The following is a 123,519-nucleotide window of genomic DNA, read 5'->3' as shown; positions in this document are numbered from 1 at the left end:
AACCATCCATCCATCTACCCATGTATGCATGCATGCATCCATGCATCATCCATCCATGCATCATCCATTCATGCATCCATCCATGCATCATCCATCCATGAATCATTTATCTACCCATCTAACCATCTGTCCATCTACTCATGCATGCACCCATGTATCATCCATCCATCTATTCATCTATCCAACCATGCATCCATCCAACCATGCATCCATCCATGCATTATCCATCCATCCATCCATGCATAATCCATCTACCCATCTAACCATCTGTCCATCTACTCACGCATCCATCCATGCATCATCCATCTACCCATCTAACCATCTGTCCATGTACCCATGCATGCACCCATGTATCAGCCATTCATTTATTCATCTATCCATGCATCATCTATCCAACCATCCATCCATCTACCCATGTATGCATGCATGCATCCATGCATCATCCATCCATGCATCATCCATCTACCCATCTAACCATCTGTCCATCTACTCATGCATGCACCCATGCATCATCCATCCATCTATTCATCTATCTAACCATGCATCCATCCATGCATGCATGCATCCATCCATCCATCCATCCATCCATGCATTATCCATCCATCCACCCACATATCATCCATGCATCCATCCGCACATCATCTATCCATCCACGCATCACCCACCCATCCATGCCTCCCTGCATCTGTGCATGCATGCATCCATCATCGATCTATGTCCCCCACTCTCTCCCCACCCTCTCTCTCCCTCTCTTTTTCACAGATTATTCTCAGGCTTGGTTGCCTGGCTTCCCTGCCCACAGCATCTCAGCAGCAACAGTCTAGAAAAGATGGGAGATTCTGTGGGCTGTCAGAGACTGGCACAGTGACACCCAGATATGATGACAGGAGACAAAAATACCTGAAGTAGATGAAGCGCACATGACCCTGAATCATCGAGAAAAGACTAATCTTGTTGAATATCATCTGTTTAGGGAAGCAGGGAAATGTATACGTGGTTTAAAAAGATTGCCACCCAAAGTAGAAAAAAATAGAGATAGTTGTGATGCTTGGGGAATGAGTTTCAGTTTTCGGGAAAAGTCCCTTATGCAGAGCTCCTTGTTCCCCAGAGCTGTCTGATAAATCACAGTCAGAGCTGGAGGGTTCTGCATCTCCATTCTATAAATGAGGAAACTGAAACTCAGAGAGGTTAAGCCACTTTCATAAGGTCACATGGTAAGCTGCAGTGGTAGGATCTGAACCTTTTTTTTTTTTTTAAGATTTATTATGGGGGCGGGGCAGAGGGAGAAGAGAAAGAGAATCTTAAGCAGGCTCCACACTCAGCACAGAGCCTGACTCGGGGCTTGATCCCATGACCCTGAGATCATGACCTGAGCCGAAACCAAGAGTTGACTGCTTAACCAACTGAGCCACCCAGGCGCCCCCAACCTAGGTCTTTTTGATTCCAGCTGTGGTAACACGGAGATGCACTACCCAGATCCCCCTTCGAGGAAGACAGCAGAGAGCTTTCAACTGTCAGCTCCTTCAGGGTCAGTATCAGCTCTGGAGAAATCACATCCTTTTTGGGGAAGACTGTGTCGCCCACTGCATAAAGTTTGGGTCTAAAGATCTGGCCCTTTCCACCCCATGTGGTCCACTCTGATGGCAGTATTTCTTTCTCTTGCATCTCCTGCTAGGTTGGCTGATAATTTGTCAGGTCACACCCCAGTTCCACTTCTTCCTCCGCTCTCCCTTCACAGGTATTGATCCCTAAATGATATCTATGCCAAACTTCGTCTCAGCGACTGCTACCGGAACACCCCGTCTGGAACCACTGATACGGGGAGCGGTCTGAAGAAGCAGGCAACAATGCAGGGCTAAGGAGCTGGATGGACTGCTTCCAGGCTGGCAATCGGTCGTGGTGGGTGGAGCACAGTCCCTGGCACAAGGTGGTTTAAACCCTCTGGAGTGAGTTGGGAGGGTATCCTGGCAGGAGGGAACGCACCAGCAGAAGCCATGGATCGGGTAATTGATGAACAGAGAAAATAGTACTCAAAAGCATAAGCGGGTTGGATGGCTCTTGCTACAAGGCTTTGACGTTCTACCGTTCTACTGATAAGTAAGGATACTTATCAGTCAAGGATGAGTAACCGGTCCTTGCTCTAGGAGTGAATGCCAGAGAGCCTCTTCGGTGGAAGACAAAGAAGATGGCAGGAGGGCAGACCAAGGCCAGGACTCAGAGTGACCGAACTTCAAAGACAGTGTAGGTCCCCAGGAAGGCATGCATTATACTATAGTCAGGGACCTGGCTGGGACCCTGACCCATGGGAAGAGGTCATCTGGGTGGTACCCCCAAAGATGTTTCCACTTTGGCGGCCATTCCGAATAATGCTGCAATGACCCCTCACGGTATATACCCAGAATTAGCATTTCTGGGTCATTCTATGTTGAACTTTTTGAGGAAGTACCATCCTGTTTTCCAGAATGGCTTCACCATCTTATATTCCCACCAGCCATGTATAAATCTGTTGATGTGTCTCCCTTGGGAACTGCCCACCTCTTTGGGCCCAGTGGTTCAGAGGATATTGACTCCCATCCCTTTCCGCCCCAGAGATGGGCATCTAAGTGGGGTCTAGCCAATGACATATGCCAAAGTGGAATGTGACTGATCCAGGCCAATGAAATTCAACTCTGAATCTAGAACAAACTTGGACTTCTGTTACTTAGAGCAGCAAATCCACCACCCCCTTTTATTTATTAAGCCAGTTTAAGTTGTGTTTCCTGTCACTTATGACCAAATAACCACTCTGTAGCATTAAGACTTGCTTATTTAAAATCTCTGCCTGGGAGCTTTATCTTCCCCGTGTTTCACATTTATTGAGTGTCGGATCTACACTCGGTACAGCTATAAGACGGTGCTGGAGTCGGGCTCCCTGGGATGGGGCAAGACCGGATCAGTGAATGGTCAGAGACGCGATCTTGCAGACAAAGGGGAACTTGTGGTTGCAGGTGTTATCATTCCATGACCTCAGAGCTGCGGTAGGAAGAAGCAGAGAATCTGGGTGAGGGTCCACCTACCACAGTAAAAGTCACCTCACCACCCCACTGGAGTAAAAGCCCTCTCCAGCGGCCTCATGTCTGCACTGGCACCCCTTTCTTGCTGATGTTTGATGAGGCTGCTGTCTAGCCTCTCTCTCTCACAAGGCTGATCTTGACTTGCCACTGTGCATGGGGCAGGACAAACTTCACGCAGAGGCGTGGCCCGGCTCTGGCTCCCAGGAGTCCCCATTCCATCCCTCCTTCCTCTAATCAGGAAAAGAAAAAGGAGCACAGAGGAAGTAGCAGCTGAGTGCTTGACTCTGGACTTTGGTAGGTTTTTTTTGAAATCTGCTTCACTATTTGCTGTGTGACCATGAGCAAATCACTTAAGTTCTCTGAGCTTCCGTTTCTTCCTCTGCTAAATGAGAATATTAATAGTTTTTACTTCTCAAGACTGGTGTGAAGAGTGATGATGTTGCTAATGCTGATGGCGGTGATTGCTCATACCCATGGGGGCCACTGTGGCCACTTGATGTACACGAGCTTCTTTCTTCTTCACAGTAACCCTTTAAATATCACGAACGCATTTTGCAGATGCAGCCACTGAGGCACCAAGAGGTTAAGGCATTCCCTTTGGGCCACCCGATTCATAAGGACTGGAGCTGTGCTGGACCAACTCTACCTCCCAGAACATTCAGATCTGCCCTGTGGGTTGGAACGATTACTAAATCCATTCTACAGAAGAGGAAACGGAATGTCAGAGAGAATAAGTAATTCCCCACAAGGACACAGAGCTAGAAAGCAGCAGGGCCAGGGCTCGAACCCAGGTGTGTATTCTTCTCACTGCTTACCCCCAGGGTACGGCCCCAGCACACCTCCGTTCTAACACTCAGGAGCCTGGGGTAGGGGCTGACACTTGGGTGCCCTGGTAAGGAGACACAGAAGCGCCGCCTTTTGACCGATCTTTGTGCAAATCCTTCCCCTGACCCGCCCCACGCTTTTGCCACTAATACCTTTCCATGCAACACTGCACAACTATGTTAAATCTATCCACCGCAGAGAAGGACGCCCCAGCTACCCAATTCGCCGGTCTCCCTGCCGTCCGTGGCCCCTCCCCAGCACCCCTGCGAGAGTCCTGATCTCAGGGCCACCCACCGCTGGTGGGCCGGTACCATATCTGCACGCAATCCTCCTCTTCTGGGTCCGCGTGCAGGCCATCATCCGGCTGGCTCCCGTCCCAGTAGCTGTAGTCGTAGGAGGAGCCGTCGGTCCATTCAAACTGCCCTTCCTGGGCACGCCCATCCGGCGTCGAGAAGGAGAGCCGGGGAAAGAAAGATCTGGCATTAGCGCCAGCCCCAGCTCAGGGACGACGTTCTAACACCTCCACGTGGAGCAGCACAGACGTCCTCATGGGGATGTGAGATACTGTTATCAATACCAGGTTTGCTGAAGCCTTATTAGGTGCCACGTCAGGCGCTGTCCTCCGAGTGGGCATCCCCATCCCCCTTTCACAGATGAGGAAAACTGAGACCCAGACCGGTCTAGCCAAATTCACACCGCTCATACGGCCGTGGTGCTGCGATTCAAACCCACGTCTTGACTGCGGTACCCAAGACCTCACCTGCTCCACTTTTCCAATTTCTTATTTTTTTTAATTTACCAGCAGACGGGGGTCACCCTTCATTTCTTTCCTTTCGTCCACATAGTGGTGTTTTTTCTCGCCCGAGGTGGGACCGCTCTGTCCAATTACAAGAAAACGCCTGTTGTGAATTTGATTGGTGTTAAAATAAATGTGCAAATTAACTGGGGCGAGAACCACGTCTTTGCAGTGTTCTGGAACACAAGCCGTTTCTGCATTTATTCAGGCTCTGAGAAAAGTCTCCCCCGAAGCACTGATGATTACGGAGGGGGCGTCAGATAATGGAAATAGCATGCTGCCTCTGAGCGAGAGGCTCGAGCCTGCTGTTTGGGCTCTACCCACTTCCTCACTGCAGGCTGGACAAGGGACTTAACCTCTTGGGGCTCTCTCTGTACCTTTACAACGGGGCTAATGTCTCCCCCGGAAAGCTACTCTGAGGACCGACCACGTAGAGAGGCGCAAAGGGCTCGCAGTGCTCACCCCTGAGAAGTTGAAAACACAGGCCCTTTGACTCTATTGTTTGTAGCTATTATTCTTAAATCTTGGGATACAAGTTCCTTAAACCCCAACTAAGTGTATTTGTCATTCCATTTTATTATATATATATATTTTAAAAGTTGGTTTTTTTTGCTTAGTTATTTAAGTACTCTCTGTGCCCGACGAGGGACTTGAACTCACGACCTCAAGATCGAGAGTCACATGCTCTTCTGACTGAGCCAGCCGGGCACCCCTCTAATCCCACTTTATTTTAACATTTATTTATTTATTTGAGAGAGAGAGAGAGCACGAAAGCACATGCACACAGTGAGGGGAAGGGAAGAGGGAGAGAGAGAATCTTCAAGCAGACTCCCAGATGAGCACGGAGCCTGACCTGGGGCTTGATCTCATGATCCTGAGATCATGCCCTGAGCTGAAGTCAAGAGTCAGACGCTTAACCGCCTGAGCCACCTAGGCAGACCCCGCCTCACCACAGTTCCATTGTAAAGTTACTATTATGAACAGAAATTTTGCGGGTTGGTTATTTGTTTTGTTTTGTTTTGTTTTATTACAACTTCTATATCGCTTCTTGCCAGCAAATTCTATGGATTTAAAAGATGTATCTCTCTTGAGTCTGGACCCTGAGGTTAGCTCTGCTCCTTTGCCAGCAGCTCCCGAGCTGGGACAGTGTGCCAAGCACCAGGCTAAGCTCACTGACTTCCTACAACAAGCCACTGTTATCACTATCCCCATTTTGTAGCTGAGGAAACTGAAGCTCAGAGAGGTTAAAAAAAAAAAAATTGTACAAAGTCTCCTACCAGCCAGTCAGCGAAAGGATGGGAGGTGGAACCGCAGCCCCGTTCCCCGCAGTACTCTGGGGCAGGGCTGGTAGCATTCGTCTCTCAGAACAGAGACAGTATTCAACTCACCCAGGGAAAGTGTGGGGACAAAATTTCCAGCTGGAGTCTGCGGTGATATTGCCAGGCATAAGCTCTGGTGTCAGCTCTCTTTTTTGGCCTAACGCTTCACCATGAATCCATTTACCCCCGACCCTCTCTGCTTCCCAGAACCATTTGTCTTCAATGTCCTCAACTGGGTCATGATCGCTCACACCTTAGGCCTTTTGCCCATGCTGGTCCCTCTACCTGGAATGCCTCTTCCTCTGGCTGACTCTTATTTAACCATTAGATAGTAGCTTAAATATCTCTAACCTAGGGAGGCTGCAGCAGCCACAGAAGGACACTGCTTCGAGCTCCTTTAGGAGGACCGGCTACAGGGAACATGGCTGACTGACAGCCTCAGCACCCCTGACCTGTGGGATCCATCCCTACATTCACAGTGAGACCAGGCTTCCCCCAGGCTCTGCCCCAACAATAACCCAGCAAGAACTCAGGGGTGCCAGTGCTGGCCTAATTCTGTGCCACGCGGTCTTCCTCTCTTGGCTCTCCTCTGCCTGAGGACTCCCCACTGGCCTAGCCAAGTCTTTCTCCGAACTCTGCAATAATCAGAGGCTCTTCCTTCCCCCACTCTCCTCCCAGGTCTCAGACCCACACAACTGTCCGGAGACCTTCCCTGTCTCGTTATGCCCCCTCCTCCTGTTTTTCTTCACAGATCTTTCCCCTCAGAAATCTCTCCGACACCGAATCACATTTCTGTGTCTGCTTTCTTCAGAACTCAAACCCAAACAGAGGCCTTCCCTGACCATACTATGTTCCCATCATGCTCACACCACTGTATTCTAGTATTCACACCACAATATGTTCGCACTGCTGTATTCTAACTGGGACACGTCGGTGTCAGATTTCTCTCCGTGGGCTGGGCATGGAGCAGTGACCTGGCATACAGATTCCATGGGCAAGGCTGGCTAACTGGAAACGGCGTCTTGGCTGGGAGCTTCCAGGAGGACCTGGTGGTCATCGCTTCCTTACCTGTCTGTGATCATGAAGCCCTGTCCAGACGTCAGCTGGGATCCCGGGCACACAGCTGTTCACAAGGTCATACACAAAGACATTCTCTTCCCAGCTGCAAATGTGAGCAACACGGCAAGAGGGTTACTCCTTGTCTCTTTTCATAGGACAGAGTTGAAAACTGAAAGCAATTCTTCTTAACCTTCTGGGACCACAGTAAATTGAGGGTATGACGCGACTCTGCCTTTTCCTTCTTTTTCTTCTTTAATTACATCACACATACGTGACGGTCCTTTCATAGATCCCTCTGGATTGTATTCATGCCAGTTTAAAGCAGATCTCAGCACAGCTGTTCATCCTAAAAGTTTACATCTGCCTCAAAAGCATGAGCAAACAAGGTGGATTCTATTGACAATATCATGAAGACAAAGAAAGAGGTTTATGCTGCCTTGCACCCATCAAACAACTTAATGAAAATCTCCACTAGACATTTTTGTTTTCTCTCAAAAGCCCTCCTTATGCTGCCAGTCCTTACTTATCCTGCTAATTTTTTTTTATCATGTACCATCTCCAGAATCTTCTGCTTTCCTGGAAAATTCAGCTCTGGGCTTGAACTTACAGAGCTCACTCAGCAAACCAAAGCCCTCCAGTGAACATTCCCCTCTCCTTTAGAAAGTGTCTTAGTCTTTTCAGGCTTCTGTAACCAAATACCATACCCTGGGTGGCTTTCCAACAATAGAAATGTGTTTTTCACAGTTCTGGAGGCTGGAAGTCCAAGGTTGGGGGCCAGCACGGTCAGGGGAGGGCCATCGTTGGGGTCACAGACTTCTCACTGTATCCTCACGTGGGGGAAGGGGCTAGGGAGGTCTGCGGGGAGGTGGGGGATCTCTGGCAAAAGGGCACTAATCCCATCCATGAGGGCTTCACCCACATGAGCAAATCACCTCCCAAAGGTCCCACCTCCCAAAACCATCACACTGGGGGTTAGGTATCAACATATGAATTTGGGAGAAACACAAAGATTTAGATTATCATGGGATCTATTAAGCAACTCCCTGAATTTGACTGCCTGGAGAACCGTGTCAAGAAAGATCAGAATGCCAGAAGTCTGAGTGCTTCTGGAATGAACTAGTAATTTCTTCCACAATCGCAAAATTAAGAAGAATAAACGTGTCTGCCTTGATTTGTTACCAATGGCTCAAGACAAAGGTAATTTCATAGTGGGCATTTCAGACAAGGTGGAAGCTTTTGGAGAGTGGCAATGACAATTGCCAATGAGAGACAAAGCCAATGAGAGCAGATAGACTTCGTGGTAACTTAAATGGTAAACACCAACATAGTCCTATTTTGAAGTGAGTTATCTGTTGGGTGTTAGGTCCAAGGCTGATAATTATTACTTTATCATAACCTCTTCAACCCACTAACGTTTACCTTTTAATGCCACATGGAAGCTAAAAATGGGAGTCTCTCATCCAGTGGGATCTGGTCCTTAGGGGGTGGGAACTACTTGAGTGGAGTGGTCTGTTGTTTGTGCACTGGCTCGCAACCCCCTTGCCAGCCTTCTGAGCTCAGCCAATGGCATTGTCCAGCTTCACCAATGTCCGGGCACTGGGTAAGCCATGATCTTCCTCTAGGGTCTTCCTGCAGCTGCTCCAAGGACCGTGTCCCCACATGACTACAGCCCAAGAAGGAAAGGCAGCGATGGAAACTGGGCCCTTTCCACATGCCTGTGTCCATTTATCAGGGAGGAGAGTACTTCCAAGATGACCCTTACAAACTTCCCCTAACATCCAATTGGCCGAACTGGGTTTTATGGCCAGTTGGGAGCTGCAAAGGAGGATGGAAACTTCTTATGCAGGCAATAGGCAAAGGGATTAGTCGTGGCTGTGGAGTGAGCAACCAGAAGGGTCTGCCCCAGTACCATTCTGATGGAAGGATTCAGTGAGTTCACGGGTGCCAAACACAGTACTCAGGAAACACGTTGATGATTTGTATGTCTCTCTCTCTCTCTGTCTATCCACCCATCTCCATTTCTTTGCTGTTTTTGGCAGCAGATCTTCAGTGTCCTTCACTGATTTCTTTTGTGAGGTGAATTATTTTATAAGTTCCTTGAAAAAAGGAAGTGAGAATCTCCAAGGAGACACCAATGCCTTCTGCTATGGTTTGAACATTTGTGTCCCCACAAAGCTCCTATGTTGGAATCTTAATGCCCATGTGATCATATTAGGAGGCGGGACATTTGGGAGGTCCTTCAGTGGGAGGTGCTTTGATAAAAGAGATGCCGTAGAGCCCCTTCGCTCCTTCCGCCATGGGAGGAAGCAGCAGGAAGATGGGCCATTTGTGAACCAGGGAGCGGGCTCTCACCAAGAACCCAACCATGCTGGCACCCTGACCTTGGACTTTCAGCTACCAGAACTGGGAGAAATGTTTCTGTGGCTTATCAGCCCCCCTGTCTGCAGTTTGTTGTAATAGCAGCCTGAAGGGACTAATGCCGATACGACTGGAGGAAAAGGAAAGGAAAGAGGGTGATTGAGGCAGGACTTATGTGCCCTAGAAAAGATGAGGTGACATGGGAACGCTAAGTAAGAACTGACCCCCTGAGACGCCGAGGATTTTAACAAAAGAAACCATTAACAGCCCCCACTGTTGAGCACTCATCACAGCTAACTGGAAGGGCTTCAGAGGCTTGGTCTCCTTGGTCAGATCGTGGGCGGAGGAAGCGATGGAGTTGGGACTAGTCCAGGAATGTCTGACTCTCGTCCCTTAATGCGCATCACATCTCTTCCCAATGGCTTCACCATCTGGAATATCTGCTGTTCCCATTCCTTAAGCTTCCTAAATTCTTCAAGGTCTTGACCCAGGACCAGCTCTTCCAGGAAGCCTTCCATGAACACCCCGTATCCACTCTTGGACTGTCTGGAGCTCCCACTTCTAACCTCCTAGGGGCAGGCTGGTTGGTTTACTTCTCTGTTTCTTTTTTTTTTTTTTTTTTTAAGATTTTATTTATTTATTTGTCAGAGAGAGAGGGAGAGACAGCGAGGGAACACAGGCAGGCAGAGTGGCAGGCAGAGGCAGAGGGAGAAGCAGGCTCCCTGCTGAGCAGAGAGCCCGACTCGGGACTCGATCCCAGTCTGGGATCATGACCTGAGCCGTAAGGCAGCCGCTTAACCAACTGAGCCACCCAGGCGTCCCTACTTCTCTGTTTCTTAAGGTCCCCTCTCCCCAAATAGGCCACAAGGACCACAAAGACCATCATCAAGTCTTATTTGTATCTGACACCTTCTCTCATGCCAACAGCAGGCTCTAGTCAATATCAAAGTTCCAAGAGTGTGTGGTCTGACATGGGGAAGGATCCAGTTTCTGGAGACATAGTGTTCTTCAGCCCAATGGGTCGCTGACCTTGGTCCTTCCCAGCTGGGTAGGCGCTGGCGTCCCCCAATGTCTCTCTCGTGCCCAACTTGGCTTCACTGACTGCTGAACATACATTTCCGGCAGTCCTCTGGTGGAGAGGCTGCCGGGTCACTTTTAGCGATTTTGCTATCTTTGTTCAACAACACCTGCTTGGGAAACTATTTCAATATTTTATTGCATTTCCCCCATATCTGGCCAAAAATAACAGGAACAGAGAGAAGCCCAAGGTGCTACTGCAAGTAATAAGGAGTGTGTATCAGATGAACTTAATTCAATTCAGCTGTCACTTGAAACGAAGATGGAAATTATTAGGTAAGCAGAAAGTATGAGGATCTTAAGCTTCAATCAGATGCTCCACAGACATACGCTGATTGTGTGTGTAATTATGAAAGAAAAAAACTGAAAAGGCATGAAGAGAACACCAGAAATACTGGGCTATGTCTCAAAGACAAGATGTAATTAGGGACTCTAAGGGTGTCTAGCTTCATGCCAACTGAACTTCATGTATTTATGAATTTATGAATTTATGAATTTATTTATGTATTTATGAATTTGTCAATGAATTTAACTTTCTTACATGTTTCCAGGAAAGTATTATATGCCAACATGGAAAACTACCTGTAAAGGAAAGGAAAGGGAGAGAATCTTAGTATAAGAAAGGCAAGGAGGGGCGTTAGGAGTTGAGAAGACAGGAAGAAGGTAAGTCGAGGCAGGAAAGAACAGGAACTGGGTCACAGGTTGCCGGAAGCCTCCCAGTTTGCCTGGAATCCTTTCTGACGCCCAGCTAACCAAGGCTGAGGTTACAAGCACCATGAGCTACCCTTCCTGTGGGCTGGCTAAAGGGAAATCTTCATTTAGAATTATTTTTTTAAGAGAGAGAGAGAGCTGGGGTGAGCTGGGGTGGGGGGTGGAGAGGCAGAGGAGAAGAAGGGACAGAATCTTAAGCAGGCTCCGCACTGAGTGTGGGGCTCGATCTCATGACCCTGAGATCATGACCTTAGCTGAAATCAAGAGTCGGACGCTTAACTGACTGAGAGGCACCCAGGCACCCCTGGAATCATTTAAAAATTTACACTTCATCACCTGGATCTCATTCTCCTTCTAAAGGCTCACAATTTTTGAGAACTTCTTTGATCCATCCTTGTCAGTGCCAACCCTGGGCTCTGTTCTCTGTTCTCTGTTTGGGGATTTGCCCTGAAGACCACTCTTCTCCGGTTTTCTTGTCAGTTGCCCTGCCCGTCGGGGGAAGCACAGATGATGGGTGGGGGGCCGGGAGAGAAGCCAGGCCATTTGTCTCTCACTCAACCTCGGGAGTTGCTGGCAGGGGCTGCCCCACCTCGGTAGCTCCAGCTCCCCTGAGACGGGTCTGCCTTCCTCTTATGGGCGGGATTGGTTTCCTGCCGTTGTGAATCTCTAGACTGCCTCAAGTTCTTAGATTCCATTACTCATGTGTTTTAAATTGTCTGTTGAATATTAGTAGTGGTTCCTGTTCTCCTGACAGACCCGACTACCTCACTACCTTCTTCAGCGCCACTGAGGAGACATAGGGAGACGCAGGTATCTCCATATCGGTGAGACAAAAACATGGAGGATTCACTTCCAAGTCAAGATACAGGACCCCTTCCCTGTTCTTACCAAAATTCGGTGGTCCTAAAGCATAAAGAACCAATGGTCTTTCTGACTTCAAGTCCCTAAGTGTCTTGAAAGACAGAAGCAGGATTGTGAAGTTGTAGTTTGGGTGCCAGTGGGACGTGGCCTACTTGGCTTCAAGGAACCCACACACAGCGAGGACGTCTGAGGTGAAAACACGTCATCATAGGGTAAGGAGAAAAGTGCTCTAGGAGAGGTGGGCAGTGAGTGCAGCTAGGGTGCCATGCAGTCATGGTGACCTCAGTGAAGACAGGAGAAGATGGGGATAGGAATTCCCAGCTGAGGGAACAGAATGTGCAAAGGTAAAGAGGAGCGAAAGGGCTGGACCAGACTGGAGAACTCTGAGACTGTGGCTGTGGCTTGGGAGACACAGAGGAATGTGGAAGGAGGTCTTGGTGGGGGAGAGGGGCTAAGGAATTTGGCTTTTCAGGTTCAAATCCCAGCTCCGCCACTTTACAGCTAGCTAACTTTGAGCAAGCTACCTTTCGGGAGGATCAAGTCATGTGTGTATACAACAAAGATAGCTCCTTCGCACGGTATGAGAGAGCTTCAGCGTGCTGATGTATGCAGATGCCGAGAAAACAAATGTCGATTATTATTCCTCATATTATAGTCTTTATATAGACTTTATATATATATATATATATATATATAGTGTCTTTAGAGTTGTATCACAGCGTCAAGCCCTCTGCACAAAATCAGCACTTAAAAAGATGGATCCAGTAGATCGCTTTTTGCCACCCAGGCTCAAGGCTTTGCCTTCTACTATTTCAATGAGAAATTGGGCTCGACCCTCTTCGATGAGAATTCGGACTGGATCAAAGTTAGCTAGAATTACCCAAGAGAAACACCAGTAAGAATTGCCATTTTTCACTCCCCTTTCCAAAGGGGGTGCCTGGTTGGGTCACGGGGGATGGGCGTCTACTCACCTGTGGATGGAAGCCAGTTTGGCAGACTTCCTGCCAATGGAGAACTCAGAGCAGTAGAAGTCAGCCTCAGCCCAAGTCTTATTGAGAGGGAAAAATCTATAGCAGTGGCCTTTGAACTCCATCCAGAACAGTGGGCACAGGGAAGCCCGGGGTGGCTCAGGCATGGCTGTGGGCAGAAAGAAAACAGACTGGCAGGAGGGTGGGCACTGTGCAAACATTGTACCTATAGCTTAGGACATCTTTCCAAGAGTGAACATAAAACATGGCTCAGGGGCACCTGGGTGGCTCAGTGAGTTAAAGCCTCTGCCTTCGGCTTGGGTCATGGTCCCAGGGTCCTGGGATCGAGCCCCACCATTGGGCTCTCTGCTCAGCGTGGAGCCTGCTTCCTCCCACCTCTCTCTGCCTGCCTCTCTGCCTACTTGTGATCTCTGTCAAATAAATAAATAAAATCTTTAAAAGTAAAATCTTTAAAAAAAAAAAGTAAACGTAAAACTTTAAAAAAAAATAAATGGCCCATTATGATTAGTAAAATTCTACGCTTGAGGTCCAGAGAACACGTGCATACCTAACATTTACCAAAAGGCAAAAGTAATATATGCTCCTTATAGAACACCTGGAAAAATGTGACCGCTCTGGCATATTTTTCTTCATGTCACTCTTGAATGCAGTGGTTTCTAAAAATTCATTTGTTATATCGTTCTATACATACATGTGAGTATTCCAAGTTCCAAAAATGAGAATATATTCCCCCATGTCATTATAAATTTTTGTAAACATTGTTTGAAATAGCTCTTGAATCCTCCGTTAAGTGGCTCCCCCCGCCCCAGTTTATTTAATCATTCCCCTATTTGTGGAAATTAGACTGGTTCCCCTTTTTAAAAAACAATTACACCCAATGCTGAGATAAACAGCCCTTGTGCATCAAGATTTTTCGGCATTTCTGCTGATTTTCCAAGGAGAGATTTTTAAGGCTTTGATACAATGTGCTAAAGTGCTTCCTGAAAGCAATTTATACTCCCACAGCAATGCCTGAGAGCGCCCATCTCACAGTGCCCTTGCCAGCGCTGAGTGTTACCACTTTCATGGCCATCTTTGCAAATTTTATAAGCAAAAAACGGTATCTCGTTTCAATTTGCAATTCTGGGCGTTCTGGTGAGCGTGGAGATTTTTCCATGCGTTTATTGACAAACGAGAGCCCATCGAACTATTTATATCTGGAAGCCCACTGAACTACTGGGGTTCAGGATGTGTTCTTAATTCTGAAAAAAACGCATGGGAAATCCGTGATTGAGACAATAAAGTTCTCCCGCGTCAGCCCCCTGGAAGGGTTCTTAGAAGACGCTCGTTTTGGAAACCACTCAAGATGACTGGCTAGGGGCAGGGGCAGCGGGGTGGGGGGGGGGAGGAATGCATTCTGAGAACCTTCCTTGAACAATGATAGGTGGCTTGCCTGCAGCTGTGGGCAGTGGTGAAATCTGTTGGACTGGGATCTGGAGGCCGGGGTCCCAGCCGGGAGCTCTAGGCTGGACATGCCCTGTGACAATGGTACATTCTCTCCCTTCTCAGCTGTCAAACTGGCTAATCTTTGGGGTCCCTTCGTGGCCACCTAAGGATTTGGGATCCAAATTGATTAACTGAATAATTAAGCAGTAGATAACATTCACAGAGCCTCTGTGATGTGCCAAACACATATAGGGAAACCGAGGCTTAGACAGGTCAAGTGACTTGCCCAAGGTCATCCTGCTAGTCAGTGGCAGATAGGGATTTGAACTCAGCCTCCAGACACCAAAGTCTTTGAACTTAAAGTCTGCAGGAGGTTTCATCATGGGAAATCAACAGGGCTGAAAATGTGTTACAGTCTTTTAGCACCTACTTCATGAGGTTGGTAGGCCAACTCATTGGAACTCGCAAATGTGCGGCATGTATGGATTGCTTTGTGACAGTATGATTTTTAATGACTAGCTCGGGTGTTCATAACCAGGGCTGATGGGGCTTCAGGGATCCAGAGAATCCCCTGAAATTGAATGCAAAATCAAAAGTGTGTATGTGTGTGTGTGCACAGGCATGTACCTCTGTGCATTTATTCGGGGAAAGGAAGAGTCCGTTGTTTTAACTGAGAGCTAGGCTAAGTAGACAGCTTCCAAGCTTCCCATCACTGACCACAGCCACTGGGCTCTCTCATTTGACCAGAACCAGCCCTTCCCCGATCCAGGCAGCTGTGCTCTTCAGTCCTGACTTGTCCCTTCTAGCAATGCTGGGCATTGCTGAGCTCTTTGTAGGGACTTTATGGCACTACATTTTACATAGAAAGAGCCGGCAATAATCAAATGAAGGGGGCTGGAAGGGGAAAGGAGGGGGCCAGGGCCCTTGTTCCCCTCTCCCCAAGGCCCAAAGGCTTCTCCTGGGTCCTAAAGCCTGGTGGATATTTTAAATCAAGTCTCCATGTGGGAAAAAAGCTCCCTCCTCCACACGGCTGGTTCCTTTGATTTTCCCCACTGAACAAATGGCGATTATGGATGCCTGGAGTGAAACATAGCAGAAAATGGGGCTGTGACAGGTCACCGCTCAATTACTCCCTTTTCCATGTGGGCAGGCAAAGGCCTTTAATTGGAAGGATCTAGGAGGAGGCAGAAAGCCACGTGTTTGCACTGGGATGATAATGAACTCCGCCCTGCCTGGTATCCCGCACCCCCTCTGCCTCTAGGATTTGAGAAACTGAGAACTGAAGAGGATCTCTGAGGCCATTCATCAGCCTGAACCCCAAAGTAGCCTTGGCTAATCCGAGTCTCTCTCATGAAGGGATTTCTAGAGGTTTCTAGCTTCATAAGTCAGAGAATGACGGCAATATGATAAATAGGACCAACACTACTGAGCTTTCTTCTGAGCCAGCTTTGTGTCAAGTTCTTTGTACCTGTCAATTCATTTATCGTCCACGTATCCTACAAGGTAGGCACCACAACAACTCCCACTTTACAGAGGTAGAAACCGAAAAACAGAGAGGTTGAGTAACTTGCCCAAGATCACACAGCTCCTAAGCAGCAGAGGTAGTTTTTAAAGTCAGGCTGTGTGGCTCCAGACCTAATTGAGGGATTCCTGCTGCATTTAAGCCCATTTCCTTTTGCCTCAGTCTTGATGGTCTGGTCCTTCCCTCATTCTCTTTTTCATTCAAGAGGTCCTATTGGAGATCTTCTTGAGCTCAGGCTGTTAGTTGGCTACATGCTGGAGAGACTGTGGACGAACAACACATACACACACAGAGGCCCCCTCTGACCTCTTGGGTCTTACAGTCTAATGGAGATCGACATTAAGAAAAATAAGAAAAATGAGCACAGATATAAAATGTCATTAATGTGTCATTTGTGGGTGTGTGTCATGCAGGCAAAAACTTGAGGGAGCAGCCCCCAAATTATTTCTGGAAGCTGGTTATTTGTTTGCCCCCTTTGTCTCCCTTAGTTGAACTGGTGGCCGCCCCAACCCTCTCTTCAAGGAGCCTATGCGGTGATTAAGACAGGGTACCCGAATCCCCTTCCCAGATGGGGGAATTTCAAGGAGTTGCCACAGGAGCACCTAAACAGGTCATATAAGGATTTGGAGATCTGGGAGGCTTCCTGGAAGTGATGATGTCTCATCTGACTCTTGAAAAGTAAGAGTTAGAGAAAATGTTTCAGGTGCTGTGTGGACACAGCAGGTGCAAAGGCCCTGAGGTCTGAGAGAGTGGAACATTTGGAGAACATTTGCAAATGGTTCAGCCAAGCTGGGAATCTGAAAGGGGGGAAGGCAAGAGATGAGGCCAGAGGTCACAGGGAGGGTGGAGGGGTAGGGAGGGGAAGGGATGCACAAAGGAGCTTGTTGCCCTGGAAACCAGGAGGCCAACTGGTAAGGTCTTTTACTTCAATTAGCAGCACTAAAGGCCACCAAGGTCTTCCAGCTTGGGTGGGGGTGGGGGGGAGTCAAAGTCTTTGGGAGCTCTGAGCTTGTGAAGAAAAAAGAACACACCAGTGGAGTTCAGGGCTCATTTTTTTTTTTTTTCTCTCTCTCTCTTTTTAAAAGAATAAATTGTCACCTTCCCACTCAATCTGGCTGCCTGCTCCCCTGGCCCCAATCCAGCCGCCTACAAACGCACTACCCTGCTGCCTCCTGCCCAGAGCAGCCTTGAGAGCCAGCCAGGAGAGGAGGTTAGGAAGGCTCTGGGGTTCACATCCCAACCCCCACCCCACTCCCACTACTGGCCCCCAGAAGTCCCAGGAGATAGGAGGAAGTGTCTTTGGGTGTCCTGGAAGGTGGTGACTGGGAGGGCTCTGTCACCCTCACCGCACCCCTTTCCTTCCCACTGCCTCCCTGGGTCACTTGTCCCACCATCAGACCATGCTCCTCACCATTGAGTCCTGGCTCTGGTTTCCAGAGCTGGTGGCCCTGGGCCTCACATGCTGAATTTGGCTTTCCCTTCTCTGGGCCACGCTTATGGCCACATGATACAAAGAAGAAAAAGCACTGGGCCATGTCTTCTATTGCCCAAACAGCGGCCATACACTCAGTGGTGAGTATGTAACTGCTGAGATCAGCCTCGGAGGGTATCAATATCATCCCCATTTTACAGCTGAGGAAACGGAGTCTCTGAAAAGTTAAGTCCCTTATTACCACATCTAGCAAGTTGGGGGGGAGGGGTATCAGGATGAACTCAGAAATTTCTAAACACTAAGAAACACTTAAACACCAGAAAACATCTTTTTTCTGCCCTTGGTTTTCTCATTTGTAGGACAAATATATTAAACACTAAATGTAACAGTGTCACGGACTGAACGTTTGTGTCTCCCCCTCCTCAAATTCATACGTGGAAGCCCTAATCCCCAATGTCTTTGGAAATGGGGCATTTGGGAGGGGAGTAAGGTTAGACAGGATCATGGCGGGAGCACCCATGATAGGATTAGTACTCTTATAAGAAGAGAAAGAGAGGCCAGAGCTCCCTGCCATGTTTGTCTCTGCCTGTGAGGACACTGTGAGGACACCACATGGTAGCCATCTTGGAGCCAGCAAGAGAGTCCTCGTCAGGACCCACGTCACTCAGGATCTTGATTTTGGACTTCCCACACTCCAGAACTGTGAGAAATCAATTCCGATTGTTTAAGCCTCCCAAACTGTGGCATTTTAAAATTTTTATTTGTTTTACTAAAGATTATAGCGGCCTGAGCTAAGACCAAAAGTTAAGCAGGTGCAAAGGCCCTGAGGTCTGAGAGAGTGGAACATTTGGAACCCAGACCTATGAGTTTGAGGTCTGAGCCCTCAAGTCACTCACAGTCTAGGGAGAGGAACACACGCCTGGCAATGAGTCATCGTATACTATGAGGCAGCCCAGAAATATGCAGAGTGCTCTGTGCCCATAGAGGTTGGGTGAGGAATCGGGCCAGAGTGTCCATGGGGCACTCTGGGATCTGACTCTATGATCCAGACTCCAAGGGGTATTCTGGGAAGTGTGGACATCCTGTCGCTCAGACCTCTAGGATCTAGCTTGGACTCTGGAGTCCTCAGCTCTTCATGCCTCCGTTTTCTCATCTATAAAATGGACATGATGATAATGCCTACCTCACAAGGAAGCCATGGCCTGGCTCTGAGTTGGCATTAGCTATTACCGCAGCAGAGACAGCCTGGGTCCGGGACCGCCTGAAGCTGGGGGTGCAGAGTCAGCCTGATTGCTGCCCCTGCCCAACTCTTGAGGCCCTGCAGCAGCAGCAGCACCCCAACCCGACCCCCAGCTTCAAATGCCTTGCTGGAGTGGCCTTTGCTGTGGAGAGTTCTTGGCCTCGGGAACCAGGAAGGGAAACTTGAATGTAATGGTTGAAGAATCATAATAGCAAATTTTCGTGCAGCTTTTCCCAGGTGCCAGGCTCTCTTCTAAAGCACTTTACACTCCTGAATCCCCTTGAACAATGTGATCAAAGCTAAGTTCGCAGAAAAGGTTTTGGGAAATGGCTCTAGTCTGGCTAAACCCTCCCAAGTCTCTCAGAAGGGTCTAAAGGGTTGTTTTATGTTTTGTTTTTTTTTTTCCAAAGCAATTCTCGAGGTGTGGCTGAGTTGCACTCTGTGCGTATATTTACACATTCATGGAAGGTCGGGAGACTTGGGATGAGGAAGAAATGCTCTGTTCTGCTTTGCTCGGCAAGGCTGGGATCCAGAGGAGGAAGGCAAACAAGGTTCACTCTCAACAAGGAGGGCTCACCTTTGTGGTCTGCAAAGGCCCACCACGACCCTAGAGAAGCCCTCCCTAGGCACACATCAACAGACACACTCTTGCACACACACACACGCACACGCACACGCACACGCACACACACACACACACACACACGCAGACACTAACGCATTCTCCTCTGGGTTGAAGTCACTTTCCTCCAGAAGATCTGTCTGCTCAGGTTCGAACTGGCTTTCTGCTGGGATGGGAACCCAGAGAGCAGAAGAACTACCACTTGGATGGATCCTTGGCAGGGTCACTGGCCTCCGTAGGCCTCAGTTTCTCCAACTGTAACATGAAAGGGCAGGCTGAATGGATTTCCCGATCCCTCCTGCCAACTCCAGTTCTGAGCTCTCCAAGATGACTGGGTTTGAAGTGATCTCAGTACCCCCCTGGGAGGCATGGAGGGTGAGCTGGAGGTGAGACGTCTGGAAGGTCCTTTCTCCAAGGGAGGCTTCTGTCATGACAGAGAGCTGTGTCTCCTGACCATTTCTATCCTATCACCAACAACTGCAGTAGCAGAAGAGCTAACAGTAGTAATTCTCATTCTTTAAGCACTTGCTATGTGCTAAGCCCTTCATCTGCACGATCCCATTGAAGATCCCAAAAATGTTTGGTGGGAGCCATTATTATCCCCACTCTCCAGGGGAGGACACTTGATGCTCAGAAAGAGTGGCCACAGGCACAAGCTAGTGAGGGAGAAGACTCCCCGGTTGTTCCCACATGCAAACTCAGCCTCAGGCCCTTCCCACACACACTGGACAGAAAGACAAGACTGTGGGATATACAAGGCAGACCTTAAGGATATTTTGTCCAACTTCTCTCCTGCTCACCCATTGCTTGGATGAGGAGACTGAGGCCTCAGAGCAAGGATACGAAGTCACCGTTATGGACTGAATTTTTCTGTCCCCTCCTAAATCTTATACTGGAGCATGAACGCCCAATGCGATGGTGTTTGGAAATGGGGTCTTTGGGAGGTAATGAGGGTTACATGAGGGGGACCATGATGAGATTAGAAGACAGACCAGCATGTGCACAGGCTCTTTCTCTCTCTGCTACATGAGGACTCAACAAGAAAGGTGGCCATCTGCAAACCAGGAAGAGAGCCCTCACCAGGGCACCTCGACCTCCCAGCCCCCCAAAACTGTGAGAAGTAACTTCCTGTTACAGCCCGAGCCGACTAAGACGCTCGATCGGAGCCCCTAATGCTTGCCCAAATGAACAAAGGCCACCACCACTCACCTTGGTTTAAGAGATGCCCAGGGACCTCCAAATTTCAGATAAACAACAAATCACTTTAAGTCCATGTCCCACGCAGTATTTGATTGTCTAAAAGATGATTGTTTATTTGAAATTCATTTCTCTGAAAGGTACCTGGGCATCCGGTGTTTTATCTGGCAACCTTATCACCCTACAGTTTCATTTCACTCCAGCACCGTGACAGCCCAGTGATGAGGTGTTATGGGATTCTTAGGAGTCTGTCACTATGAGTTGTACTTTAATGGGGACCAAAATATTATCTCTGCCATAGACTTACTGTGGAGGTTCAATAGGTCCGTGCACAGAAAGGGCTCAAAACGATGCCTGGCACATAGAGAGGGCTATGTAAATCTTAACTGGTGATAGGTATTATTATTACTTTAAATATTTTAAACAGGGTTCGGCAAGAGCCCTCATGGTGGAGGTGACCGGCAGGATCCTCAGTCCGGAGTAGACTGCAGGATTCAGGAATCCTCTTGCCCAGATGGGGGTCCCTCCCAGTGAGCTCCCAGGTCTCTGGTTCTCCGCATTGCAAAGAGGAAGAAACTGAGCTCCTTTGAAGCCTTGAGTCTTTCTCAAGGGACATTGGGAGGCCACATGCTGGTTAATTGCTGTCCTAATTGCTGGGGACACAGAAAACCCATAGAAGTGGGCCACAGAGCAGTGACATCCAGGGAGGTCGCGAGAAGGACAACTGCATCCCCTGGCATGCCCAACCCATGGTGGCAAACAGCAGTTCTGAATGGTCCCTGGGAACAGCTGTCACAGCCAAGGTGGGGGCGGGGAACCCCCCCCATGCGAAATCCCTAACAAAATAAATCCCATTTTCAGATCTTGCTGTGGTGTCGAGCACCAAGCATGAAGCACTTCCCCACTTTATCTTACTTCCCTAGTAGATTCACCCCAGAGGGTGCTACCCTGACTCCCATTTTCCAAAGGAAGCTGAGCTCAGAGAGGTTAAGAAATTTGGGCAGGTCACACAGTTTTTAAGATGCACTGCTGGGATTTAAAAATCAGGACTTTTAGGGTCTGAGCTGGGGTGGGGTGGGGTGAACAATACCCCTCGGGTGGGGAGAGGGGAGCAGGAAGGGCTGTCAGGAGGCTCATTGCGGCTCCCACCACTCCTCAGGTCAGCTCGGCCTCACTGACAGAACCTCGAGTGTCTGTGGGGTGTCCTCCTCTCCACCTGCTTGGGTCCTGGTCCCGGGGCTCACCTGGGCTGATACTGATGTCCGTCTGCAGAAAGGCCTGTGCAGAGAGGAGGGTCAGGGAGGCCGCCATGGCCCACAACCCCCACCTTTGCATCCTGAGGCCCGAGGAAGCCACCTTCAGGCCTGCGTGGAGGAGAGAGGCCCTTTCACTGGAGCTCTCTTGAGAGCAGGCGAGATCTGCTGGGAGCTCAGGACACACCGGACAGCCTCCAGTCTCCTCCTCCTCCCCTCCTCCCCTCTCTTCTCCCTCCTCTCTGGAGGGCTGTCTGAGTGACAGCTTGAAGGCCGCCCCTGGTCAGCCCCCTTCAGGAAACTAAGAGAAACCACCGCTCTTCTTCTGAGCCACCCTGTGGCCTTGGGCCTGTGCTCACGTCTCTGAGACTCAGTTTTCTCCTCTGTGAGATGGGACAGTAACAGAGCTTGCATCTGGGCCTGTCAGAGGAGATCAAGTATCTCGGGCCCCCTCAGAGGAAATACATACCAGAAGGTAAAAAACAGAAGTCAGAGGCCGATGCAGAAGTCATGAGGCCCGTGTGCTTGGGCTCAGCTGGCCCACATCTCACTCTGGCCTTAAACGCACTGACACACCACTTGCCTGGGAAGCAGGAAGGAAGGCCTAGGTGGGTTACCCTCCTCCTTTTCCCTCCACCTTTCAGGGTTTCTTAGGGGTTAAAGGAGGTTCCAGTAGAAGGTTCTTGGCCCAGAACAAGCACTCAAAAAAGAGAAGCAAATGTTACCTTCGTGCATAGGTCTCGTGTGTTTGCTCCAACTTAACATAAATGTTTTCAAACCCACTGTTTTTCATTGGGAAGGTCACTGCACTTATGAATTAGTATCTCCGAAAATCGGGATCGTTCTCTCCCCCACTTCCTGTGTTGTCAGGCAAGTCATTCTGCCTTTCTGAGGCCTCCGTTTCCTCCTTAATATAACAGGGGCTACCAAGAGAACCTGCCTCGCACAGATTCAATGAAATCATTTGTTTGTAAAACTCAGCATAGATGCTGGCGAGTAGAAGGTGTTCAAGAAATGATAGGCAATTTCGCTACCATGATTGTAGATCCTGTGCAAACCTTTTCCAGGCAGGAGACCCTGCATATGCCACCCCCCACTCCGCACCCCCGGTTCCACTCCCTCTTTCCTCTCCAGAGTGCTCTGACACTGTGTGTGGCTGGTGCCCACAGGGACGACTTGAACCTGTCCCAGGCCCTTGCTTGTTCTCTTGCTCTCTGGTCCACCTGCGAGGCCTAAGTGCATTCCTCTCTTGGCACCGGCTGGAGAGCCAGCCAAGGCCAGACTCAGGCTCAGTTTCCTCCTCATGTCCCACATCTACCGGTTCCACCAAACTTTCTGCTGGGGCCCACCCCAGAGCGCGCATGTATACTTATTTAGGAAGGATATACATTTATTTTCCGAGTGTTGGGCACGGATGACTTACTGTACTGAGAGATCAGGTCTGTTATAAAAGAGCCCTCCCCCACACTGACATTTTTTTTTTTTTAAAGGTTGATACAAAACATAAATATAAAATGTGCACCTTTTCTCCCCACTTTCCATCAGCTGGAGCACTGCATTTCAGGCCCCCCCCCCCACCCCCCACCCCGCCCCGCCCCAGGCTGTCAAGGGAATCACACACCCTCCGGAGGGTGAACCCACCAGGTGGGGAGGAGGGTGGTGGGACAGAGGCCACTGGAAATGCTTTTGAAAAATGGAGGATGCTTTGATGTGGCAAACAAACTAAATGATCTGTGTTGATAACGTGTCGCTAGGTGACGGCTGCAGATTTTTGGTAAATGGGTTCATGCCCCCTCTCTGGATGGAAGCAAGCGAAGGTACGCCCCACCCCATGCACTGGCATCTCCTGGGAGCTCGTTCAAAACGCAGAATATCAGGCCCCACCCCAGAACCACCGAATCAGAATCAAGGGGTTGTGTGTACATTAAAGTTTGTGAAGCATTGTTCTAGGCAAGGGTAGGCTAACTTTATTTTTTTAATTCTACTTTTTAATAAAACTTGCATCTATCGGAGGTATCCAACATGATGATTCGATACACGCATGCGCAGTGCAACGCTCCTGCAGTCGAACTGATCAACGCAGCGTCTCCTCCTACGGTTACCTTCTTTCTGGTGGTGAAAGCCCCTGAAATCTACTCTCTTTGCCAATTTCAGTATTCAGTCCGGTATCATTATCTGTCTTCACTATGCCGTGCATTCATTCTCTGCACTCATTCATCCTACATTTTTGTGATTTAAACTTCTACAAAGAGCCAGACAGCAAGTGTTTTTGGCTCTGCAGGCCACACGGACTCGGTCTCAACTCATCAGCTCCGCCATAGACTATAGGAATGGGCCCGGCACGCTTCCCACAAAACTTCCATTTCTAAAAACAAGCAGCAGGCTGGATTCAGTCCATAGGGCCAGAGCTGCCAACCCCTGCTTTAGACCAAGTTTGCTAACCAGAAAGTAGGTAATTTCCTTATTTAACAAATCAATCCTTGCTATCACTTGGAGGTTGTAGAGGTCTCCTTGTAACATATTATATGGATTTTCTGCCTTCCTAAAGTCGTATTTATTGTGTGATGGCATTCTGTTTCCTCCTGTCCCCAGATCCACATCCACCCACACTGTATTCACGGTGGTCTGAGGATTCAGACCACCTGCTCTCCCCACTTCTCCCCTCTCCTATCTATCTATCTATCTATCTATTACCTATCATCTCCATTAGTTTCTTACCTTTTAAAAAGTACTGTTTAGGGGCACCTGGGTGGCTCAGTGGGTTAAAGCCTCTGCCTTCAGCTCAGGTCATGATCCCAGGGTCCTGGGATCGAGCCCCGTATCGGGCTCTCTGCTCAGCAGGGAGCCTGCTTCCCCCTCTCTCTGCCTGCCTCTCTGCCTCCTTGCGATCTCTCTCTGTCAAATAAATAAATAAATAAAATCTTTAAAAAATAAAAAAAATAGTTTATATACCAATAAAACAAAGTTCCCTGTGCCCTCACCACCATTATAAAAGGGAGAGTGGAGGCTAGTTCAATTTCATGGCTTTCCCTTCAGGCGCCGGTTGCAGTATGGCCAGATGCTGATTACGTAATCCCACAAGCCTCAGTTTCCTCATCTGCAAAATGGGAACAAATCAATGCTTGCCCCATATAAGTGCTTAGAAGAGTGATTGACATGATAAGCGCTTAATATACATTAGCTGCCATTAGATCATGATGCAAACTTCGACAATACTGTAGAGGAAGGTATACAGTCGGGCGGTCAAACCACCTCCCAAAGAGTAACCACTGTCAACCTCGAGGGCGATGCTGTCCAGTTTTGTTTTCCTAGGCATTTATTTTTAGTTTTTAGATAATGGTGATCGTTCCTGAGTTTTATTTTTAACACTTTATTTTTTAAGATTTATTTGAGAGAGAGAGAGAGATTGCCCATGTGTGCATGGGGGCGGGGGAGGGACAGAGGGAGAGAGCCTTCAAGCAGACTCCCCACTGAGCACGCAGCCTGATACAGGGCTCCATCCCACCACCCTGAGAGCATGACCTGACCCGAAATCAAGAGTCAGACACTTAACGGACAGAGCCACCCAGGCGCCCCTAAGATTTTAAGTCATCTCTACATCCAACACGGGGCTCAAACTCACAACCCCGAGATCAAGAGTCAGATGCTCTACCGACCGAGCCAGACAGGCACCCCAATCCCTGAGTTATTTTCAGTGGTCTTCTTGAACATAGAAAAGGGCAGGTAGCCCAGTGACTGTGGAAGACAGGCCACCCAGGAAGGAAAGGAATCCTTCTTTCCTCCTCTGCTGTGATTCCCAGTGCTACGGAAGAGAATTATCAGAGCTCCGGACAGCTGTTCCTGGTGCGTTAGGATGCACCATGTCTGAGCTGGCCTGGCAGAAGTCACAGGTTCTGTCACCTCCTGGGGGTGGACTGAAATCCCGAGGGGCCCTGGGGTCCCAAGAGACATGAGAACTCAAGGACTGGCTGTGGGAAAACAGACTCAGCTTTCAGACTTCACCCCACCGCTCCTGCCCACCTCCTCCCTTTGAACTTGGGTCCAAAGACGGTGTGTAGATGGTCTGTGACTCTCCTTTCCCACCTCCTATTTAAGGAGGAGGAGGAGGAGGTTGCTAATGAAAACAAGCAGGTAGCCCACGACAGGGCACCTGGAGCCCAAGTTTCTATAGAAACCAAGTCATTCCTTCACCTTCCAACACATTTCCCTCGTCTCCTGACAAGACTCTCTCCTTGGAGACGTGGACAGCTCTGACATCCATCCTACAACTGTCCCCTCCGGCCAACCAGCAAACATCACCTGATGTGCACCTCGTAGGAAGAGCCAGCAGGTAGCTCATGTGAAGACTGTGCAGCCATTACCCAGGCTGGTCCTCGTATGAACCGTACGGGGTAACAACAGTCACCCGAGTTTCAGACAGGGAAGTCTAGCATGTGGTTAGCCATAGCAGCTTTGCACTCATCTTACACACAGACGGGGTGGCTTAACCGCCAGAATTCATGGTCTCACAGTTCTGGAGACCCGAAGTCCAAAATCAAGGTGTCCACAGGGCTGGTTCCTTCTGAGGGTTGTGAGTGACAGATCTGTTCTGGTCTCTGCCATTGTCTTGTAGACGGCCATCTTCTCCTGTGTCTCTGCCCATCATCTCCCCTGTGTGTCTGTCTCTGGGTCCTAGTCCTCCCACCCCAACTTTTTTTTTTATAAGGTCACCAGTCATACTGGATTAGGGCCCCGTCAATGACTTCACTTCAACTTGACTACCTCTGTAAAGACCCAATCCCCAAAGAGGTCACACCCTGAGGTACTGGGGGTCAGGCCGCCATCTTTTTTGAGGAGCCACAGTTCAGCCCATAACAGGCTCTCGAATCCCACAGGCCTGATCGGGTATCCTACTCTATCACTTACTGGCCTCATCTTCCGTGTGGGCTTCTGCGTGAGGACTGCATGAAATGTTTGGCACTTCCCGTGGTGCTTAGTCAGCCCTCGTTACTACTGATGAGGGAGGCAGATGCTGGGGATTCTCCACCTCAGCTCTCAGGCCATCTGACTTTCCCCGTGGCTGCGGCACATGCAGACGCAACACCTGGACGAGAACCTGCCCCTCCCGCCCGCCACCCCGTTCTCTGCCTGGCGATTTCTTGGTGCTACTGAAGCTTGCTCGGCCCACACAGGACAGTCCTAAAGTGCCAGACATTTCACGTCTCCAGGGGCAAACCTCAGGCCCTGAAACATAAGCACCGGGAGTTAAAATACCCCAGCTTCCCTGTCATGATCATTCTCAAGTGTATTCTCCGGGGTCCCCGGCATGGCTGCGCCCCCAGCTGCCCAGTGCTAGCCCAGGGAGCCTTCGTCTGCTTTTCTCCTTTCTCTGACTTGTTCTTCCATTTAATGCTTCCTGGGGTCCCCTTCCCGGTAAACAAGCAGCACCCAAGTTCTTGTCTCAAGGTCTGCTTTCGAGGTACCCTGAGATAACGAGAGAGAGTAGCTCAGAGAAGTTACATGGCTTGTGCAAGGATACAAGGTTAGGGGGGAGGTGAGTCCACGATTTGAACCACGGATTTTTTGGCTCCAGAGCCCATGGGCTTGGTCACTGGTATTCCCTCCTCTCTAGTGCCCAATGCCTGCTATGTTCCTATCCCCTCATTCTCTTTGTTCTCTCGTGTTTTTATCCTCTTTTTTTTTAATTTTTTTAAAGATTTTATTTGTTTATTTGACAGAGAGATTGAGATCACAAGTAGGCAGAGAGGCAGGCAGAGAGAGAGGGGGAAGCAGGGTCCCCGCTGAGCAGAGCCTGACACAGGGCTCGATCCCAGGACCCTGAGATCATGATCTGAGCCGAAGGCAGAGGCTTAACCCACTGAGCCACCCAGGCGCCCCTTTTATCCTCTTCTGTACAACCACGATAAGGAAGTCATTCTGTAGAAAAGGAAAATGGCTTCCTTCTTTTTCTCTTGAAAAACCTAACCTAACCTAGCCCTCCTGCCATCCCCCTTGACCTCCACGCCATATCAGGGCTCTGAGTCATTGGGACGGTTTGTTATGCAGCAGTGGTAACAGAAACACCTTACACTCTTCATGCCCCAGGTTCAGGAAGAAAAAGATACTCAACTGCATGGCACAAATAAATAATCTTTAATTTCAATAAATAGCTCCCTGTTATACCAGACAAGAGGCTGTGGGAAAGATACAGAAGCATCCAACAGGGAGAGATATATTCTAACTACACTAATTCCTTAGCATGAGAAAAATGACTTTGGTTTACACACAAACACAGAGATGCTCAGAGTATGACAAGGAAGGAGTCCTTTTGGATGGGAGTGTGGTGGCCATTTTGATCCAGGTAACTGCTTTTGCAAGTCTTCCATGTGCCACAATCACCATGAATCAGTCAAAAAAGGTTACTTTTGCTCTATCGTATTCTATTTACTTGACATACACACATGCTGTTATTGAAGGTGGGGCCTTGACAGGAGGAAATCAGGTGAAATTTCACTGGGGGGGGGAGCAGAGAGAAGAGAATGCTCAGGACTGAGGTCCTGCTGACCACCTTGCTCACTGGGAGGACACACAGGGACACACATGAGAATATTCCCCATGGGGAGGGTGGTTCTTAGGAACAAGCTAACACAAGGACAAATTCAGTCAAGCCAGGGAGGTTTCTTATACTGGAATATTTTTTGAGGCCATTTGGCTTCTCCAAATAGTCTGATCTACCACGTCCACTAAAGAGAAGACAAAGTACTTACACTTTCGGGGAAAGGTATCAGGTTTGAAGAACCCCAGGGAAGAGGAGCCCGTTCAGAAGCCACCCAATCGGCTGGTGTGCCTTTTGGGTGTGGGCGTTAGGCCTCCCACACACTGGCCAAGCTCCTGGAGAGTTTCATCTCGATGGAGGCTGGCACCCTTGGGGAGGCCCTTTCTCTGGCCTGAGGGTTTAAAGTGCATTTGGGGGAGGGGTATCAACAGTAGCAAGCACTGTCAGTAAGTCTCACAGCAGAGCCCACTCAGCTCATGACACAGAGATGGAGTTTCCAGAAAGTTCTCAGGCTTTGCTCATTGAGGGCAACCATTTTGTGTTCAATAGTCAGCTTCCTCTCAGTTCGGAGAGGAGTGTGTGTGTGTGTGTGTGTGTGTGTGTGTGTGTGTGTGTGTGTTGTGTGGATGTCATAGGCATGTGACACGTTTTCTGTCTTAAATTTTTTTTTTTTTTTTTTTTTAAACAAATGAAAGCTCCTTTTGCCGCAGCCCTCAGGTCACCTCCAGCGAGGCAGGAGACACGCGGTCACACTCGGCCCGGGACCTCAGGCTGTGCCACTGCTCCACGGCCGTGCGGTGAGTGTTTAGCATCCGCCGCCAGTGGTTGGATTCGGAGGGGCCCGAAGAGTACTGGCCGATGACAATCCTTCCGATGAAGTCATTGCTGCTCTTCATGTTGTGGCCAAACACTGGGGAGCCAGAGGGACGAGGGCGGCAGGGAGGAGGTCAGAGAAGGAGAGAAACGGAACAGGGAGGCGGGAACAAGACAGAGGTCATTAGTCTACTTGTTCCTCAACTGCAGACACTGGGCTCGTTGCTTTTAGGACATCATCGGTTTCCTTTCATGGTAAGAATGCCCCACTTCCCTCATCTCATGCGCCCGTAAGTCCCTTCACTCAAGGTATACCAGATGGTCGGCCGTTCCTCACCACATCAGGCACATTCCCGCCTCCTGGCCTCCGCACTGACTGTTCCTGCTGCCAGACAGCTGCGTCCCCCACAACAGACAACTTTAAACTCACGGCCATTGCCCTACCATGCTGTGTACAGAGCACTACAGCTGGGGAGTTCTACGGGGACAGTCAGCCATCATGGAGTCTGGTTGAGTAGTTAACCCGGGGTTTCTAAATGGCGGCCACCATGGACGTTCCTTGTCACAGGAGCTGTCCTGGGCACAATGCTGAGCAGCACCTCAGGCCTCTATGCACTCGATGCCATGAGCAACCCCCTCACCAGCTGTCACAATCCAAAATGTCTCCAGATAGGGCCCAATGTCCCCTGAAAGGCCAGTTTATGCTGGAGAAGAGCCACTAGGTGAAGCCATGGGCCACAGGCCAGACATCCTCAGTGACCATTAGGCTAGCTCTGCGACCTGAGACAAGGGAAGGAATTTCCCTGAGACTCAGTTTCCTCCTACGTTAAAGAGGACTCTTGCCAGTACTTTACTTCAACTGTCACTGTGAGATTTTTGAGGAGACAATTTGTGTAATGTCTCAGCACACGGTACCTAGATAAGCACTCAGTGAAGGTTATACTGCGATTCTGACCCCAAATTTCTGTCTGGTGGAGCCTTTTATAAAAGAGGCTTTACGTTTCCTCTGTTCCAGGCAATGGAGGCAAGTTCCTGAGAGAAATGGCCATGGCAATTTCTTCTACCCCTTGTCGTACTGCGTGTCTCTTTGGAAGGCTTCTCTGTTAATTCCGATGCAAGCTTAATTTGTGTCTTTCAAGCCTAATGAGATGGTTAGCTTGATTTATCTTCCCAGCCAAGTTCTGCCTAATTCTTTATCTGCGTGTGGGTAGTCCAGGCATGCCATCTCGCTAACAGGAAAGCAGGCTGCGTCTGTGTTATAAATGAAGGACTGCAGAATGGGAAATATCACAGATTCACCCAGCATGAGCCGAGCAAAAGCGGGCTGGATCCCAGGAGGGAAGCCGATTATCAAATAAACCAGCTAAAATATGCAGCCAAAAACAGAGTTTGAATGCTAATGAGCCTCTATTCTCCCCCATGGGGCTCACATCAAGAATTCTAAATGATAAAAATGGGGGAGGGGGTGAATGGGGGGGAAGAAAAGAAAAGTGAAAAAAAAAAAAAAAAAAAACCAAAACCCCAAGAAGACCCAGGGTGAACAAGACTAGCCTGTACCAATCAAGCCCACTACCACTCTGGTGTCCAGTACCTGTCAGCAACGTGGACAAAAATTGGACTGTGTATAGTTTTTGTAACTTGGTGAAGTGTTTGGTACGCACAGGGGGACCTTGTTTACATGAAGATCCCTTACAGAAGGGGAAAACTAGGACAGGAATCTTCGCTTAATAAAGAACATTACTAAGGAGCTCTCTGAGGCATTCCAAGGTTTTTTTTTTTTTTTTTTTTTTTTTAAATTTTTTTTTTTTTATTTTTTTGTCAGAGAGAGAGAGAGAGAGAGAGAGAGAGAGAAAGAGGGCACAAGTAGGGAGAAGGGCAGGCAGAGGGAGAAGCAGGCTCCCCACTGAGCAGGGAGCCTGATGTGGGGCTCCATCCCAGAACCCTGGGATCATGACCTGAGTTGAAGGCAGATACAACCGACTGAGCCACCCAGGCATCCCTTGAGGTTTTTTTTTTTTTTTAAAGGTAACACTCAGGTTTGTTTTGAACGACGCCTAGTGGGCAGTATAAGGTTTGAAAACAAGTTAGACGAAAATAAGTTACTGGAGTCCCCTTCTCTGTGGGCCTTGGTAAAGCAAGATCCTAGCAGGAGGCCATTCCAGGCTCTGTCTGGTGTTCTTCCTTGGGGGCAAAATGTTCTATCTTCCTATGCCTCTCCAAAGCTCAAAAATGAAAATGCAGAAACAACCTCAGAGATGAGTGTACTTTCCCCTTGGGAAAAAGGTTTTAGGAAAGGAAATCTCAAACACTCTCATGTATTGTTGGTGTAAGAGGAAGCTGGTTCAACTTTTAGGAGAGGTTCACAGTAGCTACTCAAAATAAAAATGTTGTAACTTGTGATCCAGCAATTCTATTTCTAGGAATTTATCCCATAGAATTATCTGCACAAATGGACAAAGATATACATACAAGGATATTCTCTGAATATTAGATATTGGATAATACCTGGGTATTAGAGCCTCTAAGCTAAATCTGGTCCACTACCTGTGTTTTGTAAATGAAGTTTATTGAACTCAGTCCAACCCATTTATTAACACAATGTCTACGGTTGCTATTACACTACAGAAGCAGAGTTGAATAGGTGCAAAAGAGACTGTGTGGCCCACAAAGCTGAAACTATTTTCTGTCTGGCACTTTATGGAAAAGTTTGCCAACTCCTGCCCTAGAACATTGTGAGAATGAAAAATGTAAATGACAAAAAGTGTCCACAAAGAAGTGTACCTGTGGCTGTGGTGCCCTGTATGCCCACTCAGCCCACCCTAGAGGCTATCCCCCCCAGCTCTCAAGCACCCAGAGCTCTCACCAGTCTACACCAGCTATGCCTTATGGTGGAGTCTTTGGGCCACTCAACAGCAGTTTGACTGCTGCAGGGGATGGAGACTAGAGTCAGCCACTTGGATGCCTACGGGACAGATCACCTGATCAATATCCGATGCCAACGCTTGTGTGGACCTCCCTAGATGGCAATCCTTCAAGTGTGTCTCCCCACATCATTCGTGGGACAATGAAGTGCTGTCCTCACAACTCCACTGGGAGAGGGCAACTGGAAACTCATTACCTGTTCTCTCCTGCACTCTGCCCTCTGTACCTCTTTCCTTTGCTGATCTTGGTCTGTTTCCTTTTTCTGTAATAAACTGTAACCATGAGTGTAATAGCTTAGCTAAGTCTGTGAGTCCTTCTAGTGAATCACTGAACTTGACGGTCTCGGGGATCTTCTAGGCTGCAGTGACCCACTCATCAAACATCCCTGATTGGCTTGCCTCCCTTTTCCATTCTCTTAGCAGTACTTCCTGGGGTGACCTCCTTGGTAGCCTACCTGAACCCAAGTCATTGTCTTAGGATCAGCTTTGGGACGCATCCAGACAAAGACTGGTGGAAACTAATTAAATAGTTTCTGATGTAATAATACCATGGAAACCAATGTTGCTGTCAAACGAGATAGATCTATATATATATATATGAAATAGAAAAATCTCCAAGACATATTGCTAGGAGACAAAAGCAAGTTGCAAAATAGTATATATAAACACAATCTCTTTTTTGTTTAAAAAAAAAAAAAAGTTAATATATAGAATAGAAAACTATCTGGAGGAATTTCACCAAACTGTTAAGAATGGCTCTCTCTAGGGAAGGGAAACAGGGAACTTTCTGCGTTTGGTATTATGCAAGTATGGTTCGCACTTCTTACAGCACATACTGTTTTGGAAAGAAAACAAAAGAAAAAAAAAGTTGTCATTAGAGAATTCACATCTAAATCGCCAGAAGGGAAAGAAGACTAAAAGGAAGTCTAATATCCTACGCTCCTTATCCCCACTTGCAAAGTTACTCGGTGTGGTGAATCACTTGGCCCTTGAAAGGTAGGAGCTCCTAAGTGATTCAGCCTTTCGATGGGAAGCAGTTGCGGCTGTGACCATCTGAGTTAATTGGCAGGCTTCGGCACTTGCAAATCACTTGGTAAAGTTATGGCAATCTTAACAGACTTTTAAAAATCAAACATTTGAACTTCAAGTTATAATAAAGAATAACACTAATGACTTCTATGATAAAAGTCCCCTGGGAGAATATCAAGATTTGCCATCACTGTAAATTCCAGGGAGCATGTTGCTGGAGAAATGGGGAATTAAGACCGGGTATCTACAGAATCCGGAGAGGGGCTCAGAGACACAGCGCCAGAGACCCCTAGCCCTCCATTTGATAGATAAGGAAACCAAGTCGCTGAGCTAGTTGGTGATACAACTTGAAGTATTTGCAGCAAATACCCGGGAAGGAAGCCAATTTTTTTGTCACTAGATCCCTACCATCCTCCTCCTCCTTAGAGACAATCACAATTAGAAATTTTGTTGCAAGGCATCCCCAAATATCCCTACTGGTGGTTACGGGGGACTCATTCTACTGCAGTCATAGTGTCATTGCAGAACCATGTACCCTAGTCATCTGGAAGCAGCTTCCTGACGACCTGCACAATCCAGAGAGCAGCATAAAGGCATTGCAACGATCAGAACAGGTTCAGAATTTGTGCACGAAACCCATGGAGAGGGCTCCCCATGTTTTCCCCGAGAACCTACATAATCTGAATAAACTTGGTCATCTCATTTCTGCAGTAATCTTAATTTCTGCAGTAATTAATTTTTTAATTTAATTTTTTCAAGATTTTGTTTATTTATTTGAGAGAGAAAGCACAAGCCAGGGGGAGGGGTAGAGGGAGAGAGACAAGCAGACTCCCCACCATGCAGGAGGCCCGAATTGGGGCTTGATCCCAGGACCCTGAGCTCACGACCTGAGCCGAAAGCAAGAGTCGGACACTTAGCTGACTGGGCCACCTGGACACCCCAAGAAGTTTAAAAAGTACAGCAGAACAGGGCCATTTGGTGAAGGGGCAAACAGCCCTGTATTCCCTCACAGAGCCAAAGTATACTCAACCATATCATCATTTATTTTTATAGTCATGACTCAATCAGTCAGAAAGCTCAGGGCTCTGGTTAATGGGTCAAAGGAGGTGTGACAAGTTCTCTATCAAACACAGTAAAAAAATGTGAAGCCTTTTTTAACATCAAAGGGGAGTGGATTCAGTCAGCGGAAGCTGTACTCACACAAAACCCTTTAGTGCCCCTCCCCACAAGGTTACAGAGTACAGCAACCCTCCCCCCGCAGCAAGGCGCTCGGTTACTGGTCACTGTGTTCCCTCCCTAGCCTCAACAAATCTCAATTGCCCTGATGCGACAGTCTCAGAGGATGGCCCTCCGTGCAGACAGACAAGCCACCAACGTCCAGCTCTACCCTCGGGGCTTGGGTACTCCTGGAATATTCCACTTTCTGGAATTTAAGATCCAACTATCTCTAAAGAATGACCAATCTATTTCCGTGGCACCAATCACCATGCCAATTTAGGTGAGGGAAACCTCTTTGGCAAAACCAAAGCATGCTGAGAGGCACCCACTGGGCTCAGGGACCAGGCTTTGAAGGAGCGCGGAGACTAACACTGCTTTATTAAGCACCTACTATAGGGGCGCCTGGGTGGCTCAGTGGGTTAAAGCCTCTACCTTCGGTTCAGGTCATGATCCCAGGGTTCTGGGATCGAGCCCCGCATCGGGCTGTCTGCTCAGCAGGGAGCCTGCTTCCTCCTCTCTCCCTGCCTGCCTGTCTGCCTACTTGTGATCTCTGTCTGTCAAATAAATAAAATCTTAAAAAAAAAAAAAAAGCACCTACTATATATATATGGCCCGGGGCTAAGCACGTCATGTGGATTAACTTGCCAAATCTCCCTGTCCACCCTGTAGGGTCAGGTTCCTCACCTTGAGCACTACTGACGTCTGGGGCCAGATCATTCTGGGTTGTGGGGCTGTTCTGAGTGGTGTGAGATGTTTAGGAACATCTCTGGAAGATGCCACTAGCTGTCCCCTCCCCAGCTGTGACAACTCAAAGGTATCTCCAGACATCACTGTGCATCCCATAGGAGCATCGCCTAACACTTCACGGAGAACCACCACTCTCAGACAGCTGCTACCACCGGCCCATTTTACAGCTGAGGGGATGGAGGCCCAGGGCGGTGCAGAGAGAGAATGCCCACTGCTCCAGTCCAAACCTCCGTGCCCTGAGTGAGTCAGGGGCAAGCCGAGGCTTTCACATGTTGATACTTGCTGGGAAAATTAATCTGTCCTTCCCCGCAAGAGCTAAACTCTTTTGGTTGCTAATTTAGTTTGCCAAGGCAGCCTGTCTGGAAGGGAAGCTGGATGACTTAGCATGTGGGTGTCATAAACACTGCAAATTAAAAGGAAAAAAAAAAAATCTCAACAGCTCCCCATTTTGCATGTTTGGTTCCAAGGTAATACCCCCACATGCTTTGAGGCTGATGGCACAGTGCAGGGGTGCCCCAGATCATAGTCAGAACACCATCTCATCACAGGCCCCACTTGGGTACTGAGTTGCACTACTGGTCCATTTCTGGAAAAAAAAAATGCGTGAAGCCAGCAAAAAGCTGTTTCCCAGTCTTCCCTAATTCCTCAGCATGGAGGGATCCCCACACTTCATCTGGATTTTCAAGAGTTATCTCAACCCTCGGAAAAGCCCCATAGCAAAGTCTTTGTCCCTCTTCCTCCTGTGCCTCCTCTCCAGAAGCCAGCTCAGATACACCCCAACAAAGATGGTACCCATTCTCTTCTCAACTTTTGCAAACTTTCTCAGCCTATAGCACTCCCTCTTTTTTCTTCTTCTCTCTGAAAGCTAGACACTGTTTCAGGTGTTTCTTCAAATCAAGGTAAATCATAGCCTCTGCCTGGGCCTCAGTTTCCCATTTACACAATGGGTGGGTTCATGTAGGTTTTAAGGCCCTCTTCAACTCTAACATTTCTTTCGTTCTAAGAAGTTTCATCCATGACTTCAGAGTGAGGTTTCACATTTCTGACTATGAGAACTGATCAATGTTCTTATATGATTTAACTTTTCCCCAGAATTTATTTTGAAATGTGATATGACATGAGGATCTTCTAAATAGATCTATTTATCCCATAGCTATCTATTGTCCCTGAATGTTATTTTCCTATTACTTTATGATGTATGTTAATTAAAATTTTTATATATAATATTTATTTTTGAGCCACATTTTTGCATTAATCTGTCTTTATATCAGCACCATAATATTTTAATGATTGTAGTTTTATAATATCTTATAATCCAGAGGGCAATTCTCCCCCCAATACTCTTATTTTTCTCACAAATATTATTTCTGATGAAATTTATAATCATTTTTCATAGTTTTCCCTTTCATAGTTATTAACTTGGCTCTCTGTACATTATGTTTAGTTAACAAAACTAATGTATGGGGGCACCTGGGTGGCTCAGTGGGTTAAGCCTCTCTGCCTTTGGCTCAGGTCATGATCTCAGGGTCCTGGGATCGAGCCCTACATCCAGCTTTCTGCTCAGCAGGGAGCCTGCTTCCTCTTCTCTCTCTGCCTGCCTCTCTGCCTACTTGTGATCTCTCTCTCTGTCAATGAAGAGTTTAGGTAACAGTATTATTGTAATTAAAAATCAGCAATACCAGGGCCCCTGAGTGGCTCAGTTGGTTGAGGGTCTGACTCTTGACTTTGGCTCAGGTCAGGATCTCAGGGTCATGACATTGGGCTCTGCACTGGGTGTGGAGTCTGCTTAAGAGTCTCTTTAAAAAAAAAAAAAAAAAAAAAAGAAGAAGTTTTCTTTCCCTGTCCCTCTGCCCCTCCCCCGCCACCCCCCTCTTGTTCATGTGTACACACACACATGCTCTCTCTCACTCTCTAAAAAAAAAAAAAAATCAGCAATACCAAATCCTGAGTCCTACATGCTAGGCACTGAGAAAAGTAGTTTATATACATTTTTTCACTCAATCCACACCACAGTCCTATTAGGGAAGGTACCACTTATATCCTTTTGCAGACAGAGAATGTGAGGCTTGTAGGGGTTCAGAGGTTGAGTGCCCAAGGTCACAGAGTTGGCATGCGGCATAGTATGGACACTCAGAGCCCCGCAACGCTTTTCCTTCTCTTATCTCAGATCTCACTGATGCCGCTGTATGACAAAAACAAGACCTGGAGCAGAAATACATTGCACGCATGTGTGTCAGAAGGGGAGTGAGCCCCCCAGGATGGCCTGTTGGGCAAGAGGTGTCAAGAGTCAGACTGAGCCTCGGAAACCCCTCATGAAGAGGCCACGTTAGAGACTGTCCCATTGTCTTTGGGGGGCCCACCAGGGTCAGGTTTGCCTCCATCATCTGAATGGCCTCTTCTTCAGCTGGCCAGCAGACACAAAAGCTATCTTATGTCTCCAGACTAGTGCTATGAAAACTGTCACACTAGCGCCTAACACTTACATAGTGCTTATCACGTGTCAGCCCCCGTTCCATGGATTCGTGATGACACAAAATGATTTTATCCACATGTCTATTCACAAGGAAGTCGATCATTATCTCTTGGGTCTAAAGGTCACACACCACCATCCTGGACTGCTTTCCCGACCAGGGCCTGGAGAGAGCCCTGAGCACGGGCTGGGATGTTACCTTGACTCACTGGGTTTGCCTTCAGTCCTCTCACCCCACTGAAAGCACAAGGCCCAGAGGACAGGCCTCTTGTGGCCAGGTCTTTAGGAACTACCACCGGCTTAAAGTGAGTTGTTTGATTCCTTTAACACAGGGGTTCTCAGCTGGCCACATCCTGCTCCCCAAATTTACTGTGTAGGAGACACTTGGATTGTCACCACTGGAGAGGAGATGCTGCTCACCATCCTACCATACTCAGGACAGCCTCACAATAATCTACCCGCCCCAAATGTCCACAGGCAATGGGGCTGAGAAATGCTGCCTTCAGGGGAAAGCATGCGACCTGGGGTTTCCCTTCATTAATCCACCACCATGAACAGGGGAGCGGAGGAAGAGGTCTTCGAGGGCTGTCGCCGTGGCTTATAGATTAGGTCTCTTCTTCCTTCCTCAAAACACAGGAGTCAAGACTGAAATTCCTTTTGGGGCGCCTGACTCTTGGCTTCGGCTCAGGTCATGAGATCGAGCCTGAAAGGGCTCCAAATTCAGGGCAGAGTCTGCTTGAGGCTCTCCCTCCCTCGGCCCTTCCTCCCCCCCCTCTCTAAATAAAATAAAATAAAATGAATCTTTAAAAAAAAAAAAAGATTAAAATCCCTTTTAAAATTCCCTTGGACCACGGCTGGGCCGTTTCTTTACTCCTCTGTGTGGAAACTGAGCCATGCGGAGCCTGCATTTATCAAGACGACATATGGGTTGAAGCATCACTTTCAGATCTGAATCACACCGTCTAAAAGGAAGCATTTAGAAGTGTGACGATAACGTAATGTGCTTGTTTTTACACGAACAACCAAAATTTGTCTGTCTGAAAGAGGACCATCCTTGTACACTTGTCTCAGAGACGCTGGCATTGCTCAGGGGGAAATACTCACTACAAACCAGCGTCAGAGCCTGCTGCAAGACACCTGTTGAAGCTTCCGGGGGATAATTAACCAAATCTTCCCCCTCTCTGCCCCCTGAAGTAACTGAGAAACAACTGGGAAAACAAAGGAGAAAGATCGCAGACATGTGAATCCCTCGGAAGGCTCTTAAAAAAATACTAGTGCCCAGACGCCAGCCCAAGAGGTTCTGTTGATGGGTTTGGGGAGCAGGGGACTGGATGTCAGTGTTTTTCACATGCTCCCCGGGGAGTCTCATGGGGTCAGGTTAGGTACACTGTGTTGGCTGCAGAACAACGTTATCAGTAGGATTGGTAGTTCAGCTAGATTGTAGGAAGGGGCCTGACCCTAGTGTTTGTTCCCCTGGAATTAAACTTCTCTGACCAAACACAGTGCAGGCCTCATCGGGGCATGGGCAGGCCTGACCAGCAAGCTCAGGGAAGGAGCTACAGAGAATGTTCTCCATTGTGGGCATGTAGGTCCCAGAGAGAAGAGGAGGGCTAGGAGAACTTGAACACCTTAATCCCATCCAGCAGAAGACCATGGACCTTCAGATGGAAAGCTTACCAGGGCCCCAGTCAGGTAAGTCGATTCCTCCCTGGGCAAGTAAATACAAGATAACAGAGAATAAAGCAAATAGTAAAATGAATAGGGGCACCTGGCTGGCTGAGTCCATTAACCGTCTGCCTTTGGCTCACGTCATGATCCCAGGGTTCTGGGATCAAGTCCTGCACTGGGCTCCCTGCTCAGCGGGGAGCCAGCTTCTCCTTGTCCTTCTTCCCCTCCTCCTTCCTCATGCTCTCTCTCTCTCTCAAATAAATAAATAAAATCTTAAAAAAAAATAAAATGAATAAAGCAAGCCCAGAGGTGTTACTTTAGTACAAGGTAGGCAGACTTTTACCATAAAGAGCCAGACAGTAAAGATTTTAGGCTTCAAGGGCCACCTAGAGTCTCTGTCCCAACTCCTCTGCCACTGTAGAAGAAAGAAGCCACACCCTATATGCTACTGAATAGGCATGGGAGTGACATAAATATATATATTTGGTCTCTGCCCCCACTTCCTGACACAGAGCTCCTAAAATCCTTGTAATTTCCTAAGTGACAGGGGTGATAAGAGCATCTTGTGTTATAATATTTGGTCTTAGTCCCGGGTTCATGTCCCAGGAGTTTCTAAGTCCCATGGAATCTTCAAGTGATGCATATCCTCCCATATACTAATGAGATGGTCGGTGGCAGAGGTCACCAGATAGTTTCAGGATGGGAGCTGGCTGCCCGAAAGACCAAGGCATGATTAGAGGGTTGGACCTTTCAGCCCATTCCAACCCCCAGCCTCCAGAGAGAGGAGGGGGCGGGAGACGGACTTAATCACCAACAGCCAATGGTTTCATCAATCATGCCTATGTAATGATTTTCTGTACACTAAACTTCAACAAAAAGTCGGCTTTAAAAAACAGAAGAATGGGACTAATGTTTGCAACTGATCTTGAAATGCTTGAAAAAAATATGAACTGAGAGATAGAGGGATGGATAGATGTGTGGTAAAGCAAAGAACAAAATATTCATTGTAAAATCTAGGTGGTGGGAATATGGGTGTTGACTGAATAGTTCTTCAGTATTTTTTTGAAGTTTCTCCATAAAATGTTGAGATGGTAAAAAACGAACACACAAACTCAACTGTTTCACTTTCATAGCTGTTAATCTGTTTTGTTTTGTTTTTTTAAGTAGGTTCCATGCCCAACGTGGGGCTTGAACTCATGACCCTGAGGTTAAGAGTCCCATGCTCTACTGACTGAGCCAGCAAGGCACCCCCATTAATCTGCTTCTTTATGCCAGATAAGTATCAGTTTTTAGGTCTGCGTGGTTACCCCATCCACACACTGATCTTGGAGTTGTTGGATCCCAGACCAGAAGGGAACCTGGTGAGCCACTGGGGACACAGGAATGAACAAGGCTTCCCTACCTGGAGAGATGCTGAGCAGCTCCTGGTGGGTCCTGCTAGGTTATCCCAATGACCACAATAACCAGACCACATGTGGCCAGAAACACTGTCCTGGGCCTGAATGGAAGGGTCCAGCACCCTGATGTTCTGTCTGACCGCAACAGCAAACAAAAGATTCAAGTCTACTTTGGACCTGCTCGGGCACACCCCTCCCCTCCACGCCTTCCTCCTTCCACAGGTAAAGCACATGAAAGATGTCCCACACCATAAGTCATCCAAGAAATGCAAAATAAAATTACATCCACATGTTTTATTTAAAAAAAAAAATTGGGGGGGGTGCCTGGGTGGCTCAGTGGATTGAGCCGCTGCCTTCGGCTCAGGTCATGACCTCAGGGTCCTGAGATCGAGCCCCGCGTCGGGCTCTCTGCTCGGTGGGTAGCCTGCTTCCTCCTCTCTCTCTGCCTCTCTGCCTACTTGTGATCTCTTTTTCTCTGTCAAATAAATAAATAAAATCTTAAAAAAAATTAATAAAAAAAATTTTCCCCTTGGTTTTGTTTACTGAAGTATTTTTTTTCCTAGAATAAAATCCACCCACTTCAAGCACACAATTGGATGAATTCTGATGATTGACGGAAATATGTAACTACCACTACAATCAAGATAGAGTTCTCTCTCCCTAAAAAAGTTCTCTCTTAGAAAAAAACCCAAAAAAACCCTCTTCCCTGACCCCAGTGGGCCGAGTTTCATTGTCACTAGAAATTCATAAAAATAGGATCATATAGTATAGACTCATTTGCACTCACTTAGCTTACTGTTTCTGAAATTCAGCTGTCTGTATGTGTATTCGTATTTTGTTCTTTTCTATTGCTGAGTAGGATTCGAAGATACAATGTATCACAATAGGTTTATTCATCCAAGATGGGCACTGGGTTTATTCAGTCAATAATGGGCATTGGGGCTGTTTTCAGTTTTTTGCCCATTACAAATAATGCTGTTAGGAACATGGATGTACATGACCTTGTTGGACACCTGTTTTCAAGTCTCTTGGGTAAATCCCTTCTACTTCTAGCAGCATCGCTGGTTTGTATGGTCAATGTGTATCTAACTTTATAAGGTCATGGCATCCTGCTTTCCAACGTGCTTATCGCCATCAGCCATTCTCACCTGAAATATAGTAGAGTCCTAGCGGTCCCACGTCCTCACCAATACTTGGAATTTTTTATCTTTACACTTAACTGTACTAGTGGGTTTGCAGTGGATCTTACTGTGGTTTTACCTGGCATTTCTCTCTTCTCTTTAAGATTTATTTATCTGACAGAGAGAGAGAGAGAGAGAGTGCACCAGCAGAGGGAGTGGCAGGCAGAGGGAGAAGCAGGCTCCCCACTGAGCAGGGAGCCCGATGTGGGGCTTGGTCCCAGGACCCTGGGATCATGACCTGAGATGAAGGCGCAGGTGCTTAATGGGCTGAGCCACCCAGGCGCCCCTTTACTTTGCATTTCTTTTTTTTAAAGATTTTTATTTATTTATTTGACAGATCACAAGTAGGCAGAGAGGCAGGCAGAGAGAGAGAAGGAAGCAGGCTCCCCGCTGAGCAGAGAGCCCGATGTGGGACTCGATCCCAGGACGCTGAGATCATGACCTGAGCGGAAGGCAGAGGCTTTAACCCACTGAGCCACCCAGGCGCCCTACTTTGCATTTCTAATGACTAATGAAGTATAGCATCTTTTCAGGTGTTTCTTTGCCACTGCTGCATCTTCTTGAGAAGTGCATCTGTTCAAATCTTTGCCCACTTTTTACTGGATCCTGGACTGTTTATCTTGTTCCTGAGTTACTCAAGTTCTTTATATATTCTGGATATAGGCTCTTCATTGGATATGCTTTACAAAAAATTTCTCTTGAGATGTGCTTTGCTCTTTTATTTTCTTAACTACATCTTTCAAAGGCAAAAGTTTTACATCTTGATCAAGTCCATTTATCACATTTTCACTCGTTTCAAAATAAAATAATTGCATACCCTGGGCTTCTGAAGCCAGGGACCAATGTGGAACTGCTTTGCCTAGGCCAACTGAGAGATGAAAAACTAATCTAAGACAGATCTGGGGGTGGGGGGGGTCAATGAATGCCTGTGATTTTTTCCCCCCATATATGTGAAGTATTATACAATACAGAATTAAAAATCAAAATGCTTTTTAAAGGTAAAAATTAACATCTCATAGTTGTTCAACACTTCATAATCTTCAAAGTTTGTTTATTTCTGCCTTACAAGAATCCTTTTTGGGGGGGGAAAGGAGTTGGGGCCTTTGTGGGCCATAAAGGTATAAATAATTCGCCAAAGTCATCTGTTTCAAATGCATACTGCAAGAAGACACAAGAGTAAAAATTGTTGTCACTTTTTCAGGGGGACTTCAAATTTTTTTTTTAATTAATTAATTTATTTTAGAGAGAGAGAGAGCAGGGGGAGGAGCAGAGGGAGAGGGAGACAAGCAGACTCCCTGCTGAGCAGGAAGCCCAATGTGGGGCTTGATCCCAGGACCCCGAGATCATGACCTGAGCCAGAACCAAGAGCTGGATGCTTAGCCAACTGAGCCTCCCAGATGCCCCTGCACTACCCATCTTGACAACAGCTATCCAAATGGACAAACATACATGCTTCAGCCAAGCAAGCCCACCAGTGTGTTTTTAGCTCAAGGTACACTGAACATACCCACAGAGACATGCCGAGGGTGCCCACCCCAGTAATGTTCCTAAAGGGCAAAAAAAACTCTGGAACGAATCCCAATGTTACCAACAGGGGACTAATTAAATACATTCTTCAACTCCTGGACTTAATGAAATATCACGCGGTCATTAAAAATAATGAGGGGGAATGTGCACTCCGTGTCAGCCACACTGATCTCCCCGCTCTCTCCCTCCCACCTAAGAACTCTGGCCCTTGATATTCTTTTTGGCTGCGATGCTCTTCCCACATCCACGTCCACGTGGCCCATCTCCGACCTCCTTCCCATCTTGCCTCCAATGTCACCTTCTCCACGAGGCCTGGCCATCTTAGAAAAAACTGCCATCATCCCCCCAACCTTCACTATTCTCTGCCCTCCCTTCTGTTTCCTCCTTAGCATGGAACTGCACCATACAGTTATTTGCTTTGTTTACTACCTGACTTCCCACATTCAAGAAGTCATCTGATGAAACCAGGATTGTTGTCTCATTTGCTCACTATTGTATCCACAGCACCTGGCCTGCGTATGTGTAAACATGCTAGCATGGAAAAATATCCACGATCTAGTGTATGAAAAGAGCAAGCTGCATAAAAGTAGATCTATTCTGGACACTAACACTAGCAGACAGAGATACACACATAAACACACACTCGTGTATACCTGCCCCCATACACACAAACACACGTGCACATATTCACACACAGAGAAATGTATCTGTTCCTAGAGCGAAGGCTTGTGAGGAGTGATTACCTTTACGTAGGAAGAATTAGGGATTTTTACTTTTTATTCCACTCTCTCCTACATGGTTGCACTATATACACACATATATTCATACGTATGTATATATGTCTGTATAAATATATATTCCTTATCACAACAACACTGAAAAGCCACCAGAACCCCTTTTCCCCTTATAAACCCTCGGTGTCACCATACGCAGGTGACAGGCACCCATAAGCCACAAGGTGGGGAGGGGCAGAAGCCAGATTTAAACATCCTGAGCGGGCTCCCCACCGCCTCTCCCACGGAGCCAGGCTGCAGGCCATCTGTCCAGGTCACACCACCGGGGAGACGGGCTCGTGAGCCAAGCGGGAAGGTTCTGTCTGCCCAAATTCTTATGGAAGCTGGGAAGCCATTTGAAAAATCTGCACAGATGAGCACAGATTCCCTCGGGTTTCTGCCCCTGAATTCTTCACACTCGGGCAGCCAAAGAAAAACTGCTAGAAATGCAGAGAGGGGAAAAGGCCATCGGAAGAATCAACAAGCCACCGAGAGGGGCAGGACTGGGGCAGGACTGGGGCAGACTGGCTCGGAGCCGGCACCCCCTCGCCGACCCTGCTCCGCAGACTCGGAGACCAGCAGAGACCACTGCCCAAGCTCGGGGGTGTTGCCACTGTGGGGTGGGGGTGATGGCTGGTCCACGCACTGTGGGATGTGAGCAACATCCTTGACCTCGACCCACTACATGCCAACAGCGCGCCTGGAGTTGTGACAACCACGAATGCTTCCAGACGCCGCTGGGGGACAACATGAGCCCAGCCGAGGACCCCGGGCCTGACGACTTGCCCACGTCAGCAGGTGCCCAGCGCTTCACAGCCTAAAGGTTATGTGGCGAATTCACTAGGAGGACCACTCTTGTCAGGCAGAAGTCCCCGAGGCTGGGGACACTCACGGCAAACTCAGGGACAGCGGGGGCTCGGGGAGGCAGTGGACCAGGCTTGTTCGGGGCCCAGGATGGCTTTTATTTGCCCCCTTGGGTAGCTACGGCAGAGGTGGCTGTGAGGTCACCAAAGTCTTTTCTTCCCAGACTATAAAGCCAGCCTACCCCGCAGGGAGTTGTAGCCGAGAGGGTCGGAGTGGAAGTGGAAGGGATATTCCCAACTTCTAGACCCAGCCTGTTAAAACTTCCCACACAACCTCCCCTCTCTCCCTCTGCTAACCACCGGCTGGGGCGAAAACTTCCAAGGCCCAAAAAGATGGCAGAGCCACAAACCAGACAGGGCCTGGCTCCCTGAGTCCTTGCATGGAAGGCCACTCGTGGAAGGCCCCACAGACACCAGTGCACGACCAAGAGATCAGCTTTGATGGCGGTAAACCCCAAACCAGCAGGGCCAACCCACAACAGCAGCCTTCCCTGACCTCAGCTAACACAGGAACGTCAAACAAGTCAGCTGAGTTTGTTTCCTCCTCTGTAAAATGGGTATAACACTGGTACCTCTCTCATTCAGTTGTTGTGAGGATCAACTGAGAGAGTCCATGGGACTGTGCCTGGACTTACTAAGCCTTAATGGAAGGTGCCTCTATTATGAGTGAGAAGACGACGTACCCCCGAATCCCTGCCCTTCCCATTACCCCTTCTGTGACCTCTTTTCTGAGTCACGCTCAATAACCTGGGAAAGAATGATTTGCTCCAGTCCTCAAATGCCTTAGCGACATACAGAGGCTTTAGGGAAACTTCTGGTAGTAAGGCTGGGGGCCCTTATTTTCTCACACAGCTGTCCATGCATGCCTGAAGCGCCCTGGCTCCTCCTTACCAAAGACACCACTGAGAGGCCAAGGTGACCTTGAACAAAAATGGAAGAGGCTCCCACAGACGAATCAACCGTAAGGCCGTCTTTCTTTTGCTTTCTCCACCCCTGATAAAATTAAGCAAGATAAAACCTAAAAGCAGAGCACCTGGGGGGCTCAGTCAGTTAAGCGTCTGCCTTCCTCTCAGGTCATGATCCCAGGGTCTGGGGATCGAGCCCTGTGTCAGGCTCCCTGCTCAGTGGGGAGCCTGCTTCTTCCTCTGCTGCTCACCCCGCTAGTGCTTGTGCTCCCTCTCTTGTCCTCTCAAATAAATGAATAAAAATCTTTAAAAAAAATTCTTAAAAAACCTAGAAGCAAACACATAACAATTTTGGCCCCGAGCCAGTGGACAGTCTTCCTGGGCCTGTTCTATAACTCAGGATCACAAAGACAGTGGCCATGAGTTAAGCCCCCAAAGACCCTGCCTCCCCTGGCCAGTGTGGGGGCACCACACGGAGCGGGAAGGCCGACCCCTGTGCCCACTCTGCTGATTTTTCACCCACCTGTTTGTGGGCGAATAATGCCCTCGGCTAGGCAGTCTCTAGAGATGATTCGCCATTATAAGCCAACGACTTCCTGCCTTAGTGTGGGGGCTGGGAGCTAGGCAGAAACCCAGGGGAGCAGTTTTCACATCAACTTACATGCAGGGAAAGAGAAAATTACACCCACTGAGCATCTGCTATGTGCTAAGTATCCCCGCACACATATTATCTCACTCCTTCGTGAAGGCAGAAGCCACATCTGTCATGTTCACTAGTTTCTCCAGTGCCTAACAGTCTTAGGCACACAGTAGGTGTTCACTAAATACTTGTCATCTGAGCTTACCATGACCCCTACTTATTGCTCTGACCTCACGTGTAATTTACTCCCTGCATTAACTATGCTCTGGCCCCAGGGCCTTTGTACTTGCCAGTTCCTCTGCCTAGAATGTTCCTCTCCCCGATCTTTGCACAGCTGGCCCTTTCTCAGCTTATATTGCCCAGTTTAAAGGGATGCTCCAGCCCCTGACACCACACTCCATTACTACTTAGGTGTTGATTTGTCTCACCCCAACTAGCATGCCAGTATCAAGGAAGGATTAATTATTTCTGCCTTTCTGCTATTTTTCCAGCAACTAGGCACTGCACCTCAACATAATAGGGGCCTGATAAATATTTGAGGCTGTGTAACTCAGTGATTGAGATCCCAGATTCTGGACCCACATCACCTGACTTTGAATTCTGACCCCAGGTCCTGGGGCACGCTACTCCTCCGAGCACTGCCTCAGTTTCCCCATTCATAAAATGATGGTAATTCCTACATCACAGGGCTGCTATGAGGATTAAATGAGTTAATGCATATATGTCTGCTGTCATTGTTAGAGACAGAATGAGCCACCTCAAGGTAGATCTTAGATGCATCCAAAAGACAGAAAACGCAGGCTCCACGAGATGAAAAGGTCCTGCTTGAGATGATTTAGCAACCAAGCTCTTTCGGACCTAGTTCTCTGACATCTAAGCCGAAGCTATTTTCACAAGGTTTCCGGGAGATGTAGGGAGAGAAATGACACCCAGCCGGTGCCCCACAGTCCCTAGCCTTTTAAAGGTTAAGCCTTCTCCCCACTGACTGGCGGCTCAGGGCTGGAGCAGTAGAGAAGGCAAGGGACAGAAGGGCTGTCCAGAAAGGATATCCTAGGTTTCTGATTTCTTCTATGTGGCAGCCTTCATCTCACAGCCACCAGGCTCTGGCCCTGGCAGCTGAGCCCAGCTGCTTCTCGCCAGCTCGGAGACCCAAGGCAAAGCTGAACCTGACCTTCACTGGCTCCCCTTTCGCACTCCCAGCTAGGGCTCTGCAGGGACACGCGTGGTTGGACAAATCCCCAGCCCCCTGATGCTTTCCCCCATGGGGATGTGCCTGGAAGGAGGCTCCATCCAAAGGCACCAGAATCCCTGCCCTTAAACAGCCACACAAACGGAGTAAAGCTCCCAGGAGCCCTGGCAGCTGGACTGGTCTTTAAAGGCTGCCACTAGACCCCAAAATGAATGTTTAACATCTAGCCAAGTTTTACTGCCTGGGTGGATGGGCTTTGGCAGCTCAAGGAGCCTCTCTGGAGGAAAGGTGAGGTGGGGGTGCCACGCGGGCTCTGTGCTCTGCCAGGAGAGCCCCAGGGTAGCAGGGGTCTGCTTCCATCTCCTGACAGCTTGGCTGGCTCTCCACCTCTACCCACATCCAGGTTCAATGCCACAATCCACTGAGCCCTCACCACTAAGGGCCAAGCGCTATGCTAAGCACATTATATACTTCATTTCTCTTTGTCTCAACGACACCCTAGGAGTTGGGGGGCTGAAATCTATTGACGAGGAAATCCTCATTCAGAGGGTTAAGTATCTTGCCAAAATAGAGCACTGTCCTTTATATCTAATCCCTGAGCCCTTTCTGTTGACTCTGCCTCCTACATTATTTCCCACTGAGTAACTTCTCTGAAACCCTTTTGCTACCTCCCTGGTCTAAGCCACCATCCCCTCCCCCTTAGACCAGCGCTGTAGCCTCCCAGATGGTCTCCTGGGTCCCCCTCTTGTCTCCCGACAACGCCAATCTCCATTCAACAGCTGGAGGGATACTTTAAAAGAGGATCATAGCACTTCCTTGGTCAAAACCCTCCAAAGGTTTTTCTAGGCACTTAGGAAAAAAAAAAAAATAGAGCTTCTAATCTTACAGGCTCTAGTCAACCTGCCCTGTGCTATTTTCCAAACTCATACTGCCTTCTGTGCTCTGGACATATTGGGGTAACATGGGAGAACAGATGATGTGTCTTCTTGCTATCTGAAGTGTGGTCTTCAGACCCCAGCATCAGCGTTACCCAGAGCTTACTAGAAATCCAGACGCTGGGATGCCTGGGTGGCTCAGTGGGTTAAGCCGCTGCCTTCAGCTCAGGTCATGATCCCAGGGTCCTGGGATGGAGTCCTGCATCGGGCTCCTTGCTCGGCGGGGAGCCTGCTCCCTCCTCTACCTCTGCCTGCTGCTCCCCTGCTTGTGTGCGCTCTCTAACAAGTAAATAAAATCTTAAAAAAAAAAAAGGGAAGAAATCCAGATGCTCAGGTCTCTTCCAGACTTACTGACTCAGAATCCACATTTTGACAAGGTCCCCAGAAGATTCCTACGCTCATTAAAGCGTAGTGGTTAAGAGTGAGGAAGACTTTGGAACCAACGAACTTGGGATGGAAGCCTGGCCCAACCACTCACCAGCTGGGTAACTTGGCATCAGGGACTAGCTACTTCCTGCGTAGTGAAGAGCTCATCTTACCCAAAGAGAGACTTGGTCTATACCCTTGGCTCCCTGGAGGTGATTTCCAGGCTTGTGGAATATCTGGCAAAGGTGTCTTTGTTCATCTAGGGCTCTAGCCACAGGCAATGGGGTTTACAGCGACCGCTTTGGGGTTCCCTAGAGAAACTGATGACTAGAGGTATTAGCGGGACCTCCAACAGGTGCTGGAGACCAAAGGTCAGCTCCCTGAGAGTACAGGATTGAGCCCCAGTAAAAACTCTGGACACCTAAGGTTCAGGGAGCTCCCTTTGTTGGCAATATTCTGTGCACATGGCACAGTCGGTAAGCAGGAGGAGGTAACACCGTCCATGACTCCATGGGGACAAAATGATTGAAAGCTCCACATCCCATCCCCCGTGTGTCTCTTCCCTGGGCTGATTTTAATTTGCATCCTTTTGCCATCCTAAAATTACAGATCTAAGAAGCACCTTCCTGAGTCCTGGGAGTCATTCTCATGAATTACTGAAACTGCATGGGCTCAGGGACCACGCATGTCCAGCCAGCTGGTCCAAAGCCAGGGCAGTCTTGTGAGGACCAGTCCCCCCGACTTTGCAATTGGCTCACTCTCTGTTGTTCCCTTCCCTGAGCTTCAGTCTCCCCAGCTGAAAAATGGCTATAGAGTAGATCACACCTTCCATGTTTATCAAAAGATTAAATGAGATAATGAACGCACCCGAGTTCCATGATAAACACAAGTACGATGTCCCCCGTGGTTTGGTCAAGGAAACGGAGGGTCAGAGAGACAAAGGCACTTGCCCACAGTCAGAAGCTGAAGCTCGGTCTGACTGACTCGAACCCTGGTGTGATACTGTCTCCTCGTGACTTGCTATCGCTTTCCAGGAAGGGAGGGACATGTGTGGTTCTGCTGAGCCCATGGTCCAGCAACCTGCTAAGGAAGTCATGGGGCCTTTGGGGGTAAGTCGCCCACCGCCATCCCAGTGCTACCTCCTGCTTCTCCTCACTCCTATTTTTGGGATTCGCATGACATGAATATTCGGCTGTGTGACGTTGCTCCATAGGTTTCTTTTTTCCCCTTCTGTTCCTCTTTTCCCCCAATCTTTTTATTCTGTTGCTCACAGTATGTACTTTCTCTCCATCTATCTGTACGTTCCTTAACTCTTTCCTCTATCATCTGCATTCTGCCACGGACCCCATCCAATGAATATTTTATTCAATTCGAAATGTTCTACTCAGTTCTTTTCTTCTGTTTCTCTACCAACCCGCAACAGCCTCCGTCTTAGCATACTTCTCAAGAGGATTCACCCTTCCTTCTTGGCGCATGGTTACAATCACTGCTCTAAAGTCTGTGTGACCATCCCACCGTCTGGGTCATCCTGTGGTGGGTGCCTGCTGATTATATTTCCTCTGAGAACTCGCCAGACTTGGCTGGTTCTTTATGAATCAGGTTGTTCCAGATGGTATCCTGGACGTCTTGAATATTGTAAGACTCTAGGTCTTGCTTGAATCCTACTAAATATATTGACTTTTTTTGGCTGTACCAGGCAACTGAGTAGGTTGGCTTCAGACCACATGTTCTAACCTGCCTTCTAGGTGCTGTTAGGCCAAAGTCGGTTCAGTTTTCAAAGTGTCCTCAAGGGCCAGCTGCAGATCGGGGCGGTTGTCTACACTATAGTTCAGTTCTCAAAGTCTCTCCTATACTGTTCAGGGTCATATCCACTCTGTGGGGGCAACTCCAGGGTGAGCCCAGGAGTTCATACCTAAGTCTGTGGGCCTCCTTCTGGAGCTGTGTCCTCTCTGTAATGTTTCCCACACTCTGGCTCCCAGAGGCCCCCTTTCATTACCCGCTGTCTAGAAAGTGGAGGCTTTGGTCCCCCCTGCTCTTCCGCTTACTTCCCATGACTGCGTCTAGGTCTGGAGCCAGGTGTCCCTGCCGGCTTCCACCACACGCTGCCAACCCCAGCACCCGGCGCGGAGCACAGACCAGGCCGGTTCTGTAGCTGAGTGGGCGCAGCCAGTCCGTTCCTGGTTCCTGGATGCCGAACCAGCTGGCAGCTTTAGGGCGATGGTGATCAGGAGCGGACACTGCTCAGGACGCGACCCCGGGCTATTCACCTCCAAAGAGCCAGCATTTCAATGCCGGAATTATTAAACAACACTGGAATTATTAAAACAATAGGCATGATTTTCCAAGGGGCTATTTCTGGGATGGGCAGGTCCACGTGCTGATCTGCCTTTAATTCCCATGAGAGGAATGATTTGCTTTTTTAAACATGTTACACAAGACAAAGTCCCGGCTCAGAGAGAGGGAGGCATCTGCTTCAAGTCACACAGCTGGTTACCAGTGCGCCCAAGTCCAACCCAAGTCTGCGTAATTCCAGGGTCCACTCTTCTACGGCAAGGTCCAACAACACCGTCCTCATCACCATCGTCACCACCATCATCACCACGTTCGGTATTTGCTGAGCACGAACTATGCAGAAGGCACTGTCTAAAGTTCTATGATGTACTGAGGTGGGAAGAGAAGGAAACTGCATGACAGGGATGTCATTTGCCCAAGGTCACATACACCTGCTAAGCGGCAGAAATGACATCTGAACCAAAAACTGCATCTCACTCTCACCGGTACTCGGAGTGGCCCTGCAACCGTTTCTCTCGTAGGCAGGGCTGGGCCTGGTGCCCAAGGAGTCGGGTGGGGAAAGAAGACAGAGGCTGTGGGGAGGCTGCAGGGAGGAGATGGGGCAGAGGTGGGCTGAGGCCAGATGTTGGGGAACATCTGTGTCCCAGAACAAAGCCACAGCACCTCTCCATCTCAAGGGATCTTCTGGCCCTTGCAGAATGGCTATGTCCCTCTCAGAATAATTTCCTCCTCTCTCCTCTGCTGGAAACCCTCAGCTTCTCCAGGTCTGCTTCCCAAACCCCAAAGCTTTCGCAGCATGTCCTCTGGGGCCCATCCAGCCCTGAGGTCTTCCCGGTGGCAGCATTGCTCCCTACCTCCCCTCTCCTCCTCTGCCACCCCCCTTCCCCCTCCCCCACACCTCAGCAGATTCAATTAACCAATGGGATGCTGCAGCCACAGAAAGCCGAGCAATTATGGAAGCAGACCAGGTGCCTTGGAACTCAGTCTCACAGAGGGGCCTGGGAGGCCTCCAAGCAGACAGCGGGGCGGGGAGGGAGGCAGAACACTATGGGCAGTTGCTACCAACCCTGGGCTGGGCGAGAGAGGCCACTGGGGAGCCGTGAAAGACACACCCCTCGCCCCAAATACAGATGCCCTGGCCCACTCCGTTGCTCTGCCTGGGGCCTGGGCATCAGGATTTTTTTACAGTCCCAACATAACACTAACGACAGATGGGATTAGCAGTCTAGTGGAGATGCAGGGGTAAGGATCACTGCAAGAGCCCGATTCCTTCTAATGCACGTGGAATGACTGGTGCTTACCCAGCTGCTCTTCTGGGGTCTTCTGTGTATTCTCTCCCCCAAAGTGTGGTCTGCAGACCCACATTACTGGTGGCACCTGGGCGCTGTTGAAAGGCAGAATCCCAAGCCACAGACCAGGCTGACTGAATCAGGACCTGCATTTTTAACAAATCCCTAGGAGACGTGAAGGATGGAGACTCCACACTCTCTAGTCCTAGCTAGACACACTAAGGTTGGCAAAAGAGCTAGGAGTGTCGGTCATTGCCTTGGTTTCTCTTCTTGCGTGTTCCGCAGCTGCCTGGACACTGGTTATCACTGGGGACTTCCCCTCTTTCTGAGCCTGTGCCCAGGGTAATTCCCGTAGCAGCTGCCTTAAGCATGGGGCTTCCCTGCTGACCCCTGTCAACCTGTCAGCCCCCAGGCTGAACGATGAGGTTGGCCTCAATTTCCCTCCAAGACCTCAGTTTCCCTTCTGGGCTGTAGGCCTGTCTGCTCTCACCTCACTCCCCACAACCTTCCACGTCCAGCTAACCTATCACCGGCTCACTCCCCGGACAGGTTGGGCATTTGCAACACACCTTGCTTTTCTCCTTCATAACCTTTAGACCGATTCACAATTACGTCATGATTGCTTTGGCCTTGGACTGACGTCCACCTGTCCCGCACTAGAATGAAACACCATGAGAATATAGGTCACAATAGGGCGCCTGGATGGCTCAGTCGTTGAGCCTGTGCCTTCGGCTCAGGTCATGGTCCCAGGGTCCTGGGATTGAGGCCCACAGAGGGCTCCCTGCTCAGCGAGAAGCCTGCTTCTCCCTCTCCCACTCCCCCTGCTTGTGTTCCCTCTCTCACGGTGTCTCTCTATTAAAAAAATAAGTAAAATCTTTAAAAAGAAAAAGAACATGGGTCATGAATGTCTGGTTCTCTGTTGAATACATAACACATAGTAGCTGCTGAAAAAATATTCAGTCCGTGGAGACTGACACTCGGTCAGCTCCTGCCCCAGGAGTTGAAATCTACCCCCCACCCCCGCCCCTGACATCAGAGGCGGCTTCTACTCTCCTTTCTCTTTCTATCAATCTATCCACTGGAGGTACCTCATGTAAGTAGAATTCTATAGTATCTGCCCTTTCATTTCTGGCCTACGTCCCTTAACAGAATGTCTCCAAGATTCACCCATGTTGCAGCGTGTGACCATGTCCCTCCTTTGAAGGCTGAATAACTGTGCCCTGAATGGATAGATCCCACTTTATTTATCCATTTATCCATCTGTAGATGGACACCTGGGCTGCTTCACCCTTTTGGCTACTGGGGATAACGCTGCTAGGAGCCTGGGTGCGCGAATGTCTGTGGGGAGTCCCGCTTTCCGTCCTTTTGGGGATATTCCCAGAAGGGGAATTGCTAGATCACAGAGTGACTCTATTTTTAATTTTTGAAAAGGCCTCATCAAGCTGTCTTTTTTTTTTTTTTCCCTTCCTTTTCTTCCCCCACTTCCAAGAATAGCCCACTAACCTCAGTGGCCAATTCTACTCTACGTTTCCGGAAGGCCTCTGGGCCCCACGTCATTCTCTCACGAGCTGAAAAGCAATTATCCCCCCCTTTTTAAACTTCAGCTGCAGAAATCACCTGACTGAAAACTGCAGAAAAACCTTCATCCCACACAGAAACGGAAGGGCTTAACCAGCCCCGCCTGCTGGCTGATTACGGGTTTTTACGAGGATTCTCGGCATACGCTCTAGGTGCAGCTCAACCTTACTTTTTTATCAAGTGTTTGGAAACAAGTTCATAGGTTAGGATTCAGAGCCTTCACCTGGACGTGACAGCTTTCTACTCCTACCTGACAGATAAAGCAAGTTAGAACGTCATGGATCCGAATTCGGCACAACGGTAGCTTTGCCCAGACAGATCCCAGCTCCACCGGATTTCTTTTATCATTATGGTCAGTGCCCTCTAGGTAAAATGCCATCCCAAATGCAATTTCCATTCACAGTTATGGCTCCAAACCCCAACTCAGCATAGAAATAGCTGAGGTGCTTTAAAAATACATAAACACAGATAGGGAGACAGCCAACGTCCCCAGCTCCGTCCGTCTGGTCACAGTCCCCGGGGTGGAGCCTGGTCACTGGCAGCCCTTTATGTTATTTTTCTTCAAGATTTTATTTACCTCTTAGGGAGAGACAGAGAGGGCGCTCGAGCAGGGGGAAGCAGCAGAGGAGGGGGAGGGGCAGGCTCCCCACTGAGCACTGGGGGTTGATCCCAGGACTCTGAGATCATGACCAGAGCAGAAGGCAGATGCTTATGAACACAGCGAGGTACCGAGGCACTCATAGAAGCACCTGAAAGCTCCACGGATTGTCAAGTGTAGCCCGAGCTGGGCACGCCCTCCTGAAGAAGGCAGGAAGACCTGCGGTCCTTCCTTCTCTAGAAAGAATATTTTCAATGGGCTTTAACCTGACGAGAGGCACCCCTGAGCTCGGGGCGTGGAACCCCAACATTTAAACAGGAGAAGCAGGCGTTCCACAAATGGAGAGCACGGCCTTGTCTGATGGGTGGGTGCGGCTGATGCCAGTCACCCGCTGTGCAGTGGGGCACGGGGGTGCTGCTCCAGTTCAAGGCTTTTGCCAGATGGGATTCACATAGCGGATTCAAGGGGTTCAAAAAAAACCCCTCTCAACGGAAGGCAAAATTTTCTGTCCTTCAGGGTGTTTTTCTGGAAAGGGTGCCCCATAGTCTTGTCACCTCATCTCAGGTTCCGTCACACGCCCCTCACCTCCCCACATCCTCCCCTGCCCCCCACCGTGAGTAATGCAATCATTAAAAATAAATGGGGCACCCGGGTGGCTCATTGGGTTAAAGCCTCTACCTGTGGCTCAGGTCATGATCTCAGGGTCCTGGGATCGAGCCCTGAATCAGGCTGTCTGCTCAGCAGGGAGCCTGCTTCCTCCTCTCTCTCTGCCTGCTTCTCTGTCTACTTGTGATCTCTGTCTGTCAAATAAATAAATAAAATCTTTAAAAAAATAAATAAATAAAGAGCTAGGTCCATCCACATTTGCACTGACCTAGAGGGACTGGACACAGTCACCTGTTAATGAAACAAAAGCCCCTTTTTCAGGGTGGTGTCCACAGAATGATCTGCCAAGCCCCCCGAGAGCAGGGGCTGTCCATTTTGTTCCCAGCCATATTCCCAGCACCAGGAAACTGTGTCTGGCCCGGAGAAAGGGCTTCATCCCCACTTCTGGAATGAATGAGTAACTTCCCAAAAGAGCCAAATCCTCTATATGCGGACGATGTTTGTGTGAATGATGAAAAAAGCGTGAAATGAGGCATATCAGGATGTTACAGGCAGTGACCTCGGGGAGAAGGGACTGGAAGGGGGGTGAGAAAGAGAGTAACACTGCCTCTTAAGAACAGTTTGTGGTTGGGGTGCCTGAGTGGCTCAGTGGGTTAAAGCCTCTGCCTTCAGCTCAGGTCATGATCTCAGGGTCCTGGGATCAAGTCCCGCATGGGGCTCTCTGCTCAGCAGAGAGCCTGCTTCCCCCTCTCTCTCTGCCTGCCTCTCTGCTTACTTGTGATTTCTCTCTCTGTGTGTCAAATAAACAAATAAAATCCTTAAAAAAAAAAAAAAAGAATAGTTCGAGGTTACTGAGTGCTTGTCTTGCATGAGGGACGGTGCTCAGCACTGATTATATCTTGTTCTCATCTGAGCCACACAACAATCCTTCAAGACATCCTCGAGTGGTTATATCCATTGTACAGCTGAGAAAATCTAAGCACACAGATCTTGCTCAAGGCCACAAAGCCCAGACCCAGGCCCTGGCTCCACAGCCCGTGCATTTAACCCCTCTGCTTTTCTGACTCTCTGTCCAAACTCCTCTTTTGGTTGTAACACTCACTGTGACCAGCACATGCTACTTGTGTCCTAAAATCTTAAGTAAAATATAAAAGTGTCAGGGCTTTCCTTCTGGGCACTGGATGTCCCCCTGGGGTCCCTTCCTGATCTAAATGTGCAACCTTAAGTCCTTCCCTCTCAACAGGGACTTGGGAACTGATACTCCATGCTTGGATCTTATCTCGGTTCAGCAGAGTTCCCACTGCCTAATCCATACCATTTAAAGATTCAGTGGAATCACGGTCTCTGGCTTTACCTGAAACCTTGGGGACAGTGGGACCCGTGGACAGCAGCCATCCCAGGCTGCAACAGATAGGACTGTCATACCTGCTTAGGGCAGGCGGGCCCTGACTGGATGCAGACTCTCTGGGTGACAGGCCCTAAGAAAACCCAGAACCAACACGCCTCAGAGGAGTCTTGGAGCATGGAGCATTTGCAATCTTGGTAACGAGAAGCAGTAAGGCTGTGCAGAGGAAGCCTTGCATGCAAGGATTTTTTTCAGCCATGGCCTTCTTTCTCGGGAGACCAGCAGCTAAGGTGTTAAGAGTAGATCCGAACAGATTAGGCTCCCGATTACTCTGGAGCACCACTCCTCAGTGTGAGCTCAGGTCCCCCATGCCAGCACTCCCCAGATGTTTGGGGAAATGCAGACCCCCCTCATCTTTGTATCGAGGAAGACCAGAGCTTAAATCTTGACTCTACCAGTCGGAGACTGGGTGGACTGCTTAGGTTTTAAGCCTCAGTCCCCAGTCTTATAAGCCAATGAGGATGATGCAGACCTGACTGGGTGAATTACGATGCCTATTAGCAATAAGGTGAGTGAAGCCCTGCCAGGGACAGGACACAGGAAATAACCATTACTTCTATTTACTTGACCCAGTGAGAGCCAGGTTCTAAAATGGCTCCCAATGACCCCTAACTCCCAGTATTCACATCCTTTTCTAACCCCCTCCCCTGGAATATGAGCTGGACCCAGTGCGTTGCTTCTAAGGAACAGAGGAGTAAAAGTAAAAGGATGTCATTTCTAAGATTAGGTCACTACAAGACTCCAGCTTCCGTCTTGCTCAGCTGCCCACTCTGATGGAAACCATCCACCATGTTGTGAGCTGCCTCATGGAGAAGCCCACGTCATGAGAAAAAGAGGAAGGTCACCAGCCAACATCCAGGAGGGAACGGATGTCTCCAATCCAATGCACCCTCGCTGTGAGGAACTGAATCCTACCAACCACTAACTACACAAGTAAGCTTGAGGACAGATCCTCCCCCAGCTGAGCCTTAAGATAAGACCACAGCCCAGCCAATACCATGACTGCAGCCTTGGCAGAGAACCTCAGCCAGAAGCACACAGAGAAGCTGAGTCGGGGTTCTTAACCTACAGGAACCATGAGCTTAATAAATGTTGCTTTAAGTCATTATATTTGTTCCGCAGCAGTAGATAACTAATACACCCTGAAAACAATAAATTAAATTCAACCAAAGCAGCACGTGAAGCCTTTTAAAGTCCTCCTCTCCAAGTTAGGTCACGTGTTTCTCACGTTTCCCTGTAAGGCTATAAGCTACTTGAATCACCATAGCGTCTAAATGGACAGAGTGAGCACTTATTATTTTAGACTTGATTTTACTTCATTGTATAGTCTCACTGAATCTTACAAACCTATGAAGCAGGTACTGTGATTGCCCACATTCTAGAGATGAAGAAACGGAGACTTAGAGGGGCCAAGCAACATGCCCCAGGTGTCAGCAATTATGTAGAAGTGCCAGGAAATCTGGCTCTAAAATTTACATTTGTAATAATTACGCTTTATGGTTCTATGAATCTTGCCCAACTCCACAAATGGCAAGTGGATTCACACCCAGGTAGCTGAACACCAGACATGACCCTCTCCAGACACCTTCTATCTCTAGGATAGTAAGTAAACTATGTCTCACCTGGAGTCCATCAGGGTCCCACTACCTACCTGTAAACACTAAGCTGGCATTTTCAAGTTCTTCTTGGGGAACTTTGAAGCTGAAGGATTCATTGTAGAAAGGATCAATTGTGCCTCTTAAGAAGGATGTCTTCTTTGTTTTCACAAGTTTGAGTCCATGTACCAGCTGGATTTTCACAAAAGGGTCTGAGAATTGGAGACAGAATTAAAGAACGCTGGAGCTCATGAAACTCAGTCCATCCATCCAACTTCCCATCTGTCTGATAACCCAACCACCTACCTATTCTTTCTTCTCTCTTTTCTTCCCTCATTCCACCAATCTTTCCATCCATCAGTCCAGATATCCACCCCTTCTTCCATTCATCCATTATCCCATCCATCCATCCATCCATCCATTACCCATCCCTCCTTTTTCCCATCCAGCTGCTTATCTGCTCATCCCTATCTCTCTTCCTCCAACCATCCAAGACTTATTGAGCTCCTCCCATGTGTCAGGCACTGTGTTCATTTTACAGATGAAGACACTGAAGACTCAAGACAGGAAATGGTCTGCTTAAGATCAGACTAGTGGAAGAAAATCCAGACCCAGAGCCTGCCCTGGTTTTTTTGTCCCTAGAAATCCATTATCATGTCAGTGAGCCCATAACTCCATACACGGGAGTATAGAGATGACAGATTAATGACTATCATTCTTAGATCGCTTTACAGTTACAAAGAGATTCATGCACACTATCTAATTTAATATTTGTCTAAACAATTCCATGAGATGGATACTGTTGTTATCTCAATTTTTCAGATGGAGAAATTGAGGCTTAGGGAGATTAAGTATCTTCCCCAAGGCCACATCATTTGTGAGTAGTAGAACGAGGACTTGGTTCCAGGCAGTTTGACTCCAGAACCTTTTATCATTTGATTCTATTGCTTCCCCCATCGTGGTGAGTCTGAAACTCTCCAGCCTTAACATCATTCCCTCCACTGACCCCTCCCAAATCTCTATTTTTATAATGTGGTTTCTGAGAATGCAAGTTGTCTTCTAGAGGCAGCTGTCACTTTATAGCAAAAGTAATTTATTTTGGCTACTGTCCTTAGAGGAGACAGTGGTTTCTCCAAGGAGCTGAAGAGGTCCCAGAGACCCTGGCTACTTTCAGGATAATATCCTTTGCTGTCATGGGAGAAGCTCCATACAGATGGAATGTAATCTGTTCCATTTCATGAAAAGTCATCTTTGAATTGGTTTACTATAAAGTAGACATTTTAAATACAACAGTCTTTTCAGAGCTGGGATTTATAAAGATTCAAGGTACACTTGAAATGAGCTGGTGGGGGGAAAAAAAACACCTCAGGGCCTGTCCACTGCTCTGGCAAATGGGAATGGGTGGTCGGTGCACACTGGCGCCACCCGGAGCCTGACATCTCCATTGCAGGCACAGCAGCTGGAAGGGCGGGTCCCTTCCTTGGGGGCTTCGTGTGTGCAGAGGATCTGGAGGTCAGTACTGACCACACATGGTCTCAGTCAAATCCCCCATTCAAATGGGGTTACTGAGACACCATCATTTACCTGCCTCACCCTAAGAGATATCTGATCATTTATTTTCCCTCTTGATCCAACATCCTAGTTCTAAATGCTATCTGTTTATCCTTGCGGGGTTTTAGTAATAGTATCCGGAATGCAGAAAAAAAAAATTTGGCCCTGGGTCAAACAAACACAGATGCCTCGTTAAGGAAATGGGGGAAGAAGGGGGTCGCACTGTACCTGAACCTTGGCTCACATCTGTCTGAAGAAGTTGCTTGGCTCGAATGACATCAACATTCAGTCTCCCAGCGCTCGGGAGGTAATTCAGTGACAGAAGCAACTCCCCCAGCTCTACTTCATTCTGCAGAGAAAGGACATGGTCAGGAAGTTGCTTTTTTCTTGTATTCCTTCTTGTACCTACTGGGCAGGAAAGTGACTCCAGCAGGTCACACATGGGCTTCTATAGGTAGATCAGTTGACAATGGGTACCTCTTTCTTTGACTTCTTTTAGCCTCTGCCCCCAGTTATCCCATCTATCTCAGAAAGTTCTTGGGGCACGCAGGTGGCTCAATCGGTTAGGTGCGCAACTCTTGGTTTTCGCTCAGGTCATGATCTCCCTTTCGTGAGATCGAGCCCCACGTTGGGCTCTGTGGTCAGTGCAGAGTCCACTCCAGACTCTCTCCCTCTTCCTCTGCCCACCCCCTGCTCATGCTCTCTCTCTCTCAAATGGGTAAATTAAAAAATCTTTAAAGAAAAAGTTCTTCCAGGACGCCTGGGTGGCTCAGTTGGTTAAGCAGCTGCCTTCGGCTCAGGTCATGATCCCAGCGTCCTGGGATCGAGTCCCACATCGGGCTCCTTGCTCATCAGGGAGCCTGCTTCTCCCTCTGCCTCTGCCTGCCATTCTGTCTGCCTGTGCTTGCTCTCTCTCCCTCTCTCTCTCTGACAATAATTAAATAAAATCTTTAAAAAAAAAAAAAAGAAAAAGTTCTTCCTGTTCTTGGAATGCTTAACAGCAGCAACAACATACTAACAACAAAACTTGCATAATGATAACACAGAAATGTGACACGTCAAGTTCTGTGCTCAGCACTTTATATATAATAACTAGTTCAATCTTCATAATAAATCTGTAAGATGTTAGAATTACTCTTATTTAATGATAAAACTGAAGATCAGAGCAGTGAAATGATATGTCCAAGGCCACACAGCCAGAAAAAGTGGTAGCCCTTGCATTTGGACCCAGGGAGGCTGATTCCAGATAATCTGACCATTATCCTCTTCTGCCTCCAGGCAGGATAAACTGGGAGGGGGAGAACTGGGGGTCAGAACACCCTGCAGGGCAACTATGTGGCTGAGAAATCTGTTCTCAACCTGCAGTCCACAACAGAGCCCATGCTTCCTGTCTCACTGCACCAACACTCAGCCTGTGACACCGCTTGTTAAAAAATACTCATTCCGTGGCTCAGGTCATGATCCCAGGGTCCTGGGATCGAGCCTCACATCGGGCTCCCTGCTCAGCAGAAGGCCTGCTTCTCCATCTCCCTCTGCCCCTCCTTGTGTTCCCTCTCTCGCTGTGTCTCTGTCAAATAAATAAGTAAAATCTTTAAAAAAAAAAAATACCCATTCCCTGGATAACAACACTACCACACTGGTGGGAAATTCACCCAGGGCATGATTCCTTCCACACTTCTAAAAGTACCACGAAAACATGAGGCCCCCACTTCTTTGTCCCATTTTTATTATTTATTTATTAAAAGATTTTATTTATTTATGACAGAGGGAGATAGTGAGAGAGGGAACATAAGCAGAGGGGAGCCGGAGAGGGAGAAGCAGGCTCCCCGCCAAGCAGGGAGCCTGACATGGGACTTGATCCTAGCACAGCGAGACCATGACCAGAGTTGAAGGCAGATGCTTAATGGCTGAGCCACCCAGGTGTCCCTCTGACCCATTAAAAAAAATTATTGTAAAAACTTGCAACCACATACAAATTACACAGGGCACTGTAACAAATCTCCATATACTCACCACCCAGTGGTAACAATGATCAGAATCCTTATTTTGCTAAAGGCTGCTTCATTGTGTCTTAGTCTGTACTTGTCTTGGTTCGAATAACAAAAATACCATAGACTGGGTGGCTTATAAACATAGTTCTGGAGGCTAGGAGTCCAAGATTAGGGTGCCAGCATGGTTGGGTGAGGGCTATCTTCTGGGTAACAAACTTCTCATTGTGTCCTCATTTGGTGGAAGGGACTAGGGACCATTGTGGGGCCTTGTACGTAAGGCACTAATAACCCCACTCAGGGGGGCCCCACCTTCGTGACCTAATCACCTCCCAAAAGCCCTATCTTGCAACACCATCACACTGGACGTTAGGATTCTAACATACGAACTTTGAGGAGACACAAACCTTCAGACCACAGCATATCTACACACTGACTTGCAAAAAATTTTAGTTGAGTATTTTAAACCATGTCCCAGACATGATGTCATTTTACCTGTATATCCTTCAGGTTGTATCTCCAAATGGTAAGGACATTAAAACAAGTATTTTTAGCATGGGACATTTCCAATCATATTCAAAAGAAAGCACAGAAGTACAAGGAAACTCACTCAGATTCAATAATTATAATCTCACAGCCAATCTTGATTTACTTATACCCTCATTCAACTCCCCATACCATTGTGAAGTAATACCCAGACATAAAATTTTTCTGTAATATTATATATATATAAATATATGTGTATCTGTGTGTGTGTGTATATATATAAAATATCTGATTGATCTATGTATTTACCCAACCATCCACCAGCTATTCAGTCTTTGTCCACCCATCCATCCATCCACCCATCCACCACCCATCCATCTACCCATCCATTCATCCTTTCTTCCTCTATCCATCCATCCATCCATCCATCCATCCATCCACCCACCCACCCATAATCTCTATCCATCCCTTTCGTTATCAGTCATTCCAGCAAATTTATGCCAAGTGGCAGCTCTAGAACTTGGCACACAGTGGATACTCAACAAACATGGGTTGACTAGATCCCCAGTCAAACCAAAAGATTTCTGTACTGAGTGAGCTAGTCCCCAAACAAGAAACAATCTCATACATTAACTCAGAGGTTGCAAACTATCAGCCCGTAGATGTGTTTTATTTGGCCCATGTCAAGCTTAAATGTAATTACCTGATAATTATTTAAAAATTCAAGAATCAAGATATCTCACAAGTTCAAAAAAAAAAAAAAAATCTAGATTTCCTGCCTTGCTTGAAAAACAAGAAGGTCCAGCAAGGCTGGGCCCACATTCCTACCTGGCAACATCTGGTCGGAGCACAGCGTCCCCTTAAGATGGGAACTGCCTCCTTCATTTCATTAGGTCCCCATTTATCCTTCACTGCTTTACATATGAGCTCACAGGTTTTTCAAGACAAAAATGGTGAACTCAGTGTCCTGAGCGATCGAGGAAATTCCAAGCCCCTATACACAGTTTCTAGGGGTTTCCCCCTTGTTCGTGAAGGCCTGGAAGATGCTGTATCCTCAGGGCCTGACCCTGAAGACATATTTAACCTGAGACAAGAAATACTGAGAATTCAGCTGGCTCCTTCCTATCCTTGTGGAGTTAGCGCAAAGCCTTCCCTGCTTCTACAACTAACCTGTGGCTCATCTCATGATATAGCTTCACAGGTAAAGATCCTAACTTGTAATTCAGTCTGCAGACCTGGTGAAAAACGGATTTGGCCAATCTAGTGTCATCAAGGGTAGTTCAGGTAGAGATGGACCCAACTGAGAACAAAACAATGTGGCAGGAAAAAAAACAAAAAACAAAAAAACAAAAAAAAAAACAATACGGCAGGAAATCAGCCTACAGACATAGACCAGTGGTTCTCAAACTGGGAAAATTTTGCCGCCACCACCCTCAATGTCTAAAGACATTTCAGATGCAGAACTGAGATGGGGGATGCTACTGGGATCTAGTGGGTAGAGGCTAGGGATGTGGTTCAACATCCTCCAACACAAGACAGCACCCCCCCGACCCCCGAAACAAAGGATGATCCAGCCCAAAATGGCCACAGCATTGATTGAGAGACAAGGGACAGAAGAGAGAAAGGGGGGGTAGATATCTCTTTTACAATAGCAAAAAAAAGTTGATATCCGTTGACTCAGTATTTCCATTTCCAGGAATTTACCCCACTGACATACCTCACTGCACGTCACAATGTGAACACAAGAATAAAAAATACAGGATCATGACCTTGACAGAGTGACTGTGGACCGTGACGTGCAAGGACTGGGGAGCAAATAGCCCTGCCTTCATGGAACATACACTCTGGCGGGGGAGACAGAGAGTAAACAGACTGAAAGAGACACAAACAAGGTGATTTCAGATACGACCGAGTACTAGGGAGAAAAATCCAGCAGGGGAAGGGAAATGAGGGTCCTTTCTGGGGTGAGGGAAATATCTGTATCTTGATAATGGAGGCAGTAACATGGGTACATTTGCCAAAGATCAACTATTTAAAATGCACAAATGTATTGTAAGCAAATTATACCTTAATAAAGTTGATAAAAAGGGGGGGATTTGACATAAGCAAATAGGGCAGAATATTATTAGCACTTGTCAAATCTGGGAGATGGGCCCCTGGGGGTTTATCACTTTATGTTAGAAATATTTCATTTAAAAACATATTAAACATTTAAAACATGTTTAAAAAAATAAATATTAAAAAAGCAAGCACAAAAACTTAGGGTAACAGAATGGTGACTGATAAGGTGCGCTCAGGGGCTGCCATGTCTGCCGCCGTGGTCAGGCAAGGCCTCCCTGAGGCCAGCTACCAGCTCTCATCGCCTAAGGGGGCCCTCAAGCCCTTTCCAGAGTGGAGAGAGTTGGGCCACTGACCAACCTTCAACGAGACAGCTGGTGTCATCCCCAATTTTTCTCTTTCTGAGAAGATTGTTTTTTCATCTCAAAAAAAAAAAGGGGGGTTGGAAGTTCTTTTCTTCCTCCTTCCCTTTGAGGGATACAAGCGGCTGCTCTCTCCGCCCCACCCCAACCCCAACACAAGCCTATGGAGGTCTGCATGATGTATTTTTCCAAGGGAAGTTGTCCCATTGACCCAGTCCTTCTTTTCGTCTGCCTCGCTTTGGGAATGATCAATCTGCAAGACAATCGTTTGTTCCTCAGGGAACGGTTGGTAGAAATAAAAAAAGAGGGCTAACTCAGCAATATCCAAAGGTTCGCTGCTTTTTTAAACAAACATTTATTCTACAGTGACTCAGTCCTAGGCACCGGGACCCCACAATCATCATAATTATGGCAAACTTTACTGCGAAATCGCCCTAGACCAGGCACTGGTTCTGGCAGGCTAAGGCTAAATCTCGTTTCTTCCCCTCAACAGCTCTAGGGGCTCCCACTTTACAGATGAGAGAATTCAGACTCAGAGAAGCCGAGGACACCTCAAGATCCCATTCTGAGGAAAGAGAGGAGGCAAGCGCAGCTCTTATACCACATTGTTGGTAGTGAAAGCACAATGCCACCAACCATTCAAGTCTCTTAGTGGGGAACAGGGAAGATATTAGGAAAAAAAAAATCAAAATTTCAGTGGCCTCACACTCCCTAGGTTGGCTATAAGAATGCCACCACCAACAGCAAAGAGAAAATAACAGGTGTCTGATGCAGGTGTGGAGAAACCAGAAGCCTGTGCCCAGTTGGTAGGGCTGGAAAATGGCACAGCCGCTGTGCTCCATGGTCTGATGGCTGTTCCTTAAAAGGTTACAACCAGAGAGTTACCATATGACCCAGCAATTCCTCTCTGTGGTATTTCTCTTCTACCAGGAGAACAGAAAAACTTGTACATGAATGTTCACGGTTGCACTGTTGGCAACAGTGGGGAAGGTGGAAATGGGCCAAATATCCACCGGTGGGTGAACGGACGAACATAATGTAGCATATCCATACAACGGAATGTTACGAAAAGAAATGACATATGATACATGCTATGGTATTGTGTAGCTAAACCTTGTTAACATTAGAGTAGGTGAAAGAAACCAGACACAAAATCTTATATGGTATGATTCCATTTCTGAGATATCCAGAACAGGTCAATCTCTGAAGACAGAAAGCAGATGGGTGGTTGCTGGGATCTGGTAGGAGTGGGGCTGGGGTGTGGGGGGCAGATATGGGGAGCGATCGCTTTAAGTAGGCACAGGGTCCCCTTTGGAGTGATAAAAATACTCTGGACAGGGGACAGTTATATTGAGAATGTACTAAATGTCACTGAACCGTACACTTTAAAATGGTTAGATTGATGTGATGTGAATTTCACCCCAATTAAAGCAAATTATGGGTCTGCAGTATTAATCAGCCATATAAACCTGAACTAGTGCAAGACATACTGAAGCACAATCCATGCCGGGGAGGGGCATGGTCAAGGAAGGCTTCCTGGAGGAGGCCTTTAAGTCTTTAAAGATAAGTAGGATGTGTTAACTAACCATATCATGGTAATCACTTCAAAATATATACTTGTATGAAATCAAGACATTGTATGCCTTACACTTACATAATATTATGTCAACTATATTCCAATAGAACTAGGAAAGAAAAAAGGTAAGTAAAATTTTGTCTAGCAAATATTTCAGGGAAGGACACCCCCTGTAGATGGAACAGAATGAGAGAACCTTTCACCACAGTCCCATTACCCTTTGCTGTTCTGGTCCTGAAGTTCTTTATTTCCTAATAGAAAGTCCCAAGTAACTTACTATTAATAATAAAGCAGGCAAAGATGATTAATCACTTGGATTTCTACAATAAATCAGTGAGTCTCTCCTTACAAATAACATTACTGTCACTCATTTACAGTCTTGGTTTTTGAACATCGCTTTGTTTGTTTTTTAAATGGGAAAGACAACACTGGCTTCACCCTTACGCAGAACAGGTATGTGCTCTCAATGCCCCCAACCTCCATTTCAAATTAAAAAAAAAAAAAAAAAAGAAATATATTCTTTGGCAAGAATATAATATCTGGATGTTCAGAAGTAACGGTGAAGTCATCACTATGGAGAAATTGAACCATTGCAGTTATCCTGAATGACTTATGATGGGAGGCTCCCCAATTTTCAGGGCTTAGGATCTCAAGATCGTATCTTTACCCAGGCCAGGAGAAAGGAGAGGGTTCTCACTAAACTCAAGGTCTTTGTCCCAGAATATATGATACATCTGAACAACAACGTTCACTTAGACATCAAAAACGGCAGCTCTAAATAATCAGAGGGCAAAAATGTTCCTTGAGGGTTTCTGAAGACAGTATCTTCTTTGTCCTTCTTCCATAGAAATATCTGATGCTAAATTTATAAGCTGACCAGCGGCCAGATGGTAAAGAACTTAGATTATGGGAACAGAAAAAGTAGGACCATCTAGTCAGTAGCTCCCCAATCTGCTCTTCCTCCCCCAAAAGAATCACGAAATTTATGGTGATCTTTGTGGACCCCATTAAGTACTGGACCCTTAACCTTATATCAACCTGGTAGCAATTTTGCCCTCCCCCACACCTCTAGAACATTTGGCAATGTCTGGAGACATTTTTTTTGTTGTCACAAGTGGGATGAAGGTTGCTACTGACATCTACTGGATGGGGGCCAGGGATGCTGTTAAAAATCTTACAAAGTACAGGACACCCTCGCCCCCTCAATACAAACAATTTGGCCCAAAATATCAGTAGTACTGAGGCTAAGAAATCTTAACTACGATTCTTTTCTTATCCAATTCCAGCCTGAACGAATGTTAATAGCAACCAAAGACTGAATTTTTCTCCAAGAGATATGAGGACAAGTCCATTCACTAGCTCAGATGAGCCTCTTGGATCGTCTACAGACCAAAAGAGGACAGGGCACTAGCCGTAAGCCAAAGATCAAGCTAAATTCCATCCTTTGTCTTCCTCCTTGGGCTGTTCTTCTTCACTGCAAGCAAAGACCCAAGCACCCGATACAAAACCCCTCCCAAGAAGTGGGCTCAGCTGCCCCAGGAAGAATGGACTGCTTATTCTGGGAGAGTCTCCAACTCCAAGAAGTCTCCCTTCTCCCATCCAAATTTAGTCAGATAAGGTTGGCATGTCACAGCAAGAATAATTTGGTCCAACACTCTAGGTTTATAAAAGAAAACTGAACCAGGACATTCTCTCACTTCCCTATGTAATATCCTCCATCCACCACTCTTAGAATGAAAGCCAACGTCTTTAGCCTCATCTAGAGGCATCTGGCTGGCTCACAAGAGTATGAGACTCTTGATCTCAAGGCTGAGAGTTCAAGCTCCATGGTGGGTGTAGAGATTACTTAATTAAACATAAAAAAAAAAAAAAAGAAAGAAAAAGTCCTTAGCCTCATCTACCACAAGATTTATTTATCAGCCTCAGCACTACTTGGGGCTAGATCATTCTATGTTGTGGGTGTGGTCCTGTGTACTGTAGGATGTTTAACAGCATCCCTGGTCTCTACCTACTTGATGCCAGTAGCATACCAACCACCTAAAATGTCTATATACATTGCCTAATATCCTCAAAGGCAAAATCCCCCTCCTGAGAACCACTGATCTACCAGAATCCAAATAATCGGACCCCAGCCTCCATCTCAGACCTCATCCACCAGCCCTATCTGTCTCCTTTCTCTATTCCTTGAAAACACAAGACCATTCCTGCAGCAGGGGCTTGCACCTGTTACTCCCTCAGCCTGGAAATGTCCCTTCAAACGTCACCTCCTTATCTCTGCATTCCCAGACTACCCCACCAAAAATAGTCCCCTGTCTCCCTCACTTTTGAATGCTTCTTTTCATTTTATGTCTTTCAAGGCACTTTGTCCTTATGTGATGTTTTCTTGCCCTCCATGAAGGCAAGGACTATATCCAACTTTCCACCACCATGTCCATAGCACGTGGAGCAAATTCCATCCAGATGACCATGAGAACAGGCTACACTGGGAGGAGCAAGATGGCGGAGGAGTAGGATACCTAAATATCATCAGGTCCCAGGAGTTCAGATGGATAGTTATCAAACCATTCTGAACAGCTACAAACTCAACAGGAGAAAGAAGAGAAGAGCAGCAATTCTAGGAACAGAAAACCGATCCCTTTCTGGAAGGCAGGACATGGGGAGAAGTGAATCCGAGCCATTCAGGAAGACAGACCACGGGGGAGGGGCCGGCTCCCAGCAAGTGAGAGAGCAGCAGAGCACAAAATCAGAACTTTTAGAAGTCTGCTCCACTGAGGGACGTTGCTCCAGAGGCTAAGGGCGGGGGGTGGGGGGGGTGGGGGGGAGAGGGGAATCCTCATGGGGACAGTGTGGTCTCAGGACCTGCAGGGATACAAAAAGACCAGGGGTGTCTGAGTGTGGCAGAGCTGCCAGGTATAGGAGCAGAGAAGCCCATGGCAGAGATGGGGGCTCTCAGCTCGGGGTTACCTTTGACCATGATCCACAGCACAGTCGGGACACTGCTCTTTAGGCAGGGAGCCCCCCAATGACAAGTGGCAGATCTGGGGAGACTCACCTTCCTCCTCTGGGAGAAGCGCTACAGGAGCGAGCTGCAGGGATCTGCTGGGTTTGGAGACTCCAAATGGGGCCATGCGCCAGAGATAGGAACTCTCAGTCACAGGCCAGGTGAGCTCGGAGCGCAGCTGGAGACCACGGAGACGAGGGGAGGGATTGAGCCCTTTTCTCTCTGAGAGCGCACTAAGGAGTGGGGCCCCGAGCTCTCAGCTCCTACAGGCGGAGAATGGGAGGCTGCCATTTTCATTCCCGTCCTCCAGAGCTCTATGGAAAGCGTTCAGGGAACAAAAGCTCCAAGAGGGAACCTAAGCAGATGCTTAGCCCGGCCCCTGGCAAGGGCGGTGCAATTCCACCTCGGGCAAAGACATTTGAGAATCACTACAACAGGCCCCTCCCACAGAAGATCAGCAAGAACATGCAGCCAAGACTAAGTTTATCAATCAATGAGAACTGCAGAACTCCAGAGATACAGGAAAGCAACACACAGAATTCATGGCTTTTTTTCCCCACAATCCTCTAGTCTTTTAAAGTTAATTTTTAAAAATTTTTTCTTATTCTATTTTTCTTAATTTTTCCTCTTTCCTATTTTAACATTTTTAAAACTATTTTATCTTATCAATACCTTTTTAAAAATTTTTAGTTTTCATTGTTATACTCATATTTTATCCCTTCATTGTATTTAATCTTATTTTTTCTATACATAGAAGTTTTTTTTTTCTTTAAAATTTTGGGATACAATTTCTTCTAATAAATCAAAATATACCCTAAATCTAGCACATGGCTTTGTTCTAGTCTCCAGCCTGATCACATTCTTTCTTCTTTTTTTCTTTTCCTTTTTTCAACCAACTTCTTATCAATTCCTTTTTTAGAATTTTTTAAATTTTCATCTTTACAGTGCTATTTCATCCTTTCATCGTGTTTACCCTTATTTATATATATGTAAGTTTTTCTTTCTTTAAAATTTTGGAAGGTAATTTCTTTTTTTTTTAAATTTCTTCTCACAGACCAAAATACACCCAAAAGCAAGCCTGTGGCCTCTGTTTTATTCACCAATCTAATATATATATATATATATATATATATATATATATATATATATATACACATATATATATATGAAATTTCATATATATATATATATATGAAATTTCTTTTCTTTTTTTCCCCCTTTCTTCTCCCCCCTGGTTTTGAGTCTCTTCTGATTTGGTTTTGTATATTTTTCTGGGGTCATTACTACCCTTTTAGTATTTTGTTCTCTCATTCATCTATTCTTATCTGGATGAAATGACAAGGTGGAAAAACTCACTCCAAAAAAAAGGGAACAAGATGCAGTACCGAAAGCTAGGGAACTAATCAATATGGACATTAGTAATACATCAGAACTAGAGTTCAGAATGATGATTACCAAGGTGCTAGCTGGGCTCAAAAAAAGCATGGAAGATATCAGAGAATCCCTTTCTGGAGAAAAAAATCCCTTTCAGGAGAAATAAAAGAACTAAAATCTAACCAAGTTAAAATTTTAAAAGTTATTAATGAGGTGCAATAAAAAATGGAGGCTCTTACTGCTACGATAAATGAGGCAGAAGAGAGAATTAGTGATATAGCAGACCAAATGATGGAGAATAAAGAAGCTGAGCAAAAGAGAGACAAACAACTACTGGACCATGAGGGGAGAACTCGAGAACTAAGTGATACCATAAGACAAAACAGTATTAGAGTAATTGGGATCCCAGAAGAAGAATAAAAAGGGAGAGGAGCAGAAGGCATATTGGAGCAAATTACAGTAGAGAATTTCCCTAATTGGGCGAAGGGAACAAGCATCAAAATCCAGGAGGCACAGAGAACCCCACTCAAAATCAATAAAAATAGGTCCACACCCTGTCATCTAATAGTAAAACTTAGAAGTCTCAGTGACAAAGAGAAAATCCTGAAAGCAGCTTGGGACAAGAGGTCTGTAACATACAACGTTAGAAATATTAGATTGGCAGTACAGAGACCTGGCAGGCCAGAAAAGTCTGGCATGATATATTCAGAGCACTAAACGAGAAAAATATGCAGCAAGAACACTATATCCAGGTAGCCTGTCATTGAAACTAGAAGGAGAGATAAAAGGCTTCCAGGATGAACAAAAACTAAAAGAATTTGCAAACACCAAACCAGCCCTACAGGAAATATTGAAAGAGGTCCTTTAGCAAAGAGACAGCCTAAAAGTAACAGACCAGAAAGGAACAGAGACAATACACAGTAACAGTCATCTTATAGGCAATACAATGGCACTAAATGCTTATCTTTCAATAGTTACCCTGAATGTAAATGGGCTAAATGCCCCAATCAAAAGACACAAGGTATCAGAATGGATTAAAAAAAAAAAAAAACAAGACCCATCAATATGCTGTCTACAAGAAACTCATTTTAGACCCAAAGACACATCCAGATTTAAAGTGAGGGGGTGGAAAACAGTTTACTGTGCTACTGGTCATCAAAAGAAAGCTGAGGTGGCAATCCTAATATCAGATAAATTAGATTTTAAGCCAAAGACCATATTAAGAGATGAGGAAGAACACTATATCATACTTAAAGGGTCTGTCCAACAAGAAGATCTAACAATTTTAAATATCTATGCCCCTAACATGGGAGCAGCCAATTATACAAACCAAGTCATAACAACATCAAAGAAACACATCAACAGTAATACAATAATAGTAGGGGACATTAACACCCCCCTCACTAAAATGGACAGAACATCTAAGCAAAAGATCAACAAGGAAATAAAGGCTTTAAATGATACACTGGACCAGATGGACATCACAGATACATTTAGAACATTCCATCCCAAAACAAGTGAATACACATTTTTCTCTAGTGCACATGGAACATTCTCCAGAATAGATCACAACCTGGGTCACAGATCAGGTCTCAACTGGTACCAAAAGATTGGGATCATTCCCTGCATATTTTCAGACCACAATGCTTTGAAACTAGAACTCAATCACAAGAGGAAAGCTGGAAAGAACTCAAATACATGGAGGCTAAAGAGCATCCTACTAAGAAATAAATGGGTCAACCAGGAAATTAAAGAAGAATTTTAAAAATTCATGGAAACAAATGAAAATGAAAAAAACACAACTGTTCAAAATCTTTGGGACATAGCAAAGGCAGTCCTGAGAGGAAAGGATATAGCAATACAAGCCTTTCTCAAGAAACAAGAAAGGTCTCAAGTACACAACCTAAACCTACACCTAAAGGAGCTGGAGGAAGAACACCAAAAAAAGCTTAAACCCAGAAGAAGAAGAGAAATAATGGAGATCAGAGCAGAAATCAATGAAATAAAAACCAAAAGAACAGCAGAACAAATCAATGAAACTAGGAGCTGGTTCTTTAAAATAATTAATAGGATTGATAAACCCCTGGCCATACTTATCAAAAAGAAAAGAGAAAAGACCCAAATTAATAAAATCATGAATGAAAGAGGAGAGATCACAACCAACACCAAAGAAATACAAACAATTATAAGAACATATTATGAGCAACTATACGCCAGCAAATCTGACAATCTGGAAGAAATGGATGCATTTCTAGAGACGTATAAACTACCAAAACTGAACCAGGAAGAAATAGAAAATCTGTACAGCCCCATAACCAGTAAGGAGATTGAAGCAGTCATTAAAAATCTCCCAATAGGGGCGCCTGGGTGGCTCAGTGGGTTGGGCCTCTGCCTTCGGCTCAGGTCATGATCCCAGGGTCCTAGGATCGAGCCCCGCATCGGGCTCTCTGCTCAGCAGGAAGCCTGCTTCCCCTCCTTTCTCTCTCTCTCTGCCTGCCTCTCTGCCTACTTGTCATCTCTCTCTCTGTCGAATAAATAAATAAAATATTAAAAAAAAATCTCCCAATAAACAAGAGCCCAGGGCCAGACAGCTTCCCAGGGGAATTCTACCAAGCATTTATTTATTTAAAAATAATTTTTTAAAAAAAGATTTTATTTATTTATTTGACACAGAGAGAGAGAGATCACAGTAGGCAGGCAGAGAGAGAAGAGGAAGCAGGCTCTCCGCCGAGCAGAGAACCCGATGTGGGGCTCGATCCCAGGACCCCGAGATCATGACCCAAGCCGAAGGCAGAGGCTTAACCCACTGAGCCACCCAGGTGCCCCTCTACCAAGCATTTAAAGAAGAATTAATACCTATTCTCCTGAAACTGTTCCAAAAAATAGAAATGGAAGGAAAACTTCCAAACTCATTTTATGAGGCCAGCATTACCTTGATCCCAAAACCAGACAAAGACCCCACCAAAAAGGAGAATTAGAGACCAATATCCTTGATGAATAAGGATGCAAAAATTCTCACCAAAATACTAGCCAATAGGATCCAACAGTACACTAAAAGGATTATTCACCATGACCAAGTGGGATTTATTCCTGGGCTGCAAGGTTGATTCAACATCTCCAAATCAATCAATGTGATACAATACATTAATCAAAGAAAGAACAAGAACCATATGATACTCTCAATAGATGCGGAAAAGCATTTTTTTAAAAAGATTTTATTTATTTATTTGACAGACAGAGATCACAGTAGGCAGAGGCAAGCAGAGAGAGAGGAAGGGAAGCAGGCTCCCCGCTGAGCAGAGAGCCCAATGCGGGGCTCGATCCCAGGACCCTGGGATCATGACCTGAGCCGAAGGCAGAGGCTTTAACCCACTGAGCTACCCAGGCGCCCCCTGAAAAGCATTTGACAAAGGACAGCATCCTTTCTTGATCAAAACTCTTCAAAGTGTAGGGATAGAGGTTACATAACTCAATACCATCAAAGCTATCTATGAAAAACTCACGAGAGTTATCATTCTCAACGGGGAAAAACTGAGAGCTTTTCCCCCAAGGTCAGGATCACGGCAGGGATGTCCACTATCACCACTGCTATTTAACATAGAACTACAAGTCCTAGCCTCGGCAATCAGAAAACAAAAAGAAATTAAAGGCATCCAAACTGGCAAAGAAGAAGTCAAACTCTCACTCTTTGCAGGTGATATGATACTTTATGTGTAAAACCCAAAAGACTCCACTCCAAAACTGTTAGGACTCATACAGGAATTCAGTAAAGTGTCAGGATATAAAATCAATGCACAGAAATCAGTTGCATTTCTATACACCAACAACAAAACAGAAGAAAGAGAAATTAAATAGTTGGTCCCATTTACAATTGCACTCAAACCCATAAGATACCTAGGAATAAATCTAACCAAAGAGGCAAAGAATCTATACTCATAAAACTATAAAGTACTCATGAAAGCAACTGAGGAAGACACAAAGAAACTTAGAAACATTCCATACTCATGGATTGGAATAACAAATATTGTGAAAATGTCTATGCTATCCAGAGCAATCTACACATTTAATGCAATTCCTATCAAAATACCATCAAATTTTTCAAAGAAATGGAACAAATAATCCTAAAATTTATATGGAACCAGAAAAGACCTCAAATAGCCAGAGGAATGTTGAAAAAGAAAGCCAAAGGTGGTGGCATCACGATTCCAGACTTCAAGCTCTATTACAAAGCTGTAATCATCAGTACAGTATGGTACTGGCACAAAAACAGACACATAGATCAATGGAACAGAATAGACAACTCAGAAATGGACCCTCAACTCCATGGTCAACTAATCTTCGACAAAGGGGGAAAGAATGTCCAATGGAAAAAAGACAGTCTCTTCAACAAATGGTGTTGGGAAAATTGGACAGCCACATGCAGAAGAATAGAACTGGACCGTTTCCTTATACCACACACAAAAATAGACTCAAAATGGATGAAAGACCTCAATATGAGACAGAAATCCATCAAAATCCTTGAGGAGAACACAGGCAATAACCTCTTTGACTTCAGCCACAGCAACTTCTTCATAGAAATATCGCCAAAGGCAAGGGAAGCAAGGGCAAAAATGTACTATTGAGACTTCATCAAGATCAAGAGCTTTTGCACAGCTAGGAAACAGTCAACAAAACCAAAAGACAACTGACAGAGAGAAGACATTTGCAAACGACATATCAGATAAAGAGCTAGTATCCAAAATCCATAAAGAACTTATCAAACTCAACACCCAAAGAACAAATAATCCAATCAAGAAATGGGCAGAAGATATGAACAGACACTTCTGCAAAGAAGACATCCAAATGGCCAGCAGACACATGAAAAAGTGCTCAACATCACTTGGCATCAGGGAAATACAAATCAAAACTGCAGTGAGGTATCACCTCACACCAGACAGAATGGCTAAAACTAACAGGTCAGGAAATGACAGATGTTAGTGAGGATGCAGAGAAAGGGGACCCCTCCTACACTGTTGGTGGGAATGCAGGCTGGTGCAGTCACTCTGGAAAACAGCATGGAGGTTCCTCAAAAAGTTTAAAATAGAGCTACCCTATGACTCATAATTGCACTACTGGGTATTTACCCTAAAGATACAAATGTAGTGATCCAAAGGGGCACGTGCACCCGAATGTTTATAGCAGCAATGTCCACAATAGCCACACTGTACAAAGAACCTAGATGTCCATCAACAGATGAATGGATAAAGAAGATATGATATGTATGTGTATATATATGTATATGTATATGTATGTATGTGTGTGTGTGTGAGAGAGAGAGATGGAATATTATGCAGCCATCAAAACCCCCCCAAAATCTTGCCATTTGCAACGACGTGGGTGGAACTAGGGGGTATTATGCTAAGTGAAATAAGTCAATCCGAGAAAGATAATTATCATCTGATCTCTCTGATACGAGGAATTTGAGAGGCAGGGTGAGGGGTCGGGGGGGTATGGAGGGAAAAAATGAAACAAGACGGGATTGGGAAGGAGACAAACAATAAAAGACTCAATCTCACAAAACAAACTGAGGGTTGCTGGGGGTGGGGGAGTAGGGATAAGGTGGCTGGGTTATGGATATTGGGGAGGGTATGTGCTATGGTGAGTGCTGTGAAACGTGTAAGCCTGAAGATTCACAGACCTGTACCCCTGGGGAAAATAATACATTATATGTTAATTCAAAAAAAAAAAAAGAAAAAGAAAAAAAGAACAGGCTCCACGGCCCCTCTGTGGAGGGTCACCACCACCACGTCACGGTCTGAAGCGGGGTCCCCCCCTGGGTCTGTTGCCTGCCCTACTCAACCTCAAGAGAACTGAAGCTGTGTTGGGAGAAGAAACTGGGTGACAGGTGCCATTTCTCCCTTTTCCCATTTTAACGCCATGTCACAAATAAACAGTCCCGGTTTCCTTTTTGAAGAGCCTGATGTGCTTAATTTGGTTGAACCACATGGGGTGGGCTTGGGAGAACCAAAATAGACCATCTGTAAATTACTCAAATGAAACCAGAAGCCATCCTACAAGCCCTTACAAGCAGCTTGTACAAATGCTGCTCTGCTCTCTACACAGACAAAAATCCTCCCCCCCTCACCCCTCAGCCCCACAGCCTTTGAAAACCACTAGGTTCTAATCAATAAAAAGAAACTCAAAGAAAACCATCTGGGACAAAGGACACTTTCTGTGAAAAACAATAGCCTGGCTCTCCTGGTAGACGTCCTCCAACATCTATCACGAGATAGATGTCATCGGACATTCGAAATGGTGCTCGGGCTCTCACATGCCTAGCAGAGGCTTCCAGATGTCACTTTCCACGAGGTCCAAACAAGGCTGCTCTGTGCTTCCCCATCTTTGTTCTCACGGGTCGCGAGAAATCTTTTGTCTCTTCACTTACTGCATGAACAACATTAAAATAGGAATGGATTTTTAAAAAAGCAAAACTCCAATGATCATCCCAGCCACACTGCGTCACGCCCTCTAGTCTCTGTTGCCTCCACCCTGTCCCCTTTGGAATTCTTCCGCAGTCCCTATCAATACACAAAAATATTACTTGCATAACTGCACTGATGACACAGGCACATTCTGAACCACCCCCCAAACTTAAATGAACAGACATGCTTGTTTCTCACGTTAGCACCTAGACATCATAAGTATCTTATTCATTCATTCATTCTTTTTTTTCTTTTAAAGATCTTATTATTTGAGAGAGAGAGAGACAGTGAGAGAGGGAACACAAGCAGGGGGAGTGGGAGAGGGAGAAGCAGGCTTCCCACTAAGCAGAGAGCCCGATATGAGGCTCGATCCCAGGACCCTGGGATCATGAGCTGAGCCGAACAACTGAGCCACCCATGCACCCCATCATTCATTCATTCTTGAGTTCTATGCCCAACATGGGGCTTGAACTCATGACCCTGAGATCAAGAGTCACATGCTCTACCCACTGAGCCAGCCAGGCGCCCCATTAGTTTCATTTTTAATGTCTACACAGAATATTCCATTAGGCTAAAATACTGTACTTTTAACCATTTTCCTATTGCTAGGTACTTAGGTTATTTTTAATGACCTAAATGGGCATTAAATGACCTAAAATTGGCCACTAAACTCTTCTTTTAGATTATATCCTTTTTTAAAAAAAGATTTTTATTTATTTATTTGAGAGAGAGCATGAGAGAGAGTACAAGCAGGGGGAGGGGCAGAGGCAGAGGGAGAAGCAGGCTCCCCACAGAGCAAAGAGCCCAATGTGAGGCTTGATTCCAGGACCCTGGGATCATGACCCAAACCAAAGGCAGACACTTAACTGACTGAGCCACCCAAGCCCCCAGATTACATCCTTCGAATAAAACCCACTAGTGGTATTATGGGGTCAAAGAGTAGATCAAGATATATCAAAAATGTTTTTCTGCTGATATTTTTCTGCTGCTCAGTATGAACTGCAAGACCAGCCCAAAGGGCTGAACTTAATTTCATGACGACCAGCAGAAGGATGGGACAGAAGTCTCCCCACAAAGCCACCAGGACTGAATACTAACATTTTGACCGGGCATGGGATCAGTCGGGCTGCTAAAATATTTTGTTTGAATGACTATCTAGTCATATACTGATTTAACTGCATTTCCTCTTTTGCACGGAAACGTTGACGTTCTTTCTGGGTGAGTTCAATTCCCCTCTGTATGCCCACGGCGTGCCTGGTAATATATATTTCAGACTGGACTGTATCTGTCTGTTACAGTAAAGCTTTCTAATTATTCCTGCCCCCTGGAAATCTTATTCTGGATTTAGTTTGTATTTCCCTGGCCACCTTCATGTTCATCAGCTCTTTATACTTTCTCTTTCATGAAAACCCTGTTCATTTCTTTGGGCCCATTTTTCTGTTGGGTATTTGTCTTTCTCTTATTAATTTACAAAAAGGCCTTTAAATATTATGGATACTATATTACCCATAGGTTATGTGTTGTTATGGGTTGAGTTGTGTGTCGCCCTACCCCCACAACCAAATATTCATATTTAAGTCCCAACCCCCAGGATCTCAGAATGTGACTTTATTTGGAAATAGCATCCTTACAGATGGAATTACGTAGGATGAAGTCCTATGGGAGTAGGATGGGCCTTTAATCCAGTATGACCAGTATCTTTATAAAAGAGAGAAACTGGACACAGACATGCATGCACATTAGAGGAGAGCTATGCGAAGAATTAAGTTATGTTTCCAAAAGCCGTGGAATTATCAGAAACCAGGAGAGAGGACTCCAGCAGATCCTTCCTAGAACCCTCAGAGGGATCATGTCCCTGCTGACATCTGGATCTTGAACTGCTAGCTAGCCTCCAAAACTGTGAGACAGTAAATTTCTGTTGCTGAAGCCACTCAGCTCGTTTTTAGTACTTTGTTACAACAGCCCTAGCAACCTAATACGTGTGTATAGCAAATATATTTTCCCAGTTTGTGGCTTGACTTTTAATTTTTTTAACCATATTTTCTGATGAGCCGAGTGCAGAATTTTAATGTGGTAGAATGCACCCAATGTCTTCTTCCATGGCTTGTGCTTAATGACTTTTTTAGAAATGCTTTGCTATGCTCAAGTTGTAAAAATAGTCTCCTTCTTTTCCTTCTAAAGGTTTGGCCTTTCAAATCTAAGTCCTTGGACCATCTGGACTTGGTTTTGGTGTATGGTGTGAGGTAAGGCTCTGTTTTCATTTTTGAGGCAGTAACCATCTTTCCTCCTGTCTTTCTGCCCCACAAGACAATGACCTCCTTGAGGGTAGTGATTTTACATTACTCTGTACAGACAGAGTCCTGATGAATGCTGACACAGAGAAATGTTTGTTTATATCCTGCAAATGAAGCTAAACCTTCCAGAGAAGACAGGAGAGAAGCTCAACGGAAAGATACGGAGTTTGGGTCTAGCATTCAATGGCCATCTAAATTCAGTCAACGTACTACAGATCCACTCAAGCATCTCAAGAGCGATATCCTGACTCTATTGTAAATTGAGCTCCTACTGAACATCTTATAGCCAAGATGTTTGTTCGAAGAGAGATTGCTCTAGAACATGCAACGGTATCAACCCAAACTGGAAAGGACAGCATGAAGCTTGTCTCCAGCCACCCAGTGTCTGTAACAAAGGACTAAAAGTGGATACAAATGACATTAGGGAGAGTCCCCCTCAAGCAGAAGGAGCAGCGGCCAGGATGGGCCAGGGCACTCACTGACAAGGGCGGAGAGAAGTTCTACCAGCTAAGGGAGGGCTTTTTTTTTTTTTTAAAGATTTTATTTATTTATTTGACAGACAGAGATCACAAGTAGGCAGAGAAGCAGGCAGAGAGAGAGGGGGAAGCAGGCTCCCTGCCAAGCAGAGAGCCCGATGCGGGGCTTGAATCCAGGGCCCTGGGATCACGACCTGAGCCGAAGGTTCAGGCTTTAACCCACTGAACCACCCAGGCGCCCCTAAGGGAGGGCTTTTTTTTTTTTTTTTTAATTTTTTATTTTTTCAGCGTAACGGTATTCATTATTTTTGCACCACACCCAGTGCTCCATGCAATCCATGCCCTCTCCAATACCCACCACCTGGATCCCACAACCTCCCACCCCCCACCCCTTCAAAACCCTCAGATTATTTTTCAGAGTCCATAGTCTCTCATGGTTCACCTCCCCTTCCAATTTCCCTCAACTCCCTTCTCCTCTCCATCTCCCCTTGTCCTCCATGCTGTTTGTTATGCTCCACAAATAAGTGAAACCATATGATAATTGACTCTCTCTGCTTGACTTGTTTCACTCAGCATAATCTCTTCCAGTCCTGTCCATGTTGCTACAAAAGTTGGGTATCCATCCTTTTTGATGGAGGCATCATACTCCATCGTGTGTATGGACCACATCTTCCTGATCCATTCGTAAGGGAGGGCTTTTGAGCCAGCACAGCCCAGTCCTCAGACCCTTCTTCCATCTACTCATTCCACTTCTGTGCAGCATGTCCCTCTCTGCTTCTCTGGGTCTCACCATCATCTCCCAACCTCGGGTCCAGCCCAAGAGTCCCATGAGTAGTTATTTACAGAGCATCCACCACATGGAGGGCACAGGGCTGGCACGCAGTGGGTGCTCCATGATTATCCTGATGGTGCTAGACACAGAGGACAGCAATGAGCACGACAGTCAAGGTCCCTGTAATGCAGTTCCTGACAGTGAGCATTATTTAATTAATTACCATGCATGACTAATGGATATGGGATGACTTCATTAGCACTGTGGTGTGTGCTCCGAAGAATAAAAGAGCGCTGTGGGAAGTGACCTTCCCAAGACACCCCCTGCAGAAGTAGGGACAGGGGTCAGAGGGCCAAGGAACAGGCACACACAATAACCCAAACGGCCAATATAGACAAGTGACGGGGTAAGGGGGCCTGGGGTGAGGGGTTGGTGCAGACCTGAGGCTGGGGCAGAAGACAGGTTAGTTCCTGCTTTGTCGCCAGGTGAGGAGTATGGACTCACCTGAGAAACAGGGAGCCACAGAAGGCTTTAGGCAGGGAGTCACCTAATTAGATCTAACGTTTTAAAAGGACTTCTCTGGCTGCACCTCGTTGCTCCTCTGCCGTTTCAAGCCACCTCTCCTTCCGACTCCCTCTTCCACTCATGTTGTGCTTACCTGCTTCTCCAGTACCTCCCGTAACAGACTCTTTTATGAGGCTCCTGGATTTTTCGTGTCCTATAATTTCTGCAGGGAGGGACCGCACACTCCATGTTCTCACGCACCCCTCTTTTCTGCCCTAGCATTTGGGGTTAGGGTAGTTGTTACACATTAGACTGTTTCCGTCAAAAGACAGGATGAAACCCTAACCCATGACATCTGTGAATATGACCTTACTGGGACATGGGGGTCTGGTCATCTGTAATTAAGACAAGACCACCCTGGCATCGGATGGGCCCTGGTGTTATTACAGGAAGACAGACACACGGGTGGCTCAGTTGGTTGAGTGGCTGCCTTCGGCTCAGGTCATGATCCCAGCGTTCTGGGATCGAGTCCCACATCGGGCTCCTTGCTTGGCAGGGAGCTTGCTTCTCTGTCTCTGCCCGCCTCTCTGCCCGTGCTCGCTCGCTCTGTCTCTCTCTCTCTCTCTCTCTCTCTCTGACAAATAAATAAATAAATAAAATCTTTAAAAAAAAAAAAAAGCAGACAGACACACATGGAGAAGAACACAGCATGACAACGGAAGCAGAGTCAGGTGATACATCTGGAAGCCGAGGAGCACCGAGGACTGCCACACCAGCAGAAGCCAGGAGAAGGTCATGGAACGGGATCCCCCTTGATGCCTCCAGAAAGGAACCAACTCCCGCCAACACCTTGATGTCGGACTTCCAGACTCCAGAACCACGAGAGAGCCACGAAAAAATAAATTCCTGCTGCAGTGGCCTCGTCCCCCGATTTGTGGGAACTTTTGACACAGTCCCAGGAAACTAACACGGCGGTAGATCAGGCAAAGGACTGAGGTCACAGTCCTACATTTCAAGGCCAGCTCTAGCACATACTCCCTGTGTGGCCTTGGACTTGCTGCTGAACCCCTCTGGGCCTCATTACCTAACTTCTTGGGGAAAACGGGGACATAACAGACACCCCCATGAAGTTCTATAGTGGGGAAAAGCTCTTCTTTAAATTCCTGTCGACTGGCATGACCGTGCTCCCTCCCAGCTTCCAATTCTTGGTCTTCATTGTTCTCATTCCCTTTCTTTTGCTCTTAAATGAAGTTTTCCCCAGAATTCAACCCCTAGGGAATTCAACCTTTTCTTCCTACATTATCCAATGTTACTGGGTGATTCTGTGCCAGGCACGGGATTCTGAGTCCTTTCCTTTATTTTCTCATTTAATCCGTACTGCAGGCCCCTGGAGAGAGACTAGCATTATCCTCACTGTACCCATGAGTAACCTGAGACGGAGGACGGCCAAGGTGTGTGCTGGACATCACAGCGAGGAGGTGGCAGAGTTGCCCCGTGACACAGTAAGAAACACATACTTGGTTTCTGTCCCCAGTTTCTGGCACGCAGCTCCTAAAACCCTTGGAATTTCTGGGGAAGATAAGAGTGTCCTCTGGATGCTAATGAGATGACTAAGGGCTGGGGGTCCCCAGATAGCTTCAGGAGGAAGGCTGATTGCCAGAGAGACAAAGGCACATTAGAGGGTTGGAACTCTCTTGGCCCCAAAACTCATCCTCTAGAGAGGGGAGAGAGTAGAGGCTGAGTTCAATCACCAATGGCCAACGGTTTAATCAATTGTGTCTATGTAATGAAACTTCCATTTAAAAAAAAAAAATTCCTAAATAACAGTGTTTAGAGAGCTTCTGAGTTAGTGAATACATCAAGGTACTAGGAGGGTGGTGGACCCCGAGAGGGTCCTGTGCCCCTCCCCCAATACCTTGCCTTATGCTTTGCTTTCCATCTGGCTGCTCCTGAGTTATATCCTTTAAAAAACAAACAAACAAAAAACAGTAAAATGTCTCCCTAAGTTTTGTGAGCAATTCTAGCAAATTACGGAACCTGAGGCAGAGGTCAGGAGACCCCCTGATTGATAGCTGGGTTTGTCAGAAGTATGGATTCACCTTGGGACTTGTAACTGGCACCTGAAATGGGGGCGGTCGGTGAGGATGGAGCCCTTCATCTGCGGGATCTGAGCTAACTCCAGGCAGTGAGTGTCAGAACTGAGCTCAGGGGGCGCCTGGGTGGCTCAGAAGGTTAAAGCCTCTGCCTTTGGCTCAAGTCATGATCCCCGGGTCCTGGGATCGAGCCCTGCATCGGGCTCTCTCCTTGGTGGGGAGCCTGCTTCCTCCTCTCTCTCTGCCTGCCTCTCTGCCTACTTATGATCTCTCTCTGTCGAATAAATAAATAAAATCTTAAAAAAAAAAAAAAAGAACTGAGCTCAGTTGTAGGACAGGTGCCCTAAAAGTAAGGGGTGTGTGTGTGTGTGTGTGTTTTAATAACGGGGCTTCTGAGGGCAGCCGACATAAGAAAGGAAAATAGTGGGGCACCTGGGTGGCTCAGCAGATTAAGCATCTATCTTTGGCTCAGGTCATGATCCCAGGGTTCTGGGATTGAGCCCCTCGTAGGGCTCCCTGCTCAGGCTCTCTGCTTGCTGCTCCGTGGGGGTTTGCCTCTCCCTCTCCCTCTGCTCCTCCCCCACACTCACGCACTCTCTCGTTCTCTCTCAAATGAATAAAATCTTTTTTAAAATCCCGCACTTTCTCTCAGTTTCAGGTTTTAGGGAGCCCTACAGGCAGTACGTGTTGTTTTGGTCTATTCAACATCCCTCCCCACTTTCTCTGGTCCCAGAACCTCTTTGGCTGTGGTTTGGGTGGGGCTAAGCCTGGGCATCTGACCCCACCAGACAAGTCCATGGAGCTCTGCTCAAGAAGGTCCCAGAGCTGCCCAGGTGCCTCAAGGTTCAATTATTCCTTTGCTTCTATGAACTACTCTACCACCCTTCAGGACGGCCTTCTTTTTCTCCCAGAAAGCCTGGTATGAATCTCGGCTCTACTACTTACTCTGTGAGCAGATTCCCCAACTCCCCTGCCTTTGTGTTATCTGTGCAATGGGATCGTAAGAACACCTATCAGGCCGAGTTGATGAAAGAATTAAATGGGTTAATAAATGCGAAGAGCTCAGAGCTCAGCATTTAGTATGTGAATCTGTTATCATTTTATTTATCCTTTCCCTTAAGCTGGCCAGACTCAGTTCTGCTGCTGCTGGAACTGAAGACCCTTCCCTTAGGGCTCCCCTCATTTTCACCTTGGATCCTAGTTATCGATGGCCATGACTGTTTCTCAGAGGCCACTCCAGGAAAGGAGGACGTGTTGAGGTCACCTCGGTTCAAGCCCTGGCTTCAACATTTACTCCTTGAACATCTGAGGCAAGTCATTCACTGACTGGGACCTCTGTTTTCTCACGTGGAACGTGGGGATGATCAGTGCACCTCACAGGCTTGCATGATTCAACAGGGTCATGTACGGAAAATGCTTCCCAAGCACTGACAGGTGCTCACTATTTGTTATACCGAGAGTCTTAAAGGAAGGGACCGGGTCTCACACTTGTCTGTAGCCCCAGAACCTGCCATGAGAACAGCCTCAGTCCATGGCGACAAGCCCCCTGAGACGGTCCACCTCTCCTTCTCGGAGCTGAAGCTGATCGCCAGACACCTGGGCCACCCAACCTGCCAGCTGCTCAAGAGCTCCAACCTCATCTGCTCAACCCCAGCTGGGGTTGATGAATTACTTGCTGGCCAGTGTTGCTTTAATCTCCTTGGTCACACGGAGTCCAAGTTCCCCAGCTAAGATTTCAGCACCACGATCACGGTAATGATGGACAGCAACATTTCCTTACGGCTTACCACCAGTCAGCGCACCTGATGTGAGGACCAGTACTGTGCTGGGCCAGTGTGAACACGGCAGGCATAAGCAGATGCCACCCTCCCCACAACTCTTGAGCTCCAATTTGCTTTTCCTGCCATTTTCCACGGGAGGAAGCTGGGCCTCAGCGAGACAGGGTGGAGGCCGGGAGCAGACGCCAGACTGTGAAGTCAGACTCCCCCATTCACTAACTGCATGGCCTTGGGCGAGCTCCCCAGACTTTCTGAGCCTCTGGTTTTGAATTTAGTTTATTTTAAACTTTTTTAAAGATTTTCTTTTTCTGAGGTAACCTCTACCCCCAAAGTGGGGCTTGAACACACGACCCTGAGGTCAAGCATTGTACGCTCTACCAACCGAGCCAGCCAGGCGTTCCCGTGCCTCGGGTGTTTAAAATGAAAAGTGGGGAATAATGACAGTCCCTCAGGGACTTTCAGATGTATACAGAGAGCCCTAAAACCACGGCTGGTCTATGGGACAAGCTCAGGAGGAGTCAGCAATCGTCACTATCAGCAACAGAGTAACCGCCCAAGGTCACACCACAGGAAGTGGCTGGGCTCCTGGTGGCCTGAGGACTGCGGGACTGTGGGGCTGTCCTCTTCATGTGGCACCACTGTATACATACGTCAAGGCTCTGCGCTTTCAGCCTCGAGCGAACCAGCCCCCTGGTAACCCAAAAAGTACAAAAAATACAAAAGTGTTACCACCCTAAGGTAAGTACCACTATGGTCAGTGATGTGCAGATAAGTATGTAGCCCTCCAGGAGGGGAAAGGGCTCCGATCGGTAGCATGTGTCCATTTCATACACAATGGCTGACTTCAGTGTGAAGTTAATCGGCTTGTGAAATGCTTGAAAATTTACAATTAGCTCTGTGAGCCAGGGAAAGCTGGCTCCAGCACACGATATAACCCTCATTTTATAGACAAAGAAACCGAGGCTTCGAGATGATATGGTAACTCTGGGCCCCACACCTCTAGAGGGTATAAAGGCCAGGACTTGAACCGAAGTCTGTATATTCCAGGGCTCTCGGGCACCACAGATCCTTTCCCATGTGAGGTAAAACTGTGCCACAGAGGTAAGACCTCCCACCTGGAAGTCAGGCAACCTAACTCAAAAGCTATCGCTGAAAGCTGTGTGACCTTGGACAAGTCACTCAACTCAACACTCACTCTGTGCTGCAGTCTTCTCATCTAGAAAACAGGCTCAGACCAAACCATCTCTCGTTCCCCTTCTAGATGACATTATGACTAGGAACCAAAAGCTCATGTTGAGATCTGAGGTGTAAACTCCATTTCTATTTCAGGAGGAGGAAAACAAGAAGGACCACATGAAAAGAAATTTCTAGTTAATGCTGCCTTCTAAGGCTCTGGCCTGGGCCCGGCACTGGCTGCACAGTGTTGCCAAAACACGGCTGCTCACCAAAACCTAGGCAGGGGACCCTTTTAACACACAGAAAGGCCAGCATCCTATTGAACGAGTCAAGGCTGAAAGCAGCTCAGGGTAAGTTAAAGAGGAATGCTCATTAAAAAACTGACATTTGCTTTGTCCAGGGCTTCGCCCGTTACAGTATCTGGCGGTGAACGATCTCAAGATACAATATACGGTCAGGAGAGGCTGGCGGCGGTGTGTGTCACTTCTGGCAGTTTCCAGGTTCTGGGCCCAATCAACACATAACTCTGGGTGTCTGAAGTCATCACCGGTTTTTCCTTCTAAAAAATGTCCTAAAATTCTTTCTATCTCTATCTGCCTGGGACACGGTAAGGTCAAAGTAGCATCCACTGAAACACAAATCAGAACCTCTGGCCAATTCCTCATGGCCTCCGCCTTACTTGCTTCCCAACGTCTCCTTCCTCTTTTCGGCTTCCTCCCTCCTCCTTCCCTGCCCGGCAGCTCCCAGTTAGTCCCTACTCGGTGTATATTATACGCCAGGGGCTTTGCCTGCCTGATCTTGGTTTATCAAGATGGAATATAGTGGAGTAGAATGGCTAACAGCTGGACAGCCAGGGTGCAAATCCCAGGCCTGTGGCCTTGGGCATGTTACTTAATGCATGCCTCAGTTTCCCTATCTATAGAATGGGCTGGTAACGATTGTTAATACAATAGAAATGCTTAGCCCCATGCCTGACACAGTGAGTACTAGGTCAGAGTCAGCCCTCTCTATTATTATCCTCACGTCACTGCCCCAACTTCCCATGCTGTAAGCATTGCATTATTATCCCTAACTGACAGGTGAGGAGTGGGGCTCAAATTCACACAGCTGGTAAACGGTGAAGCCGGGACCTTCACCAGGTCCCAACTCCTTTAGTCAAACTCTAAAGCTAATCCTCTTTACACAACAGTATTTATTCAATTCAGAAAACATCTAACGAGTTCCTTCCCCACGCCAGAAGCACCGAGAATACACAGAAGCGGAAGCTGATGTTATGGATAGTCTGGCCAAGTCTTAAGCTGTACATCAACAGGATATGGAGGGGGACATCCCCTGCTGGACCCAGAACTGGCTGCCTGGGCCCACAGCTGGGAACAAGGGACAGGCACTAAGGAGCAGACAACTGGTGGGGCCCAGCACCTCGCTCTGGGATTTCTAAAACGCAGAGAGCAGGTCCCGCAATATTCCAAACCATCCCCGTTCCCTGCCTCTATGAGCAGAAGAGGAGACACTGGCTGAGTGGGGAAAGCTGAGGACTGTCCCCGCCGTTCCACCCCAAAGCCGAGAGAGACGGCTGCCAAGGGATTCACTTGCAGATCACACGCCCCTACTGGAAGGGGAGACCAGCATCTGTTTAACCAGGGGTCTTACCCATCTGCTTTTCAGCATCCTGACCGGATGAGAGGAGGAATGGAGACAAGTGGCAAGCAGAGGGAAGGGAGAGCACAGAAGATCTTGCACTCCGAGCCGTCACAAGAGTGAGTGAGGGGACGCAGAAGGTGCCACCCGCCCCCGGGCCTGACCTCACCACTGCCAGAGACCACCGAGCTCCCTACTGCCAGTCCCACCTCTCCCCATCCTGAGGAGTCTCTGTGGCCACCAGAGTCCTCCCTCTCCATGTCCACGAAACAGGCTGCAGGAGCCCAGGGAATTAAGGGTTTCTGGAAGCAGCCCTCAGCCTCCACCTGCAGGGAGCTGATGAGTAAAAGCTCGGGCGCCATCACCCCTATCTGAGTGCCCAGGCGGATCATGACCCAGGTGCCCAGAGTGGTAAATGCCCTATAACACATCCTTTAGTATAGGTCTCACCCTCCCGCTTCCCTTCTGGTTCTTCTTGGCATCACCCTGAAATACAATACTTGCTCTCAAATCTTGGTCTCAGGGTCTGCTTCGAGGAGAGCGCAGCCTAGGTCAGAGACCACTTGCCCAGGGCCAATGTGCCCTCTGATTAGGACCCATCCTTGAGAGTGCCTCCCCCAGGGAAGGAAGCCCAACAGTGAAGAACCATGAGGTACTCTCCTCTACTTCCAGGAACTTCCAAAGAGTTGACATCCGCCTGCTACCAGGGTCCTGCCTACTCAGCTTCTTTAGTTGGGGAGGTTGGCCAGGAAAGCGTTAGCCAGGGAAGAGGCAACAAAGAAAGAAAGAACTGCAACCATGGCAGCTAAGTAAGAAGACATTCACCATTACTTCTCCCAAACCACACTCACTCCCACTGCAAGGCTCCTGAGTAGTGGCCACCGGCCAGAATGTGGATGTGGAACCACACGGTAGAAGAAGAACCAACCTTCTTCCACCATGTGGACAAGGGCAGGCAGGACTCAAGGAAGGACAGGCCCCTGAGACTCCTCCCTGGGACTTCCAGAACTCATAGAAGAGAGGACCTGTCTTCCCCATGTATGTCCTGGTTGGTGGAAGGGAAGCCTGGGCCAACTTGCGGCCACTTTTGCTCCTGTGCATAAGAAGGGTCTTCCTGAGAAGAAAGACGATGGAGGAAGGCCGAATGGAGGAACATTGCAGCTGAGAAGGATTCCCAAGGCATAACCTAAGTCCCAGACCCAATGGTACTGGAACCCCACATGACCACAAGTCTTCCTCTTTGACCAAAGCTAGCTTGAGATGGGTTCTGTCAAGTTTAACCAAGATTCCTGATATAAATAGACATTTTGAGGGCCACACAAGGAAAGTAAACCTCTTTATCTCAGTGTTATGCAATTTTTTTTTTTTCTATTCCTTAATCAAAAAAAACAGCAATCCCACACTGACACTTGTCTTGGTTCCCAAATCAGACTGTCCTGTGGACATTTTAAAAAATCCAGTCAGGGACGCCTGGGTGGCTCAGTTGGTTAAGCGACTACCTTCGGCTCAGGTCATGATCCTGGAGTCCTGGGATCAAGTCCCACATTGGGCTCCCTGATCAGCAGGGAGTCTGCTTCTCCCGCTGACCTTTCTCCTCTCATGCTCTCTCTCTCTCTCTCAAATAAATAAATAAAATCTTAAAAAAAAAAAAAAAATCCAGTCAGTTTGGTGCTGCTGAGGAAAGCCATGCGCGTGCCCCTTGAACTCTGAAGGATCTGTTCAACAACACGTTCCAAGCAAACACAGAATTCCTTCTAAGATAACTCCAAAGGGGTAAGAAAGCAAGGCACATATTCATATAAAAATGTTGTTATACTTATGAAAAATGCAGTCTTATCCCACTTGACTTACATAGGCTAGATCAATTTACAAAGTCGTTGGCCGGGGCTTTCTCCTAAATAGATTATGTACGGTGTAGGCTTAGACTCGGGCTCAGGTTCCATTCCCCATTCCAAGTGTGCAACCATGGGTAAGTACCTTAACCTCTCTGAGCCTCAGGGTCCCCCATCTGCAAGTGTCATTACCAGCCACCTGGTGGGGTAATGTAAGTGTTGCACACCACCTAGGTTCTAGGATGTGTGAGAACCCAGAACATATTTACTGCTAAATGTAAATTGTTCAATCTTACTTGGCAAAGGCAACATACACAGACTTCGCTTCCTAAGCCATGGGGCTGTGAGTGCTAGGCATCAAAGACCAAAAACACGTTCCTTCAGTCAGAGCAAATCTCAGGTGAAAGCAATTTTCAGAAACATAAATATCCAGCATTCCTGTGTGCAAATGTCACTTTTGACGCAACACATTTTCTTCTTCTGAGTGCAAGTCAAACATTGCTCCTCAGTGGAAAATCTGGCTTTGTAATAAAGGATACTACACACCACACGACGCAGAATTATCCCCCAAGAACTTTAAAGAGCATTCCAAACTGAGTCTTCTCCTTCCCAAATGGCCCCATCAAACATAATCCTGATGGCAGCCTATGTTGGCCACGCAGCTCATTCAACCACCACAAGGGCCAGCCAGTGAGTGGTAGAGCCACGCTTCTGAGCCATATGTCCTACTAGGACGGCTAGCCCTTCCTACTTCCCTCTAGCCACTCGGTATCACTCAGCATGAGGACCCCAGCCCACATGTACCAGAATCTCCCCACAAGTTCACTGAAGTGTGATTCATCCAGGACTCAGGACCTTGGAATCAGTGAGGCCAAAGTCTGGGAGCCTCTGCCCCTTGTGAAAAGATGAGAACAGCCAGCATGACAGCAGAATCCCCACTCTGTCAGGCAGCCTTGTTTACAACGCCCCCAAAGCTGGTGTTGAACGTCTAAGGACTGTTCCTGTGCCTTCTAACCGTCTCTCCACTTGGCCCCTCGTGCACCTGTACCTCACACCAGGTCTAGGACATCGCCTCCTGCCTACACGACTGCAGCAAATCACTCCTAACTGGTGCCTCTGTTTTATTCTCTCTTTGTACTCCAACATGTTATTATAAGAACTGTCAGATCCAGAAAAGCTGAAAAATCTGTACAGTCCCCTCCTTTTTATACACATCACCTAGCTTCTGCAATGCAGCTATTAATAATTCTACATTAATATTTTAAAGCCATGCTACACTTGCCTTATGGTGCATCGAATGATTTTTTTTTTTAAGATTCATTTATTTATTTGAGGTGGGGGAGAGGCAGAGGGAGAGAGAAAGTCTCAAGCAGGCTCCCTGCTGAGCACAGAGCCCAATATGGGGGGCTCAATCTCCCCACCCTCAGATCATGACCTGAGTCAAAATCAAGAGTTTGACCCTTAACCGCCTGAGTCACCCAGGCGCCCCTCCAAAGATCTTTTTTGGAAGGCATCTTAAAATAGGCTACAGACATTGGTAGACTTCCCCCTGAAGCTTCAGCAGGCCTGTCAGTAGCCTGAGCTCAATGCATCTTTACAGCATCCCATCCCCCGCAAGTAACATTTATACCCAACAAGGTGCACAAACCTTACATGTACCTGATGAGTTTGACAAATGCACAACCTGTGTATCAGAAGCCTGTCAAGATGCAGAACATCACTATTCGTCCAGAAATGACCCTCCTGCTCCCTTCCACTCAATTCCCTCCCCTACTGTCCCCTTCCCACAGCCACTGTTCTGATTTTTTTCACCATAGATTAGTTTTGCTGGTCCTCAAACTTGATACAAATGCAGCGGTATGTATGTGTTCTCTTGGGCCTGGCTTCTGCTTAGCATGATGGTTGCTCAGAAACATGTTCTACTTGGCATAATGTTATTGACATTCACCCGTGTTATTGTGTGTATCCCGGTACTTTGTTCCTTCTTATTTCCGAATAATGCTCCATTACAGGAATATACCTTGGCTTGTTATCCTTCATCCTGCTGATGAGACACCTGGCTGCTTCCAGTTTGGGGACCTATGACAGGAGAAGGTGCTGTGAATACCTCAGTGTGATTTTTTTGTGTCGACATAATGTGATCTCTCTTAGGCAAATACCTAGGCATGGCAGTGCTGGACCGTGGAGGTAGATCAATGTTCAGTTTCACCAAGAACTACTACCACATTATACCCCTCGGCTGTCTGAGAGTTCCGGCTGCTCCACGTCCTCATCAACATTAGGTGTTGTCAGTCTTTGCAGCTTTTAGACATTCCAGGAGGTGGGTGTGTAGTGATATTTTGCTGTGGTTTGAATCTGTAGTTCTCTGACTGGCTAACAATGTCAAGCACCTCTCCATGCGCTTAGAGACCATCTGTATGTATCTTCTTTTGTGCAGTGTCTGTTCAAAACGGTTGCCCATTTCAAAATTGGGATTTTTTCTTGAGAAGGAGAAAGAGAGTGCAAGCAACAGGGAGGGGCAGAGGGAAAGAGAGAGAATCTTAAGCAGGTTCCATGCCTAGCACAGAGCCTGATGTGGGGTTCGACCTCAAAACCCTGAGAATCACGACCTGAGCCAAAATCAAGAGTCAGATGCTTAACCCACTGAGCCACCCAGGCACATTTCTTTCTTTCCTTTTTTTTTTCTTTTTTTAAAATTTTTGGGTCATTGCTGTTCTTTATATATTTTGGATGTAAGTATGTTGTCCCCCAATGATTTCTCTCCAGGGTAGCCTGACAGGGTCACCTGTCCTTCTCAAAAACCCAGGGCTTGCCATCATACTTACGAATAAAACTAAAGTCTTCACCTATACCTTTAAGACTGATGTGAAGTGACCTTTTACACCAATTCAACTTCATCCCCTATCATGCTTTCCCCCTAACTCTACTCCAGTCACCAAGATGCCAAACCAGCTCCTGTCTCAGGGCCTTTGCACTTCCCAAAGTCACTATTTGGAATGCTCTTCCTCCAGACATCCTCCAGGCTCACACCCTCCCTCCATCTAGCTCTCTACTTAAATTCATCTCCTCACCCATTTAAAATAGCTTCCTCACCCTCGCCACCCAGCCATCCCTCTCCAGCCCCTCATCCTACTTTGCTTACTCTCTTGGCACTGACAGTGAAACCCGGCATTATTTGTTAACTCGTTTATTCGCTACAAGTCTCCCTCCACCGGGATGTAAACTCCACGAGAACAGGGACTTTTGCCTTGTGGGAGAGAACCAGTACAATGTCGTGGTTATGGCACACCATTTTTTATGTCAAACAGCCTCAGTCCTACCACTTAGCAGCACAGACAAATTATTTCCCTCTGCCCAGTTCCCACATTTGTAAAACGGACCCTTGTTAGGATAAACTACTTGGGCCATGTACATCATTTAGAGCTGCGCAGACACCAACTTATGGCTCTATCACAAGTCCCAGACCCTAGAACACAAAAAGCACCTGACAAATACATAACAGAATGCATAACTGAATAATTTATACAGGCACGCTATTTTTATTGTAGATTTACTGGGTCAAAATCATCATTCTCCCCCAGTTCAAGGGACTTTCACTTCCAAAAAATTCTTTCTCCTGAGAAGAGCTCACATCCGTGCAAATGCACGGTAAGGGACACAAAGTCGTAGGTACTAGGTCTCTTCTTGGCACCGGCAAACCAGTACCCACAGGTTATGTTATTCTAGCCACAACCCAGAACAAGAACTCTGCTCCCTCCTAATGTTCTGGAGGTTCTGCTACTTCTATGCGGCATCTACTCTCCCCACCACCTTGCCCATCCTTCCCAAAGCCACGGGATCTTAAAAGAAAATAAATTGCCTTCATCTTGGGTAGGTTTCTGGCTCAAAAAAGGATTGAAGAAATGCGTATACACCCATATTCATCACAGTATTACTCACAGTATTATTATATACTGTAGTATAGGGCATATTAACATCTAACAATAGCTATCCCATTTGTTACATAATAATATGTCAAAATATATGTTGCAATATCTACTACAGTATCCCAAAGTACCTCACAAGAAGCAGAAGGTGGAAGTGTCCACTGACGGATGAACGAACGAGCAAACAAAACGCAGTATACATACAGAACAGGGTATTACACAACCTTCAAAAGGAAGGTCGTTCGGACGCATGCTATGACATAGATGAACTATGAGGACATTATGTCACAGAAAGACAAATGCTGTATGACTCCACGTATAGGAGGCACCTAGAGTCAGATTCATGGAAACACAAGGAATGGTGACTAGCGGGCGCTGGCGGCAACAGGGGATGGGGAGCTATTGTTTAATAGGTATAAAGTTTCCATTCTGCACCATGAAAAGAGTTCTGCAGACAGATGGCGGTGATTGTTGTATAATGCTGTGAATATACTTAATACCACTGAAAAGTACACTTAAAATTGGCTAAGCTGTTGCACTGTAATGTTAACTAGCTAGAATTTAAGTAAAAAAAAATTTTTTTTTAAGATTTTATTTATTTGACAGAGAGAGAGATCACAAGTAGGCAAAGAGGCAGACAGAGAGAGAGGGGGAAGCAGGCTCCTGCTGAGCAGAGAGCCCGATGCGGGGCTTGATCCCAGGACCCTGACATCATGACCTAAGCCGAAGGCAGAGGCTTAACCCACTGAGCCACCCAGGCGCCCCTTAAGTAAAAATTTTTTAAAAATGGGTAAGCTGGTAAATTTTGTCATGTGTGTTTTGTCATAATTACTAATATATTATTTTTTAAAGAAAGAGTAGAGTCTAGGGGATGCCTGGGTGGCTCAGTCAGTTAAGCATCTACCTTTAGCCAAGGTCATGATCCCAACGTCGTGGGATCCAGCCCCGCTTGGGGCTCCCTGCTTATCGGGAAGCCTGCTTCTCCCTCTCCCTCTGCCCCTCCCCTCCACTCATGCTCTGTCAAATAAATAAATAAAATCTTTAAAAAAGAAAAAAAAAAAAGTAGAGCCTACAAAGATTTCACATTCAATGGCCACAGTGTTGATCTGCTGCCGTCCACTTGGATGAGCAGAATTTCTCTCAGCGGTGAGAGTAACTTCACACCTGTTCAATCACCCCATATGCTTTCTATTTCTCTGTCCTCATTTTCATTATCTCCTAGCCAAACCTTATCAACGAGACCAAAAAACTGACAGAAGCTCCATTAGCCACTACTGTCCTGAAGGCCAAGATCAAAGATGCAATGTTCAAAGTCACGAAACAGCTGGGACGTTCTGCCGCGAGCCAGACTATGCCTACACGCCGGCCTCACCCACCACCGCTACCGTGGGTTCTCCAAGGCACAGAAATGCAGAACTCAGCCCGAATAGCCACACTGATCCCACACCGGCGAGGCAGGCTGAAAACAAGAAACTGCCAAGCTCTGCTTTCCACCCCCAGACACAGCTGCATCTACCCCTCCCGTTCAGTGCTCACTCGGGTGAAGGCAGACCCTGGCCTGCCAGGAAAACCAGCATCAACATCCAGTGGCCTCCAGGGCACCGTGTGAGGATTTTGTTTTCCGTCTCCAAGGCAGGCCTCGTTTGCACAGTATGGACTTTTGTTCAGAACTAGTATCTCTTTTTCTACATTTGGGATGAAAACACACTTACCTGGATGTCTGCTCCTAACACCCTCTGCCCCTGGCTCTCCCTGCTTCCCAGAGACTGTTTCTCCTGGAAAAACGCTCCCTAGCCTGCGGGGACCAGCCCTGCCCTCGTCTTGCCGGCATGGCAGACCCTGTTGCTGTCCTTGAGCCTCCATTTCCCCTTCTTCCACTGTGGGCTTTCTCCCTCTGGCAGTACGGACGCTTTGGGCTAGAACATTCTTCGTGGTAGGGGCTGTCCCGTGCACCGCAGGTGCTCAGCGGCATCCCGGATCTCCACCCACCAAACCCACAATGCTTCCCAGCACCGTCAACCATCCTGAGAGCAAGACTGCCCCTGGCTCAGAACCACCATTCTGGAGGACAGAAGCTGCAGGCAGGCCCAGGGCCACCCCACAGATTTCCCTGTCGGGTCCCAGCCAAAGACTGACCGAGGTGGGAGTACCAATGACTGGCTCCCAGTCTGGAGGAGGACGCGCCCTGCAGCGCCATCCTGCGTTCCACAGTCCGCCTCCCGACCCGCAATCGCAATCGAGGCGAAGACCACATCCTCCCTGGGCCATCACCCTTCCCTAGACTGCTTCCCTCCCCCCTCCCCTGCAGGGCACTGTCCTAGGTCCTGTTGTGGGTTCAGCGACACCCCCCAAAAGATATGTTATCATCCTCACTCCCATCAGTCCAGAATGTGACCTGACTTGGAAATACGGTTGTCGCAGATGTGATTATTTGAAATGGGAACATAATGGGGTAGGGTGGGCCCCTCATCCAATAGGACTAGTGTCCTTGTAAGACAGAGATGCACACAAAGAAGGTCACGTGATGACAGAGGCGAGATTCGAGTGATGCAGCTATAAGCCCAGGGACGCCAAGGACGGCGAGCAACCATCAGAAGCCAGAAAGCGGCAAAGAAAGATTCTCCCCTATAGGTTTCAGAGGGAGCATGGCCTTGATCTTGGACTTCTAACATCCAGACTGGGAGACAATGAATTTCTATAGTTTTAAGCCTCTAATTTGTGATGTTTTGTCACAGCAGCCCTACAAACGAATCCACACCCAAACCCTTATCTCAAGCTCTGCTTCCAGGGAACCCAAACCTCGGACAACTGGCCTTTCTACTCACAGAGTGTAATTTCCAGAGCCAGCCCACGAAGGGAGAGGGGAGTCCACTCTTCCCTCAGCCAGTTTCCATGAGCCTTTCTTAGAGCAAGATGGACGGAGGGAAGGAGGGAGGGTGGCAGGTGAGAGAAAGAAACTCACTTCGGGGAATCCTTCCTTCCCTCCATCCTTCATTCATTCAACAAAGATTACTGAGTGCTACCTGCCACATGCCAGGCACTGTTCTAGGCACAGGGCATGGAGAAGTGGACAGAAAAAATAAAAATCTGTCCTCATGGGGTTTGCATACTAGCAGGGGAGACATAACAGAGAATGTACGGTCTGTGAGACAACGGGAAGGGGCCAGGGAGGGCCTTAGGTGGGGGCCACCAGGCCAGCAGAGGGATGCGGCAGATGCCTCTGTTGCCAGCTACAGACCGTCCCAAAGTCCTGCTGGGGCATGGTATCAGCTCAGGCAGACAGCTGTCCCTGAGGCTGTGCGAGTGCACCTGACCAGCAGCCAAAGGGCCATTCTGGCCCGAAGACCCACTCTGGCCTTCCCCTCCCTTCCTGTGTTCTCCTCACCCCCTCACTCCTGCTTCCTGGGATCACCTCCTAAATAAACCACCTGCACCCAGGGCCTTGCCTTGGCCTCGGATTTTGGGAGAATCAAACTAGGGCAGATGGGCCAGGACCCGCTGACTGAGACTCTAACACTTCACACTACAGCCAAGGCAAGGTGTGCGGATGTCCAGATTCCCTGGGTGTCCAGGGTCCTCCACTTGAATGTGTACAATCGAGCTTGGCCACACAGAGTCGATGTGGTCCAGTGGGTCTCCCTCTTTCTAATTTCTTAATGGTTGGAAACCCAGTGAGAAGGCTACACAGAAAGCATCCAATATGTCCTGGTCATGTGATGGGAAGGAGGACATGGGATTACAGCAAACACTGGTAACACCTGGACCACTCGGTCCCCATCCCGATCGCTTCAGTGCATGTGGGCCTGAATGCGGCTGCCAGCTCTCATCCTTTTTTTTTGCGTCTGTGGATATCAAAGATCTCTTCATCCACCAGTGTAACGGGTCAGAAATGCCAGGGAAGAAGCGTCTCCATCCCCCACAGCCCTCATTCAATGGCTGATAGGAACTGGTATATAAACACCCCAGCTCCCCTGCCCCCCAGGTGGAAAGACTCATAGGCATGTGTCTAACACTGGCTTCTCCTTTCCCTAGCTCGTTTTGGCTCCATTCACCCACAGCAGTGGCCGGCCGGGTAATACACACGTTATGTGACTGTCCCACTCCTTCCTAATGTGTCCTCTGGTGTCACCTACCTGATAAATTATTTCCCTTGCCTTGGGATTTTCTCCTTCTTGGGGGATCCAAATGAAGAGAAGGATAAATCTATCTTTGAATGGAAACACACACACACAGTAAATCAACCTCTCCAGTCCCCATGTTTAAAGCCTGTCCTCCGGTGTGATGCTGGCTCATCAAATCCCTGACCAGGAGAGCTCAGCTCTGAAAAGCACCTTGGTATGTCAGACCTAACGTAATCCTGCCTGCGTTATACGTGATTGTCACCCTCGGCGTGAATGGACGACACTGGCCTCCAACCGGCTGGGTCTTTTCCTTCCCTGGGGCGCCCACCTCCTCCTTCCGCCCCCACGGAGTGCACTGTCATCCTCCAGTCCACAGAATGCCCAAGCGAGGGATGCTCCCAGCCCACTGGGGACAGAGCCTGGTCCGTGGGTGGCTTCCCCAGCAGCCAACTGCCTGTCTGTGGGCTGGTCAGAGGAAAGAAGCCAATCTCACAATTTGCCTGAAAAACATCCATATATCATCCTGTTCTTCAGCCCTCATTTTATTTTTCCCAAATCAATTTCTGAAAGTCAAAATGACTGATAGCTTCATACCCTGGACCATCATTCTCCTTATTAAATAACCCGGCATCGACAACAAAAACCTCTCAGGGTGGTGATGGTTACGTGAATCTATACATGTGATAAAACTTCATGGAACTACATAAACACACACACACACACATGCACGCACACATACACGTGCACGCGCACACACAGTGGTGCGTGTAAAACTCCGTGAAAATCCAATAAGGTCCAGAGCCTCGTGGCCAACGTCCCTTTGCTGGCATTGCTAACACACTATGGTTGTGTAAGATTTGTGACTGGGGCTGCTGGGTGACAAGAACACAAGAACTCCCCGTGGCGTCTGCGACAGCTTATAAGTCAAAACTTATTTCAAAATTGAAAGTTTTTTAAAATGCAAAGGCAATTTAAAGAACGAAATGAAAATCAGCTTTAAAAAAAAAAAAATCTCCCAGCAGGTAAGACCACCAACCTGCCCCTTACCTGAGAACTGGGGACCAGCGCCTTCCACCAGTGCCCGCCTTTCACCAGGTCAACCTCACACAGGGGCACGGACACCTTCCCAATGACACAGTGGCGGGAGAACTTATCAAAATCCACCACGGTCAGCAGTAGGGTCCTCCTCTGCGCTTCTAGGAAGGGGATCTCGAAGGTGTAGCGCTCCTCAAACACGGGTTTTTGGGTCTTGCGTTTGACCCCCGTCTGCTTCGAGTTCTTCTGGTCCGGCAGGAGACAGATCTTGACGTAGGGGTTTGAGTGCGCCATGTCCTGGCGCGAGCCGTCGTGGGAGATGGGGGGCGGCAGGTCCCTGGCCTCGATCACCCTCACGGTCAGGTGGTTGTGCAGCAGGTCATACTGGGTGCTGAAATGCAACATGCCCAGCTGGTACTTGGACAAGATCTCCTCATCGGTCAGGAAGTCCACGTCGTCGCTGTTAGAGTCGAGGGAGTACAGCTGAGGCTCGAACTTTCTGAAATAGTCATCCGGGGTATAGGTCCGTCTGAGCACCGAGGGCTGGATGGGCTCCTTTTTGGCGTTGAGCACGCCAAACTCGACAGGTTTAATATCAATGAGCGGGGAGCTGGGCCGTCTGGATTCAAGACCTAAACAGCCACCAGAAAGAACAATTAACACTGCCACATGTGGGACCGAACCCGGGCGGCTTCATGAGACTGGCAACACTTCCTAGACTCTCACGCCGTTCACCCTGTTTCCTAAGGCTCTTCGCCATCTGCCCTCCATACCTAGAGATCCTCTTACCGATTCTGAGACGCAACATAGAGGCATGACCATCCCCATCACAACCAGCCACTGTTCTCAACGCACTGATATATCAAGCCACCGATCTCCACGAGGTAGAGATCCCTATCTCTAGGAGCAGCAATCCCTTCTTGACAGATGAGGAAACAGAAACTCAAAGTAACTCTCCGGAAGTGACGTAGGTAGTAAAGAGGCAGAACCAGGAGTCAAGCCCAGCTTGTCTGGCCCCAGAGTCTTGAGGCTAACCATGACCCTATACTGCCTCCACTTCCAGAGAGTGGACTCTGGAGCCAGACTTCCTGGGACTCGGGTTTCCCATCTGTAAAATGGACTCAGTCATAGCGCCTGCTTCAGAGGATGGTGATTCATGGAGCCAATGCATAGAAAGGGCTCGGCACAGAACGTGCCCATGGTAAGAGTTTACTAAACGACAAGTTTCTGTACTTCTCCAAGGATCACATTTGGACTTTCCCACTCATGAGGCACCTCTCCCCTTCCTCTCAACCAGCAGACTTCATGGCTCCCAAGTCCATCATTCGAATCTTTGCTCACCCCTCGATTCTAGCAATGAGCTCATGGAATTTAAAAAAAAGAAAGAAAGAAAACAATTATTTAACTGAGGGACAACTAACACACAAAAATGCAGTACATATGAGCTCGTGGGGAAGTACGCACCCGAGAAGCCATCGCCAAACCTATGCTACAGACATACCCATCACCCCCCAAAGTGTTCTCCTGCCTTCTTTATGGAATTTTTCTGGGGATAAGGACCTTTAACATAAGATCAAGTCTTTTAGTAAAATGTTAGGTATATAACACTGTTAACTGTAGGCACCATGCTGTCCAATAGAATTCTAGAACTTACTTATCTTGTGTAATGGAAACCAACACCGCCAAAGGCCCCAGTCCCTGCAGAACCTGGTAACTACACTTTCCTCTCTGCCCCTACGAGCCTGACCGCTAGATTGCGCACATAAAGCAGGGTCACATAGCATTCGTTCTTTCACGACATTCTTATTAAGTGCCCCAACACCTGTCCTATCCGCTAACATTATGAGACTTTGGTCTGATGCATGGTTGGTATGCTGGTAACTCTGTGCTAAATGGAAATCATCTGTGTACAGAGCTGGGTGGGAGACCTAGGAATCATCTAGACAGGTTCTATTCAAGACATATATAATGGGGTTCAGAAAGACAAACGACATAGGTAACATAAAACCGTCTCATTTGTAAGAGGGCAAAGAAACTGTTGAAATGAATGTTAATATGCTCAACATCTCATCAAAATGAATACATTTTAATGAGACAGTTTAAATTCTCTCGTGTTTCCTGGCTTCAGAATTGTGGGTATTTAACACATACAGCGTGTCTCCACGGGGCTTAGCCCCATTTAAATGCTCACCAGTGACATGTGGCTGGAGGTCACTGGATTGGACAGCGCAGGTTGAGAACAGGCCTCTTGTTTTACAGATGGAAAGACTGAGGCCAGAGAAGCCTCACGTCCCCTCTGTTTCACTCTTTCAAGCCCTTGAACTTTTCCTACTTCCTCCCCACCATTTACCCCCAGGAAAGATGAGACATGAATATTTCCTGAGAGGATTTACTTCATGAATTGTAAGCTTTTCCCCCTCTGTTGAGTGAACTGCCGACAGCTGACCGAGAGAGGAGAGATACTTTGGGGGAGTGAAAGGAGGCTGGGAGTCTCTGGGCTTCATCCTCCTCCTTCTTCCTCACCCAAACCATCCCATCTTGTCAAACATAGATGCTGTACATCCGAGTGGACTAACTTGTGGGGGGCGTCTGTGAACCCTATCCAATCCTGAGATACATTCTGTCTGGGTTTAAAGCTGAAGAGGTTTCATATAAAAAACCAGATTGCGGGCGCCTGGGTGGCTCAGCGGGTTAAGCCTCTGCCTTTGGCTCAGGTCATGATCTCAGGGTCCTGAGATCGAGTTCCACATCGGGCTCTCTGCTTGGCAGAGAGCCTGCTTCCCCCCCTCTCTCTCGGCCTGCCTCTCTGCCTACTTGTGATCTGTCTGTCAAATAAATAAATAAAATCTTAAAAAAAAAACAAAACAAAACACCCAGATTGCCAGTTTCTCCTCAGAAAGGGCAGGCACTATGGAGCCCACGGTCTCGTTCCCACAGCAAGAATGAGTCACAGCTGTCCCTTTCAGTCGGGCGGTAGCTTCCCAAAAGGGCCACAGTCCTCACCCTGCCCTGGCAACTGAGGCCAAGTCAGCTGCCACTTGTCACTGCATTAGAACAATCCTCATCTCTGCTCAACCCTTTGCAAGTCACTCACTGACATGACCCGCCTGGCCCTGAAAGTTACTCGAATTTGTGACTTTTGGGGTCTGAAATGATACACGTGGACCACATCAATCAACTGAGCCAACTCGGTGAAACTTGTGATCAGTAAAAAGAAAAATCGATCAAAGTAAGTGCTTCTGGGGCGCCTGGGTGGCTCAGTGGGTTAAGCCTCTGCCTTTGGCTCAGGTCATGATCTCAGGGTCCTGAGATCGAGTTCCGCATCGGGCTCTCTGCTTGGCAGGGAGCCTGCTTCCTCCTCTCTCTCTCTGCCTGCCTCTCTACCTACTTGTGATCTGTCAAATAAATAAATAAAATCTTTTAAAAAAAAAAAAGTGCTTCTGACTGAACTCAGAAGAAATCAGGTGCAACGCACTCTTGTCACATCGCCATTCTTTCTCTATCCTCTTGTCTCCTGGCTGCCATTCCACTGTGCCCCCTCCCCAGAGACAACCCCTTCCCTCATGTCTTTCCTTGGGGATGCCACCGAGTGTCTGGAAAAGCCAGCTCTCTCCTTTGGTCCTGAAGACCTGGCTAATGGGATTTTTAACCTGCGGACCCCGCATGGAGGGGGAACGGCACAGGACCACATTAGCCACGACCCCTAGGCAGTCACAGCAAAGACACTTACTTGAAATCCTCCGGGTCAGGCTGTACGTAGACTTAGATGTGTCTGAGGACGAGCATCTTCGATCTGGGGAATTGGTCCGTGGGGTCAGAGGGACTTCACTGCCTGTGTGGACGGAGTCCCCGTCCTTGTCACTGCTCCGGCTGGCCATCCTATAGGAATGAAAGAGGTCTCAATGGTTGTTAAAAATCTCCAGGGACTGGCACCTCTGTCCCTGGGAGGATAGCCCCGCGATCAAACAGCTCTCAGATCCAGTGTATACAACTTGCAGTAACACAAACTTGAATCAGTGCGGCAGCCCTAAACTCTCAGTAATGTCTTACTTTTTGCATAAGATGTGAAATGATATGAATAAATACTTTCTGTTTTAGAACAATCTGTCAAGAATGTGCATGATTTCCAGAGAGGATGGTGGGGATACGTGCTTATTCAGGCTATTGCCACATGGGGGCGCCACGTTGGCTAAGTCAAGCCAAGACCTCTTGATGCTCAGTCTGGAAAGAACCATGGGGTTGGCGTATTCTCATCTGAACTTCTGCAAGTGGCTTTTGGTGGAAATGGCCTGCTATTTCAATCCTGAGTCTATACTTTATATCTTTTAAAAGTAACCTATAGGGATGCCTGGGTGGCTCAGTCATTAACCGTCTGCCTTTGGCTGAGGTCATGATCCCAGGGTCCTGGGATCAAGCCTTGCATGGGCTCCCTGTAGGAAGGAAGCCTGCTTCTCCCTCTCCCACTCCCCCTCCTTGTGTTCCCCCTCTAGCTGTCTGTCATATAAATAAATAAAATCTAAAAAAAATATATAAATAAATAAAATAAATAAAAGTATCCTGTAACAGTGTCAACTCAAGAGTTCTCTGAGTCAAGGTTAAAGCTACAAAATGGCCCTGAGAATCAATGACTTAAGAGCAATAGTTTGATGGGAAGAAATAGTTTAAAATGAGCAGAAGCCGTGATCCAATGCGCTCCCAAGGAGGATGAAAAATACTAAAAGAAAAAGCACTGGGTCGGGGATGGGAAGATACAGGGTAGTAATTAAGAGCACAACCTCTTGGTCTGAACCCTGGCTGGGTGACCTTGGGCAAGGCCCTTCCTCTCTCCGTGCCTCCATCTACCCATCCGTCAAATGGGAATAATAACAGTACCTACCTTAGATGGTTGCTCTCAACACTGAATGAGTTAGCACATATAAAATGCTTAGAATAGTCCTAAGTAGTAGGTGTGTGCTCAATACATTTTGGCTAGTATTATTACAATCTTTAAGAGCCCCCAGTCCCCAAAAAGCTAGGTGAGGATGCCACGGGGAGGGGAAGGGAGAGGAGGGTTAAAAAGGTGGCGGAGCGCCTGAGAGACTGATGCTGCTATTGACGCGCCCCTAAGCTACCCTGGCTGTGGATGGATACCTTCTGAGACCGCACCCCCCCACTCCGCCCCCAGCATGACATTTAAGTCTGTGCAGAAGCTAGTCTTGAAAAATGCAAGTTTCCAATTCTAGGAGGTCTTCAGATACATCCTGTGCATGAAATGAGATGGATCTGATGTTATCCCAAAGCAATATAAGGGTCACAGCCAGGACAAGACCAGGCATATGATGAGGGGTGGAGGGGGGCTGCAGAGGAATGCCCAGTCCTTGCTTGCCTCCCACTCCCGGTCTGTAAGAGGTGCACGTAGCAGATGGAATGGCCGGGGGTGGGGGGGGGGGCGGCAGGGGAAGGCACAGAAATGCAGCCATACTGTACGCTTGATTCTTCTCTCGAAGGTGGAACCACCTCAGGCACCCCCAGCCACGAGCCTGTTTCCTGGAGGGCCGCTGCCATAAGTCAGTGCAGCGGCCACCTCCACCTGTGAAGTCCCACCCAGTTTTCAAGGCTCAGCTGAAGGGCTGTGGCCCCTGAAGCCTCAGATGAGTCCTCTCAGACAACAACTGAGCCACCCTCCTCCTCTGCACTCCCCGGGCTTCCCAGCCCTTCCCCCAGCACACTGAGCTGAGCCACGATCTTCCCTCTGCCCAGAACACTCTTCCTGTCTCCATCGCCTGTCAGGTTCCTTCTCATCCTGAGTCATGTCTCAGCTTCAACAGCATCTCCTCTGAGAGGCCCCACCCTGTCCCTACCTATCACCTCCTCTCACCCCATCAGCCCTTTTCTCCCTCTTCAACCATGCTTATCTTTTGCGTCTGACACTAAATTCTGACTCAGTGTCGCCCGTTCACCACGGCCGACCTTGCCCCAGTACAGCGTCTGGCATGTGTGGGGTCTTCCACATTTATTTCTCAGTAAATGAAGGAATGAATTCACCCTTCTTAGGATTCTTTCCTGATGTATCTTGTCTTAAAATTATCTGAGTGCATATCTTGCCCCTCCCCCCCCCCACCGCACAGCAGGGTACACTCCTTAATGGGGCATCTGTACTTCTCTTGATTAAAGGTACCAGGTGCTAGGCACCCAGTATGTGTCAGGCACTGTGCTAAATGCTCTGTCTGAACCATCTCATTAATCCTTAAAACAATCCAGAGTTTACTTGTTATTAACAAGGTTCACCCCATTTACAGATTGGCGGGGGGGTGTGGGCACGAGGGACAGGGGGTGGGGGATGGGATGGATAATTATTTTGCACCTGTTACACTCCCAATGGCCAGCAATACCAGCATGCCCCCAACTACTGAGCTGGGTATCCCTTGTGAGACCTGTCAGAGCTACGGACATGGTAGGTCCTCGATACACGCTTGATGGACAAAGAAATGACCTGATGTTAGTTCACTCTTCAATGAGGGTCTCTCTGGCTTCACTCCAAAAGCAGCCAGTCGGACTGTATACGGTTTTCCCGACCTTCACCAGCCTGGCCCAGCCAAGGAAAGCTGGGGGACCCAAATGACAGGAGCCTGTGTGACAATTAATGGTGTGGTGTGTTCCCCAAAATCCCACACACAAAGGACTAGCTCATCTGCCACAGGCCGTCCCACGGAAAGGTATGTCCTGTGGTTCTTAGCTCAAATGTCACAGTAGGAATAGCACTGCAAAGCCTGTACACTTGACATTTCTACTCTCTGCCTGTTTGATAACATACAACTGCCCACTTGGTAAATAAATCTGGGGAAAGCACAAGCTGCAAATTCACTTTTTGAATGATTTAACCCGCCTCCCCTTTACAGATTTCTCTTAACATTTTGCATTATGTTGAGTGCCAATAATGTATACTAAGGTGCTACCCAGGATTCAAGATATTCATCCTGAGAAGCACGGAAAGTCATGTACCGTTGTTCAGGCTCTAGACTGCAAAGTTCTAGGTGGTATTCATAACGACCACCAGGTGAATGGGGCCTTCCAGAGTTGTGCAGTGTGTTGGCCCTGCTGGAAAGGTTCCAGCCCTCTTCTCAGCCTGTGGCAAAACCAAAGCGTCTTCCCAGAGGGTCTCCACTCCTTGCCCCCAGAAGGAGTCCCCCACCTGCACAATGGGTCAGCAGCCAGGGGAAAGTGCAACTGTCCTCCAGCTCAGTGCTAGAACCTAGGCCATGCATCCATAACACTCAACATCTGGGCATCTGCGGTAAACAGGTAGCTGACTGTGATTTTCGGGGTCCATCAGGATTCTGCACTGGCTCAAAGGCCAATTCAAATTCCTTGATCTGGCATTCAAGACCCTACAGGACCTGAGCTTACAGGCTCATTTTCCATGACTTCCCCAACTCTTCCTGGGTGCTGTGGAGTCTGCCCACCCTGGGTCTATTCCCTCTGTAACTGCTCTGGTTACAGCACCCAAACTGTCTATTACAAAAATCGGCAAACTCTGGGGCCCAATCTGCTACCTGACTTTGAAGTAAGACAGGAACACAGCCATGCCCATTCAGTAATGCACGGTCTATTGCTGCTCCCACACTATGTCTAGGAGCGGTTGGGACAGACTAAGTCCTTTCTAGGAAAAGTGTGCCCAGCCCTGGTCTACAAGCTTGGTTCACATGTGTCAGGTGGGATGGCCCTTTCCCTGGTTCCAGGGTGGTCAGATAATCCAGGCATGATGCTAGCACCACTTCCTCCAAGCAAAAGTGACTGGCTCAACTCATTGGCCCATGACCCAAATCAGACAAATAAGAGCCCTTCCTGGTTTGTTTGCTGCTGTTGAGAATGAAGCAAAGAAGCAAGCTTAAGAATGAAGCAAATATGGGGTTCCTGGGTGGCTCAGTTGGTGAAGCGTCTGACTCTTGATTTGGGCTTGGGTCATAATCTCAGGGTTGTGAGACTGAGCCTTGCATTGGGCTCTAAGCTAGGCATGGAGCCTACTTAAGATTCTCTCTCCCTCTCCCTCTTCCCCTCCCCACTCCTCAAAAAAGAATGAGGCCAGTATAGAAGAAATGGGGGGGGGGGGAAGAAGGCACAAATGCATGCCCATGACAACATATGACCCCTGGATCCAGCTATGCCTGAAGCCACTGTCCCAGGATTTTTCTCTATAATGATACTATGCAAAACTGTCATAAAGGTGTGCAGGGTGTGAATGCACAACTCTTGGGGGTGGCTGGACCTACATACCTGCCTTATCCCCTCTACCACATTTAAAATCTCCTGAGCACAGTAATCAGACTGTGTTGAGTCTCTGCATCCCACAGTGCCTCCCCACAAAGCATACCAGAGACATAGTTACCAAAGAAACAGATTAAGTTTTCAACCAGATGACTGGCACTTTCTGCCTGTAGGCTCAATTTCTGCCTACAGGCTCAATTTCTGCCTACAGGTTCATCAGCGGGTCAATAACCATTTTTTGGAGTGAACAACACAGATAAAAACCATGCCCTCACTAAGCCAGCATCCTTCTGAGCATGGCTTTCAAGATACCAGATGCGCTGAGCCAACCTCAGCGACACAAGGCACTAGACAGTGGGAACGATCTCTCGATCATTCCCCAAACGTCTCAACTCCGTGTGTACCTGCAGGATTCAGGCTATATATACCCCATGACTAATGAAAGCATTGCTGAACACTGTTTTACACCAGTTTAAAGAATCTCCATCCATACCTACAAATTCAGAAATGAATACTTACTACTCTGTGAAGCACGTTATGTGCACACCTCATTACTCTGAATCACAACCCTATAAAACAAGTTCTATTACTATTCTCACTTTACAGACGCAGAACCCAAGACCAAACAGGGTTAAGACGAACCACTTACATTAATGCTTGCCAAGCAAGTGTCAAGCATTTGTAAACGCTTTTCTGTGTACGAAGTCAGGCAGTCACCACAACCACCATATGACATAAACCCTATTATTTTTATCATCCCCATTTCACAGATGGGAAATCAAGGCACAGAGACCTAACAACTTGCCCCAGGTCACAGAACTGGGAAAAAGTAGGAGACACAGGATTTGAAGGCGCAGAGCCTGACACAGAGCCATGTTGCTATGGCAATATTTGATGCTTCTAAGAAGAGCAAGTGAGAGGACGGAGACATGACCCCCCCCAGCTTGGAGGGAAAGAGGGTATGTCGTGGACTTCCAGAACCTGGAACAGCTCAAAGACTGAGCTGGAACAGCACCGGGTTCCCACTGCAGCTCCGGCTGTGGGCCCTCGCATTGCCTCCTGCCCTCTCGGAGCTCCCAGCTCTCACTCAGGAGGAGGTGGACTCAATGACGGCCAGGCCCTTCTCGGTGCTGGCCTTCCAGACTCAACCCAGGCTCTCTGGCCGAGTTCTTCCCTTAGCCACCGAGAGGTGGACCAGACACATGGCTGAGAAGCTTCAAAACTATGTTCCCAAAATATCTGAGCGACTGGCAGATGGAGACGTTGTGTGCAGGCGCGGGAGGAGCACGAATTGGAAATAAAATGAAAGATGCCAGAGAGAACATAAACAGCGTTGGAGGACAGGATGGAGCCTGGCAGTGCTTTTCTGCTTGCCTGTGCCTGAAGTTCACGTTCAGACCAGCAAAAAGGCACCTGTTTGTCCACTCGGTCTACCAACCAGGAGCAGCTGGTACTGAGCATCAACTCTGTGCCAGGCACTGGGTCGGCGGGGGCTAGGACCATGGGTCGTTCTGACGTGGACAGCCGTCCTTAGAATCTGGACGTCCCTTGAGGAATGCAGGTGCTCCCAGATCTCTCCTTCCACGTGGAATGACACTCAACGTTGATTAAAAGCGCACACAGGGGGCACCTGGGTGGCTCAGTGGGTTAAGCCGCTGCCTTCGGCTCAGGTCATGATCTCAGGGTCCTGGGATCGAGTCCCGCATCGGGCTCTCTGCTCAGCAGGAAGCCTGCTTCCTCCTCTCTCTCTCTCTGCCTGCCTCTCCGTCTATTTGTGATCTCTCTCTGTCAAATAAATAAATAAAATCTTTAAAAAAAAAAAAAAAAAAAAAAGCGCACACAGGCTTAGCACTGAGCGGTTTGCATCTCAGAGGAACCGAGGGAAACGGAGGGGAAGCTAGAGGCCGGCCACCAGCTTGCCAGACAGAATGAGAGGCGCGCAGCAGGTCCCCGTGTGCAGCACAGAGGTCCAAGGACGCCAGGCGTTTCCCTTCTTTCACGCCCCCGAGCCCTCCTACCCGCACCCCCCACACACCAACAGAGCAAAGCAAACTTCTCAAGATCGAGATCGCTTCCAAGGAAGTTCAGAGCAGTTTTTACTTACAGCCAGGGAGGGGTCTGGGCAGGGAAAGGTCCCAGAATTTCAACTTCATCCTCACTCGACTGGCAACAGCTGGATTCATAGCACCTCTGACAGCAGTGCCTGCAAGTCCATCTACACAGTAGCAGATCGGAGATTCTAGAAAGAAAACCCTGAGGCCATCGGGGGAGGTGAGCAGTGGAGAGGGGGTGTGGGGGAGGGAGGGAGGAGGGGAGAGGAGGAAAAGGAAAAACACCTGAAAATTACAAGCGGCTGATCCCTGCTGGGAAATAAGGACATTCAGGAGGTCTCTGCAGCAGAACACTTAGAACAAAATGTTTTCTGTTTCTATTTACCAACTGCAGGCACCAAGATGGCAAACACCAACTCGCTGAGCCGTTAATAGCGAGCAAAACATTTGCAGGTATTTTCCCGGGTAGTTTACGTGAATGTCTTTCTTGACAGGTGGGTGGTTTATACAACATCGTGAGGGCTTATACAATATGTTCTCGAGACACAATGAATATTACTCTGCCTTCTTGAAAGCAAAGCAAAAGAGGTTTTTAAAAAAAATCATCTCAGTGACATGAAAGTAAATAGAGGTAACTGAACGGAGTGAGGAAGGGGTAGGTGGGGAGCAATCCAGCCTGTCTACAGGAGTGTCTCCTCTTCCTCGGGATCTCCCTCCCTTCCGCAGAAAGGCAGCAAAACCACTGTCACTCTAAGCATCCAGTCGTTCTTTAATACTGAACAGCCCCGCAGCCCCACATAAGACTCCAAAGCGAAAGGCAAGCACCTCTTGATCAGAAACCAGACCAAAGGAATCATCGAATGAACCCACCTCGTTCAAAGGTTCCAACTGCCCTTTTAGAGATCCACGGAGAAGCCAAGGGCGTCGGGGGCGAGAGGATTACAAAAAGAGAGACAAGACCAGTTTAGCAATATTCCAGCAACTCAGAAAAGAAAAAAAAAAAAGAAAGAAATTTAAAAAAAAGGCCTGCACCTTTCCATCTTTCCACTTACCATCCTGGGAAGGGAGCTGACTCCCTAACAAGCTGCTGCTGTCTACGGGGCTGCCGGTAGCCTCCTGGCTAACCAGCACCGAATAAATGGGAAACTTTAGCATTTCGATTTGATTTGCACCGTATGCTGTTATGAATCAGAGCGGGTGGATAGATAGTCATGCTATCCAACGCAGCCACACTTCAGAAGAGCAAACCTTCCCATACAGAAATAGCCATGAAGCCAACCCAGAAGGACATGATTAGCTAAGAGGCAGACAGACACAATGTGTGACTTGGGATGTGACTTGGCTTCTCCCACCCTCCCAGGGGCCCTACCTTAAAATCCTGCTCCAATGGTGATGGTGGGGAGTTCCATATGACCACCCACAAACACAGGGAGCAGAAAAGGAAGCCATAATCTGGTCCTGGGAGGGGACGGGGGGTGGGGCTACCTCCCTTTTCAGCCCCACCTCCCACCAGGACTTCTTCTCACAGGTTCCCGAGGCATAGACTCCCTCCCCCCACCCCCCCACCGCCAGGGAAGAGTGGCAGTGGCTTAGGAACCAAGGGGCCAAGTAAACCAGATAGATTAGGAGTTCCGCATCCCAGCCTGGGATAAATCCCGGAGATGAACTCAAACTCGGAACGTCGAATCCAGACAAAGAAAGTTATCCCCTTTTTCAGTTCTCTCGCAAGGAGGTGGAGGTCTCAGTTTGGTACCACCGCATGTTAACATGTTTCTAACCCTTGTACATCTACCCCCCCACCCCAGCCCCTCTTCCTTTCTAAACAGAGAGCAGACCTCAGCTCGGAGTCTTGGACATAGCAAATATGTGGCATTATTATCCTTGTGTTTATTTTTCCAGCTGCCTTCTCTTTATATCAAGTGATCCTGGTTTTCTATTATGGTAGTGACATCAAGTTTCTTTTTCATACGATTTTAAGTTAAAAAAAAAAAAAAGTGAGTCCCTTTATAGGAAAAAGTATTAAGTAAATATAGTACAAGTGGTACACAGCTCATGAAAAATTAAAAATCCTTGAAGTGATAAGGGAATGGCTGCAGCTTGGGAAAGAAAGTCTCAGGAACTAATCAAAAACTCTTCCAAAAGCAAAAGTTGAACCACACACAGAACAAGACCTGAATATGCCTGGGAGCCACACAGAGCTGAGAGGATAAGTGTTAGAGCCGGCTTCACCACCAGCCAATCATGTGACTTGGGTAAATCAGGGGGCCACTCTGAACCTCAGTTACCTCTTTTCTTCAATGAAGGGCTAAGCTAGGACTCTGAAAATGCCTGCATGTGCTGACCAGCTACAAAGTATCTGCACTCTTTCCCTAGCTTTATGAGAATAAGGTGGTTTTGTCAAGACCAGCTGGAACCTATTAGGCATCAGAGACTGTCCTGAAAGTGAAAAAGCAGCAATAAGCTAGGCCCTCGTACACTGACATGAGAAAGTGCTTGAAGATGCTTACAATAAAGTGCAAAGATAAAGGGCTGCTTTTTCCTTGGACAACAGTCCATGCCCATTCTTTTCTAAGAGGAAAGCATTTCTTGGGTGTGTGGTGATCAAAAGACACCGTTTATAAAATCATGTGTGTAGAGACAAGGCCACCACAGGGCCCAATCATCCAGCTTTCTCAAACCCCAGGTACAGGAGGAAGGTCCAAGGAGCAAAGAGAAACTAAGGAAGAAGAGGGGAGGTAACATGTTTTTACGTTCCCAGCATGCTAAGTCTTTCTTTACATTGGGTCCTCGGCGTTCATGTATTTGACTGGATGGAGGATCATTGATTCAAGCGAGAAAGAAAGAGGAAGAAGGAGAATCCAGATATTCTAGAACAGGGGTTGGCAAGCTATGACTTGAAAGGTTACATCTAGCCCACAACCTCCTTTTGTACGGTCCTCCAGTTAAGGATAATTTTTGTACATTTTAGAATGGTTGGGAAAAAAATCAAAAGAAAATGAGTACTTCTTAGCACACAATATATGAAATTCAAATTTCAGCGGCCACAGGAGTTTTATTGGAACACAGCCACGCCCATGCATTTACTATTGTCTATGGCTGTTTGAAGCCATACTCAGACTTGAGTATCTGTGACACAGACCATGTAGTGCTCCAAGAAAAATATTTACTATCTGGACCTTTATAGAAAAAGTTTCATACCTTGTTGCAGAAGGAAAGTCAGTTTCACCAAGCAGACTCATTTTAGCTGCTTAACAAATCCCACTGTCCCCCACCATTTCCCCAAGACCCCTAAGCAGCTGTGTGACCTTGGGCAAGTCACTGATCTCTGTCCTGAAGGTGGTTATTAAAAACCACAGAAGCCTGTTCTAATAATGTGTATTTCGCACTGAACTATGCATTCTGAGGGGCAGGCTGTGCTGCTTTCACAAAGCGCTCACGTATTTGTTGAGTGACTACTGAATAGCCCCCCAACATTCAGCATGCAGTAAATGTACAATAAATATGACCTTCACTGAACTTGAAAAGAGGACCTAAAGATTCCACAGAAGCCAAAGGAGCAAATCTAAGCCAACCAGAGGGATGGAAAGACCAAGATGGGTGACAGAGCACAGAGTTCCTGCCAGGTTGTAAAGTCTGAGGACAAGATGTGAGCCAGTGGGGAACTAGGAAATCAGCAGCCCTCCCAGCTGTAGCCGAGGAGAAGAGAAGTGAGCCCAGATGCACCCTCAGTGTGGGAACCTGTAGGCTTCTCCGCTGGGCAGAGAGGAGCCAACCCCAGAAAGCAAGCAGCTCAACGGGTCTGACTGCAGGTCTGACTGCATGACCTTGGCGCTGACCTGTCGCCACTTCCCCGCCTTGTATCGAAGGGAAAGGTCTCTTGTCAAGCAGCCTCTCCCCAAAAAAGAATGCCTGGAAATTATTTCGGTCCAAGAATTCTTGAGAGAGTTTCCTCAAGGTGATGGGGGTCCACAACTGCCAGACCCCAATGCAATGGCCGAAAACGACCGGTAGCTCCCGCCCCCACCAACAGCGCGCCTATAGTATATCCCCCACCCCTCAGCACCCAGTGCCCAGGAGAGACGACGTCCTTGTCCCTCCAGGCCGGAACAGCTGCCTCAGGCTCGCTCCGCCGGCCAATTAGCCAGAGCCGTCACCACGGCAACGGCAGCTGGCGGGCCGGGCGGCTGGCGCGTCCCGGGCCGCCCTCCCCGCGGCCCCTCCCCTGGGGTGGGGTGCAAGGGGAGGGGATGGGGGCAGAAAAGTGCGCCCCACCCCCACTTCCTCCCCAGGAGGTGAGGGCGCACGTGCAGAGTCCACAGGGGCCCTTCATCCCGGGGTGTGGGGGTCCCCAGCCCCTTATCCTGGGTCGCACCCCCGCCACTGCACAGGCTGCGTGCCCTCGGGCACCCTTTTTCTCAAGGCAAGTTTGTGGAAGCCCCGCCGCGCGTCCTCCCTTCCGCGCGCTCACGGCCGGAGGGGGCGCGGCACCCCCCACCCGCACCGCGGACCTTGCCCCCCAGCCTCAGCCCTACCTGGATGTACGCCATTTTCGCCCTCGCGCACTCACTCCGGCCCGGGCATGGCGCCGCCACGGCCACTTTGCCCTCGCCAACAGGGGAGGGGGGAGAAAGCAAAGGGGGAAAGGAAGAAAAAGGCAGCCGGGTGGCCCCAGACGTGACTGGCGTGGCTGATGAGCGGCGCCCGCCCCTCTGCCGGCCGCCCCGTCCTTGCCTTTCCCTGCGTTCCGGCTCCCGGAGTCGGGGCCGCCTCCCAGGTTGGGAGAGCTGGGGCGCCCAGAGCCCCCGCCTCGGCCACTCTCGCAGTCCGGCGCTCCCCCCGAGGCGCTGCCCTGGCTGGAAAGAGGCCGGGGCGCCTGGGAAAGGAGCCCGGGGCAGCCGCGGGGACTGCAGCGACCCCGGCGCAGGCGGGGCTGGAGACGCGGGGCCGGTGCGCGCCGGAGGCGGGGGAGGGGATGGGGAAGGGGGTGGGAGGGGGTGGGAGGGGGTGGGAGGGGGCGGTGCGCGGGTCAGCCCATCCGGTCCGCACTGGGGCTGGCACCTACCCAGAGCAGAGCCCCCGGGACGGCCTTGAAAGCCGAGGGGATACAGTCCTGCCCGCTGTGGAGTCTGGAGCGGGGAGGGTCCTCCCCATCCAGCCCTCTCCCAGTCCGGGTTGGGAAAACTTTATTCCCGCCCCACCCGACGCGCCTAGAACTGTTGCGGCGAGGAACGCAGAGGCCAAATGAATGGGAGCCTTAAGTTCAGGTGGGGCCTAGGGTGCCCGGAGGAACGTGCTGTGGCCAGGGCCACAGGGGCGCGCGGAGACAGCGGAGCGCCCTTTTTACCCTAAACCTGCCCTAGATGCGACCTGGGCTCAACAGGTCTGGAGCGGGGCGGCCCGGCAGCGCCACCCAGCGTCGAGCCCGCGACGTGCGCTCCTCTGCCCGCTCTAAGCTCAGCGAACGTGCGCCCCCGGGCGTGTCCACCCTGTCCCGCCAGCCCGCGCGGCTGGGGCGCCCTGTGTCTGGAGTCCTCCCCCAAACCGGTTCTCCCACCCTCAGCCGCGTCAGAACCGGGGCCCACTCCGCTACTGAGGGATTTGAAGTGGAACATTGCCCTCCGCTGGTTCTCTTTTTAAAATGCCCCGCCGTCTCCCGTTGTCAGTCACCGGTTTATCAACCTTTTAACTCCCCAGCGCCTCCGCCTGTCTTCTTCATCACTAAAAATGGCATAAAATCTCTGTCCTGCCTTTTCCCCAGGGCCGTTTTGTGGGGATAAATAAGGAACGTGGAAGTAACAAAAGGCGTAATGTGCGTCTGTGTATGTATGTTGCATGAAAATCTAACCAGTACACATTTTTTAGTTTGTCCGTTGTATTTCATTAGTAGCACGTGGCCTGCAGCACACTTATCATCTGAGAGACACCGTGATCACAAGCACTTCACAAGCATGATTTCATTTAATCATCCTCTGCCTTGCTCACTATGTGTCTAGCACACCGCCTGATCAGAGCGGGCACTCAATAAATGTTTTTCTTGTTGGCTGTGGACCCCTCCTAACTATTTGAGGGAGGTGCTGCAGTTCTCCCCAGTTCACAGATGAGACTGAGGTACAGTGAGGTAGGACCACCCCCCCCTAAGCACCACAGAAGCATGGCGGATACCGCCACTGGCGTTTGAAGCCACACAGTGTGCCCTCCTAACTACTTAACTGTGTTTACCCATAGTGTTTCTTCAGCATTGATGGAAAGGGTGCTTGGTGGGGAGAGGGCTTCACAGAGGAGGGGTGATTACTGGGATGGGAGCTTTTGGGGAGAGGTGATTACTGGGATGGGAGCTTTTGGGGAGAATTTGAGAGAAGTGCAAGAGGTTGCCAGATGTTTCCAGGAAGAAGAGCTAACCTTTTTGAGACTGTGGGCCAGGCTCTGCTTTAGGCCTTTTACACAAATTGAATTCTCAATTCCCTGATGACCATGAGGTGGGCACTATTATATCCCAGTCTCTAGATGAGAAAAGAGGAGGCATAAAGCTGTTAAGTAACTTGCCCAGGGAGTAAATGTCATTGAGGGGCTGGGATTCAAACTAGACAGCCTACACCCAATCTGTCCCCTAGCCACCGCACCACACACTGCCTCACAGTACTGGGTACTGGGGAAAGGGAAGGAAATCCTTAGGATTAATTTGATACCTTAATCCCTAAAGACTTAAAACTGTCAGAAAACCAAGTACCCCTCCTCCCATGAAGGTTATTTTAAATGGGCATAATGGAAACTACTTCTGGAGTAATCAACTACTTCTCCATATGTAAAGCACCTGGCACACAATAGGTGCTTAATAAATGCTTGTTGAATGCATGAATGGGTGGATGCTGCCAACTCTTGAGTCATTATCATGATTGAGAGCTGAGCACTTCGCATGTGTTCCTTTGTAATCCTCACCAGAGCCCTACAAGGTGGACACTATCATTGTCCCATTTTCCTGATGAGAAGGCTGAAGTTCTGCGAGAGAAAGTGAGTCACCCTAGGTAAACAAGTGAAGAATGACGGATAGGACAAAAATGCAGATGTGCTTAATTCTGAAAGCCCAGCTCCTCAGAGCTGTGCCATCCTGCCTCCAAAGGAAGAATGAACAAGAAGTCAGTATTACATCATTTGTCAGATGTCCCTCCAAGACTGGCTTTCAGGGTCCCCAGCTCTGGGAGCCTCTCCCTGCTATTCCCAGGGAACTGTGGTCCTGCTTTGCTTTGAAATGTAATGTGGGCTCAGAGCAAAGCTGTGCCTGTGTGGACAAAGCAGCTGGCACCAACCCAGATCTCAGGAGAAGCTCCTACTTCAGAATTCTGCGGGGCTCCTAAACTTAGGAAGGAAAAGAGTTACATCTCTATTGTCACTAACCTCTACGTGAAATTCAGTATCGCCTTTCATTATGGATGCAGGCAACAAACCACAACAGTATTAACATTTACCTGGGTTTGTCCCCAGTAGAAAGAGAAATAGAATAGAAGAGAAAAAGAAGTCAATAGAAATCAGGTACATTCACATCACATTACAGTTGTGGCGAATAACTTGAAATTTTATTTACACTCTACTGCCTGAAAAATCACAGCTACTCATCTATTTCATGCATTAATGAGGAGGCACATACATTACCATATTTAAATTTGTTTTAATATTTTGATAAGTGTATATCAATAGAATTGTCATTTCATGATAATCCTATGTATTCCACTCTATTGTTTAAAGACATTATTCTGGGACGCCTGGGTGGCTCAGTTGGTTAGGCGGCTGCCTTTGGCTCAGGTCATGATCCCGGTGTCCTGGGATCGAGTCCCACATCGGGCTCCTTGCTTGGCAGGGAACCTGCTTCTCCCTCTGCCTCTGCCTGCCTCTCTGTCTGCCTGTGCTCGCTCGCTCGCTCTCTCTCCCTCTGTCCCTGACAAATAAATAAATAAAATCTTTAAATAAAAAAAAAAATAAAGACATTATTCTGAGATGGGGTCTATAGGCTTCAGTAGACTGGGGCGGGAGGCGGTCCATGGCACAGAAAGGATTAGGAACCCCTGCAAATAACATGTGCATTAGCTCAGGGGTGAGAGTGGGAACTGGCAAGTAATTCTCTGGCTGGAAGGAGGGGAGGATGGTGCCAGGTGAGGCTCAACAGGTAGAAGCCAGATGCCCTGCGGACTGGTAAGTTACTCCATAGAAGAGCAGGAAGGGTCTGGCCTGGAAGGATTTTGGCAGGGGTGTGTCTGTCTGTCTGTGGACATGGAGTAGACAAGCCTGGAGGCAGCAATCCAGGTATGAGGTGATCTGGGCCTGAGCTTTGGTCACAGTAGTGAATCAGTGCCTGTAACTGAATGAGCAGTGATGAGGTAGGTGGTGGAAGGCAGAGGAGGCTGAAGGAAGGCAGGTGTGCTGGGGGGAAGAGTTGGGGTTTTATATCTGGATATGTCGAATCTCGGATACCTATTGTGTAGAGTTCCTAGGAGAAACTCCAACCCATCCAGCTTGAGCAAAACAATTTAAGGGCTCATGAACGGGAAGTCCAAGGGCCAGTCCTATAGTCAGGGCTGGATTTAGAGATGCAGAAGAAGTTACAAGGCCTCACTCTCTCCATATCTCATCTCTTCACGGCTTTTCTCTGAACGTTGTAATTTTTTTTCTCCTGGAGGAGGTCTGCTTCTCGCGGCAGAAACATGGCCAGTAGCGGACTTGAGCTTCTGGTGTATTCGTTTATGCTCCAAAAGCAAGAGAGACTTTTAAAGAAATCTTAAGGAAAAAACTCGAATTGGTCCTGCTTGGGTTAAGTGCCTATACCGCTGGACCAAGCACTGTGACCAGAGAAACCAGCACCCTTCTTGAGTGCACCGAGACCCCGCTGAGCTGAGACCACGAGCCACCATCCCACGCAGACTACTCAGAGAAAGGGGAGCATGGGATTCTCTCGGAAAGACACGCCCACAGGGGCGTGGCTATGTAACCTGGGTCGGGGGCGAAGATGTCCAATGAGCAGATGAGTTCCAGACTTCAGACCCTCCCAAAGCAGAATGGTGCTTCCAGTTAATCGGGAGATAAGGCTTCTGTCATCTCCCGGGTGCATTTTTGGGCTCACTTCAGTCCACATTTTCTTTCTTTCTTTTTCTTTTTTTTTTTTTTTTGTTTGTTTTTTAAAGATTTTATTTAGTTGGTAGAGAGACAGCGAGAGAGGTAATACAAACAGAGGGAGTGGGAGAGGGAAAAGCAGACTTCTCTCTGAGCAGGGAGCCCCATGCGGGGCTTGATCCCTGGACCCTGGAATCATGACCCTAGCTGAAAGCAGACATTTAATGACTGAGCCACCCAGGAGCCCCAGTCCACAGCTTCTAAAAGGAACCTGGCCCCTCACCTTCTCCGCTCCAATCCCAGAGGGCAGACATATAATAATGGTTTTCTCTTTAGGATCCTTAAGAAGGTAGTTAGGAGGCAGGGCAAACCACAGACCTCAGGATATCTATTATAATTCAAAAGCACCAGAACAGCAAAAAGCAGACTCTGGCAAGCATATGGGCAACACACATTCTGGTTAGGTGACTTTCTATTCCTGCCAAACAGGCTGACGGCACTTGTCTCCTAAGTCAGTTTTAATTACACAGCCTCCTGAACATGCCATTCTGATCCTGTTTTAGCTGTGCCCATAACCCTGGGCAGTGTTTCCGAACTCTGGGGAAGTGAGAAGGCTCTGGGCTAATTAAATAGCTGGTCTGGTAAAAGGCAGAACAGCCACCAACTGTTAAGTATGATCCCCGAGGCGGACATGACCGAGTAACCCCCCATAGGAGCTGGAGTCCCTTCTTGGTCTTCACCAAGGGCAATGTGGTTTGATGATAGCAAGAGATCTGGATTCCAGTCCAGCCTGGCCTACCCAAGAAGCTGTGTGGCCTCAGGCAGGCCTCTTCGTCCCTGGGAGCCTCAGTTTTCCTCACCAGCAGAATGGGTATAGTACTTCCCTCTGAGGGCGGGTGTGAAGTCAAGCAAACGAGAAAAATGCATGTGAAACACCATGTATGTTCACAATTAGTGGTTCTCTGTTTCTTTCTCCCATTACATTGAATCTGAGGCCATGGCATCTCTTATTCTATTTTATAGTTTTAAGGAAATGTTGTGTTAGGGAGGAGGAAGAGACAAAGTAGAGGTTAAAATCCTGGCCTGTGGGATCAGCCAGGCCTGAGCCTAAATCATGCTGCCTGCCACTTAGCAGCTGTGTGACCTCAGATCTCTCTCTCTGTGCCTCAGTGCCCTCTTCATTGAATGGGATGCCAGCAGCCACTGTTTCATGGAGGTGAGGAGTCCACCGGACATCTCTGTTAACCCTTGGCACAGTGCCTGCCACTGAGGAGTTCCTCAAGAAATGCTAGTTAGGACTATTTTTTATTTTCAAAACAGAATCATAGCCCATGAAGTTGCTTTAATTACTAATACCTGTACTAGGTGCTTTATGTACCCTGATCAGTTTCTCTTTTTTGTTGGTGGCCAATACTGGGAAGAGAGAGCGCCATATCACACACTGGCACAGACATTCTCAAACTTGAGTGTGCACAGAAGTAGGGGGATGAATGGGGATTTTTGTTAAAATCCCCATTCTCAGACTCCTCCTCCAGAGAGTCTGATGCAGTAAATGAAGGGCTGGGATCTGGAGGTCTGCTTCTCCTAATAGCTTCCCAGGAAATGGCTGATGCAGGTGGTCCAACATCTGACCTTGACCTTGGCAGGCTAGGACATCATCTTTGTAATGTTCGCTCACTTCCTTCTTAGGAGGACCCTCACCCCCAGGGCCTATCCATTGATGGGAATGAGTCCGGGTGGAAGATGGCACTGGGGCAGGCGTGCGCCTGGTGCTGCCCATAATCCCTGAAGATGTTTGGCTCACCAAGGACACCTCACCTCCCGCTGATCTCGGCATTGCACCAGAACGTGTCATCTTGCCTGCCATCGGCTGGCATCACTCCTAAGGATCTTGCTGCAATGAAGGAGTCCCCTGGTCTAGCTTCTGAAGCCCCCAAACTGGTTCAAGAATTTCCACCACAAATGCCCCTGTCTGCGGCTGGTAGCTACAGTCAACCAAACCCTCTGCGCCCCGTGATTCATAGAAGGGTAGCTAATTATTTAGTCTTCAAGAAGGACAATCTGAGGACGATTTAATAATGGGCTGCACACATCTGAAGACCTATTAGCAGGGCACTGGTGACCACCTGTTCCCTCTCTCTGCCACAGCTAGGAGACACAGAGATGGGATTTAGCTACACAAATAGAACAGAGAACCAGGGTAGGCATCGGGCATGGCGATGATGTGGTTTTAAGGGGCAGCACATAAAATCTACTTTCCTAGGACTTGTGACAAGGCAAGAGCTTTGGGTCTGATGTTTCATCTTCCCCCAGAGGCCAGGAGCAGGGTCTGATGTTTCGCACAACTTCAAGAGAAGGATTTTGTCTTCCTCATCCCTGTACCTGGCACCAGGCACAGTGTAAGCCGGCGGTTCTCAAAGTGTGGTTCCCCAGACCAGCAGGCATCAACATCTCTGGAACCTCTCTGGAGATGCGGAATCTCAGTCCTCACCCTGCACCTACTGAACCAGAAACTGCTGGGGGGTAGGGAGGGGGGACCGCAAGCTGTGTTTCAACCAACACTCTGGGTAATTCTGATGCTGGCTGCAGGGTGAGAACTCCTGAGGATCCAATCTTCCTGTGCATTCCATTTGCCTGCGGATCTGGTTAAATGCAGTCTCTGATTCACCAGGTCTGGCGTGGGTCCTGAGATTGTGCACGGCTAACAAGCTTCATGGGTGAGCAGCGGACCATGGTTAGAGGATCAGGGATCTATGACAAATGCCAGCTCGTGTCATTCCTCTGCTGGAAACCCTCCAGTGACTCATCTCACTTAAGGGAAAAGTCAAAAAGGTCCAGCATAACCTGGCCCCCCCATTACCTTGTCTGCTGTCCCGATCTCTGCTCTCCTACCCTTTGCACGTTTTACTCCACCCCAGCCCCCTCACTGTTTCTTGAACCCTCCAGATGCCAGGGCTTCTACACTTGTTTCTGTTGACTATTATGCTCCCCCATGGCTCACTCGTTCACCTGAATGACAGGCAGCATACAAGATGGCCCATAATGATTCTGCCTCCTGGTATGGACCCCCTCACCTCAATTCCTCCCAGTGAGTATGGGCAGAACTTATCACAGATGGTGAGATGTCCCTCCTGTGATTAGGTGATGTGGGGCAGTAATTTTTACCTTGGTAGCTGACCCCTTCTCCATGAACCAAGCTCCCACGTTGGAGAGACCCACATGGCAAGGAGATGAGGGCGCCCTGCTAGAAACTGAGACCCCAGTCCAACAGATAACATTCTGACAGTCATGCAGGCTCAGAGGTGGATCCTTCTCTGGTTAAATCTTTGGGTGAGACCCCCACCCAGGTGACCCCTTGATTAAAGACTTGAGAGAGACCTTGGAACAGAGGCTCCAGCTAGGTCGTGCCCAGACTCCTGACCCATAGAAACTGTGAGATAATAAATATGAGTTATTTTAAGCTGCTAAGTCTGTGGCAATTCATTAGATAGCTTTAGATAATACAACCTCTTTAGGTTTTGCTCAAATGTCACCTTTTCAGTCTGATTTCACCAAATTTCCTCTTCAAAATAGCAACCTCTCCTCTCTCCCAAGAACTCCCTGTTCGCCTTCCCTGCTAAATTTTCTCCATAAAACATATCACCATGTGACGTAGCTTATATTTTCCCTCTTTTTAATGGTCTCTCTCCCCAACGAGAAGTGAGCTCTATGAGTTTAGGGTTTTTTTGTAGTTTTTTGGTCTGCTTCTCCCCCACCTGCATCCTTAATACCTAGAGCAGTGCCTTGCAGACAGAAGGCATTCAGCAGTATTGTTGAATGAATGAACGGATTTTGCCAACAGTCTCCTTCTACATAGAGGACAAGGGGCACTTGTGGACGCCACCTTTGCATTTTCTCAACACAGCCACCCCACTGAGAAAAGAGATTTCTCCAGACATCCATATGTCTTTCAATCCAGGGAGAAACTAATGGACCCCACCTGGGTCTGATCCCACCTTGTTAAGAGACACATGGGGAAATCTCCTGTAGAAGGACCAAGACCTTCTGACAGCCCCTATAACAATTTTGCCTTCTCCGGGGTAGCAGATGAGTTTGAAGACGTTACCCATTATTCAAAGGAAGGTTCATGAAGGCCTATGTGCTCTTCTTAGAAAGAGCCTGTTTCTCTGTGGTGAAGAATTCAATGTTATCTGAAGAGCCTTTGTTCTCCATGGAAACTTGTAAGCGATTCTTCACAGCAACATTTTTCGTAATTGTCCCAAAGTGGAAACAATGGGTAAATGCATTAAAAAAAAATGAAGTAGAGCCCTACAATGGAATACTTTACAGAATAAAGAGAAAGGAACGATCAGTACGTGGCACAATGTGGGTAACCTCGAAAACATTGGACCAAGTGAAATAAGCCAAGATAAACAAGACCACAAATGATATGGCTCCATTCACAGGAGATGTCCAGAAAGGGCAAAATCTGCGGAGACAGGAAGGAGAACAGCAGTTGCCTGGGTCTGGGGTTGGGAATGTGGAATGGATGCAGATAGGCATCTGGGGGGTGATGGAAATGTTCTAGAACTGTTTCGTCCTGTTGTGCATTGCTGGAAATCCTTGAATTGTACATTCAAAATGGGTGAGTTTTACAGTATGTAAATTACATATCAACAAAGCAATTTTTAAGAAGAAAATAAAGTGAAATCTCTTGCCACAAGGTTTTTTGTTGTTGTTATTTTTGTTCTATGTCTAAAGGCTCTCCTCTCAAATTCCCTTTGAGATTATGTTTCCTCACCTTTTAGATATTTTTTTTTTTTTTTTTAGTTTTTTAAAATTTTTCTTCTTATTATTTTTAGATATACGTTTCTATGAAAGATCAGTGATAGGGCACTGGGTAGTTTAGTCGGTTAAGTGTCTGCCTTCAGCTTAGGTCATGATCCCAAGGTCCTGGGATCGGCCCCGCCAGCCCCGCATCCGGCTCCTTGCTTGGTAAGGAACCTGATGCAGGACTCGATTTCAGGATCCTGGGATCATGACCTGAACCAAAGGCAGATGCTTAACTGACTAAACCATGAAAGCGCCCCCCTCCCCAGAAAACCACTTTAAAACATCAGAATGTTATAAACCTTTTTGGGTCTTACTCAGGGCAGAAATAAGGCCTGTTTATAACCTTCATTTGTATTAACTGGGAAACCAATGGGTATATTCATTGATTTTTTTTTTTTAAGATTTTTACTTATTTATTTGAGAGAGAGAGAGAAAGCACAGAGGGAGAGGGAGAAGCAGACTCCCCACTGAGCAGGGAGCCTGACTCAGAGCTCAGCTCTCTGAACGGAATCCCAATCACTAGGGTTTTCTC

At 47.8% G+C, this 123,519-nt stretch overlaps 2 protein-coding genes and 1 non-coding gene across 5 annotated transcripts; all 3 read right to left on the bottom strand.

The window, feature by feature from the left end:
• Positions 1-2,701: 2,701 nt before the first annotated feature.
• On the bottom strand, positions 2,702-21,821 carry LOC111156107 (C-type lectin domain containing 19A). Its single transcript, XM_022516726.1, has 5 exons — positions 21,731-21,821; positions 13,031-13,196; positions 7,062-7,155; positions 4,173-4,305; positions 2,702-3,012 (listed from the first exon to the last, which is right to left on the bottom strand). The coding sequence occupies exons 1-5, from the start codon at positions 21,819-21,821 to the stop codon at positions 2,933-2,935; spliced, it is 564 nt and encodes a 187-aa protein (XP_022372434.1). The 3' UTR covers positions 2,702-2,932.
• Positions 21,822-28,938: 7,117 nt separating this feature from the next.
• Positions 28,939-114,200, bottom strand: LOC111156106 (synaptotagmin 17). 3 transcript variants are annotated; one of them, XM_022516724.1, is made up of 8 exons: positions 113,609-113,623; positions 109,947-109,964; positions 109,130-109,278; positions 102,512-102,660; positions 98,794-99,413; positions 60,059-60,179; positions 58,336-58,491; positions 28,963-29,184 (listed from the first exon to the last, which is right to left on the bottom strand). In XM_022516724.1, exons 1-8 carry the CDS (start codon positions 113,621-113,623, stop codon positions 28,988-28,990), a joined length of 1,425 nt encoding a protein of 474 aa, XP_022372432.1. In that variant the 3' UTR covers positions 28,963-28,987. The 3 variants fall into 3 exon arrangements, with proteins under 3 accessions (XP_022372433.1, XP_022372432.1, XP_022372431.1); XM_022516723.1 differs by lacking the exon at positions 113,609-113,623 and adding an exon at positions 110,129-110,327 and having other exon boundaries at positions 109,947-109,969; XM_022516725.1 differs by lacking the exons at positions 109,947-109,964; positions 113,609-113,623 and adding an exon at positions 114,139-114,200 and having other exon boundaries at positions 28,939-29,184; positions 109,130-109,264.
• On the bottom strand, positions 77,588-77,660 carry TRNAK-CUU. The gene has a single exon. It is a non-coding gene; the product is annotated as a tRNA-Lys (tRNA).
• Positions 114,201-123,519: the final 9,319 nt, after the last annotated feature.

The sequence above is a fragment of the Enhydra lutris genome, unplaced genomic scaffold (assembly GCF_002288905.1).
Source record: "Enhydra lutris kenyoni isolate GAN:26980312 unplaced genomic scaffold, ASM228890v2 scaffoldscaffold45, whole genome shotgun sequence".
NCBI classification, from domain to species: domain Eukaryota; kingdom Metazoa; phylum Chordata; class Mammalia; order Carnivora; family Mustelidae; genus Enhydra; species Enhydra lutris.
Note: the sequence above shows the minus strand (reverse complement) of the source record. Positions and strands in the feature narration are given on the sequence as shown.

Excerpts from the sequence above, each read along its gene's own strand:
- LOC111156107 (XM_022516726.1), bottom strand. The coding sequence starts at position 21,821 with ATGCAAAGGTGGGGGTTGTGGGCCATGGCGGCCTCCCTGACCCTCCTC. Across the intron at positions 4,306-7,061 it reads GGCTTCATGATCACAGACAG|GAAGGGCAGTTTGAATGGAC; the intron begins GTAAGGAAGCGA and ends GGGCGTGCCCAG. Across the intron at positions 3,013-4,172 it reads ATGGTACCGGCCCACCAGCG|CTCTGAGGTCATGGAATGAT; the intron begins GTGGGTGGCCCT and ends TTCCTACCGCAG.
- LOC111156106 (XM_022516723.1), bottom strand. The coding sequence starts at position 110,231 with ATGCTAAAGTTTCCCATTTATTCGGTGCTGGTTAGCCAGGAGGCTACC. Across the intron at positions 109,279-109,946 it reads AGTTGGAACCTTTGAACGAG|GGTTTTCTTTCTAGAATCTC; the intron begins GTGGGTTCATTC and ends CGATGGCCTCAG. Across the intron at positions 29,185-58,335 it reads TGCCAGCTTAGTGTTTACAG|TGTTTGGCCACAACATGAAG; the intron begins GTAGGTAGTGGG and ends CTGGCTCCCCAG.